Genomic DNA, 103,650 nt, shown 5'->3' on the forward strand with positions numbered 1-103,650 from the left:
ACTGCTCTTGGCCAAGTTGTTCCCGTCGGGTACCCATCAGGAATTCTTTTTTTTTTTTCAAAGATTTTATTTATTTATTTGACAGACAGAGATCACAAACAGGCAGAGAGGCAGGCAGAGAGAGGAGGAAGCAGGCTCCTGCTGAGCAGAGAGCCCGATGCGGGACTGGATCCCAGGACCCTGAGATCATGACCTGAGCCGAAGGCAGAGGCTTAACCCACTGAGCCACCCAGGCGCTCCCCCCATTAGGAATTCTGAAAGCAAGTCCCATGCACTGGGACTGAGTGATTGTGTCAGAGGGTGGTGGGTGCTGGGGTCGGGTTTCGCACTGTCGGAGTGGGAGCTGACAGAGAAGCAAGGGGCAGAGTAGGTCGACCCGTGTGGTGTGGGTTAGAGGTGGAAACAGCAGTGGGAGCTCACGGTTACCTTAATAGAAGCACAGGTGGCCGCCTATAGAAACGTGTGTGTACGTGCGCGTGTGCGTGTGCAGGGTCACGTGCACACATTCACCTCCTCACCCTGTCACCAGAGAGGGCCTGCTGGTGAGGACATCCCAGTAGCAATGAGCACACCCAGCCCCCAGACTTTGGTCTCTAATACCCTCCTCCAAGAACAGGAAGACACAGGGACGCAGCTGACTTGGGCCCGAGGCAGGGAACCTACGCTCCGCGTGGCGCCAGGGAAGTAATCCGCACCCGAGCCCTCCCTCCGGATGGGCTCCCAGGGGCCAACGATGGGGCAGCTGAAACGACGGAGTAAGTGAGGCAGCAGCGGGAAACGACCCGGCGCACCCGCGGACACTGAGGCACCCGCCGACGTAGACGCGCCAGCGAATGAGTGAGTGGGGAGCACACAGGTCTCACGCGCAGGGGGAAAGGGATTCATGTCGAGGCCCCCGACCCAAGAAGGTGAAGTGTAAGTGGGGCATGACCCCCCCAACCCCGGGGTGTGGGCTCCACGGCGTGACGTCCTTCCAGAGAGAACAGTACTCGCACTGGGGAGAATGAACACACCGCAGCCCGGGGTCAAGGCCCCGTCCTCGGTGACGGGTCCCGCTGAGAACAGAGACCCCTGACGTGAGGCGAGGAGAAGGCCCTTCAGCTCTGCTCTTCCTTCCCAAACCCGTCGCCCGTCCTCACACGATCCCGACGGAGGGATGGCCCCAGAACCCCCCCCCCCCCGCCAAGAATTGCCGGGCCCCCCAAAACCAGGGACGTGAGAGACGGCTCGGCCCCGAGGAGCCTGGGAGACGTGACGACGGGGCGGAGAGAGGGTGTGACAAGAAAACCAGGGACTCCTGAGCAGAGTGGACTCCGGCTACCGACCGCGAGCCAGGCTCGCTCCTGCTTTGGGCCGCGCGAGGACGGCACGGGGAGGGTGGGGGGGCTCTGCGCGGTCTCTGGGCCCTTCTGTCGATCTGGAGCTGTTCCCAAGTTGGGAGCCGACTCAGAAGAGAACAGAGGAAGGAAGGGAGAGGCGGAAGGAGGAAAAAGGAACGCTCGGAAGGTCGGGCTCGCTCGCGGCGCGGCCGTTCGCGTCAACGTGCCCTTCGCAGAGCGCAGGGACGACGGGAAGGTCCCGGCCGGTGCCCCCCGCGTTCCCGGGGCGCTTCTGCCAACCCCTTTCCCTTCCGTTTCCCGAAGGCTTTCCCTTTGCGCTCAGACACTGTGTCTTTTTCAGGTGCGGCCGGAAGTGCCGGTGTCCAGGCGCGGCGGCCCCTCAGCTCGGGCGGCGCGGGCCGGAGCCACGGGGCCTTTCCCTGCCGCGGCTGCCGACGGGGCTGTCCCCAGGCCAGTCCCAGGTGAGCAGCGCCGCGTCCCTGTGAGCCACCGGGAATGATGCGGCGCTCGGCCGCACCGCGGGGCCGCCTGCGCTTCTTCACCAGAGCAGAGGAGGCAGCACGGGGCGCGGGAGGCCGGCCCACCTCCAGGCCCATCGGGCCCCTTGTCCCGCGGGAGAGACGCAGACCCTGCAGCCGCCCCTGCTGGGCCCGGGCTGGGGGTCAGGGGGACATCAGAATTCCGCTGCCCTGGGCTCTGCGCTCGTCCGCAGGAGCCGGCTGTGCGTGCGGTTCGAGCCTCTTGTCCTCGCCGGGCAGCCGCTCCGTTTCCACAAAGGATGAGGGGAGGGTGTGGGGGGGGTCGGAGGCTGGGGCCGGAGGGTGCACCGGGCAGGAGCTGGACTAGTCCTGGGGCGCTCACCATGGCTGAGGCTTCGCCTGGGACAGGTCCAGCCCATCGGGTGGCCCGCGCAGCCCTCCGGAGCCCCCTGCTCCTGGGACAGCCGAGCCCCGCCCTCCTCCCTGGGAGCAGGGTCCCTGAGTGAGGGTCTCAGAAATGCAGCCTTTCTCTAGTGCCCCCCGGCATGCACACCCCAAATCCCGGCTTACCATCAGCCTCTGCTTTGGGGAAAGCAAAGCTAGGGGAGAGGGAGGGAACAGGGAGGGCCAGGGCAGACCCCGGGCCGGGGAGTCCACGGCGGGCACCCCAGGGAGGCCGGGCCGGACCCCGGATGACACCGCGTCGGGGACAGCCAGCGGGCTGCGAAGAGCCCACGGGAGGAGGACGGAGAAGGCCTTTCTGTCCCTCAGACAAGACCTCACTCCGGGGGCGGAGGGCCCAGCCATGGCTTTCGTCTCGGGTGTCTGCTGCCGCCCTGGGCGCCGAGGCTGTGGCTGGGTGGGGGCAGAGGGAGCAAAGGCCTCTGGGAGCGTGGAGCTCAGCTTGGGGCCCGGGGAGACAGAGGCCCCTTCCAGGCCCCTCCCCGGCCTGGCCTCCGTGGCCACTGGCCAGTAGGTTCTGAGATCACGCCATCCTGTAAGTGAGCTAAGCTCGGGTGTTAGCTGGTCCTGATACCCTCCATGCCCCAGATGCCCACAGGCTCCCCCAGCAGCCCGGCCCGGCCAAGGCCCTGTTTTGGCTCTGCTGCCCGGACTCCGAGCTCCAGTGTCTCCTGAGGGCTTTGTCTCACTGCCCCAGAGGCAGGGCCGAGTCCGCGGGCTCAGGAGAGTCCGACAGGCCCTGGGCACCTACTGCGCACGAGGCGAGCCCTGCGAGAGGGGTGGGAGCCCCCGAGAGCCCACTGCACTCGCCCTCCAAGAGCCCGCAGCACACCTGCTCGCAGGGCCGCCGGCGACAGAGCGGCAAACGGCGACTGCCGTGAGGGTGCGGGGGAACCAGGAGCGCGGCTGGTGGGACCGTGAGCCAGTCGCGCTCACACAGATGGGGGAGGTCCCCCCAGAAAGTTAGGACTGCCGTGAGAGCGGGGATCGCACCTCCTGGCACGGGCCCGAGTGAACGAGAAGCCCAGCCGTGCTCCCTGCAGCTCGGTTCCCAGAAGCCCAGAGGTCTGTCTGCAGGGGAGCAGACAGACGGACGGCCGTCTACCCAGACGGAGCTCCACTCCCGGAAGGACACCCTGACCCCCGCTACACCGCGCGGGCCCGGAGGGCGCTGCGCACGGTGGGAGACGCGGACGCAGAAGGACGAGCGCTGTGCGCCTCCCGACCACCAGCCTCGCGAGCCGCCTGAGCCCCCCACGGAGCGTCCGGTCGTGCGGAATCCTAAGACTCGCGTGAGGTCCCTTTTGTCTGTTTTTTCCTTCTGTCACCTTGTGCCTCTGGGTCACACCCGGGGACCTCTGCCGCACCCAATGCCTTGGGGCTCCCCTTCCGTGGTTTTCTGGGTCTTACATTTTGGTCCTCGGTCCGTATGGGGCTAGCACTTGTATACGGCATGAGGTCAGCGTGCGGCTTCCTTCTCCCGCACGTAGACACCTGGTTTCCCAGCACCGTTTGTCGGAAAGACGGTCCACTCGCAGGCCCTGGCTCCTGCTGGACACCACTTGACCACACGCATGAGGGTTTCTTTCGGGGCTCCTCCTGCTCCTGTGCTCTGGCCTCTACCGGTTCACGCTGCACTGGCCACTAGGCTCTTCGGGAGGTTTTGAAATCAGGAAGTGGGAGTCCTTTAGTTTCTTCTTTCTCAGGGTCGTTTTGGGGCTATGAGAGTCCATGTGAATTCTAGGACGGACTTCTCTACTTCTGCAAAAAAGCATCGTTAGGACTTTTACAGTAATTGCACCAAATCTGTAGATCACTTTGGATAATGCTGACATTCTAACAATATTGCTTAACAGTTCATGGATTTGGGGTATTTCCACTTATTTATGTCTTTTAACATTTCTTTTAGCAATGTTTATCTTCTTTCATCTCCTTGGTAAAGTTAATTTCCACGTATTTTATTCTTTTTGATGCTATTATAAAAAAGATAAATTTACATGTTGTATATTTTACCACAATTTCAAAAAAAAATCATCGGATGGATGGATGGATGGATGGAATGCATAGATAGATCGATCGATCCTATAGACCAGGGAGGGAGACCAATAATGCAGGCACGGACCTGTTGGAACTGGTGCACAGGGGACAGACGGGGCTGTGCAGGGGCCCCATGGATGGCCACGCAGGTGGTGCACGGCACAGCTCCAGAGGCTACCCCTCCCACTACCTGGTGCTGTATCAGGTAGGAGGGCCTCGGTTATGCTGCGTAACAACTGACCCCACAATCTCATCGACTTCCAGCAACAAGGATTTCTCTTTTGCTCACCCTGTATGTCCACCCAGGTTGGCTCTGGTGGCATCTCTCCAGCCTCCAGACTGATGGAGAAGCCCCTCTCTGGAATGCTGTGGCCCCAGAGCAGAGGGGAAAGAGAGCAGGGCCGCTCCCCCTTGCTTCCTAAGTTCCTCAAGCTCTATCACTGTCTAAAACATGTCCCATGGCCCATGATCAGTGGGGCGGGAAGTGTAACTCTCCAGAGAGGGGCAGCTTCCTGCAGGAAAGAGCCGCCGGGCAGCGGGGTATGAGGCTGCAGGCCGGCCCCACTGCGGGAAGCCGTGGGGAACCCCTGTGTAGCAGCAGCAGCCCCCCGCTTCCCAGACGGAAGCTCACTGAGTCGGATGTCTGTGGCCTCTCACCACTAACGGTCCTGGAAGCCATCTCGCAGCCTTTCCAGTGCGAATCCTTGAAATGGTCTCTGTCCTCTACTGAAACACTGGCTGTTAGAGACGAATGGACCTTGGACTTGGAATTGCATCCGATGCATGCAAGGTCTACCTCTTGCCTGGGGACACTGGCTCCAGGTCCCAGCGGTTACTGACCACCTGCTGGGCGTGGGGACGCTCCTCCCCTGCAGAAAGCTTGGGCACCCGCGAGCCTCCCGCCCCGCTCAGCAGTCCTTCACCTCTGCCTCCCTGTCAGGACACCAGGGTAGCTCTGAGTCCCCAGGTGGCCAAGGCAGTTCTCCAAGGAGGCATCCCTTCCGGAAGCTTCCATTCATTAAACTGAATGGTATTTAAGACCACGTTAGCCTCTGAGGTTTCATCTTCTCCAAGTTGTCCGGTCGTATGCGTTCTCTCACGCGTCTGCAGATTTTCCTCCGTCTTGGTTCGCGGCTCCGTGCACAGTCTGGAGGTAAGTCCCTGATCCTCCACTTAGAAGAGCGGCGTCCCAGGTATTCTGCTGACTTTGTGGATGACGGCCTTCCTTGCAGAGAGCTCCCTTTTCTTCTGAAGAAGCAGCCAGAAACTATCCTTGTCTTGCTTTGGTTTTTCAAAAGTCATCCCAAGCCCCATCTCCTTTCTCAAAGTTCAGCATCTTGGTAGACTCAGAGCTCCTGAGAGAAATGCCAGACAGGTGGTTTGCTGACTCGGGTGTCGGGGCCTCGCTGTGTCCTCATACCCGTGAGGAGAAGCCACGACTCTCCTGTGTGGGGACAGGAGAGGGACTGGCCCACCGGCCCCAACACCAGGAGGGCGGGGCCAGGACAGGGCTGATGGGGCGGCCCCTTTCTTCTTCTGGCTCTAGGACAGAGGTGTTCCCTGCTCCCCCACCCAACACACATGGAGTGCTCTCTCCTCCACTGCCGGGACCCACGCACACCATGGACCAGACCTTGCCCCCACGGAAAGTGGGAAACCGCACAGGGTGAGAAAGTAGTTCGGTCGTGCTGGACGCTCCCGCAAGTGGTGCCCGAAGAGGGGAGAGCCAGATGGAGGCCGGGGCTCTGGGGGGCCCACTTGCTGACAGGAGACTCTCCAGAGCCTTCCGTCGTGAGCTCTTGGGTCCCCCCTCTCCAAGCCGGACAGAGCCCACCCCCCCAACCCAGAGAGATGGGACCTAGGGAGCCCCTCCCCCCTCCCTGCTGATGAAACTTGCTTCCCAGCAGCACAGGCAAAAACGGCCCCTCAGCGCACAGGATCTTTACCCTTTCCAGCCAGTCCTTCCAAAGCCCTGAGCGACCTCCAGCCTTCCTTGAAGCGCCCGTGCAGCAGTCGGCGCAGCGTCCCCTCCGTTGGACTTCAGCTCAGGTCTCAGGGTTGCAGGATCAAGCCCCGGGCTGGGCTCCTCTCTCCCTTGCCCTCTGCCTCCCACTCCCAGCCCGCAGCTTCTTTCAAAACAGCGGCTCATTTCCTTGATCCAACCTGCATGTAGGTCCCTTTTCAATCTGAAGAAACGGACTCAGGCCTCCCACTAGAAGCCCCAAACCTTCCACTGAGGCCAGGGGCACAAACAAGGGTCCTCAAGGTCAAGTTGGTCCCGTTCCCACCACTGGGGACCAGTCCCTGCTTCAGCGACTCTGGTTTCAAGACCTTCACAGCTGCGGCAGAGCTTGTGGAAGGAAGAACCCAAGTCCCACAACACCCACCCTCGGAGGGACCCCAGCCCTGCAGGGCCCCAAGGGCTCAGTTCCCCAAATCCCCATTTGGTCTCCGCTCCGCTGGGGCCCCTGGACGCGAACCCGGCCCACGGGACAGGGGCTCCCCAGTTCCCAAGCCATGCCACGCTGCTCACTAGCCTGGATCCTTAAAATGGTCACACATTTGCTCGTGAAGGACCCAGGCTGTTGGCCAGCCCCAAGCAGGGAGCTGTCCCCTTCCACACCCTCTGCCCACCCCCACAGAGGCCACCGGACTTCACTGCAGCACTTTTTTATTTTCCTCACACAATGACGCGTTGCTGGGGCCTAATGTTCTCACATGACAGTAGAAAACCAAAAATTTGTTGTCATCTCTTAAAGAATTGAGAATTGTGTACAAAAACCTTACATAAATTAAAAGGATGAATAAATTTACAGTTGTAAATGCAAACCGTTTTCCAACTCAAGGCAATTAACCCACGGTGTTCTGGCAGGAAAACATCGGGTAAGAAAGGAAAGTGGGTCCTAAGGCTCGGACCTTCCCAACCCTGTTAGACCGGCAAGACAGAAATGACAACTCGTTCAGGACTCTTGCCAGCCTCTAGAGAAATCCTGGAATAGGCAGCTCCTACACATTAATACCCTGCACAGATCAAGAACCTCACGGCCTTGCGGGTTCTCCAATCAATGGATTTCTCTTCCAGAAACGTGTTCTCAACCTCAGCCACGAACTGACCGAGCCACATGTGCTAAGGGCTTAAATCAAAGATATGTACAGGGTATTAAACATATACCAAGGGAACAGTTAACTTGGATACAAGGTCAAGATCAGCAACAAGTTCTACAATCCAGTGCTGATATCAGATACAAGCTTCAAGGACAAATTTCTTTTCAAAGGCTGATTCCAGTTTCACGAGGCCGGCATGAGGTGTGCACATCTGCCGGGGCAACTGCTACTCCGGGTTCGCTCATGCAGCAGGTGCTACGCATCTGCCCGCAGTCCGTTTAGAAGCATTTGCGGTGGACAATGGAGGGGCCCGACTCGTCGTACTCCTGCTTGCTGATCCACATCTGCTGGAAGGTGGACAGCGAGGCCAGGATGGAGCCGCCGATCCACACCGAGTACTTGCGCTCAGGGGGCGCGATGATCTGTAAGACAGAGGACGCGGCTTGGAGTCCAGGCCGCCGGCTTCCCAGCGAGGCCTTGGAGCCCCAGCCCGCAGCCACGCTGGACTCACCTTGATCTTCATCGTGCTGGGCGCCAGAGCGGTGATCTCCTTCTGCATCCGGTCAGCGATGCCGGGGTACATGGTGGTCCCGCCGGACAGCACCGTGTTGGCGTAGAGATCCTTCCGGATGTCGACGTCACACTTCATGATGGAGTTGAAGGTGGTCTCGTGGATGCCGCAGGACTCCATGCCTGAGACAAAGGTCTCCGTTAGAGGGCACACGCCCACAACCCCACGGCCCTCCCCAGCCTCAGGGGGGGCCTTGCTGCCCCGCCGCCGCCCCACACCTACCCAGGAAGGAAGGCTGGAACAGCGCCTCCGGGCAGCGGAACCGCTCGTTGCCGATGGTGATGACCTGCCCGTCGGGCAGCTCGTAGCTCTTCTCCAGGGAGGAGGAGGACGCGGCCGTGGCCATCTCCTGCTCGAAGTCCAGGGCGACGTAGCAGAGCTTCTCCTTGATGTCACGCACGATTTCCCGCTCGGCGGTGGTGGTGAAGCTGTAGCCGCGCTCGGTAAGGATCTTCATGAGGTAGTCCGTCAGGTCCCGGCCAGCCAGGTCCAGACGCAGGATGGCGTGGGGCAGGGCGTACCCCTCGTAGATGGGCACAGTGTGGGTGACCCCGTCCCCAGAGTCCATGACAATACCAGTGGTGCGGCCAGAGGCGTACAGGGACAGCACAGCCTGGATGGCCACGTACATGGCTGGGGTGTTGAAGGTCTCGAACATGATCTGGAGAGAAGGCAACGGGCTCCTTAGTCACGGGCAGGGGCGCCGAGCCACCCCCATGCTCACACGCTGCATGCGGCATGCCACAAATGTGATGTGTAGAGAAAAGAAAAGGTTGCAGGCAGAAACACAAATAAGAAACCTTGAGACTTCAGGGAGGAAATGCCAGGAGAGGAACAGAACCCTGGAAATATCGAAAGAAATACTTGAATTTCAGAAAATAAAGCTGAGCAGAACATGGTTTAACGAAAACAGATGGGCGGTGGTCGCATGGGGCAGCGCCTACCTGGGTCATCTTCTCGCGGTTGGCTTTGGGGTTCAGGGGGGCCTCGGTCAGCAGCACGGGGTGCTCCTCGGGGGCCACGCGCAGCTCGTTGTAGAAGGTGTGGTGCCAGATCTTCTCCATGTCGTCCCAGTTGGTGACGATGCCGTGCTCGATGGGGTACTTCAGGGTCAGGATGCCCCGCTTGCTCTGGGCCTCGTCGCCCACGTAGGAGTCCTTCTGGCCCATGCCCACCATCACGCCCTGGTGCCGGGGTCGCCCGACGATGGACGGGAACACGGCCCGGGGGGCGTCGTCCCCAGCGAAGCCCGCCTTGCACATGCCGGAGCCGTTGTCGATGACGAGCGCGGCGATCTCCTCTTCCATTGCGGTCTGCGTGGACACCCGTGCGGTGAGCCGAGCCCGGCCCCGAGGGTCCGCCGCCCCCCGCCGCCCCCGAGCCCCGCGGGGAGTAACCGCCCGGCACCCGGCCTCGGGCGGCGGCGCGACCCGGCCTCTCCGCACTGCGGCCGGCCCCGCCCCGCCCCCCCAGTCCCCCCCGGCCGGCGCCCTCCGTGCACCGGCGGTCCCCCCCCCCCACCCCCGCGCAGGCCCGGGCCCGCCGACCCCGGGGCCGTACGGCCGGGCCCCTCGGGCAGGAGGCGTGGTGCGGACACCCGCAGCCGGTGCGGGGACCAGGGCCCGCGGCGCCAGGCCGGCGTCTTACCGGCGGAGGTGGCGGCGGTGGACGCGAAGGACGAGCGGGAGGAGAGCGCGGAGCACGGGCCGGCGGCGGCGAGTGAGACCGAGCGCGGCCTCCCCCGCCGCTATTTAAGCGAAGCGGGACGCGCGCGCGAGCCGGCGGCGCGCGCGGCCCCAGAACATGTCCATATATGGCGATCTTTCCGAACGCCGGGCGCCCATTGGCTCGCCCGGCCGGGACACGTGGGGCCCCGCGCCCGGCCCCGCCCCCCGCCCGCACCGCCCCCAACGGCCCCGCCCGCGCCGCCCCCGCGCGCTCCGGACCCCGCGCGCGAGACCCCGCGCGTACTCGCGCGCGGGCGGGGCGGGCAGGAGCCCCCCGGGATTCGCGGGCCCGGCTGCGGGTCGGACGGGCCGGCCCCGCCCCGGGACTGCTGGGCTGTGGGGGAGGGCCCGGCTGCACCCCGAAACTGCCTGGCCCAGGGCTCGGCCGCGCCCCAAGCCGGGGTGTGTCCCCGCGGCCGGGCCCCACGGGTGGGGGGCTTTGCCCCCGCGCGCCCCCTGCGAGATGCACCCCGAGGCTCCGCCGAGAGCGTGGGCTGCGAAGGCCGACCCTGGGCTGGGGGAGGGGCGGGCGGAGGGACCCCCGCCGGTCGCCCTTGCGGCGCTCTGGGTCCCGCGGCCAGGGGGGTGGGGGGAGCCCCAAGGAGTCGTGATCTCGTCTCGGTGACGAGGGCTAGAAGCCGCCTGTCCCCCCCCCCCGCCCCGCGCAGGTCCCTCCGCCGGAGGAGGGGGCGCCCTGCCTGGGGTCCCTGGCGGTGCGGAGACGGAGGCTTCACTGCAGACGCGGCCGACGCTTCCTGCCTCTCCAGCCGCAGGCCTGAACGTCCCCGGGCGCGGGCTCCAGTCGGGGTTTGGGGCCACCCCCCTCCCACTGCGGAGGGCCTTTGTTTTGTTCTAAGCTTCTGTGTGCGTTATGAGGAAACTGAGGCAGGAAAGTGAAGTTTTGTCTGCCCGGACCGTGGACTCTCCCCTGGAGTTGGTGGGCGCCCTCCTCTCTGCATTTCCCATGCCAGAGAGAGCCAGGGTGGCAGTAGGTTTGAGGACCCCTACCCACAGGCCGCCCCACTGCTCCCCGACCCTGGGTGGCCAACAGGCCGCCCCGTCCCTGCTGCCCAGGATTGTGTGTCCTTCCGGGTGCGGGGCGGGCCCTTTTCCCCAGGAGCCTGAGCTGGAAGACCTGTCAGCCAAGGCAGGGTCCTCGCTGCACCTGCTGGCGCCAATGTTTTGGATACGCCCAGAGGGGAACGAAGACTATGATTTCTTTGGGATGATTTGTAGGCTTTTGGAAGTGCTCAGAATTAGACGTTGGAGGGGGCGTGGGGCAGGGCACCCACGAAGAGGGGCGGTGGTCGGACCAGACCCAGTGAGGCTCAGCTCACCCAGGCAGGTGTCTGATGGCGGGGCGGGTCTCCCCTAGAGCCCTGCGGGGTGAGCCTGCCTATGGAGGGGGACGCTGGACCCAGAAGGCAAAGCCGCTGCCCAGCTCACCTGAGGACCGCAGTGCCCCAGACGACAAGGCCACCCATGTCCCCAGGCCTAGCTGGGTCCCCGACTCCCCAGACTTTTCCTGGGCGCGGGGCAAGGCTGCTGTCCCTCGGGTGTGTTCCGCACTGTGGGAGAAGCCCGTGCTGGGCCTCCTAAAGCCCATCCACGCTGGGGGCCACTCGCGCCCGTGGGCACCATCATGGCCTGCTCAGCCGCCAGGTGGGGTGTCTGTGATGCGAGGAGGACTCCCACTTGGGGGCCCCAAAATGTCACACAGGACATAGGGAAGGTGGGAAGTCCCAAGGTCTCCACGTCCTGTGTCCGCCAGCTCCGCGACGGCACTCAGGCCTCTGACTGCGGCGGGGGGCACCTGCCCGGCCTCCAGTCCCGCCGCCCGGCCCTCCTTTGTCTGGTGGCTCGGAGGGGCGGCCGCTGATGGGGACAGATGGGGAGGGAGCAGACACCCGCAGACCTCCGTCCCCGCCCCGCTTCCTCCCTGCGCACCTTGCAGTCCGCCGGGCGCCGGGTGCTCGGCCCCGGGGTCGCGGAGGTTAGTGGGGCGGGGCCCGGGAGCCCCGAACTCCCCCCGCGAGGCGCGGCGCCGGGCTGCGGGGGAGGGGCGGGCGCTACTTCCTCTTCCGCGGTGTGTCACCGGCGGGGGGACGGCAAGGTGCGGCCGCAGGTGTGCGGCGGGGGGCGGCGGCGCGCGCGGCGCGGTGCGGCCATATTTGGTGATTTGGGCGCCGCGGGAGCCCCGCCCGCCGCCCGGGAAGCCGCGGCCCGGGCAGCCCCGTCCCCGCCCGCCGCCGGCCCTGAGTCACCGGCCGGGCGGGGGTGGAAGTAACGGACGGGGGGCGCCGGGCGCGCTCCTCGCCTTATTTAGTCAAGGAGGCCGCCGATTGGCCGGCGGGACAAAGGGGCGGCGGCGGGCGGCAGGGGCGGGAGCCGAGGGGGCGTCGCCGTCCCCCGCCCCCACCCCCGGCTCCCCGCGACCCCGCGGCTCAGCGGCAGGCCCGGCCGCGACAGTGGGGGTGGGGCTGCGTGTGGGCCCCCCCGCCCCCACCGCGGTCCGGTGGCCGCCGGGGGCGGGTGCGATGCGGGGCTCGCTGCCCGGCCGGGGAGCAGGGGAGTGACCGCCCTTCTGGGAAGCAGCACCGGAAGCCTGGGACGCGTGGACGCGGTGGGGCCCGGCTCCAGGTAGAACTGGGCCCGCGGGCCGGGCGCCGGGGAGGGGGAGCACCGCCTTCTGCGCTGTGATTTTTCTGTTTTGCAACTGGGCAGTACGAGGCCTCGCCCAAGGTCACCTCGGGGCTGTGCTCTGGGAAGCTCAGGGCCGCCCCCACCCCGCCGGCATCCCTGGGGAGGGGACGCCGAGGCCGGGGCAGCCCCTGGCTGGGGCGAGCAGGGAAGCTCTGGGCAGGAGGGAGAGAGTCTGCGCTTGCCGTCCTGCCCAGGAGCGGTGCGTCCTTTCCGTTTTGGGGACAGAAACTTGAGCCTCGGAGAAACGACGTGATTTTTTTTCTAGCTCATTGCTGGCTTTGGGGGATTTGGGATTTGTGAGTTTGCTGCTCCCACACCCGCAATGGCTGAGGAAGTAGCGGGGCAGGGAGGTGGCCTCACCTTGCCCGTCAGTAACTGTGGTGGGACTTAGCGCCCCGGTCCTTAGTGCTGTCTGGCAGCCCCACACCGGCCTGCCCTCTCCCTGCTCCGCAGGACCTCTGCACCTCGGAGCAAGGCCCGCCACCCCCCACACACCCACTCTGCCTCACCCCCCCCCCACCGCCAGGCACCTCCTACCCACTCATCCCTTGTTAGGCAGACAGGCTGGGTCGTGGGCCTCCACTCCTGGCCTCTGCGGCTGCTGTTCCTCCCGCCTAGGACGCCTGTCCTCCACCCAGACGCAGTGTGGGATCCTGGGTTGGGTCCCGGAACAGAGGAACCAGGGAAGCCCGGGGAAAGTGTGGAGTTTAATATCAAGTGCCAGAGTTGGTCTCAGTGACAGAGGAGCCATGCGGGCTAGGTTGGAGGGAACGGAGTTACACGAGGGCAACAGTGCGGACCGTGCGGCAGACAGTCTGCGCCACGGTTCTGTAAATCTAAAGTTGTCTCAATAAAAACTTCACTTTAGAAAACCCAAGGAAAACCAGTTTCTCTGTCTTGGGTCTCTGTCTTCTTCTCCCAGGGCTGTGGACAGATCACATGCGCAATGATGCTTCCGCCGCCCAAAGCCTGCGGAGAGGCGAGGGGGGCCGGCTTGAGCCGCATGGGTCCTGAGGGCTGTCCCCGTAGGCAAGGCCGGGTTCCTGCTGGCTTGGCCTGCTTACCTCCGAGTTCCAAGTCAGAGGGCGAGGTCAGAGCCACATACTTCAGTGTCTGGACTAGCACCCAGCGGGGCTTGCTCCCCTGCCAGCGCTGGGCACACTGAGGCACAACTGGAAGGGAAGCCATGTGGTGGCTGGTGATGGGGTCACAAGCACCCTGGTGTGCAGTACCTGGTGCCCAGGTCTCAGGGCCGCCACTCCGTCCTGCGCCGGGAAGCCCTGGGCCAGGCCTCCATGCACCATCAACTTCTTGCCATCTGGGGAGGTACCCCAAATGTATGCCGTGCTACAGGTGGGGAAGCAGGCTTGCAGTGTGGGGAGTTGGGGGTACAGAGACCTCCCAGGCTAGGAGTTCCACACCACCCCTGTTCCCGCAGAGGAGGGTTCCAGGCTTTTCAGAGACAGGCCCTGGGGGAGTTTTATCTCCCCACCCTGGTGTAGCAGGAACCACGGAGGGTCCTGGAAGAGCAGGGGGTTGAGTCAGGACCTGGGTTCTGGGCCAGGCTCCGTCCTGTGCCAGCTGGGGCCTCCCCATGCCTCAGTTTCCCTGGAAAAGTGGTCTGGGGATGTGAAGGTAGAGTGGCGCATCAGAGGCTCTGAGGCTGGCGGTCCTTCTTCACTGGATGATGGGTCTAGGGACAGAAGGCCACGGGCAGCCTGGTGAGTCTCCCTGCCACACCCGCCCCCCAGGCCCTCTCTCTGTCTTCCCCGCGTCTCACTTTGACGTCCCAGGAGGTTAAGTTTTTGGCTAAGAGGCACTCACTCTACACCTCTGGTGTCGACCCAAGATTCCTGGGAGCCACGGCCCTTGACGGAGCAGCTGGCTCCTGGCTTTGCTCCTGAGGGCGCATGTCCAGGCCTCGCTTCCCTGGGCTTCGGCAGGCAGAGAGATGCGCTCCTGTACCAAGGGTGGGGTGTGGGCCCCGACGGGGGGCCGACCCGTAGCGCTCAGACTCCCTGTTCCCCACCTTTGCTGCACTCGCTGCCACGAGTAATGATGTCGCCAATGGGGCAGGCCCCCGCCATAGCCGCCTCCCCCAGAGGTCACCACTCTCCTCTGGACAGAGTTCTTATTCTCCTGTGAGTGGCACCCACAGTCTGCAACCGGGAAGCCAGGATGAAGCCAGGCAACAGCCCACTGGCCCGCTGTCTGTCCTGCCGGCTGTCTGCTGCCCGCTGCCCCGCAGTGAACGTTGCCCGTCAGGTCCCTCTGCTCTGGGTGCTGGAGGCGGGACCACACCCCTCACCCACCACATCACTCGATCACTGCTCTCCAGCTCCAAACCAGGGCCCGGCCCTTCCTCCGCCAGGAAAGCTCCTCGGGTTGGTTGCCTCTTCCCTGCAGGCCTCCAGGCCCTGCGCTGGCCTCGGGTCCCCTCCCCCTCCTCCTACTCACTGTTTGTCCTCACCCTCTGCTCCAGAGTGTGGAGTGTGCTCCCAGGGCACAGGGGGGAAGCCAGTGTCCCCTCTGCAGAGAGCATGAAGGGAGGGAGGCGGAAGGAATGGAGAGGGAGGGGCTCGCAGCCCTGGAGGGACCTTCCCTGAGGGGCTGGCCCGCTGGCCCCCTACCCTGACCCCGTGTGCAGAAAGAGGGCCGTGTCTCTTGGGCCGAGAAGGAAGGGAGCCGCGAGGTCCGGTCGCCCCCTGGGGCGCTGTCCTCGCATCCCCCTGCCCCCGCGCTGGTGACTCTCGGGGGCCACAGGGGACAGTGCTGAGGTGCCAGGGCAGGGCACAGAGAAGGTTCAGGCTAGCCCTGTACCTCGCGCTCTGGCCCCGGATTTGCGGAGCGCGCCCTGCCGGCCGAGGTCTCCCGGCGTCGACGAGGTCGGGGCCCCGCGGCCGGTGTCCCCATCCCCAGGACGCCTGGCAACACTCCGAGGACTAAGAGGCGGACCGGGGCGGGAACACCGGCGGGAGGACGCTGCTCTGGGCGCTCCGTCGTCCCCGCCGCTGTCCCGGGGCCTGGCGGAGTGGGAGGACGCAGGGCCAGGCTGGGGTCGCGCCGGGGCTCCGGACCGGCCTCCGGGCCCTTCGCAGCGGCCTCCGTCTCCCGCCGCCGCTGACCGGGGAAGGATCGCCGCGTGCGGGGGGCGGGCCCGGCGAGGGGCGGGCCCGGCGAGGGGCGGGGCGCGGCGGACTAGGCCCCGCCCACCCGGCCCTGGGCGGGGTGCGCGGCCGGCGGGGGGGCCGTGGCGGGGCGCCGGGGAGCCCGGTGGGCGGGCCCGGGGCGCTCGCTCGCTCGCTCGCTGACCGCGCCCGCGGCCACGGGTCCCCGCTTGGTCAGAGGGCGGTGCCCGGGCCGCCCAGCCCTCGCGCCCCCCTCCGCCGCCGGGCGCCCGGCCCCGGCTCTCGCTTTCCCCGCGCGCTTGGAGGTCAGCGCCAGGGACCCCAGACGGGAAACCGGCGGGCTTGGAGGCCCGAGCCGGGAGCCGGCGCCGCGCTCGGCGGTCGGCCCGGTGCTGTCCCCGGGTGCGCCGCCAGGGGGGTCCCGCCAGCGGGGCTGGGCCGGGAGTCCGCGCGGCACCTGTCTGCGCCGGGAGCGGCCCGCACAGCCGCGGACCGGGCCGGGGAGGCGCCCGGCACTGCTGGCCGGCCCCTGAGTCACTGTCGCCAGAGAGCGATGGGAGTGGCCGGTGACCTCAGCCGGTGCTGACGCAGGGAGAGAAGGTGGGATCCTGGTCGGCCGGTACCAGGACACTGGGGCACTAGGGGCAACGGGAGAGGGCAGGGCTAGGGCCCTGACTCAGCCAGACGGGGTGGGCCCACCGTGATGTCCAGGGGCAGACAGGACCCGCGGAGGGACCCCAGAGCCCGGGCAGACATGGACCTGCTGTGTATCTGTTGGACACACGGTGCTCGTGCCCAGGGGAAAGGGCAGTGGGCATCCCAGCTGCCATGCCCCGTCTCCTTCCTGGGCGCACTCAGTTATTTCCATAGCTAGATCCGCCCCCCCCAGGCAAATGGCCACTGATCACTAATTCAGAGAGAAGGAAGGGGCTCCAGGTCACACCCCAGGAAAGGGGGAGCCAGGATTGGAGCCTGGGACTCTAAAGCCAGCTGGTTGCTCACCCGGCTAGCTAGGGGAGGCCCGTGGGGTGGGGGACACAGGGGGTGACTTATCCCACTTCTCCAGGGGAAGTCCAGGGCTGTGAGCTGCAGGGCTAGCCCCAGGAAGGGGGTTGGGGAGCCGGACCACCACGGCCACAGAGTGACCTGGGGCTGGACGGCAGAGGTGGGGGAGGCGGGGAGGGTCCCCAGACGGCCAGCTGGGCTCACGTCCTTCCAGGGGACGGCAGACGATGCTCTTGGGTGTCGCTGTGGTACCTCTGCCTCCCTGGGTGACAGGTGGGTCGGCCCCAGCACGTGTGTCCGCAGGGGCCTGTGAGGGTGAGTCTTTGCTGGGAGCTCCCCGCCCCCCGGAGCAGTCCTCACCCACCTGTAAGCATCCGCAGGGAACCTGCCGCGCAGCTGTGCCCAGCGCCTCCCCCTGGCCCTTCCCGCAGACCCCCGGTGCTGGGAGGGACTGAGCTGGGTGGGCGGCCCGGCTGGAGAGGGGCAGGCAGGGAGCCGTGAGTGTGGTTTTGGGTGTGCGCACTGCACACCTGAATCCTACTCTACCTGGGAGGGTGGTTGGGGAGGGAGGGAATTTCCTGCGGAAAGTGTGCCCTTGGGGGCGCCTGGGGGGCTCAGTCGTAAGTGTCTGCCCCGGACCCTGGGATCTATTCCCGCATCAGGCTCTCTGCTTGGCGGGAGCCTGCTTCTCCCTGTCCCTCGGCTGCTCCCCCTGCTTGTGCTTTCTGTCTCGCTGTCTCTCTCTCTCTCTGTCAAATAAATAACTAAATAAGAAAATGTCCGCTTGGATGTCGAAGGCCTGATTCCCTGTCTCTTGCTTAGACGGCTCTTCCGGGGAAGTGGGTGTCGTTTGAGTTCTGGTCCAATATCCAGGTTGTTTCGCGCTTCTCCGTTTTAGGCCTTTCTCTTCATTTCCGCTGCCATGATATCTTGGCGCTTCTGGCTGGGCTCTTGCTGGAGTCCCCTTCTTGTCCTGAAGACGTCCAGCCCCACGCACAGTGGCCTCGGGAGATTTCTTACATTCTTTTTTCACAGTTTCTTTCCCCCCTTTTTATTTTTCCAGGTTTTTTTCCCTTTGGGACCTCTGATAACGGGGTGCCGTGTCTCTCCCACAAGGCCTTTAATACCGTTACTGTTCCTTTGACCTGTTTACCCCCCGGCTTTTTGGGATATTTCTTTGACTCCGTCTGACCTTGCAACGGAATATTTTTATCCCAGTTACTATAGTTTCTAATTATTTTGTTTTGAGATAATTCCAAACTTACTAACTTTCTAACGTTTACCACAATTGCCTTATTGTTCTTTTTATCTGTCTGTTCACTTCTGAACCGTTTGGGAGTTGGTCTCAGACATTCCGCCTCTACGCCTCCGTATCTCTGCGCGTTTTCCCGGAGAACAGGGGCATTGTCCTGCGGAACCCCTGCGGCCCGTGTGCGACGGGCGACAGAACAGGTCGGTGCTGGTCTCGTCTGCGGGCTGTGTGTTCACAGCAGCATTGTCCTGACGTGGTCCGGGGCCACCTGTGTCGTCCAGGCGTCACGAGCCCCCCCCATGCTACATCCCCCAGGCTGCTTTTCTCACGCGCCCACGGCACCGGAGGTGCGCGGATTCTCCCGGAAGGGACTGGCCCAGAGACCGTGGGCTGGTACTCGGCCCTGTCACCCTGGGACAAGGAAACACTGCCTTCCTGTTTTGTCCCAGAGGTCCCTTTCAGCTCTGTAGCAAGTTCCGGGCACACAGTAGGCACTTACTGCGGCCCGAGTGTGTCTGCCGCACGCCCGCGTGGACACAGTCGCACGTGAAGGCTGGGCTGCACAGAGGCAGCCCCGGTCACGTGCAGAGCTGGGGGGTCCCGACTGTCTGTGCTGGCGCGTCTCAAAGCCCAGCTGCACGGTAAAAGTCACCTAGTTTCCCGGAGCTGTTCTGGTCCTGCTGCGGAGCCCTGTGCAGCCGGAGACTTGCTCTCAGATACTCTGGAGCTCCTCCCACCTTGTTCCAGGAATACGCAAAAGTCCTGGGGTTTGGGTGTCCGACGACTGCAGCAGTCACATCTGGGCGGGCTGAGATGCCCTGTGCCGCCCTTGTGGTCCCTTCAGGGACTGACCGTTAGCCTTGCTGGGGCCCTGGGACTCCGGCACAGCCCGAAGCCTGCGTCCCTCTCTCCCCCTCCCCTCCCCTCTGGAGATAAGCACCCCTCCCCAAGACTTCATGACTTTGCAAGGGACAAGAGCGAGCTTTCTACACAGGCAGCGCCGGGGCGGGGGGCTTCCCTGCCAGCCAGCAGCTCTCCCTTCGAGGAGGAGGGCCACGCAGGAGAGGAGCCCATGAAAACCACATTTCAGTGCGCTGTCCTGCCTTCAGGAGGGGTCTTGGGGGGTCGGGATGGTGGGGAGGGAAGTGCGTGGATTTTCGCACGGGGCCGCCATGAGATGCGGGAGCCGCCTCCCCACGCTTCATTCCAACACTGCCCTCTCCTCCCGGCCCCACGGATGGGAGCCTGTCACCCTAAACCGCCCGCAAGCCTCCGGTAAGCCAACCCAGGCCCCGCCTGCCCGTGTAAGTGGAACTTCAGAGCGGCCGAGCTCCGCCATGAAAAAGTCATGAGGCAGCCCAGCCTCGGGCCTGTTTTCAGGAACAATGCAGCAGGCTGGTCCCTGGGCACTGGCCAAGCTGGACCCCAGGAGCAGACGCTGGGCCTGGGAACAGGGAAATCACGGCCTTTGGTCCGGGCCCAGCAGGAAAGCCCTGGCCTTACCCCAGGGAGGGGCAGAGGAGCCCTGGGGGCAGAGGCCCCGAAGGGGGCTGGCCGGAGTGGTCTGGCCATGGGACGGCTCAGCGCCGGGGACCTCCTGGGACAGGAAGATGTGCGAGAGCCGAGGCGCCCCAGCGGCTGAGGCGGGGGCCCAGGAAGGCGGGGGTGGAGCACTGGGGATTTCCTCTGTGTGAATTCCCAGAGACTCACTGGCCGGCGGGGAAGGAAGGGCACACAGCTGGCATTGCCCACACGGGGTGCCAAAACCCGGGCCCAGGACAGGTGCGGCCGAGGGACATCCCTCCGTCCCCGGCCATTTCCCAGCTTCCAGGGCTCCAGGCCAGCCCAAGTGGGGAACCACCCCCTCCCCGGCCGGCACCCACGGGGCCCGCGCCGGCTCACACCACCAGCGTGTTCCCCGGGCGCCCGGCCTGGTACACGTGCCCGTCACCATGGCGGCACACGGCGTGTTGGGTGGAAGCCCGGGCCGGGCGGTAGCAGCCAAGGCCGGCGGTCTAGATCTACGGCACCAGGACCCCCTTCCCTTGCCGCGGCCCCTCCTGGGCCTGCCCGTCCCCCAGCGTCCCAGGGAAGGAGCGGTTCCCTGAGAAATCCAGGGTAGGTGCCAGGGCTGGGGGCCTCAGCTGGACCTCACTGGGGGGGCAGCAGGCCAGGGACCGGCCCACCCTTGCACGCTGGGAGCGTCCGAGAGTCGGCGGACCTCTGCCTCCCAGGTCCTGCTCCAGACAGCAGGGTCTGTCTCGCTGTGTCCGTCTGGGCCTGGCCACTCCCTGAGGTGGGGGGGCTGCAGGGGAGCCACTCACCCAGGCATCCTCTCTGTGTCCGGGAAAGCAAGTCATGCATGTTGAAGTGGACACGTCAGGCACCCTGACTCCTGTCCTCAGGCCCTGTCCGGGGGTGGCAGACGACAACCCAAGGCAGTGCACACTCACTGAACAGACACCCCAACCCCCAGGAGGGCAGGTTCAGAGGTGACCTCGGATGCCTCCGAGGGGACTCTGGACAGGCCGCAGGCATTGCGTGCCCAACGTGGGTGGCTGTGTGGACCCCTCTGGCAGGGGTGCGTGTGTCCTTGAGGACACGGCCGAGGACACAGCAACCACAGGCTCTCACACGTATTCCCTGACCCGGATTCCCTTGTGCTGTGCACAGCCTGATCACCCTGCTGGGCAGCGGTGGACGGACTCTAAGGCTGGGATCCAGGGAAGCTTCGCCAGGGCCAGGGCTGGCCCAGCCACTGACCGTGGCTCCCTCTGTCCCACACCATCTGTGTGCACCTTTGCACGCACACCCACCCCGACACGCACACTGCCTCACCTCCCTGCAGAGGCTCATCCCATCACACCGAATGTTCCAGTACCTACTGTGCGCCGGAGCCTTACAGGGGATCGAGAGAGGAACCGTGACCCCTGGCAGGCATCTGGGCTTGGGGCTTGGGTCCTGGGGGGCTGTAGGGGGCCATCCATGCAAACACCTCCTTGCAAGGAAGTCTGGGATGGGGGGCCCACTTCTAAGCGTCCCCCTTGGGGACTGAGGTCCCCCCTTAGCTCGCACCGTGAGTCAGTGCCAGGCAGCCCCACGCCACGCCCACCTGGGGCTGCGGGGCCCCAGGGACCAAGAGGCCACTTCTGGCTCTGCCACCAAGCGGCTGCCTGGAGCCAGGCCCACTTAGCGCCTGGCAGCTGGGCTTCCTCCCACGGGACACGTGATGTCCATGAGCGCCCTGCCAGCGCCAGTCAGCGCTAATGAGGCCTTCATGCCAATTGGGCGCTCCGGGCTCCTTCGAAGCCTAGCTGCAACTGGGGAGACCATGGGCACAGCTGCCCCCAGGCCCCCTGAGCCCTGACGAAGTGACCAGTGCCAGTGAACACCTGCTCTGTGGGTGTCCCTACAAGCCTGGGGGTGGCACAGAGGGAGACGCAGCGAGAAACAGGTGCGGACAGCCTCATGGCGTGTACCCCCAGACCAGGGACATCTGCCTGGCATCGAGGCAAGGCCTGGGCCCTGGGCACGCTCCGTGGGGAGGGGGTGCTACCCCGGACCGTCTCTCCCTGCCGGCGGGCACCTGGCACGCAGCGCAGTCAGGCCCACAGTTGGTGCCCCATCAGCGAGTGGGGGTCACAGAGGTGGACAGGGCTAGACCAGCCCCCGGACCATCTCGCAGCATGCACAGCGCTGCTGGGGGGACGGGGGCCCGGGCGTGTCTCCCAGCCTCCCACCCTGGTCCTCGGTGCTGCCGGGCACTGAAGCTGCTGCCCGGGTTTGAGGGGATGCAGGAAGGACGCCCGAGCCGTCTGGCCTGCCCGACCCCGGCCCCCACCCTCGGCTGGACCCTCACAGCACTGGGCCCCATCATGGCCCCCAGAGGGTCAGAGCGGTGAGCCTGCGGCATCAAGGGCCCAGAAGGCTGTGGCTGGAAATGCCCGCGGCCCCAGGCCCATTCCCCCAGGGAGGCCTGAGGGTCACACACTGTGATGAGGAAGAGGACACCGAGGCTGGCCCGGGCCCAGGCTGGGCAGCTCTAGTTTCACTACTTGGCTCCCAGCCCCTGAGGCAGGTGCAGGAGACAGACAGGCAGGGTGCGGCTGGGCTGGCCCCTGCGGGTCCCCGGGGATGTGGCCCCCTGGACTCAGGGAGGAGGGAGTGCAGCCAGGTGGGGGCTGCGGCTGGAGGTGCTGGGTCGGCGGGGGTGGGGTGGGGTGGGGGCAGCTTCTGGCCTCTCCTAGCGGGCTGGCCACACTGCTTCTGCTGAGAGGGCTTTGCCCCCCACGCGCACCTGGGACCAGGCTCCGTAAAGACGCCGCAAGTCAGGCGAGTTGCCCCAGCCACAGGAGAAACAGTTAGGGGTTCCCAGGCCCCCGCAGCAAGGCTGGCTTCACCACAGCTCACGCAGGGAAAGGGGAGCAGCCTCGTGGGCTCCTTGAGGTGCTTAAGGCACAGGGGTCAGCCGAGGCCTGGTCCTCTGACCCTGGGTCCGACCGCCGCCGGCTTCAGGATGGCCCCTGCTCTGTGTTCACACTCCACGGACCGGGGCCTCCTCCCGGCCCCGCACAGCCAGGCCGCCTGGCCTGACGTGAGTGAGCGTGACCCTGGCTGGGGCCTGGGTGCCAGGATAGGGGCATCAGGGCACACGTGGCCACTCCCCGGCCCCACGTCCCCTGGGTGCCACCTTCCCCGCCCCGGCCACCCTGGGGCAGGTGCAGGTCCTGGGCTGCCGGCTGCAGCCCGGGGATGGCTGAGGGGGACGGCACGCGACTCCAGCTCCAGGCTGCCGGAGTTGGGGGGCCTTGCTGGGCTCCTGGCACCAGGAATCAGAGAAGCAGTAACTGGATCTGGCGGGGGTTCTGGCGGCCGCCGGGGCGGAGGGCTGCGATCGGGTTGCGGCCTCGCTGAGTTTTCCACCAGGCAGCTTTCTCGACGTTGGGAAGGAGCTGGGCTGGTGAGTCCGTGCACTGGGTCTGGGGGCCCTGGCGTGGGGCACAACGAGGAGAAAGCCTGAGCGGCGCAGGGGCCGGGAGGCGGGGCACAGGGCCGGGCGGCCCCAGTGTGGACAGGGAGGTGGTCAGCCCTCGGCGGGCGGAGCTCTCCACCCCTGCTGGCCCTGGGGCTCCGGCCGCTGGAGCAGTCCGCGAGTGGCTGAAATCCAAGCTGGGGTAACAAAAGGCAGCCGCCGTCCCTAAGCCGGCGCAGCTCTGATCCGCCCCCCCCCGCCCGTCCGCTGCCACCCGCGGGCCCGCAGCCACTGGCCAGAGAGTGGCGGGTCCATGCCGCCGGCCGGGCCTCGGGGGGACCTCGGGGGCTGTGAGCACGCGGAGAGCGCCTCGCAGGCCCCTCGCGGGGTGCTGGGCCGGCCCTGAAGATGCCCACCAACGGCCTGCACCAGGAGCTGAAGGTCCAGTTCGGCCTCGTCAACGACACCGGCCGCTACCTGACGGCCGAGAACTTCGGCTTCAAGGTCAACGCCTCGGCCCCCAGCCTCAAGAGGAAGCAGACGTGGGTGCTGGAGCCTGACCCGGGGCAGGGCTGCGCCGTGCTCTTCCGCAGCAGCCACCTGGGCCGCTACCTGTCCGCCGAGGAGGACGGGCGCGTGGCCTGTGAGGCCGAGCGACCGGGCCGCGACTGCCGCTTCCTGGTGCTGCCGCAGCCCGACGGGCGCTGGGCGCTGCGGTCGGAGCCGCACGGCCGCTTCTTCGGCGGCACCGAGGACCGGCTGTCCTGCTTCGCCACGGCCATCTCGGCGGCCGAGCTCTGGACCGTGCACCTGGCCACCCACCCGCAGGCGCACCTGCTGAGCGTCAGCCGCCGGCGCTACGTGCACCTGTGCACGCGGGAGGACGAGATGGCGGCCGACAGCGACAGGCCCTGGGGCGTGGACGCGCTCATCACGCTCATCTTCCGGAGCCGGCAGTACTGCCTGCGGTCCTGTGACAGCCGCTACCTGCGCAGCGACGGCCGCCTGGTGCGGGAGCCCGAGCCGCAGGCCCGCTACACACTTGAGTTCAAGGCCGGCAAGCTGGCCTTCAAGGACGCCGACGGCCACTACCTGGCGCCCGTGGGGCCGGCCGGCACACTCAGGGCGGGTCGCAACACGCGGCCGGGCAAGGACGAGCTCTTTGACCTGGAGGAGAGTCACCCGCAGGTGGTGCTGGTGGCCGCCAACCACCGCTATGTGTCCGTGCGGCAAGGTAACGTGGGTGCGGCGGCCGGCGGGGCTGGGCAGTGGCATCCTCACCGCACGGGTGGTGGCCAGTGGGGCGCAGCACGAGGGGCGGGGCGGGGGGGGGCCTGGGGTCCCGCGTGGGGGTGGCGGCCGAGCACTGGTGGCTTCAGCGTCGGGCGGACAGGATCCTTCTCAGGACCCCTGAGCCCAGGCCGTGCTGGACACGGGACCGCGGAGCCCCGGCCCGCTGCCGCAGGGGTGCGGAGGGCAGGTCCCGCCCGTGCTGGGCTGGCCCCCCACCCCTTTCCCTCACCTTCTCTTCTCCTGCTTCATTTTCTGAACTTCACAGGAAGTTGGGGAAGGGGCCACGCACAGGCTAAGGAGCCAGCAGGAGTGCCGTGGGCAGGGCCCTGGTGCCCACACCACCCGTGCCTGACCCATGGGGATCCTCACCCAGCCTGGGGTAGAGTGTGGAAGGACCTCGGGGTCCCTCCGGTCTGGTGGCCTCCCGCAGGACCCAGGCTTCCTGGCGGCAGGCACGGTCTCTGCCAGCTGGGTGGAGCTGGCTGCCCGTCCTGTCCTGGCCCATTGGCTCCCTGCCTCGCGTGGCCAGCGTGCCTTTCCGCACACCATCCCATGCCTGTGGGCACGGGCAATCCCTCCTTCCCCAAGACGAAACCGGGCCCAGGCCAGCAGTTGCAACTGTCCCCTGCGTGGGCCCCTGGGTCTGTACCCCCAGGAGTGGCCAGGCATGCCCTTACCAGCCCCACTGCCACCTGCTAGTCCTGTTGGCTGAGGCCCAGCCGCGGGCACGCAGAAGGGGCCCCCCTGCCTGGAGCCAGGGTTCCCAAGGCCAGTCCTGCGCCGCAACGGGCAGTCCACAAACACCTCCTGAACGCCTGTCTGGAACATGGCCAGGTCCCAGGGCACGACGGACTGTCCGCCCTGTCCTTCCTGGCACAGGCCCTGCGGTCTGGCCACACCATTCTCTGGCCTGTGGGAGTTGGCTGGTTTGTCAACCACGTGAGCCGCGTCCTCTGTCGGCGGGGGGGGGGTGGGGGGGGGGTGGTGCACACAGGAGCACTTGGACGGGCTCGGGCCGCGGGTAAGGCCGTGGTGCTGCAGGCAGTGGAGGGACAGAGCGCGCTGGTAGTGACGGCGAGGGACTGCGCATACGGGCTCTGCTTCCCCCCGGAGCCCCTGCGCCTGACTCTGTCTGTCCCGGCCGCACCCCGACACGGACAGGCTCTGCATAGAAGTCAGAGCACCCCACATTCGCCTGCTTGCCTCGGGCATGTGACCTGCCCCCCCAGATGCTCAGATGTGGACTTGGCAGCGAGTCGACGAGGAAGCAGGATGTGCGTGTCCGTCCTGGGGGAGGAGAGCTACGCTGTGGGATCTGCTGCGGGGTGGTGACAGGATCCCAACAATTCTGCTGGCCAGGCAGCCCCCGAACCTGTCTTCTTCCCATAGGGGGTCTCGGAGTACCCTGGCTGGCCTGTTTTCCCCACCCAGTATCTTTTTTTTTCTTTCAAGATTTTATTTATTTATTTGACAGACAGAGATCACAAGCAGGCAGAGAGGCAGACAGAGAGAGAGAGAGGAGGAAGCAGGCCCCCTGCTGAGCAGAGAGCCCAATGCGGGGCTCGATCCCAGGACCCTGAGATCATGACCTGAGCCGAAGGCAGAGGCCTCAACCCACTGAGCCACCCAGGCGCCCCTCCAGTATCTTTTTGGGCTGCCCCCATCGGCCAGAGTCGGCTGTTTCTGTTGCCCCCTCTGCCAGCCTTGAGTGGGACAGTGGAGCTCAGAAAACAGACCACGTGGCTCAGGCTACGAGGACATCATCTCCTGTAAATGGAAGTCTGGAGGCACGGGGTGGTGGGGACCCAGGCAGGACACCATCACCGGCTCCATGGAGTTCTCAGAACCCTTCGCTCTCTCCTCCTTGTGGAGCTGTTCTCGGAGGACAGCTCTGACCTCGAGCTGGGTGCCTTGTGGTCACAAGACGGCTCCTGCTATTCCAGCAGAAGCTGTGGGAGTCAGAAACCCCTCGGCCAGTCTGTTTGGGGCGATGCTGGGGATGCCAGTGGGGTCAGCCTCCGAGGGGCCACGGTGCAGCCCGACTCAGGAGTCCTAGCCTCCCTCTGCCCTCAGCACCTGCAGGGACGGGTCTCCCACCCTCCGTGGTCTGTTTCAGTGTCACCTTCTCCAGGAGCCACCCCAGCCCAGGCCCACAGCACTCACAGGCCTTGGACAAACTGTCTGTCATCTGTGTCGTTACTGCCGGTCACATGCCTGGAGCCTCAGGCGCCCACTCAGTTCAGTGCTGCTGATGGGACGGCGGGGCCCACGGGGTCCACGTGAGAAGGGAGACAAGAGACCTCCCTGGGCGGCTTTGGAGGGAGCGACCTTGGGAGCTGAAGGACAGCAGGTCCCACCCTCTCCAGCACACACGTGCCCGGTGCCTGTTCTACCTTCCTGGGGACGGGGCTGGACAGGATCCGGCCCTGACCCTCAGGGCCCCATTTCCTCCGGCTTCACACTGGAGCCTGGCCGCACTGGGGAGCTCTGTGACCTGTCACATCCCTGGAAACAGGGGCATGGTTTATGGGACGATACTAGGGAGACTCTAGAGCCTGGCCTCTGCCCCGCATCCTGGGCATGGTTATCCCCAGTTCCATCCTTCCAGGAACCCCAGGCAGCGCCCCAGAGTTTTGCCCTCCTTCAGGGTTCCTAGGAGACCAGACACGTACAAAGGGGGGCTGGGGTGGGGACAGTGGGCCAGGTTTTCCTCTGTGCCCAGGAATGGACCCTAGGCCCCAGCTGGGGTCTTCCCCAACTTGGGCCCTGGCTTGGGGAAGAAGAGGGACCTCACTGTGCTTATCCAGGGGCTTAGGGGTGAGTTATAAATAGAGGCTGGTGTAAGTCTTGGGTCGAGAGAGCAGTAGCAAGCAGATTATCTAATGATTAGCAGAGGCAGGGGATTTGCTGGCACAGAAGGGTCTGGCTCCTGGGGCTGCGGTAGAAGCTTGGCCAAGGACCTTCAGAGAACTGGACACTGCAGTCCACGGTGGGCCCACATGGCCATGGCGGCACCGCCTCCTACTCTCCGAAAAGCGCCTTCCAAATCTTAATTCCAAAGGGTTCTGAGACCCCTTCTGCCTTCAGGGTTGCCCCAAGAGCATGCTTTTCCCCATCTTTCTGCTCCCCACTCCCGACCTGGGGAGAGGTGTGAGGGGCTTCCCCTATCCTCCCTCTAGGGGTCAATGTCTCAGCCAACCAGGACGAGGAGCTGCTTCATGAGACCTTCCTGATGCAAATTGACCAGGAGACGAGGAAGTGCACCTTCTATTCCAGTACCGGGGGCTACTGGACCCTTGTCACCCACGGGGGCATCCACGCCACAGCCACACAGGTGTGAGTGCCCCATCCCCATCTCCACCACCACCACCACCACCACCACGCCTCCTCCACTGCCCCAATCACCACCATCTCCACGGCCTCCACCACCTCCACCTCCACCACGAGGACCACTGAATCAGCCCAGCCGAGAAAATACTCACTGGGCAAGGGGCAGCTCTTAACAGTGGCGGGTGTGTCCGTGGAAGACAAGCGCCTGTCCCCCCCCTCCCCGGGGGGTTGGTACTGGACCTGAGGGGGATGGGAAAGCCTGACCCTGAGCTCCTGTCTTGCTGCTCTGAGGGGACTTTACCCTGACCTTCCCAGTTCTGCAAACACCATGTTTGAGGTGGAGTGGCGTGGCCGGCGGGTGGCCCTCAAGGCCAGTAATGGCCGCTATGTGTGCATGAAGAAGAACGGACAGCTGGCGGCCGTCAGCGATTTTGTGGGTGAGCACTCCTCACCAGTCCCAGGGCCCAGGGCGTCCTCACCGCTGAGCTGGTCCCTCCTCCCGGCCCGGGCGGCCTTGGCAGGGTCCTCCTTGTTGGTCAAGATCGCTCTGGACGTCAGGGAGAAATCAGAGCCCCCTATCTCCACTGCACATTTGGGGAACCTGGGGCTTAGCGGTAACAGGCCTCTTGCCAAGGTCACACGAGTCATGGCAATGGCAGATGTGGGCCCAGTGTCCAGGCCAGGAATCTGGGCCCCTTCTGCCCCCAGACCCCTCCCATCCTACCCACCCCGGGGAGGACGGCGGGCGGGGCCGTGGCGCCTCAGCCCCTCCTCCCCGCCAGGTGAGGACGAGGAGTTCATTCTCAAGCTCATCAACCGGCCCATCCTCGTGCTGCGGGGCCTGGACGGCTTCGTCTGCCACCGCCGGGGCTCCAACCAGCTGGACACCAACCGCTCCGTCTACGACGTCTTCCACCTGAGCTTCAGCGACGGCGCCTACCAGATCCGAGGTGCGCGGGGGCGGGGTTAGGGCCCCCCCTGGGGCGGGGGTGGGCGCGGCCCCCGGCTCCCGCGCGCGCCCCGCCGACCCGGCCCCCGCCCGCAGGCCGCGGCGGCGGGTTCTGGTACACCGGCAGCCACGGCAGCGTGTACAGCGACGGCGAGCGGCCCGAGGACTTCGTCTTCGAGTTCCGCGAGCGCGGCCGCCTGGCCATCCGCGCCCGGGGCGGCAAGTACCTGCGCGGGGGCGCCTCGGGGCTGCTGCGCGCGGACGCGGACACGCCGGCCGGGGTCGCGCTCTGGGAGTACTGAGCGGGGGCGCGTCCCCCCCATTAAACCGTGTCTGGGACGCAGCGGCTGGCGGGCTCCGTGGCGCCGCGAGGGGAGGGTCGTGCGCGGACGGCCCGCCCCAGCCCCGGGGCTCCGGCCGCGGCTGCTCCACCTCCCCACCCCGCAGCGCAGCAGACGCAGGGCGGGCGCGTGTGGCCCGGAGTGGGGTCCAGCGGGTGGGACACCCCGGCCCCGGCAGGTGCCCCCGGCGGAGTGCGGGGTTAGGCCGGTCGCAGGGTCTTGCGGGTGAGGATCCCCCCACGCGGATCCGGGTCTCAGGAAAAACCCAGCACAGGTGAGGTGAGAGCGACCCCGTCCCTCCCAAACTGGGTGCCAGCGGCCGGCCCTGGGGAGAGGGCCCCTCTCAGCCCTGCACAGCCCCTCCGGGGCCTCCACGCTGCCCGCACCCACCCCACCCGCCCCAGACAGGCCGGATGCCAAGACAAGGTCTGTGGTCCCGCAGCCAGCAGCCAGGTACTCCCCAGCCCCCAAGGACCCCCACCCAGAACAATGCCTCTTGGAGGGGTCGGGTGGCCCAGTGGGAAACGCAGAACCTGGGGTTGGGAAGGGGACCACACACGCGTGGCCCAGAGCCTGAAGCGAGGAGGAGACCAGACGCCCCGCCCCTGAGCCCAAGCCCCTCCCCGCCCCTGGGGCCTGAGAGCCCGTCCAGCGAATCCAGCCAGTGTGGGCCGTGGGGACTGGGGCGCTTTGGGAAAGGTGTGCGAGGCGGGGCGTGCAGCACGGATATGCCCGAGCAGAGTGGACATGGAGGGATCCTGCCCCCACCCACAGCCTCTCCCCAGGGCCCGCCTCAGCCCGGCCTGCTCCGGACCCCACTGCCTCGCCCAGCCTTAAGGACAGAGGGGCTGGACCCCCGCGGGCCCACTGGCCAAGGGGGGCTGAGTTAACCCTCTGAGGACCAGACACCAGAGCCTCGAGGCTGCAGAAGAGCAGGTGGCCGCAGGCCCCACGGCCTGTGCTGCCCCCTGGCGACACCAGGCCCGGAGGACGGGGGCTCCCCCGCCGGGCGCTTGCCCAGAGATCACAGCGGGACACTCCCTTGGGGTCCCCGACTTCCCTTCGCTGGCCTCTGCCAGGAGTGCACTTGGCCTCAGACCCGTGCTGAGTGAAGCCCACGCGGCCTAGGGAGGGGAGACAGGGACCAGTGCCCGGAGGGTCCACCTGGGACTGCGTGCAGGCCGTTCCCGGCGCGCCGGAACCGTGTGGGGGACAGCGAGCCACATGCAGCAGGGGCCGCTGAGGGGCTCCGCGCTCGGTGTGGCGGCCCGTCCCTGGTGGGGCGATGACAGGGCAGCCCAGCGTGAGGCTCCAGGAGCGGCTCCCCCCGAGCTCTGTCCCGACCCACTTGCCCTGGCCCCGCCCATCTCTCCCAATTCACAAAGGTTCCACAGGATTCCACTTTATCTCCCGCCCGCGGGTTGGCTGCCCAGCTTGCGGGTCTCCTCTTCTGGAAACCAGGGGGTGGGGCTCGAGTGACTGCGGCCTCGCCTGCCCCACCAGGGCCCTCCGGCCAGCAGGCGGGGGAAGGGGGGCGCCCTCTCCCTCTACTGTGTCTGCATCCCTGGGAGGGTGCGGGCTCATGCCTCACCAGGGTCATCCTGGTCAGCAGCCTGGCGGAGGTGGCAAGTGTGCCTTGGACGTCATATGGGAGCTAGAAGTGGGGACCAGGGGCAGCCCAGCCCAGCCCAGGCCTGGGGGACAGGCTTCCAGCGCTGCTCTGTCCACAGCCAACATCTGTGCCCACCACCGCCTCTAGCATGTGGTCCGTGTGGCCTCCCTCTCTCCCTCCTTGGAGACGGCCTGTCCTCCCTGGGAACCGCTTGCTTGCCCTGTGGGCTGGGTGGGCCCTTCACCCAGGGCCGGGGGACTCTCCCTGGCCCCCACGACCACGGAAAAGACCAAGGCAGGGTTCATCTATGCACACCCCAGAGGAGGCCCAGAAATGCAGTCAGAGCTGCTGCCCCAAAACACACACACACAGTGACAAGGCAGCTCCATGGGGAACAGACTTTTCCCGCAGCAAGGGGGGCCTCGCAGCCCTTGCATGTACAGGAGAGCACCATGTTGAGTCCAAACAGGGGGTCACCCCCGCCGACTGCTGGACGCACCAGCACTGGAGGGCCACTGAGTGGCTGCTCAGGCCAAGGGGCCCTGGAGACAGGGCACAGGGCTGTGCACGGCCCCGGCCACAAGCACCTACCGTGGGAGTGTCAGAGCCACAGGACAGCATTCCCAGTGGGTGGCCTCAGCAGCAGCCCGTAAGTGAGGGGCCCCGAGAGGGAGGAGAGGTCTGTACTTGGGGGAGCAGGCAGTGGGGCAGGCAACAGCCATGGCCAGAACCCCCGAAGTCCCAAATCTGGAAACTTTCTCCTGGGCCCGTGGGCTGCTCTGGGGCCCGGACCCTGCACCCGGGGCCTGACTTCTGAGTTGGGGGGGAGGGGGGACAGACGTCGTGGATCCGGCTCCAGGGCTCCAGGCCAGGGACGGCCAGGTATGACCAGGTTCAGCAGGAGTCGTGGGCAGCTACCGAAGGGGAAGGAACACTGTGCAGAGGCTGGGGCCGGGCGGGATGGGGGGCCATGAGTGCCACTTCACGCACACCCCAGAGCAGTCGTGGGCCCCATGTCCCTGGTAGTGCCCAGTCCACCTGCCACCCCCAGCCTCACGGCCAAGGTCAGGAGCCAGGAAGCAGCCCCTGGTGTTCTGCGCTTCTCTCCATAAAGCCACGAGGATGCTGGGCTTGTGAGAGGGGCCCACCTGGGGTCACACCAGGAGGAGGCTGGGGCTGCGCAGCTGCTGGTGCACCTGCAGGAGCCTCTGGGCGGTGGCCTGGAGGCTGGCTTCGTCCTCCGTGCACAGCCGGTCCCGCAGGGTCTGCACCTCCCGCAGCAGGGTCTGCCGGTGGGGGCAGCAAGCTCAGACCCCCCACCTCGCCACTGGGCACGGCCCCTCTGGGGGACAGCGGTTATGCACAAACCCTACTTGGTATGTGGCAGGTGACCCACAGCCAACCCCCCCCCCGCAGGCGACAGGAAGGTCCGATGGAAGGAGCAAGGCTGGAGACAAGGAGCCACGCCCACCCGCATTCCCCCCTCCGTGGCTGAGCAGGGGGCAGGCCCCCCACTGTGCGGGGTGAGCCCTGTGTTCCCAGAGGATCCCGGCCAGGGACAGTGTCACGGAGCAGGCCGGCGGGAGGCCGTGGGGAGGGGAGCCGGAGGGTCTCACCTCGTGGCTGCTGTGGGTCTGCTGGAGACACTGTATACGGAGGTCGGGCGGGCCGGGGATCCGGGCAGCTTGCTCCACGACCATCCTCTGGGGGCAGGGGACAGGGAGGCTGGAGCCGGTGAGCTGGGCTCCTCCCACACCGCGCCACCACCTCCACGGGCCCTCGACGACCGACGGAGGACTCGGAGGTCGCCCTCCGAAGCTCCCGCCGCCCCTCCCAGCGCTTCCCTCATCCCCACGAGCCGAGCCGTCTCCCGCCACCGTCTCCCAGCCTTCGTCCCAGGCCTGGTGCCCACTGCCCGCACGGGGGCCACCAACCTGCCCCCTCAGCACGGCCCCCTGTGGGGTGCTGCTTGTCCTGCGCTCTGGGGGAAGCCCAGGGTCAGGCAGCGAGGCCCCCACCAGCCTCTGTGGCGGGCACCGCACACCTAGCAGGGTCCCCCAAACTCTGCGTGGCCAGCACACACACCGGTTCCCCGGTGCACTCCCGTCACGGGGCGCAGGGCGTCCGCTGCCAGGACCAGGGTCCATAGCCGCGTGACAGGCCTGTCAAGGGACCACCTGCAGCCCTCCGTTAGGGGCCAGGTGAGGCGGGAGCACGGCCCCAGCAGCTGAGAGACCGTACGTGGACGTGGGGCCTTTACAGATGAGCTCATGTGGGGGGGACCCAGGTCGAGTAGGAAGTGATCAGAACACAGGAGCCTCTGGAGGTGGGGTGGGGACAGCTGTGTGAGTGCGGGAGAGGTCTCGGCCGCGGGCGCCGGATTCCTGCCGTTTGGGTCTGGTCTGTGGCGGTCATGGCCACACCGGGACGCGCTTCCCCCAGCACCACGCTAACCATGTGACCCCTGACCGTCATGCCGGGTCTCGGCCGGGTTGTTAACAGCCTGATGGGGAGACCCCGGTCCAAGAGGCTCCCCTCTGAGCAGAGGGAACGGGAACCACTCTGGGGGATGGGTGTCCTTTTTGGGAACCTGGCACTACATTCCTGAGCTGCGTGAGCCTCAGTGGGCCCATCAGAGTGCCGAGTAGGGGACAGCGGCGGGGCCGCCTGCCGGGCGCGGGTGGGTCTGACGGGCGCGGGTGGGTCTGACGCAGCAGCACTCAGGTCCTCGTGGAAGCCTCGACGGCTGCTTCTCTGGTTCTCAGGGTGTGGGTGGGGCCGGGGAAGGTGCGCTGGTGCGTTCCCCGCCGGAGGGACAGCGGCCACGGCAGACTCCTCCGGGGCCGCCAAAGCCGCAGTCAGAGTGGCGGGAGGAGACGGCCGGCTGGGCCCAGAGACTGGGCTCCACCGGGCCAAGGGACCAGGTGCCAGGCTTCACGTGGACCATGGGCACCTTCTCAGATCTGGGACTTACGGCGCCCAGAAGGCAGTGCAGCCGCTGGCTCCCGCGCTAGACGGGGCCCCTTGTGGCGTCTGCGAGGGCGGAGACGTGGTGGCTCGGACTGCAGGCACCTCAGCGCAGGGCCCACGCCGGCACACGCAGCCCCGGCACACGCAGCCCCGGCACACGCAGCCTCGGGACCCACGCCGGCACACGCAGCCCCGGGGCCCACGCCGGCACACGCAGCCCCGGCACACGCAGCCCCGGCACATGCAGCCTCGGGACCCACGCCGGCACACGCAGCCCCGGCACACGTTCTCTCCGCACAGGCGCTGCTCAGCCAGGCCAGTTGGGGACCTGAGTTGGCCGCGGCAGGGAACACACACAAGGTCCTCCTCAGCGGCCTGAGGGCTCATGGGAGCACAGGCAGGGTCTGCCACGAAGAACCACCAGCACAGCTCCCCGCACAGCCCAAACGGGCAGGAGCAGAGGTGGTCCTCCAACCCCCACACAGGCAGCCCCACCCCCAACAGCGCCCCCCGCCCCCGGCTGCCCAAGCAGACCCGCACACCTGCAGACGCCCGATGACCGCGTGGTGTGCGCTGCACAGGCTTGCCGGAGAGGAGCTCTCCACCCGGATCTCCACAGTCTGCAGGGGCCCTGCTGCGCCCAGGTCGGTCATGGCCACCTGCCACACAGAAGAGCCTCACCACCCACCCACGGCCCCGCCAGCCCCAGACCACAAGCAGCTCCAACTGCCCTCAAAGGCCCTGGCAGCCTGCACGCCCAGGCCTGGCTCTCCCCACCCGATGAGAACTTGCATCAGAAAGACCAGTCGGCCACCCAGCAGTCACCCAGCTGGAACACGTGTGCAGAAGTCCTGTTTCCTTGGAATCTAGAGCCACGGCACTCACTCTACGGCCAAGGGATTCTGTGCCCGCCTGCCAACCCTGGACCACCCATGCCTGGACTCCCCTACAGCACACCGGGCGTCCCGGGCCACCTAACAGCAGGGCCAGGGTTTCAGATGTGAGACAGGGAGCAGGCTGGGCGGTCCGTCCCCCGGGAGCTCCAGCTGCAGGAAGCTGAAGACAGAACCGGCGAGGACAGGCCACAGGCAGGACAGGCCACGGGCCAGGACATGCTGGCTCACTCTCCACACAGAGCGCGAAGGACGGGCCCCACCCGGGAACTGAGGAAGGCCACTGCTCCTGGCACTTCTGGAACCCTGAGGTGTGTTAGGGCTGCGAGCGCTCTTGAGGCCAAGAGCACTGGTGGGGCCACCATCCAGGCCCAGAATCAGGACCCAGGGACGCCCCAACCTAAACACGCTGGTCTGGCCTGAAAGGCCGTGTGGCAGCCAGGGACCAGCCTGCCATCTTAGGGACATGTGTCCTGGCAGCCTGGGCTGGTCCGCAAGCCCGCTGGACGGTGAGAGTCTGCCGGATGTGGCTGCGGGCCTGCCGCCATGAGCACGCTGGGAAGGCAGGCGTGTGTGAAGGACGGCCAGAGCCCAGGCAGGCCCGCACGGTGTCTCGGCACCCCCGGGGCAGCTTCTGCAAACGGGCAGGGGTTTGGGTGCCTGAGGACCAGTATCAGCAGGTCCCGCCCCGCGGTACTCACGGCTGCCAGACACAGCTAGGGAAGTAGGCCACGAGTGCCAGCAGCGCACACGACGGGGTGCCCCCACATGAAGGTCAGCCTGGTTCCCACACAGACCCCACGCCCCCACAAAGGCTGTTCCAGCACAGCCGAGCCTCAGACAGCAGGAAACTCTATGCAGTGGGGACCGGTCACTGATCCCCTCAAGCAGCGCAGACATAGCTGGCTTGGGGACGACACTCAGAGACGCTTTTCCCCAGGGTCCAGACCCCCACGTGCCTCTCGGACGGTCAGGTGCACATCAGCGCCATCTGGGGCCACTCCCTGGACCGAGGGCAGCTGGCGGGCTCGCACAGCGTCCAGGGCGGCGTTCTCGGCAAGGAGCCACTGCAGGGTGGCACAGTCCACGGACGTGCCTGCTGGGCGGGGGGCTGTGGTGAGTTCGGGCAGGGCCTGTAAGAGGGAGGAGCCCGATGTCCACACACCCTGAAGCCACGGCGAAGGCATCCGACACCACCAACCTGAGTGACGGTCCCCCAAGGCAGCCCTCAGCAGCTCTGCAGACACTTTGATCGTGGCCACCGACGGAGGCAGGAACTTGGCCCGCAGGGAAGCAGGTCCTGTCGGCTCGCTGCGGGGCCCGAGGAGAGATCCCAAGAAAGTATCCACAGGGTCGCACAGGGGGCCGAGCAGCCCGGGCGCCTGTGTGTGGGCTGGGGCCAGGCCAGGGAAGCGCAGGCACCAGAGCACGTCCACGGTGTGCTCACACAGGGGCAGGCAGATGCCGTCCTGCTCGGGCAAGATATCAGGGCGGCACTCATCCAAGGAGTCCTTAGAGGACTCTGACGGGGCACGCGCCCCGCCCACGACCTCCCTGAGGCTGTAATGGAGTACGCAAGACACGGTCAGGGGCAGGTGCAGGACGCCATCCTCCCCGGGGCCCAGGGGCAGCGTCACTTCCCGCCGATCGCCGGGGCCCAGCCGGTCCACAGGGATGGTGTAGGTGGTGGCTGCGCTGGCCACGTCAGAGTCTGAGGCAGAGGCGCTGGTCAGCACCCGCACACACAAGGCCCAGCCCCGGTCCAGATGGAGGCCGCTACTGTTCTCCAGCTGGCAGGTGGCAGTCAGCACGTCCTGCAGCTGTGGGCGGCTCCAGGCAGTCGTCACGGTGCACGAGATGGGCCTGGGGCCCTCCCGGCCGGACAACAGGATGCAGCTCACATTCATGGCTTCGTTGAGGCAGGTCAGGGCCTTGTTCCGCTGGTCAACAGCCTTCCTCAGAGAAGACAGCCTGGAAAGAACGAAGGTGGCACCCACGGGGAGGCGCGCCGGCGGGCCCCTCGTCCCCTGCTCCTGGGACTGGAAGGCACCAGGACCTCACTCTTTGCTGTGAAGAGCAGGCCACTGCCTCCGGGAGCAGCGCTGCAGCCCCGGCCACGCCGAGCCCCGCCCAGCGGCCCCCAGCATCGGACCCCGCCCCCTCCCAGGCAGCACAGCCACAGCGCAGCCCGGCCTGCTCACTGGGCTCCCGGCCACCGCCAACCTCGTTGGCGCCGCACAGCCTGGGGCGTCTGCACATCCCCGGCCATGTCCCTCGTCGGCCCTGTTGATCCTCTGTGGCAACAGTGCGACGGCCGAGGACGACAGGCGCCTCAGAAAGGGCCCGAAACCACAGGGCATCGCACAGAAGGGCAGGCAAGGGCTGAGCGGAGCCCGTTGCTCTGAACAGGTCAGAGGAATATGCCGCTGGGGCCTAGGGAGGCAGAGGCCTCCGAGGAGAGGGGCCCACTGGGGGAGAGCCGAGGAACCAGCAGGGGCCGTGTCCTGTACCGCTAACAGGGAGAAGCTGCAGGCGGGATGTGGAAACAGGGGACATCCCTTTCCCCCGACGCAGCTTTCCGCCATGCAGTGTGCCACCTGGGGCTCTCCCTGGGGTCAGAGGCCTGGACCCACGCTGCCCCCACAGACGCAGCACCGGCCTCCGGCCGAGCCACCTGAGGCACAGCTGCTCACCTCTCAGAGACGGTGCCGATCCCAGATAGCAAGTCCTTAATCTTCTGGCCAGTACTGGCCGCAGCGGCTCTAGTGGGGCCCGGCACCTCCGAGCTCAGCTGCAGGCGGCAGGTCATCAGGCGGCCCCTGGTGGACAGGGCCAGGAGCCTCACGTCACCTGCAGACGCACACCGGTGAGACCCGGTCACCGGGTGGGGGAGGGGCAGGCTACTGGGGGCACAGCACAGAGGTCGACAGCGCGCCGGCCCCCGGCAAGAACGAGAGGGTTCTGGAGACGGCCCTGAAGAGCCCAGATGCGCACCAGGGGCCGGGCAGAGCCCCTGCCCACGTCCGTCCCTGCACACGATCCGAAGGGTCCTCCCTGGGGAGAGTGCTGGCACACAGCTCAGTGCTGTGGGGAAGGGGTCTGGGAACGGGACCAAAGGGGGCTGAACAAGGACGCGTGTGGCCTCATCAGCCAGGTGCAGCTGGCCTGCAAAGCCCCGATGGTCTGCACAGGGCAAGGCAGCGCACAGGTGCCCCTTTCTCGCTCCACACTCACAGGGCCTTTCCAGAAGCCTGTGGTCTCTCTAGCATCGGCTGGTCCCCCGACCCCTGGGCTCCTTCTCCTGCAACTGTCTGCTTGTCCCCTGCGCCCAAGGCCACCAAGGCCCCAAGCCCTGGGCCGTGGTGTGGCAGCCCAACAGCGAGGCACGGAACACATGTGAGCCATGCGGCGGCCTGGCGCTGCCGACCACGTGGCTGTCCTTCCGAGCGGCACAGACGCTGGCCTAGTCCGTGCTTCCTCCACGAGGAGTACCACCCCGTGGGCCGAGGGGGGCACCGTTCTCGCCTCCCCCCAGCGCTGTCCAGGGAAGACACGTCCAGCACGCAGCTCCAGCAGAGCCGCCGGGGGCAGGCCACACAGGAGGCAGGCAAGCGCTTCCCAGCCTTCAGAAACATGCCGGCCTTGACCAGAGCCCTCCCGGAACTCCCCACCACAGAGCACCTGCCCGGGAGAGATGCCCCGCCCCTGCCCACACACCAGCAGGCAGCCCCCGCCCCCCCGAGGCAGGTGTCAAGCACCAGCCTAGGGCAGCTGGGGAGGAGCCTGCCTGTGAGGTTTGCCGAAGATGGGAACAACGTGCCAGTTCACACGCAGAAGACAAGCCCGCGAAACTCCAACCCCCCCCCAGCCCCGGCATGACAGGCGGTGGCGTCTCCGTCTCCGGCTCACGTAGCACCACCTCGTACCTTCGGGCACCTCGGACAACACTGAGAGGGTGACGACGCTGCAGACGCCCAAGCCGGCTGGACACAGCAGAGATGGCGGGTCTCCCAGGTCCCCACTGGGGACGCCTTCCTGAGCCAGGTCCACGACACAGAGCTCCGAGGTGGTGCTGTGGTAGACACGGCCACCTCCGCCACAGGCCGCACAGAGCACGGGCCCCGGCAGCCGGTACTCCCGCAGCTCCGGCACCAGAGTCCCAGCCTCGTCCCAGCCGGCCTTGATGGTTAGGACCCGGCCGTCATGACCAAGTGCCACCAGGCAGTCAGGGTGTGTGTCTTCCACGTCCTGGGCCAATGACTCTGTCTTCACGGCCCCAATGAAAACAACAGGTTCCTCCAGGTGATGGAGAATCTTGACAAGGGCCTTCGGATCGCCAGGGGACAACTTTGAGGTGACCAGAGTCTTCAAGACCACACAGCAGAGCTGGCCATCGGGGAGACCACAGAGGATCACAGGTGACTCCAGAAGAGAGGCGTCAACTCCAAACAGTAGCCCAAAGAGGGCCCGTTCCAGCAAGAAGCCCCCAGAGCCCTGCGCACGGCTGTGCAGAGCACTGGGGCCCGCTGGGGACACACAGCACAGCACTGGGAGGAAGCGGGGGGCTGTGGGCTCCCCAAGGGGCCCAGTGAGGGGGCTGGAGATGGACAACTCCACCTCGCCAACCTGGCCTCTGAGTCTGGCGTCCTCTCCCGGACGGGGGCACTCAAACAGCTGTACCTTCCAGTGGGCAGGGCCCTGTGCCAGGGTGACGAGCTTATCAGCAACCACAGTGAAAGTACACAGAGCGGCATCTGGGAGCAGGCAGGCGTCTGGGTCCACGGAAATCACGGCACAAGGAGGCTCGCCGTCCTCACTGTCCTGGTCACTCCCGTCATCTTGGTTCATGCACCTTCAAGAACCAGGGAACTGTGAGAACACAACTAAGCTGTCTTCCCAAGAAACCACCACTGACCACACTGGGCCGGACATCTTCCCAGGCAGTGACCTCGGAGCCCGTTAGGGCCCCTCAGCACTGTGGGGAAGGCCCACCTGGGAGCAGCTGGCCGGCCACAGACCTCCGGCCTGCCCGAGGACTGCTGTTGTGAGCGCCCGTGCCCCTGGGACCCACACAACAGGATGCACCCAGGCTTCCAGAAACGGGTTCAGGAGGAAACGTCTCGTCCGCGCAGAACCGTAAGACCCCCCCCGCACCGAGGTCGAGCCTCTGAACCGCCCCCCATTTCTAGGTCCTGAGACAGCAGCGACCACGGCCGCGTCTAGACCTGCGCTGGCACACAAGAGAGGCCGAGCTCCTCAGGACAGGCCCCCTCCAGCCTCAGCGTTCAGGGCGCGCTGGCGGTGACCGCTAACTTCAGAGACCCACCTACGGCCAGGGGGACAGCATCCTGCCTGGGGCTGCACGCTGCGCCGCCTGAGCCCCATTTACTAAGGACTGTCCTGGAGACGAGCCTGCTGGAGGATGCCCGGGCTGGGGGCCAGGGCAGCCCAGACTTCGGAGCTGGCCCCGCGATCTCCCGCCCCACAGGGGACGGCTGGTGTTGTGCTGTGACCCCGATCTAGGCCACGCAGGGCAGACAGGTCACAGTGGCCAGGGTAAGGAGGCCAGGGCCGGGCACGAGGAGGAGTCCCCGAGGCCGGGCCGGCCGCCCCCTCTGCCGCCCACTGTTCCCCGTCACCTGCTCTCGGGGTCCGGCGACAAGCAGTAGATGCCCCTCCGGGCGCAGAGGACGTAGAGCAGCCCGGGGACGGCCGAGAGCTCCAGCTGCCACACCGGCGCGGGGAAGCTGTACACGGCCTGCGCGGGGAGAGGGCGGCGTCGGGCCGGCGGCCGGGGCGGGGAGGGAGGAGCGGGCGTCGGAGACTCAGCTGCTGAGGGCCCAGCACCCGGCCTCCGAGCCCGCAGCCCCCTCGGGCCTCCGCGCCCCCGGCCGCCCGCCCGCCGCCCGGCCGCCCCCGGCCCCCCCGCAGTCTCTCCCCCGGGCGGCCCCGCGCTCACGGTCAGCAGCCTCCCCCCCTGCTCGTAGACGGAGACCCGCTCGCTCCCGGCGGACACGAAGACCGCGGGCCCGTGGCACAGCACGCGCGGCCGGCCCGCCGCCAGGCCCCCGAGCGGGCAGCGGAAGCTCTCGAGGTACTCGACCCGCGGCTCGAGGCCGGCCATGGCGTGGGCCGGGGGCGCGCGGGGGGCGCGGGCGGCGCGCGGGGGGCGCGGGCAGGCAGCTCCGACCGGGGCCGCGGGCGCTTTACGGCCGCCCACGTCGCGGCGCGACCTCCGCCGTAAAGCGGCCCGGCGGGGGGCGGGGCCGGGTCGGCGCGCGCGCTCCGCGGCTCGGGGGCGGGGTCCCGGCCGGCGCTCCGGCGGGTGGGCGGGGGCGCGCCGCTGCGGGGAGGCCCGCGGACACGGCGGTTTGCCAAAGGGCCAACGTGTTTGAAGCCAAACGCGGGACACCCCCCGTCCTGCGCGCCGCCCCGGGCGCCAGCCGGGCTGGGGGACTCCGCGGCCTGCAGCCCCCCCCCCCACGCCGGTGCGGGGCCTCGGGGCCCGGATGGTTGGGACCGAAGTCGCGTCGCGCCTCCCTCGTGCGCCCCGGAGCAGGGCCCAGTCCGGGACCTGCCGGGACGAGGGCTCCCTCGGGCCGGAGCCCGGAGCCGGGGCTCAGCGAACGCCACTCCTCGGGGGCAGGAGGCCCACTCCGAGAGCGATTTTGTGGGGCGTCGGGGGCGACTAGATGGCATGGGGGATGGGTCACCGCCCTCAGCAGCTGAGTCTCCGACGCCCGCTCCTCCCTCCACGCCTGGCCACAAGCTGTCCGTGGCTGTGCTGGTTTGGCTGGTCGATGGGTCACCAGCACTCAGTCGGGATGAGGGGGGACCGAGACACCGGTCACCCTGGCGGCCCCCCTCATTTCCCCCAGGGCTTCGGAGACAGCTGCTGACCACAGAGGGGCCAAATGCTCTCTTCTGGAGAGCGTCCCTGAAGGGTGTCTGTGGACGGAGGTCAAGCACACCTCACTGCTTTACGCCAAGGGAGAACCTCCAAGGCTGGACACCTGTGAGCCAAAGAGGCGTCTGTGGGGAGTGACCGAGCACAGCGTGCTGCCAGACGTCCCCTGGGCTTGGACTGCAGCGTGGCCCCTCTTGTGGCGGTTGAGGTGGGTACGCAGCCCCCAGGGCCGTGGGCAGCCACGGCTCATCTCTGGGTTGACTGCATGGGAGCGCGGCATTTGCAGTCCGTTGTTTGCCCTGGGCTGGGAACACCATCCGGGATGCTGGGGGAGGGGTGGGGGTGGGGGGACAGGCATGAGGAGGACCGACTCCCACCAGGCCTTCCTGACTGGGGAGCGGGGGCAGGCTCCTCTCCTAGGAGAGCGTGCGGGCCTTCTGGGCCAGTCAGACCGCCATGCCTTGTGAACTGCCCGCTCACACGAACTCCCGGCTTAGCCCTCCCAGGACGATGGTCCTGCCGAAAACAAGCACGTTGGGGAAGTGGATCTGGAAAGAGGTGGGTTGAGCCGGGCAGGCCTCCGCCACACCGGTTTAGCCCCTGGCTGGCCAGGGTGCCCCTGCAGACACTGGTGGGTTGGGTCCCTACTCCCTCTGCTGTGACGTAAGGATTTACCATCAACGGTCTGTTTGGACAGAGGGCCCCGGAGTGCCGATCCCAGGCTGACACAGGCACCGGGGGCTGAAGGCTGGCTCGGACGGCGAGGGGTGACGCAGAGTAAGGCAGCTGCCCGCGTGGGCGTGTGAGGTGTGTGCTCCTGTCCGTGCTCTTTGCACAGCTGTGTGGGCAGCGTGATCTTCCCGCAGCCCCACGACGCCACCAGCCCGGAGAGAAGCCATGGTGTGTGCGGGGCAGCGGCCGGCCGTGCTGGTGGCTCCTCATGGCAGTGCGCCCCCTTCCTGAGGTTTCCTGAGGTCGGGGCCGCTCACTTCGAAGATCCAGCAAGTCCAGTGGTCTGAGATGTGCCAAAGGCCGAGTGTGGCAGTCACCCCAAATTGGGGACTATGGTTAGTAGCGTGCACCGCACTGCACCGCTGCTGGGAGCAGCCAGGCCTGGGGGCACAGCGAGAGGCACCCAGGGACCCCGACATCGGCAGGCGCTGTATTTTGCGTACTTGTCCAGGGAGCAATGCATCCTGAGACCAAAAGACAGGGCAGTACCCAAACACCAAGAGCGAATGCCTCTGGCTGCCATCGACAAGGTAATCCAGGACAGGCAGCGCGTCCCCTCCAGGCCTTACATCCCCACACCTGTCCAGTCTGGGGGCTGCCAGACTGCGTCCCTCACCTGCCGCAAGCACCTGCCTCCCCCACGCCCCCGCCAGGCCCAGAAGCAGCCATTCGGCTGACAGGAGGGCCCCGAGGCAGGGCACCCTCTCCCTCCATCCTGAGGACACGCTAGGGTCTCCATCCTGCAGCGGTCCAGGTACGTCAGCGAGGACAGTGACGTGTGGAGCGAAGTCAAGCCACAGGACACAAAGCAGACTCGGATGCAGACACACACGGCACAGGAAAAGACAATCTGGGCCCAGGAAAGACAATCGGGAGCTCAGCAGTCGCTTCAGGGTTTTATTGGCTTCATGGTGGGACAGGAGTCCAAGTAACGCTAATGCAGACCCAGCGGACGCAGCCCCGCAGCCCCCAGCAGGCTGGAGCGGCAGCACCAGGGGCTGACCGTCTGGAGGCCGAGGCAGCCAGCTGTGTGCACCTGGGCAGCTGAGCACGCAGTCACCCCCTGCCCGGGGGTGAGAGGGTGTGTCCACGCGAGGCCAAGTAGGCAGGTGGGGCTGGGGGACCCCCCCTTCCCTGTGCAGGAGGAGGTGGCTGAGCTGCCCGTGGCCAAGGCGTCCGGCAGGGTGTCCCCCACACCCTCACACTGAGCTCCAAGTCTGTTTATCTGGACAATAAAGTGCGCCACTGAACAGAGTGACTCGGAGCAGAGAAGTGCCAGCGCTTTTCCTTCAGCTAAAAGACGAAAGGAAAGGAATCACGCATCTGCCGGATCGTCGAGGGAGAGTGCTGGCTGAAGAGAGACGGGAACCAGCTTGGTGGGCGAAGGTGACACAAGGAGAAGGACTGGGGGAGCAGGGGCCCGGGGGACACAGCGGCCGAGCTCAGGGCCCGGGGCCACCACGCCCCTCCGCAGCCTCACACTGGATGGCAGGGACCCCACGACACGGGGTCCACGAGGCATGGACAGCCCCTCAGCAGGCGGCAGGGCGCCGAGCTCAGAGCCGGGACGGCTGCCACAAAGCGGCGGGGCCCACCCTCCCCCAACAACGGATGGCTCTGCTGAAGCCAGACCCCACCCTGATCGGCCCCTGGCCCCCAGAGCAGACAAGATACCGGTGAACCTGCAGGTGCCAGGCACAGTCTAATACACAGAGAACAGCGTTCTCTGTCCGTAGTGCCACAGGTAAGGGCAGGCCACGCAGGCCTCCCTCTACCCCCAGGGCGGAGACACAGAGTCCCCAACACAGTCCACGTCTGGGCCAGCCTCCCCTGTGGGTGCCCCGCAGCTCAGACACGACCCTCATTAAGGCAAAGAGGCATCAGGGTGCCGCCCACGACTCCCCGGGGACCCCAGAGCACACGCACAGGGCCTGAAACGACCTCTGTCCTGGGACCCCCACAGCAGTCCCGGCGACCCTCACAACTGGCCTGGCCCCTACCCCCTCCCGCAGGTCTCAGCAGCGGCTCGGTCACCGCGCAGGAGGCCGGGGCTGGGCGGAGCGACGGGGAGAACGGCGGTCGAGGCAAAAGGGGCCGGAGCTCCGCGTCCCAGGCAGCCCAGCTCACCGCAGGCCGGCCTGGCCCTTTGCAGGGGCCGAGGCTTGCCAGCAGCGACCGCCGCCCTCCTGCTGGACCACCCAGTGTGCCGCTGCGGCAGTTGTGCGCCTTGGCAGGCGGTCTCAGGCACTGAGGTTTACTTCCAAGAACAGAGTGCGGTCCCCGTCCGCCTTCGCCCACCCCGTGTCCACCCTGCGGCCCCTCCCAGGGACTCACTAGGGGAGGGAAGGAAGTGGGAACTAGGGTCTCTCCGTCCCCCTTGTATGTAGATTTTACCTTACAAAGAAATAAATAAAAGTCTTCTGGGCAGAAGTTACTGATAACTGTTATTAAAACCAACGCAGACTTGAAAAATCCCACCTAGATGTCGGGTGAGAGTGAGGAGGGCGGGCAGCAAATGAACCTGCAGGTCAAGCAGAAGGGAGGCCGGCAACCCTGGGCCCACGGTGACTCCGCCAGAGGATGGCACTGCCAGGGGAAGAGGCGGCCCTCACAGGCAGGGTCTGCCCGGAGCACAGGGTGCGCCGACGCTCCCACCCACAACCACGGAAGGGGAGGAACAAGAGCCAAGAGAAAGGGAAGAGAAAGCGGAGGGCGGCAGTCAGCCCTCTCTGCCCCCCAGCCCCGGGAGATGGTTCCGGGGCGCCCAGGTCCTTCCACCACCTTGGAGGCTGGCCCCAGGCGTGCGGGGGGACCGTCGTGCCGCCCCATCAGGAGGCTGATGTGCGCCCGCAGAGCACCAGCCTGGCTCTCCCTTCAGGTTAGCCTGGTGCTCAGAAGCTTTGTGGGCCAGTGACCCGAGGGCAGCCACCCTGCCCCGCCCTCCAGGGCTGCCCACCATGGGGCCGTGGTGACAATGACCCCGGCTTCAGGGAGGGCTGGGCGGGCCCCTAGGTCCTCGGGAGGCTACACATCTCGCAGTGGCCGGTGCCCGGCTGGTTCATGAAGGTGCAGTGCTGACAGGCCCACACGGCCGCCGTGGCGGCGTGCGTGGAGCCCCCGACGGCTCCATACTCCTGGAGGCCCGGAAGCTGCACTCCGACGGTGCCTGCGGGACGGGAAGAGAGGCTGTTGGTTGCCATTCGTGGCTCCCTCCTCCCGAGAGCTCTACCTTACGGTATGGCCGAGGACAAGGCAGCTCGAGGACAGGCAGCCACAGGCACGGACAGACGGGGCTCTCGGACCACGCGGGGGTCCCCCACGCGCACACACGCCTGCGCAGAGCTGCTGTGCAAGCGTGAGCACCTAAGCCCTGGCGCCGCCCTCAGGTGTGCCGGGAGGAGCATGGGTGCCCGGCGAGAGCACCGCCTCTGGCTGCCCATCAGGTGGCTGGCTTGGGGAAAAGCCCAGGAGCCGGCTTCCTGGACCCGAGAGGAAGTGGCTGTTTCTACAAGGCCGCCAGCAGCTCTCACGCGCTCAGCGGTGCGTGCAGGGGCACGAAGGTGTGCGGGGCTCTCGCCGAGGTAAGTCCCACGTCCTGCTCTCGGACGCCGCTCTCTTTGCGTCAGCAGTCTACGTCACCAGGTTCTTTTTAATCCAAGTGCAGCTGACACAGGATGCTTATTAATTCTGGGGTCCAGCACAGGGACCTGTAAGTCCTGGCCGGGGCCCAGCGCCCTTCAGCCTGCACTGCTGCAGCCGGCGTCTCTGCAGGGAGGTGGCGGCATGGGGCGCACTGCACCCCTGGCCACCCGAGGACGTGCGGTTGCGGGTCTTCCTCTTAGGGAACTGGGCGGCCACGACCAGTCCGCTGCATTAGAACGGACAGCCCCGCCGAGCGCGAGGGCCAGAGCACGCGGCACGTCAGCCGGCCCCATGACTGCGCGGCCGGCACCCGTGCAAGGAAAGCGCGACCCGAAGCACAACCAACACCGCGGCGCTTCAGACCACAGGTCCTGGGGGACTGGCCCTCAGGAGAGAACGCCGCGTCCCCTCGGCTCCCTCGCGGCTTAGGCTGCTCCGAGGTTTTCCTTGGCTAATTCTGGCTCTAGCATCTAACTCACTAGTTTGACAAAATGGTGTGAACACGTTTTATATGTATTTTTAAAGCCGTCTGAAGAGGGCATTCCAGTATTTCTCAAAGCCACAGGGAAAGGGGCCGCGCCAGCAGCCTGCCACCCGGAGCTCCTGGGACTGAAGACAAAGGCTCCGTCTGGGCAGCGAGGGACTTGGCGTCCTGGGCAGCCTATTCTGTACGGTTCGTCCTCCCTACCCTTCATGGACGCTCTGAGGGCCAGTACAAAGAAGGGAAAGAAAAGCCTGAGGAGACCAAAGGTTTCTGACTTTTTGGTGCTGCGGCGAACGGAGGGTTTCTGTTTCCCTAAAACAAGGACGTTCAAATTGCCCCTATGACGCCGGAGGACTGGCGTACCCTCCACGTCCACGAAGCTGCAGAGCTGTGCCCACAGACCTGTGTGGCCTCGAGAGCGCGCCTGGCGCAGCAGTGAGAAGTGTGTGTCCCCGAAGGGCTGCCCACACCACCACCGGAACGCGTCTGGGGTCCGAGAGGCGCTGCAGAGCACGCGTCTGGCTCCCTGCGCTCCGGCGGTGGGGTGCGAGGGCAGGACCCTCGGGGCCGAGGAAGGGGAGGACACTCACTGCACAGCTGCTCGATGGTGGCCCACTGCTCAGACTTCTTCCACGTCTGGGCGAGCTCCTCGTTCCCAGTCCTCACGGCCTCCAGCAGCAAGCTGATGCTGTCCTGCAAGAGGCCAAACGTGAGCCCCGTGCGCCACACGCCGGGACGGAGTCTCCCCTTCCCGCGGCAGCACACATGCCTCACAAGCAAGTGACGAACCTCACAGACCATCCCCTTGAAACACCAAACGCCACACCCTTCGGTCTACAAAACCAAGTGCTAAATTTTAGAGCTGAGTTGAAGTTCTTCCCAGATAGCCATCCCGTGCGGCTGTCGCGAGCAGACCTGTGTGCTCAACCACCAAGCACCAGCGCTCGCGTCCCGTACCCTGAGGGCCGGGGGCACGGACAGGGCCTGCGCTCCCGGGGCCCGCCCTCCGCCTCACGCTCTCCCTGCAGGCTCTCCATGCTCTCGACCACGTCTCTAGGTGCTAGGCCTCCACGGTCAAAGTGCAGGGAATTAAAAGAGTTTATCTAATGAGAAACTAAGCCTTCGGGGGCTGTCAGGGGCTCCCCAGAACACGTTTTCTACCAGGTGACTGTCTGTGCGCGGCCACCGGTGCGGAGGCCTAGTGTGAAGAGCCCAGGTGCCAGTCGCCTGTCCCACTGGACGGGCAGCGGCTGCACTGGGGCCGAGGGGCCCCCCTCTGGGCTTAACAAGGCAGGTGAAGCCAGACGGAAGCCTCAGGATGCCTGATGTCAGACGCCAAAAGTGGGTAGTCTGGGGACGAAACACAGACAGCAGCTAAACCCAGCGGGATGCGAGAACAGGCACAGGCCGCCGGCGCAGGGCCGCAGCGGGGACGGAAGGGCCTCTCCCCTCGATTCGGTCACCTTCAAGGAACGTGTCGAGCCAGAGGCTCAGAAAGAAGTCATTCCCCTCTCTCTGCTGCCTCCTTGGGTCTCAGGCAGGAAAAAAAGGCACAAAGTGAGAGCGTCCTGGCTGGACCAGCGGCCCCCACACGGCTCGGGGACAGCCGCTGTCAGTGACACCTGTCCTCTTCTCCCCAACGGCGCGTCTTAAAAACGCCAACTCTGCAGTGGAGCACTCCGGGCCTGGACGGCAGCCAGCCTGCTGCGCTACCGCGGTAAAACGGAGGCGGATTCAGGAGGGAAGAGACGGGAAAGCAGCAGAGGCTGTGGCGCTCAGCCCGCAGGCAGCTCTGTGCATCGCGGGAGTGCTTACGCCCCGCGCCGGAGGGCTCCGAGCTCCCTATGAACTGAAACAAATGCAACCGTCCTGATCCTGGGGACAGACACTGAAGGAAGCGGTTTCAGTGCAAACTCCATCTCCTATCAGTAAGCCTCTCGGAAGAGCCACTGCCCACAGGACACAGGAAGGACTTCGACCCAGCTCCGCAGCCCTGCTCTGACCTGTGAGGAAAGGCAGCATCTCTCTACAGGGAACCCCCACCCGGGGCCCACCAAAGCCAGGGGCACAGCGGCCACACACTCAGGCCTGTACCTGCAGGGGCATGACCTCATTGGTGACCAGAAACAGCAGGAGGTGGAAATCCGAGATGGTGTCCAGGAACACGGATGAGGTATTCTGGGACAGATAGGTGGCCAAACTGTGGAAGTCCTACAGGGGCGCGGCAGAAGGAAGCAAGTGAGCACGAGCGTCCCAGGACAGCCCCCGTGCTGAGCCCAGAGAGCCATCTGTCCCCTCCTGAGTCCCGGCTGGATGCAGAGTGCGGACACACATCTCTCTCCAGCTGCTTCTCAAGAACCAACGGGGACCCGGGCCAGAGGGACACGCGGCTACAACACGTGCTCTGGCCTGTCCTCCAGGAAGGTGCTCTCCACACGTGTGACTCGTGGACGTGTGTGTGTGTGTGTGTGAGAGAGGGTGTAGGTAAAGCTGGGCCGGCTGCAGACACACTTAGAAAGCCCAAAAATGCTCCCGCCGCTCCAGGAGCAGAGTGGGCTGTGAGAAGGCCTCACTCTGGGGCTAGAAAACCTGTGTGCACTCGCTGTCCCGCTGCGCGGCTGATGTGTGTGTATGGGTGTGTGTTGGGGAAGATGGAACACACCCACCTTCCGCAAAACTAACCCAGGAGGTCAAGAGCCCCGCCCAGGAAGTGAGCGGCTCTGCACTTCTACAAGCACCCCAAGGCCCCGCACAGAGGGGCCATGAGGAGAGCAAAGCGTCAGAGCGCACCACACTTCCCAAGGACTCTCTACTCTTTCCTGCAACGCCTGTAACAACTAGAACCTAAGACGAAATGCGTGTCCAAGACGGCCTGTGCGGCAGCCTAAGGCAAGTGGGCAGCCGAGAGCAGGGCCCACCACAAAGGACGTGCTGTGTGGGATCCGCACTGCGTGCTGGAAAGCCCAGGTGGCCAGGCCGCACGAGGCCCACACGGCCCAGACCACGCATGAGACATGCAGCAGCAAGTGGGTGCCTCGGGGACTTCATCGTTAAGCGTCTGCCTTCGGCTCAGATCATGATCCCAGGGTCCTGGGACAAACCCTGCATCGGGCTCCCTGCCATCGGGGAGCCAGCTTCTCCCTCCCTCTCTCCTCCTGCTCCTGTTCCCTCTCTCACTGTGTTTCTCTCTATCAAATAAACACATAAGATCTTAAAAAAAAAGAAAGAAACCACGCAGAAGGTGACAGGGCGGGAAGCCAAATCAAACATCGAGGTGCCACGTCTCCACAAGGAGATGATGCCTGTTAACGAACAAACACTAAAGAAGTTGTTGGCAGAGGACACAAGTGACAAACACATTTGAGGAAGGAAGACGTCAGCTGAGAACGGCCCGTTGGCAGATCCACGGCCCCGAGGCCTTACGGGGGTTTGCCGCTGCGGTTATCTGTCAGCCCCGGCCCGGAGAGGATGTCACGGTGACCAACTGAGTGTCAGAAAACGTCCTAGCTGGGCTTCGTCAACAAGAATCAATCGGGAGAGTTTGAAAGCTTGGTGCTTTCTAGAAAAACATCACTGACACTAGATAAACAAGCAGGAGTCACATTAAATCACGTCTGTAAAGATAAGCTTACCTGTGTCTCACCCAGGACATCCCGGTTTTCAATAGGAAACGGACTTTGTGAAATGGAGAAAGTATGGACTGGGTCCTTGGGGAAGGTTGTTGTGATCTAGCGAACAAACACACAAGCCTTGATAAATCGTGCTGCAAGTAGGGGTGAGGGCAGCCCCGAGTGCGGTACCCTCCCCGAGCTCCGGCCTCAGAGTCCTGTTCCCCACTGGACGCCACGGTCCCCCGTGAATGACACCCACAATGAATGCCTTGACACTGGTCCCGGAAACCAACAGAAAGATCACTGTTCACACGCTCGAGGACGGGGCCATCCGCAGGCCGTCCGAATGTGCGGGCCTCCGCAACACCTAACTCGGGGCTCCGTCAGCCGAGCCGCTCCCACAGAGGCCCTCGCCCGGGGAGGAGCCGGAGGGTGAGCAGTGGGGACACGACGGATGAGGCCAGAACTCTCAGGTCAGCTGGGACGGTCTGGGAGACGCAGCGACCTCCAGAGAGCCTGCTGAGGCCCCTCGGGACGTCCGGCCCCACCACGTGGACGCAGCAAGAGAAGCCACGCTTCTGATGTGCGGCACAGGGCACGCCTGCTCTCCCCGCAGACGGGCTGCGGTCAAGAGCTTGAGTCCAAAGGGGCACCTAAGCCCTTCATCTGGCTCAGACGCGCTTTAGGAACAAGAGAAGGCGTTTTACATCGAACACTGCATCAACAGAAACCACAGGGGCAGTGGCAAGTGTGCAAGAACCGATGCGGGTACAGGTCTGTGCTCCCCGGCAGACGCGCCTCCCCACAGAGGCACCCAAGCGTGAGCCGTCAAACAGCCTTGGCCGGACACAGCCTCTCCTCTCCGACAGGACACTAGCGCCAGCAGATCACACCTCGTCCACACTTAGCAGAGCTATTCTGGTTCCTCTGGGACTATGCATAGGAGTGAAGACGCGTCGTCCCAGTCTGTTCTCTGCATCAGCGACGGCCGCGGGCCGCTTCGGGCCGGCTGGCCCCGGATCCGGGTGACTGCACCAGCGCGCTGAGGGACGGCTGAGCCGGCAGCGGCGTCGGAGACCTGACCCCGCAGCTCTTCTAAAGGTGTTATTTTTAAGTCCTGTCTGCACCCAGTGTGGAGCTTGAACTCACAACCCCGAGATCGAGTCACACACTCCAGCGACTGAGGCCGTAGCCAGGCGCCGCTCCCGCTGGTGTTTACTGACGAGACCGTGCAGCCCGCAGACTCCGGCCACCATGCCTGTACGGCCGCGTGGCCTCTGTCAGCCACAGAGCCTAAGTCTCTGCCTGTTCCTTTAGAGCCAGAGCCGCTCCCGGGAGCCAGCAGCCACCGAGGATCAGACGCACATGCCCTTACCGGGGCCAGCGGCTGCCACGGTTCCACAGAGGGCGGGAGAGCGACCCGCCCTGGGGAGGCGAAGCCTGTGGACGGCACGGCACCTCCACTCTGGGAAGGCAGACTCGGCAGGGGCCTGCAGCAGCAGACACCCAGCGGGCAATCGGTGTGGAACTAAGAGACGTCTCTGCCCGGCCGGTAACCTCCCCTTCACCAGGACAGCGAGAGTTCACCAGGCAGTCTGTGACTGCCGCAGACCCCACGGAGGGGTGCAGGGTGCCCGGCACCTAAACCACAGCCCCCAAGCCTATCTCAGGTCATGTAGCCGATGCCCAGACACCCCCAACCGCACCACCACAGCTGCCCGAGGACAGCGGCTCACGCCTTCTCCTGCCGGAGCCTGCTCACGAGGCTCAACAAGGGGCTGAGCACACCGGGCCGGACACCTGCTCTCGAGGACTGCTCCAACCTCGTTCCGCAACGGAGAGCGTGGCCGTCAGGAGGCGGGATGTTCCTTCAAGACCAAACTCTACTGACACAGCACACTAAGCAAGAACTCGGCTCTTTTGGAAAAAGAAAGGGGTGGGGAGGCCACGGGGAGAGAAGACCTCAGAAAGCTGCCTTTAAATCACGCCGACTCCTCCTAAGAGCACGTTCCATCAATCTGTTTTCATCTTAATTACACCCCGGGTAGTCTAAAACACAGATGCCTTCACGGCCGAGGTAATAAATATGTTCTCAGAAGCTGCCAACTGGAATGGCGCACCGATGGGCTTGGCTCCCGGGGACCCGTTGCTCCAAACGCAAAGATATTTTACAGCTTGAATCATGTGCCCTTCCTGAGCCCAAACATGGCCCGGAGAGAACCTGGCAGGACACAGTTAGGAAATGAGCAGCCGCCCGTCCCCGTGGGACAGAGCTGACTTCTGCGAATATGCTGCATTCACGCTGGAACCCGCTGCCTCCCTCTGGCCCGGGGCCGCACCTCCACGAGCAGAGCAAGCCTCCCGATGGGAGACGAGACTGGGACGGGGCCTCGCAGCCAGCTGCCCGCTGGGCACCTGCAGCTCCCCGCAAGCGAGCACACAAGCACTTCACTCAAAGACAGTCGCGGCTGCCCCACTGCGAGCCCGGCTCTGGCAGATGAGCTGTGACCAGGGTCGGACCTGCACATGCTGACCTGCGGAGGCTGCCTGACCAGGTTGGTGGTCCTGCACTTTAGTTTGGAAGAAGGTAAACCCTAAGTTGTTTTTAAGGAGATAAACTGAAACTAAAGAAAAAGCCCCTAGAATCGCCACTCTTCAGGGATGACGGGAGCTCAATGATGCATCTACTTCCAGGGTGCCTGTCCCGGGCCAAGCAGGGGGCAACTGTCCAAGCCACCGCCACCCACACCCGGCCTGCATCTGGATGCCCAGGGTGGTGGTGTGTGCCGCACACTTACGTCTATGATCAGATACTCCACGGGCAGGGGCCGGGCCAGCTGGGTGATCTCATTGCCGAACTTGTCTATGTCCTGAAACGGGAAACAGAAGTGAGCAGGGTGAGGGAAGGTGTGCCGACCAGAGACGCGCTTCGTCTTTCGCAGGCTTGCTGTCCGACCTTCTCAACGATTCTAAGTCTCGCTGAAGTGCAGGGAAGGCAGAGGGGAGCTGTGCGTGTTTTTGCCACAAAGCCACCTGCCGTCACTTCCCAAGGCTCAGCGCGGCGGCCGTGCTCTGGGCTAATGGGGCGTGTCCACTGGGAGCGAGCGGCACGGCCCGGGACCCAGCACACTCGCCCACCCAGGGCTCCGCCCGCTGCCGCCCACTACACCCGCCCGCTGCCTCCCACCCACGCGCCCTCCCCTCGGTCTTGGGTCTGAGCCAGCGATCCCACGCGCACCCCTGAAGCCCGACTTCATCCCGAATGTCAGGAAAACAAATAATACGCAAATGAGCGCACACACATGCGCAGGCGGGAACCCCACCACCAATCTGTCAAAGTCTGAACTTGTTTTGCTTTGTCAGATGCACAGAACATAAAGTTTAATTATGGGGGAAAACGGCCAGCATATGTTCATTAATCATAAAATGACAATTATATCTGATTTATGTCAAACATGCTGAGTTCAAACAGAGCTCTAGAAATAAATTCATAAGAACCCACACTTTTCATTAAAGATTCTGTGAGAGGGGGTCATATTTTCTATCTAAATCATCACTTAACATCATATAAATCATTCACGGAGTCATATATAAATTATACATCCATAACTCCCAATTATGGGGCCTTCCATAAAAGTTTACATTTATTAAAGCCCTCAGACCCAGTGGATGCCACACAGACCCCCCTGAGGCTCACAGGCCACCGCCGGGCTGCCGCGGCACATCCCACCCTGCCGGGCACCGCAGAGCCACACACCGTCTTTCGGAACAACCTTCACAGGCGTTCCTAAGTTAAAGCAAGTCCATCATCCCAACGGCAAGTCCAGAGGTCCTATCTGGCCCAGACTCTTTTGTTTAGAAATTAAGATTCCTGGTCTGCGATACATCTGTTTACCCGTGCCTTCCGGACCTTTCCTTGATTCACAACGTAAGGGAGCTGCCAACCAGAACCTGCTCCTCTGCTCTCCCAGAAAGCGGTCCGAATCGGCTAACCAGCTAGCCGCGCAGGCAGCATTACGCGTCCCCATCAAAGGACACATTCCTGGAAAACAACACACTGCTTTGTCTGTCTGCCTTCCTTTGAAGTTGGAATTACTTTCCAGTCCATGTGACAGGTGGCCGCCCTGCGCTGCTTTCTGTGGCCATCGGGCTGGGCCCAGCTTTCTCAGGCTCTACCGGCTTGGACGGGGGCAGCCCGACACACGGGCCGGCTGAGTGGGTCCTGGGGCCCCCGAAGCGGCAGTTGCCCAGTGGAGGAGATGCGGTAGGAGGCAGGAGTCAAATCGAATCCAACGAAATCACCACTTCCAAAAATACACGCTTGCCCCTACCAGAAACGACCTGCAACAACTCGTACATAATTAGCCCATCTGGAATGCATCTTCCAAGCTGATTAAGCTCTAATATGCAGAGACCTTCTTCCAGCACCTGTTCGCTTTAATCTTCCCTCTAGGGAATTTTCTTGTTAAATGCCCCTCTCTCTTTTTTCTGTCATGCTATTCTCTTTCAAATTTAACTACCCAATTGTACCTTTCTGCTCCCCAAGAAAATAAAGGTGTTGTATCCCTCTCTGTTCCCCAGGGGGAAAACAGGTAACTTCTATCTCTCCCCCCTGCCTCCACACCGACGTTTCTGCCAGCCAGTCCCCAGCCCTACACAGCATCTCAAAAGCAATTACTTTTTACGGGCGTCAGCAGATGTCGGGCTGGGAGAGGAGGCCTCTTAATTCCCAGGGTGGGAGCTGACGAAGTGTCAGCGGTTTCATTTCCACAGGGAGAGGCAGGGGCTGAGGTCCCCTGTGCCCTGGCCCCTGCCTCGGCCATGTCTGCAGACCACGGCACCACCGCCATGTTACCGCGGAGCCGTCCAGGGAACTCCGTGCTCGTCCCAGGACAAGGGCAAGCGCCACTGACCGGAGCGCCATCTTGCTTGGAAAAGGCAAATGCGGGGCGCCTGGGTGGCTCAGTGGGTTGAGCGGCTGCCTTCGGCGCAGGTCATGATCTCAAGGTCCTGGGATCGAGCCCCGCCCTGGGCTCCCTGCTCAGTAAGGAGTCTGCGTCACCTCTGCTGCTCTGCCTGCGTCTCCCTCCCTCACTCTCTCTGTGTCAAATAAATTTTAAAAAATCTTTAAAAAAGAAAAAAAAGGCAAATGGAATCCCTACTGTGTGACTCTTCTCTTGAAAGAACTGGCAGCACCCCATTCTCGACTTGTCAGCGCCACGGGACAAGGAAACGCTTTCTCTGCTTGGCTTCCAGGTGTCGCCCGGCACCCTGAGGGGGCACAGTCAGTCTGCTGCGGCCCACCTGTCCGCGCTGAAGGCCCTTCTGGCCCTGGATGCTCCTCTCCACTTTATGCCCCGGTGACTGCAGCCAGGCCACAGCCCCGAACACCACACACCACCCCTGCACACCCACCTCCGAGTACACCCCACTCTCCCAGCTACGCACTCGGCCACCCCCAAGCGTGGGGGCACCGACGCATGCCAGGAGCCTCCCCAAACCCAGGGACAAAGCCGCAGTGGCTGTCAGTCGTCAAACACGCTACGGTTCAGCCACGTCTTCAGCAGCGTACTCACGATCTCTCCCATCACCACGCACACAACTGACGGAAAGCAACAGGAAGGAGGAGGTACGCCAGAGGCGCACAGGGCTTACGCTCACCAGGCCTTCCTCGCATCTTTCCGCAGGGTCAAGTGTGCGGCCACCAACGCAGAAAACTCTTGCTCTGAATTATAAAAGGAACCCACGTGCAGAGCAAAGCAGCAGAGAGAGAAAGGAGAAGCCACAGTCCCCTGCCCTCCGCATTCCCCCGAGATAACGCACGCCGAACGCGGACTCGGGAAAAGCACCTTTACAAACAGCAGGCCCCAGCTGTGCCTGCAGCCCGCCGGACCGTTCCTTCTCCAGGGTCACGGCGTCTCTAGGCGACATCTCACCCCCTCTCCCCTGCCAAGCTTTTCTGGCTGCACAGGACCCAGAAGGACATAGACTCCAGAGCTGTGGACAAGCACTGACCCACCTCCCAAGGACCCCCAAGCTCTGCAGGCCCGTCCTCCATACACACGCACAGCGGAGTGCACATACGCAGCCACACGCATATCTCTGCGCTGCATACGCAGGTCCATGTATGCTTTTACATTATGAGTTTTATCCCAGACCTTTTTTTAGCTTAAATTCAATTAATTTACACCGAGTGAACTGTTAGTTTCAGGGAAAGAGGTCAGTGACGCGTCGGCTGCTCACAACACCCAGCGCTCGACGCATCCCGTGTCCCCCTCAGTGCCTGTCACCCAGTGCCCCCGGCCCCCAGCCCCGGCCCTCCAGCCACCCTCGGTCTGTTTCCCGTGGCTGAGGGTCTCTTACGGTTTGTCTCCCCCTGATTTCGTCTTGTTTTGTTTTTCCTTCCCTTCCCCTTGGCTGTTCTGTCTCGTTTCTCAAACTCCTCGTTATCAGTAAGATCACATGATAACTGTCTTTCTCTGACTGACTTTGCTCAGCCTAACAGCCTCTAGTTCCATCTGCGTCTTTGCAAACGGCAAGATTTCGTCTGGCTGATGGCGCGTAGTAGTCTAGCGCACAGCTATACCACGTCTTCTCCACCCTTCCGTCCGCCGATGGACATCTGGCTACGGGGCTTCGCTGCTATAAATCCTGGGGTGCAGGTGCCGCTTCAAATCACTACGTTTGTATCTTTGTATCCCAGATCTCTGAGTAATTTTCAAGCACACAACCTCAGTGACCACGTAATATCCTACCCCCGAGGTATACTCTAACTTGGTGCCCCATCACTGAACTTTTAGAGAGCGTCCCGGCCTTGCTCTCACAGACGACATGACAGGTAGCCTTCGATGAACCTCGGGGCGCGTCCCATTTGCAAGGCTGTCTCTCAGCCTAGCCACAGCCCACAGGAGGACCAGGAGGATTACTTCCATGTTTGCCTTCAGACGTCTCTTTGCTCAAACTGGTTTTCCCAAAACGTATGAGAAATGATTGTCTCAAATCCCACAAGGCTATAAAAAACTACAGGAAGCACTGCTAGCCTGCTCCAACAGGGGAGCAAGCAGTCCCAGAAAACCACAGCATGCCTAGCGCAACAGCACGAGCTCCGCGACAACAGGGGGGTGGCTCAGCGGCCTAAGTGTCCGGCTTCAGCTCAGGCTGTCGTCTCCGGGTCCTGGGATCGAATCCTGCGTTGGGCTCCCTGCTCAGCGGGGAGTTTGCTGAATCTCCCTACCCCTCTCCCCTCTTGTACGCTCTCCCTGGCAAATAAATAAAATCTTAAAAAAAAAAAAAGGGAGCTCACTGCTTCAGTGCCAGAAACTGACAAGACACGGAAGACGCACATCTCCAACGTGATGAAGGGTATCACCCAACACGGCCTCGCACACTCAGAGCAAAGCACTTCCTTTACAGCTAAAAATAAGCGACGGAGCTGGTCAATGGACACGGTTCTGGAAGGCCTACCCGCGGGAGCCGAGGTGAGCAGGGAGAGAAAGACAGCTGTCATCCCTGCACGACGCGCTCACGCGTGCGAAACCCAGAAGAACACACGTGTATGTAACAGACAGCAAAGTTGCCAAACAACAGTTTGAAAATGTCATTTTAAAAAAACACTATTTACGTTACACAGAGATAATAAAGGACCTAGGAACAACCTGACAGGTGACTGACTGGCAGGACCCCGACGCAGACGACCCTAGGCCCTGAGAGACACTGGGGGACCCAGAACAGGTGCGGCACCCCCACATTCGCAGGGGAACTCAGTGCAGAAAAGAGGCAATGAAATCCTTGCAACACAACGACGGAGCACGTGAAGTCCGAGGGGCAGCTGACACCTGCACGCAGTGGAGGTAGGGGGGCAGCAAGTCGCCTGGTTTAGGAAAACAAACACGGGGGAACAGCTAGGGAGAGAAACAGGAAGTCGTAGCTCAACACCACAGTGGTCCCCTTTAGAGAAAGAGGAGGTGGGCCCCAGGAATGTTCCAGTCCTTAAACTCTAGGTTGGAGACTTGGTATTATGTGATGTTTTATTTCTTTTTTTTTTTTTTTTAAAGATTTTATTTATTTATTTGACAGAGAGAGATCACAAGTAGACAGAGAGGCAGGCAGAGAGAGAGGAGGAAGCAGGCTCCCTGCTGAGCAGAGAGCCCGATGTGGGGCTCGATCTCAGGACCCTGAAATCATGACCTGAGCCGAAGGCAGAGGCTTTAATCCACTGAGCCACCCAGGCGCCCTGTGATGTTTTATTTCTTAAATCCATTTTATAAATAATCTTTCCTATTTGGTATTTAATTTCAAGAACTTCAAAAAGAGAAACAGATGGCAGTCTGAGTAATCCACAGGGACATATTCGATCATCTCATGCACGGAAGGGCTTCTTGTGCGGGGGCGGGGCCAGGGGTCAGCACCAGCGCTAAAGGCGCAGACAGCCTGGGTGAGGAAGCTCCAATGCAGGACACACCGAGCTCTTCAATGAGGACAGCAGGTGCTGCTGTCACCCACAGACCCACCAGCTTTCCTAAAAAGGGTTAAATGAAGTTACTGTCCAAATGCTCAAAACAGCAGCCTCAGTCCTACAAATGAGTCAAAACGCTGATTCTTCATGATAAAACATCATAGCACAAATGCATCTTTGTACAGTACGAACTTTAAGGCAGGCCAGTAACAAACGCTCCGATTCTCCATATGGAATCCCAGCGCGGTGCGGTCTCGTGCGAACATTTGGTTACGGTTTAAAACTGAAGGACCTGCTCCACACACAGGGGCTAAGGGCGAGGTCTGTGCCATCGAGGCTGACGGTTTATTAACCAACATGGGACGGGGCGCCTGGGGTGCTCAGTCGTCAAGTGTTTGCCTTCGGCTCAGGTCATGATCCCAGGGTCCTGGGATCGAGTCCCACATCAGGCTCCCTGCTTGGCGGGAAGCCTGCTAACCCCTCTCCCACTCCCCCTGCTTGTGTTCCCTCTCGCTGTTTCTCTCTGTCAAATAAATAAAATCTTTTAAAAAAGAAATAAAAATAAATAACTAAACACACACCACAGGGGACGGGGGAGGAAGAGGAGAGGGAGCCCTACACAGGGGCTAGGGGCCTCTTGCTCGCTCCTGTTCCCTGGTACGGGGCAGGCCCTCCCCACGAGTTCTCTTAGGCCCAGACCGGAGAGGCGGCCCAGTGCGCAGTTGCTCAGCCGCGGCAGTCTGGAAGGGGCATTCTGGAAGGGGCCGGAGCAGCAGAGCCAATGTCCTGGGCACCGCAGACCTTTGCAGAGAGCAGTGGACGTGAGCACACCTCAGGCGTCCGCCGGGCCGCCCCAGGACTCCCGCGGACCCTGTAGCACCTTCAGCCACAGCCGTGGTGGTGAGGCACAGTCAGAAGGGACAGAGCCGAGCAGGGGCCAGGAGGCAGCACTTGGGCGCGGCTGGGCGACCCCCGCTCGCTGCCCCGTCCCGCCCCCCGGTGGCCCCTGCCCGTCAGCCATTAACACAGACGATGCAGTTCCGAGCCGCCACCCGGCCTCTACTTTCCTGACAGGCGAGGAAGTGAATCCTTTGTTACGAGGGGGTCATCCCCAGCTTCAAAAGTTCCTCTCCAGGGCGAGGCCCAAAGCCTCTCGGCTTCTGGGCATCCAGCCCGCCCCGGGAGTCCGGCACCCTCGGCACCAAATGATGTCCAGAAGACAGACTGAAGACACGGCCACAGACATGGCTAGACCCAAAGACTTCAGGAAAGTGGCAAACAGACCCGTCACAGCCGAGCCCACGGGGCGTGATCGCGTCAGGCACTCGCACAGACAGAAAGCGGATGCATGGGCGCCAGGAGGCCTGGGACGGGCGGCGAAGGTGCGCGGGGTCTCCGTTTGGGGGCCGAAAGTGTTCTAAAATCAGACGCGGGCCCGTGAACATGGGTGAATCGTACTGGACGTGAGTCACACCTCAGAAACGCCACTCAAACACCTGCCTCGAGGGGCACCTGGGTGGCAGAGTCGGCTGAGCATCCAGCTCAGGTCACAGTCTCAGGGCCCTGGGATCAAGCCCCGACCGGGGTTCCAACTTGGAGGCGGAGTCTGCTTGGGATTCTCTCTCCCTCTCCCTCTGCCTCCAGTCCCTCCCTCAAATAAATAAACCTTTAAAAGAATATTTAGCCTGATTGGGGGCGCCTGGGTGGCTCAGTGGGTTAAGCCGCTGCCTTCGGCTCGGGTCATGATCTCAGGGTCCTGGGATCGAGCCCCGCATCGGGCTCTCTGCTCAGCGGGGAGCCTGCTTCCTCCTTTCTCTCTGCCTGCCTCTCTGTCTACTTGTGATCTCTCTCTGTCAAATAAATAAGTAAAATCTTTAAAAAAAAAAAAAAAAGAATATTTAGCCTGATTATTGACTGAAGAAGTCCGTGAAAAAGGCACCACGTGACCATACCCTGTGAGGGTGAGGGCATGGGAACACGGACACTCGCTGACTGCTGGCACCTGGTGGGAAGAAACCCCCAGGTCCCACCGCCTCCCAGTTCCACGCCTTGGCGCCTGCCCGCCTCCAGGACCCAAAGGTGTTCGCACACGCACACCAGGATTCGGGGACCAGAGCTTGACAGCTGAGCGACTCGCAGAAGCAAAACCCTGCAGACCACCGGTGGCCCCAGCAAGGGGCGCAGCTTCCCATCGGTGGAAACAAACACGCTCGGACTCTTCACTGCCAGGGGCGCAGCGCGGGAACGTGAGGGGCGGCGGCACACCCTGCCGGCCCCACTGCAACACGCCGACACGGGGGTACATAAGGAGACGCACAAGCGGTAGGAGTAAGAAAAACCAAAGAATGATGAGCCTGTCAGAGGGGGCTCCCTAGGACTTCTATAGCACTGGTAACTGCCTCTTTTTCCTTTTGTAGGATTTTCTTTATTTGAGAGACAGCGCGGGCCCACGCATGTGCACTAGCCTGGGGAGGAGCTGAAGGAGACGGACAAACAGGACCCCCACTACAGGAAAGCCAGACTCACGGACTCAGGGCTCAACCCAGGACCCTGGGATCCTGACCTGAGCCACCCAGGCGCCCTACCAGCTGCACTTTAAAAGCTGTTAGAGGGGCGCCTGGGTGGCTCAGTCCCTGAAGCATCTGTTTCACCTCAGGTCATGATCTCAGAGTCCTGGGGTCGAGCCCCGCATCGGGCTCTCTGCTCAGCGGGGAGTCTGCTTCCCCCTCTCTCTCTCTGCCTGCCTCTCTGCCTACTTGTGATCTCTGTCAAATACATAAATAAAATCTTTAAAATAAATAAAGCAAACAAAAGCCATGGAGAACTGTGGGTGTGAGGGTGGCAAGGCTGCAGCGCCGAATCCCCAGGGGCTGCCTTTGGGCGCCCGCCTCAGAGCGGAGCCACCGTGGGAGGGCGTGGGTGGAACCTTGCTCGCGGGCGTGCGCGGGGCCACCCCACACAGCGCGGGGCATGCAGCGGCCCTGTGGTCTCCCGGAGCAGGCGCCTCTGGTCGCGCAGCCTTGCTGGGGCTTCTCAGCACGAGCATTCTCAGGCGGCAGGCTCGTGCGGCCCCGTGGAACGTAGCCACGTCGGTGCCGCTTTCACAGCAGCGCGTGCTGACTTCGGGTTCGTGTCTGTGGGCCACGTGCTGGTGACTCCTGCATCCTTTCTACCTTGTCACTACCCTCGCTGGGTGGCCTGTGAGCAGTGATCTCTGACGTTCCGTAGACTGGCCGACAAGGGAGCAGCAGGGCTGGAGAGGACTGATTCTGGAAGCAGCTCTCCAGTGGGTGCACTGCCCTCAGCGCCCCATGCTACAGAGGACTCGGTGGTGAAAGGAACGGGCTATGCAGCAAACGTTACCACCGTCACAGCGTAAGAGCCTGCCGTGGCCACGCCAGCCTTCCGCGGGAGCCGCGCCGCTCAGTCAGCAGTCGCCCACAGCGAGGCCAAAAAACGGACATCCTGAAAGCTCAGATGACGCGTAGCGTTTCTCGGCACTGAAGTATTTTTAAGTTAAGGCACGTGGTTCCTCAGACTTCCTCCCACTGCACGCTTGGCTTCTGCCTGCATCGGGAAACGAAACAAATGCACCTGACCCGCGGCATTGCCGTATCCGCGTCCTGGTGGCCTGGACGTGAGCCTGCGGCATCTCCAAAGCTTGCCTACACCTCGGGCACAAAGCAGTGTGGGCAGAAGGGCCTGGAAACCACAGGGCTGGGCAGCGAAAACCCACACGGAGTGCCGAGTGACACTGAGGCTCTGCCCCACTGCAGAGAGCATGACGGGCTGCGAGTACCAGGTCCCTCCCTGGTGGGGGCCACTGCTGCAGACACAGACCCCTCTGCACAGGGCTGGGGTTTCAAACACACAGCCACTCTCCCTGTCGGAGGATGCACAATTCCTGCGGTACACGGGGCGGAACGTCCATGTGTTTAAACTGCACGAGACTTCTTAAGGACAAACAATGAATCTCCCAGGCTTTCAGGGACAAGGAGACAAAAGTGCAAAATCTGGAGGCTACACTCTAGGGAAAGGCAAGAGCAGCAGAGGGGGTCCCACAGACGCGAGTCGGACCTGACCCAGCTAAGTACCCCGCCGATGCAGCGGGCAGCCCACCCACCACAGCCCCACCAGAGCTGGCCGCAAGGTCCTCCCGGGCCTGTGGCTTTTTAATATGCCATGACCAGCACATACCAAAAACTTCCCAAACCCCTGAAGAAAAGACAAACAATACAAAGGAAAAACAGGTAATAGCTGCAAACCCACAGATGATCCAAGTGCTGGACACAAGGGTCTCGAAACACCAGGAGCACAGACTGTCATCAGAAGGGAACAAATCGACCCATCAAAACTGACCCAGAAATGACAGACCGACCTACAGATGGGGACACTGGGACATTCATCTTAACCGTCCCGCACATGTGCTCGCGGTCAAGTGCAGACACGTGAGCACCGGGTGAAAGCCGCGGCAGTGACAGCCTCAGCGCCCAGGCCACAAGGGCCCAGGGCCAGCAGCGGTCAAAGCCCAGACCGCACACAAGTCAGGACCACACAAGTCGGGACGTACAGGCTGCAAAACTCCGCGATGCAGACTACTCAAAATGAAGCACAGAAAGAAAAAAAAAAAATGACAAGAAGCCAGGGCGGCTCAGTCAGTGAAGCGTCTGCCTTCGGCTCAAGTCCTGGGATCGAGCCCTGCGTTGGGTCCCCTGCTCAGCGGGGAGCCTGCTTCTGCTCTCTCTTGCTGTCTCTCTCTCTTCTCTCAAATACATACACAGAATCTTAAAAACACCACCACCACACACAGACTGAAGGCAAGTGGACGGACCACCAGCGAGTGGCAGGACAGCTTCAAGCAGCCGAACACACGGAGTCCCCGGAGGAGGACGACGACGACAAACCCACCGAAACCAAACACCAAACAGATACTGAACCCGACACCCTCAGAATTCGAAACACGGTCCTGGAACACCTCCCGGCCTCCTCCCTAGGACCGAGGGTTAAGACGGGAACTCATGAGACACCGTTTCCGGTGTCTGTGCCGCAACGGCCGAGCCGGCGTCCCAGCCCCAGCCCCGCGTCCGGCTGCGGGAGAGAAGCCGCACACACGCTCTGGAAGGACCTCGCCCATGAGGCGCGCTCGGAGCCGCAGAGCCGCACCCCGGTCAGCGCTGGCACCATTCTCCGGCCACGGCTCTCGCCCCACGGCGTCTCACCTTATAGAACACGTCGGGCACGTACTGCTCGCTGCTGGACTCCTTGGCGTAGCCGAGCTCGGGGGCGTCCTTGCAGGGCAGCAGGCACTCGTCGCGGACCAGCGCCATGCACTGATTGGACACCTGGTACCCTTCGAAGTGGACCTGGTTGTCGGGACCACCTGCGCGAGAGAGACCTTCATGGAGGGAGGCCGCCAGAGGAGGTTCGAGTCAGGTCTGTCTGTTACTCGTCCCCTCGGACCCACAGAACAGATGAGCTCGCAGGAGTCTGCCCTGGGTAAGAGCTCGAAGGCATCCGACGGCCACCTGACGAGTGGCCTCAGCACCCAGCCGGGGAGGCGGGGCGGGGGACGCGCCTGCGGTCCCGCCAGTGCCCGACACCAGCCCTGCCAGTGCGCCGAGCGGCGGAGCACCAGGGGCGGAGTGGCAGGCGGAGCCCCACGTCCCAACAACCTTCTGTTCTGGAGCGGACGGAGCGGGGCGATGGCGATGGACGGGGCAAATGCGAAGAGGCGGCCAGCCTCTGCACCGTGGCCCTACCCCGCAGCCGCCGCGCAGCCGCCCCACGGCCGCCCCACGGCCGGCCCCCCGTCTTCCAGCCCCGACCCGGGCGCTGCACACTCTGTCCAGAGCGCCTTCCACCCCAAGCTCTGTCGTCGCGCCACAAAAGCTCCAACGGGACTTCGGATGAGGGACACGGACAGGGCAAAAGCTGCCGAGAGGGAACCACCCAGTAAGTTCATCGGAGCAGGCACCTGGCTGAGACGGGGCCCTGGGAGGAGGGCGGCCCCCTGGGGACAGCGGCCCCGAGCCTCTGGAAGAGGGAAGACCCCACGGTGCGGACGGCGGCCTTCCTCCGCCACCTGCGCCGACAATGCTAACGTCTGCCATCATCTCCGCCGTGACAGAAGTAAGGAAACCTCACATTTCGACTTGAGTTTCTTTAACAAAAACAAAACACTGATCAGGGAACAGACATTTCTTCTGGCTTTCCAACACGGACCAGAAACCAGACCTGGGGGCCAAACAGAGAATGTGAAAGGCGGGGCAGAAGAGCCTGAGAGGGGACAAGCCAGGGGCCTGCCCTCTGCTCAGCTTCGCGCACTGGGGACCGACCGTGGCCGGCTTCCAGAAGCGCAAGCGGGCTCCAGAGACTCACTGGACAAGCAAGCTCAGGGTCTCTGGCCCTCACGCACATGCTCAGGGGAGCTGGCCACGACCACTGTCTAACGTTGAGGCCGCAGATGCAGGGGGCCTCTCTCTGCTGTGCTTGGGGTTAGGGACGTGTCACACACCACAGAGGAGCACACTGGGTGCGAAGGAGCAGGGGAAGCGGGGAAGGAATCCTGTGGGGCCGCCCACCCCTCCCAGTGTACATCTGCCTCTTGTTTGACTTCAGGTGTTGTAAATTTGCACCGGCTTTTATTTTATTTCTTAAAGAGATTTTACTTATTCGGTTGACAGAGACACCGTGAGAGAGGGAACACAGCAGAGGAAGTGGGAGAGGGAGAAGCAGGCCTCCTGCCAAGCAGGGAGCCCGATGCAGGGCTCCATCCCAGGACCCTGGAATCATGACCTGAGCCGAAGGCAGACGCTTAACAACTGAGCCCCCCAAGCAATCCTGCCCTGGCTTTTAGATTTAGCATTAAAGTGTGATGGGTCGTAAGAGAAAAACACTCGGCCTTTGAAAAACAGAGAAAAACAGAAAACAGTAGTTGTAAAATTGAAGGCTGGTTTGAAAAAAAAACAACAACAAACCAGCAGGAGTCCCTGAGTGGCTCAGTCAGGGAAGTGTCTGACTCTTGGTTTCAGCTCAGGTCATGATCGCAGGGTCGTGGAATCCGCTGGAATTTCGCTCTGTTCCCCTCTGCCCGTCCCCACACGTGGTCCCTCGCTCTCTCTCTCTCAAATAATGTTTTTTTTTTAGAGCAAAATTAATCCAAATGGATAGTCTCCAGGGGTAGATTCAGTGAGAGGAACCGTAAGCCGCCCTTTCCCGGCAGAGAAGCAGGACAGCAAGCCGTCCTGAGTTTCTTTATCCTTTCCAGAAACCCCACACTAGCCGGGCTGTCGAGGCAGTGGGACAAGCTAACAACAGGACTGTTCCCTTCTCAAATCGTCAATCTGCCGAGGAAAGCCGCACGTGGGAGGATAGGGCCTGTGGCAGAAGCACGCCGGGCCTGGGACGCCGCCTCGGGAGAGGATGCTCTGGGCCCAGAGACGCGGCGGGCCACCCGCCGAGACACAGAGAGGCCAGCTCCAGGGCAGGGAATTTAAACGTAGGCTCCATGATGCACTCCCCTTCCCCGGACCCTTTGAGCTCCTCCTCCACAGGTCTCAGGCTAGAGCTGCCCTTGGCAGGGAGAGGTGGAGGGGGGGGTGCCTGCGGCTCCTGCAGCAGCTCAGGGAGCTGTGAGCACGGCGCCTGCAGAAGTGCCGTAAACCCCGGATGCAGCAGTCAGTCTCCTGGGAGCGGGCCACACACACGCAGGCCTGCTCCTTCCCAGCCCATCAGGGACTCAGGGACGGGGCACGGCAAGCACAGTTCAAATAGCTCCGTGGGGCAGGGGCACGTTCCTGGTCAAGAACCACTGACACAGGGGGCAGCATACTTTGTCTGGAGGTTCAAGATGTGTGACGCTGTGGATGGCCGCCCCTGGGAGCCCAGGAGAACTGCGAGCCTGAGCTCATCACAGGCCTCCATGAGGGGGGACGTCAGCAGAGAAATGCAGGGACCCCAATGGCACATCTTACGGTAAATTAATTACTGTCTGTGGTTCTGAAGCCTTTCAGTGAAGTGGCGATTCTGAAGGAAAAACTTCGCAGATGATCTACACTCTCCAACCTCCCAACAAGAGGTATGAATCAGTGGCTGACGGTATGGGCAGCCCCAAGCAGAAACTATTTATAATCCTAAAAACATGCCAGTTCCTTTGGCCAACTGAGTAACTCCCCACAGACAAAGTACTTAAAAGGTCTAGGTTACCATGCGAGCCCAACCCAAGACAGCAGTTCTGGAATCCGTGGAAGGAATTTTTGATTGCCCTCAATGACGGGGCCCTGGGCCAGGGCTGTGGGAGGGGAGCTGCCAGCCAGAGTGCAAGAGGTCGGACGACACTGTGTTTGGGGGAGTCCCATACAACGAAGGACCATTCCACGTCCCACACAACCTTGAATGTGCCTGCGTGCTCTTATGGGCAAAACCTCCCATTTGTGAACTCGGATTAGAATCAACTGTATTTTAGGGACACCTGGGGTGGCTCAGCGAAGCGTCTGGCTTCGGCTCGGGTCACAATCCCAGAGTCCTGGGACTGAGCTCCACATCAGGCTCCATGCTCAGTGTACAGCCTGTTTCTCCTTCTCCCTCTGCCTGCCACTCCCCCTACTTGGGCTCTCTCTCTCTTAAATTAATAAATAAAAATCTTTAAAACAAAAATAAGGGGTGCCTGGGTGGCTCAGTGGGTTAAAGCCTCTGCCTTCAGCTCAGGTCGTGATCTCAGGGTCCTGGGATCGAGCCCTGCATTGCGCTCTCTGCTCAGCAGGGAGCCTGCTTCCTCCTCTCTCTGCCTGCCTCTCTGCCTGCTTGTGATCTCTGTCTGTCAAATAAATAAATAAAATCTTTAAAAAAACAAAACAAAACAAAAACAAAAAAGGATTGTGATCCCAGTGTCCTGGGATCGAGTCCTGTGTCAGCGGGGAGGCTGCTTCTCCTCTCCTTCATGAGTGCTCTCTAATAAGTCAAATCTTTACAACAAAGAAGAAGAATCAGCCATTTTTCCTACTTGAGCACAAACACCAGTGCACAGTGTGAATCTGCGGTGAAGTCTCTAGGAGATACCAAGCTGGTGGACGGAAGGAGGCATGTTGAGCTCAGAGATTCCCGGAGGCTCGATGAGCGTCTCAGGAAAGCCTGGCACTGGCCCCAGGGAGGCCGGCACGCAGCTGGCCGCTCTGGGCGGCCTGTCTGTCCCAATGGGCTTCAGTCCCCAGGCCCTGGTGAGCGGAAGCAGGCTGCTCTGTGCTGCGGCTGGGTGGCCCCCCTGTTCCGCTGCTACATTCACACGAGTAGGGAGGCGTGTCATCTGTGAGTTTCCCTCTCCAGACAGTAAAGGGCACATCCCGAACGAGGGGGTTTCCGAAGGGGGTGTCTGACAGGTTTGAGAACCGCCAGTCTAAACAACTGTACCCAGAACATGTGCCTCCTGGGCTGCGGGGAGTAAAAAGGGAACGCGGTTCTCCCTCGGTCAGGTACAGAGCAGGTGCAGCGAATTCCGAACGCCGCGACAAGCGCTCCTCCCTGTCCCCTCCCCGACGTCCAGGCCAAGCTGCTCTCCCCAGCTGTCCTCACAGAATGACCCCACGCCGAGGAACTACCTTCCCGGAACCCTGGTCAACACTCCCATCCACCTGCCTGGAAAACCGACCGACGCGCTGGCTTCACACGGGCCCAGGAGAGATGCTGCCGCCGCCTCTCCCGCCTCAGAAGTGCGCGCGTTTCCGATCGAAACGGACCGACCGTCCGAATGGGTCTTGTGAATTCAGGCGGTGTTTCTCTTCCTGGTTCTCACGACAGTCCCCTCGACGGCATTGAGAGGGGATCCAGTCACTTACTAACGTGTCTGGGCTCCCTGCGGACTAGTGTTAAACTGGGGGAGCTTCCTACGACCTGGGGAGGGACGGCGACCGGCTCAGCGGGAGCAGAAACCAGGTCCTCACAGGACCCAAGTTAGGGTTTACTTTAAAAAAAAATAGCAAATAGACAATGATTTCACAATTTGGTTCTCCGAGTTGAAAATTCCTCTTCTTGTTAAATTGTAAAGTCCTACAACCCGTGTTTTTCTAAGATAACAGGCCAAGCGTATTATGAATGATTTGACGGCACCTTCTTACAGGCCACGATTTTTTACGATGTATTTGTAACGTACATGACATGGAATCCAAAGCAGTGTCCTCTTTCCCCCCCCACACTCCGAAATGGTCTTAGAAGGACTCCCACTCATAATGTCAAAAATAAGGAACAAACAGTAAATCCTTTCCTCCTACAGAGCCGGAGAGTCGTCTTCAGTTACTGGAAAGGGCAAAGGCAGCCCCGAGCTAAGATCCAGAATCAAGCTGACTTCGACTTAGAACGGGAGTGGATGAGGGAGGGGCTATACTGAGCCCGATTCTAGTGGTTTTGCGGGTGATGCAGCGAGTTCAGGATTTTTACCATAAAACAGAAAGAGGAATCCGTGTCCCAGGGCACGTTAAGAAAATCTCTAGTAGCTAAATTCAGAATGAAACTCTACCAAAAGAGGACCAGAGCGCATACCTGTAGCCACCGCAGTGACGAACTTGGAGCCGAAATGTCCGTCTGGAGAGAGTCGACATATGTTAGGGTGCTTATTCTGGAAGTCTCCTGCAGTGATACATTCTTCCGAACTCAGGAAATAGGTGTCCTAGGAAAAGAGAGCCGGCCTGTCAAGTTTTACAGCATCACATGGAGATATACTCCTATTTCTTCTTTAGAAAACACCAAAGACTGAACTGTGGCCTGTCAACACTGCACGAAACAGACACCTCCAGTCCCTAGCTGTCACGGGCCCCTCCTCTCCCACCACAAATAACAAGACCAGAACCATCCGGCATCCACCCCCATGGGTTGACCTCCATAAAACACCAGCGGGTGAAGGCCAGGGGGTGAGGGGTGCTGCTCTACGAGTCACAATCAACAGAACCACCCTTAATTTATCAAGAACCCAGTGCAGAAAATAATCCCATCTAAAAGCCAGGATGAGGGACACCTGAGTGGCTCAGTCGTTAAGCGTCTGCCTTCGGCTCAGGTCATGATCCCAGGGTCCTGGGATTGAGCCCCACACTGGGCTCCCTCTGCTGCTCCCCTTCTTGTGCGTGCATGCACGCTCTCTCTCCCTCCATGTCAAATAAATAAATAAAATCCTTAAAAAAAAAAAAAAAAAAAAGCCAGAACGAGCTTTAGAGCCAAGCTGCAGGCTGAGCTAAGCGGGCACGGGCACTCCGTCCGGTCCTACCTTATTGCGGCTGTATCTGACGGTGCCTTTCCGGGTGTCTTCTGAGACGAGGTCTGTGAATATCCAGCCCACCTGCAGGAAAAGGAAAGTATCCTCTGAGCCTCTCTCTGAAGCAGGTGACGAACACTTTCTGGCCTCTGCTCAGAGACCTTAAGAGCATTTCTGTACGAGACTCCTGTGACCCAATTCTTTCTAGGCGAGTCAGATCCTCTGCTAAGCCACCAGGGCTTTCAAAGTCCACCGGGCTAAAAACGGCCACCGGCCTCTTGCGCTGCTGGACCGCAGGCGACGGTGCACGAGCGGAGCTCCTCACATTGTTAGAAGCCCCATGGCAGCAACTCTGTACCCAGCAGTGGGGTTCGGGGGAACCCCAGGGCGAACAAGATTAACAGAATCCCTACACCCCAAAGAGGAAGACAGACAGCCGAGAGAGACGATCTATTTCAGACACTGAGGCTTTACCCACGAGGTAAGAAAACGGACTCCCTAGAAGACGCGGAAAATAAGGACGACGGCCACGGAGTCCTCACCCGGTGGCTCCTCTGCGCTCCGCTACAGGACTGAGGAGAGCAGGCGCGGGCACAAGGAGCTGAAAGCCCATCACTACGGCACCCTTAATGCCAGTCCCGGGCAGCGGTCTCTCTGGTGCTCTGCGGCCCTAGCCCTCCTGAACCAGGACCGGGCTGCGAGGTCTATGCGGGGGGCTGGACCCCAGGGACAAGTCCTTTGGAGAAGCGACATGCTGCCCATAACCTGTCCGGCAGAACCTTGATACAAAAGTCTTCAAATCCATCTCCGGCACACAAGACCACCCCAACCACGCCAAAAATACCCAAGCAAACAAAAAGCCCATGGAGGATGCAGCGAAGAAACGGAGACCTGCGGCGTGAACGGGCGGAGGCGGCGAGCAGAGCAGAGCCAGGCCTCAGCCACGTGGAGATCTAGCACAGCTACAGCGATCGTAAACCGTACGTTTAAAACGAAACTCCAAAAGTTACACTGACTTCCCTTTTGAACAAGAGAAACGTCAAAAACTTAAACCAAAATATGACCCTAAATCAAGACACTGACTCCTGGGGCACCTGGTGGCTCAGTTGGTTAAGTCTGTGACTCCTGACCTCAGCTCAGGTCATGACCTCATGGAGTGTGACTCCAACCCCCACGATGGGCTCCACCTCGGGCTCCACACTGGGTGTGGCACCTACTTTAAAAAAAAAAAGATGCTGATTCCTTACTAGAAACAATAGGACTGTGTTTCTTAAATCTTTTGTTAAAATGACTTTTCTCTACAAGCAAACACATTCCCTATTTTCCGTGTTTATCTGTAGGTTCATTTCTCACTAAGTTGATTAACAAGTAAAGGATAAAACTCATGGGGCACCTGGGTGGCTCAGTCAGTTAAGCGTCTGCTTTCACTTCTCTCTCTCCCTCTGCCTGCTGCTCCCCTGGCTTTTGCTCTCTCTGTCCAATAAATAAATAAAATCTTCTTTTAAAAATAGGATAAAATTTGCATAGGGGGTGCCTGGGTGGCTCGGTGGGTTAAGCCTCTGCCCTCGGCTCAGGTCATGATCTCAGGGTCCTGGGATCGAGCCCTGCATCGGGTGCTCTGCTCAGCAGGGAGCCTGCTTCCTGCTCTCTCTCTGCCTGCCTCTCTGCCTGCTTGTGATCTCTGTCTGTCAAATAAATAAACAAAATCTTAAAAAAAAAAAAACAAAAAAACTTGTATAACTATGAACATCGAAATTCTAAGAGGTATTCAAATTCACATTCCAGGGGCGCCTGGGTGGCTCAGTGGGTTAAGCCTCTGCCTTCGGCTCAGATCATGATCTCGGGGTCCTGGGATCGAGCCCCACATGGGGCTCTGCTCAGTGGGGAGCCTGCTTCCGCCCACCCATGCCTGCCTCTCTACTTGTGATTTATTTGTCAAATACATAAAATCTTTAAAAACAAAAAAACCAAATTCACGGGGCGCCTGGATTGCTCAGTGGTTTGAGCCTCTGCCTTCGGCTCGGGTCATGATCTCGGGGTCCTGGGATCGAGCCCCGCATCGGGCTCTCTGCTCATCAGTGAGCCTGCTTCCTCCTCTCTCTGCCTGCCTCTCCGCCTACTTGTGATCTCTCTCTGTCTATCAAATAAATACATAAATTTAAAAAAAAATCTTTAAAAACAAAAAAACCAAATTCACATTCCATATTTACCTGCAGAAACCCTTCTGTGAAGTTCCTGGGAGCTCCACCAAGGACATGACACAAACCAGATCAACAGACTCAAAACAAAAGGTCTTCCCTGTCTCCTAACTGCCCAGTAAAACTAGGGAACCTCCCAGGCTCAGACACCTAAATTAGCAACAGGAAATCCAGAGATGACGGACGATGGAGCGCCAGGGGTTCCAAGCACCTGAAGCTAAAAAATGACGGGGCGACCAGGACCCGAGGACCCATGAAGGGAGGCTGCCACTAAGAGGCTGGGCCTGGTCCTGTGGGCAGGACACACGACCCAGCAGCAAGGCTCCTTCCTGGGCAGGACACAGGGGTCTGGCTCCCGCTGCCTCTTTCTTTCACCCGCTGAAGCCATCCTCAGGAAGTGTGCCCAGCAGATTTCAACACTACAGCCCCAGCACAGGGATCATTTGTTTTCATTTTACTTTGAATCAGAGAAATATTCTAGTTCAAATCCGAGGAACCTAAGAGCTATGGCATCCGGAAAACACAAGCAGGCTTTACAAGATGCTGGGCCTGCACCTCAAGCAGCTGGGAGTTCAGTACCAGGCGAGGCCTGGCCATGCCACCCACCTGGATGTCCCCAAGAGAGAGCCCTGGTCCCCCCTTCAAAGGCCAGTAGAATGCCTCAGTACCTTCCTCAGGCCAAGCTTGGCAGCAATTTCATCCACCACCTCAGCTTTCGGGTCTTCCAGAAGCTCCAGGCTGTTCTGTGTGCCAATCTGTTAGGGCAGTAAAGGAAGAACTCAGAGGAGCCCAGAGCCACCCCACTCCAATTCGGCACGGCCCCACCCCTTGCTAAAAAGGAGAGGGTCGGCAGCAGAGAAAGCTGACACCCGGATCAAACACAGCCGAGCCCTGCAGGCTATGCCCCTCCTCAGGCTGCCTCGTGCTTTCCAATCAAGACTCGGAGGACCCGACGATGGTGACGCCCAGGCTGGCTCACATCATAGAGTTTCTCAAGTGTATGGTCGCTCTCAGGACTGAGGAAGGCTGTTCACACAATTTTTTGGGTAGGTTCCTTCACTGGGGAAAGTCCGTTTCAAAACACCTTCAGGTAAACAGTTTCCTTCCAAAGAGGTTCGGGTACGTGAGGCAAGAGTTCAGGGGCGAGGTGAGCCCAGTCTCCGGGAAACAGGCTATCGGAGCACGCGTGCGGCTCCTGTGGGGGGAGCGCCCGGCTTCCAGACCGCGGCACGCAGGAGAGCCACGGGCCAGCAGACCCTGGCTTTCCTAAGAAGGTGGCTGCTCAGGGGCTGAGTGGCCACGGGCAGTGAGCAGGGCACACAGCCAAAGCAAGAAGGGGAGTGCTGTGACTACCTGTGTATTTGCTTATACTTTGAAAGCTCAAACTTTTGACGTCTACCCAAAGGTGCCGGAAGAGAGGGAGAGAAAGGGGCCACCTTATTCGTAGATCCGACTTTGGAAGCATGCCAATTCTTTTTTCTTTTCCAATTTTAACTACAAATTTCAAACAAAGCAAAACTTAAAGAATTTCACAGTGATGACCCACATACCTGCTATCTGGTTCCGGCCCAAACACTCACTACTCAACTCTCTCCACCTCTCTCATCGCCTCACGCCCTCTCGGTTCTCTGTTGCCCGTCACAGTGAACCGCACACTCGAGCACCCCTCCCGGGTATGTCACCGCCACATCACCGACCAGAAATCGGTGCTTATGGGGATGCCCGGGGGGAACTCAGTCATTAAGCGCCTGCCTTCGGCTCAGGTCATGATCCCAGGGTGCTGGCATTGAGCCCCGCATGCGGCTCCCTGCTCAGCGGGGGCCTGCTTCTCCCTCTCCCTCTGCTGCTCCCCTGCTTGTGTTCCCTCCCTTGCTCTCTGTCAAATAAATAAAATCTTAAAAAAAGAAAAAGAATCCAATGCTCATGGTTTCCACTCTTGTAATGAAAATATACAGGTATACGTGTGAGATACACACACATATACGAATCATACTGTATAAATATTTCATAGAATCATACAACAAAAATCCATATAGAAAATCAAGCCTGGGACACGTGAGGGCTCAGTCGGCTAGAGAGTCTGCCTTTGGCTCAGGTCATGATCCCAGGCTCCTGGGATCAAGCCCGTGTGGGGACTCCTTGCTCAGTGGAGAGGCTCTTCTCCCCTGCCGGCAACTCCCCCTGCTTGTGCACGCGCTCTCTCTCCCTCTGTATCAAATATATAAATAAAATCTTTTAAAAAAATCCTTAAATGCCGAAAATAAAACAAAGTGTTCCCTAGGTAGCAGCAGTCCTAAGAAGAGCCCCTTCGGAGCGACTCTCAGAGCGGGGCCGCTGGTCACTCGTCAGACACAGCCCAAGGGTCCTCCTTCTACCAAAGACCCCCCAAAACGCTAAAAGCTGTTCCCAGTCCTACACTGGCAGCCGTTCTAAGACGGCTGTGTGTGTGGCGCGGGGTAAAGGACACGAGCGACCCGTGACCCTCCGGCCGCGTTATGTCTGGGCCAGCTGACCACAGATGGGGGTGAAGGAGACGATTACACGGGAGGGCGCCGTCCCTGTGGCGCTCTGGGCAACCGCCAGCGGTGGGACCCAGCCGACAGATTAAGATACTCCCTCGGGGTTCAATTCACTGACACGGACGGAGGCCTTACTGGCAGGTAAGACAACGACCTTCTGCTCTGGAGATGCACACGGAAACACGCAGGGGCCGGGAGCTTTCCCTCCAAGAATGTGCGTGTGTGCGCCCGTGTGGACGGAGACAGACAGACACGGCAAATGACAAAGCAGGGGAAGTGGAATGAAGTCTGAAAGCAGAGGCCCGCACGACCTCCGGCGCTGGGCAACACAAAGGCCCGTGACCCGCGAGGCCGGGCTCGCCTACCTGCGGAGGCTCGTAAATGGCGGCCACTTCGGCCCTGATGCCCAGAGGAATGTCTTTGTGCTCGGTATACCGTCCGTACAGATACCCGAAATGCTGGTTCCCGGTCTTCCTCCAGAAGTCAAGGAAGCGATCGGCAACCGTGTGGTTCTCAAACATGATATTGTCCACGTGTCTGTATTTCTGTAGAGCAAGCAACGGGCTGATGAACGTCCTCTGTTGGAAATAACGCGTTTCTCCAGCATAAGCCTCTCGTAAGTCTCCACCTAGCTCTTCACACGCTCACACACTCATTTTAAAATGTGCTCTGCCCTTAAGACCGTGTCAGATTCTGGGGGGGAGTGGCGGTGGGATTCCTCAGTAAATTAACTGAAATTAATCTTACAGGACTTCACCTAAAATGCAGGTTTTCACAACCTCTGGCACAAAAATTAGATCTCAAAAAGAGCGAGCAGGAAGAGAAGAGAAAGGGAGCAGTCCCACAACGGTGGAGAGCAGCCTCCAGAGCCAGCGCGGGCCGGCGGGCCGGCGGGCCAGGGGAGGCGAGCGGACGGACCCTCAAGGGCACAGAGGGCAGAGGGGAAGAGGCCAGAGCACTGCACGCGCCTTTCCCTGGTCTCCCCCTCCTTGCAGAGCCCAGCTTCCTTCTCTACCTGGCCTGGACAGGTGCTCTGAGGGGCTCCAGGACACTGTGGCTGCCAGCTTCCAGGGCCACTCAGAAGGAGAAGTGCAAACCCCGGAGCATTTTAAACAGTCACCAAGAAAGTCCTGCCTCCACAGAACCGACAAAAGTGAAAACCAAAGACCCCCCTCCACACGGGCAACACCTAGTGATCTCAGCAGCAGCGTCTCCAGCACACGACCTGGAAACACACTCGGACGCACCACACCCAGGACACTCGGCCAGCGGCAGCGCCCTCCAAGGAGGGCCTTGTCTGCAGATGTTCATTTCTGAGCCATGAGCCAAGTGTACGGCTCCCCGCGGTCTGGACGGCCACAGCGAACGTCTCACCTGTCTGTTGAGTGTGATGGCACTCGGCTGGCACTTGGTGCAGATGCCATTAGGCCACGGAAGGTGACCCTCGCACCCTGATTTAATCTTGCAACTGATGTTCTCCAGGGCGACAAATTTCCCCCTGAATAAGAAGAGGCAGCTTAATTAATTCAATATTCCAACAGTGAAAACTTCAGCAGGAGACCGGAAATCGCCTTCTGTGAAACGTCTTCTACCTCCAGAACAGAGCTCTGGGGAGCTAAGCGTGCGGTGGAGAGCAGCAGGGAGACGTGCTGAGAACTGCTGTCACGGAGTCCCAGCTTCTGTCCTGCATGCGGAGACTGCAGAAATACCTAACTGCTTCCCTATAAAAAGTCCCCATGTTCGATGTCTGTCGCTAACACCCATGAAATTTTTCAAGGATACTATTAAACGCCTATTAATCTAACCTGAGCCACTGACAGGAAAGAAAATCTTGTTTTTAAGTTTCATTAACTTATCAGCAACACCTGCATCTCGAGTCCAGTACTTAGGTGTCTGTAAAAAACTCTGAATCAAGGGAGAAAGCCTGAGGAGGTCACCGCACAAAGGCATCCTCCCCAGCTTCTGGCTGAAATTCAGTCCGTCCAGCAAGGAAGCCGGGGCCCCACCAATGTGGGCTGGGTGCGCACAGGCGCCTTCAGCCTCTGCCAGTTTCCCACTCAAACGATAGTCCAGGAACTCGATCCTGTCTTCACAGGCCAGTAGCACGCCGGCCTGTGGGCCCCTGGCAAGCAGTGACGGCCACCAGCCCACACGGGACCAAGAGCAGCCAGTGTGGCCCCATGGGATACTGCAGACTAGACCCAGACTGGTGGAAGGCTGACGGGTTTCAGCTCAACGAATCTCTACTCGTTCCCTAGTCCAGAAAGCTCCATGGCTTACCCCATTGACAGGCAAGAATGGGTCTCTGGTAGGATTTCTTTCTCGTGGTCTAATTTTTAAAAAGCCGTTTTGGGATGTCAGCAGGTTGTCAGAGAAAAACTATAATCAGGCCAATGTGACATTCTGCACAAATGGTGCTGACTCGGGTTCAGCCGCCATCTCCTCCCGCTGCACTGACGGGAATCGTACAATCATGGTATGAAGTGCACTGCTTTCTGGGCAGGTGAACATGCAGTCACACAGTCAACAGAAAGGGGTCACACGGGGACGTACCTGACGTGAGTTAAAAGAAATGAAACCAAAAAAAAAGAAAAAAAGAAATGAAACGCTCTCAGTCACCCCTCTCCAGCCGCTATCGCAGGTGGGGAGCCGAGAGACGCCCCCCACACTGGACGCCGGGCCGGGCCTGCAGACCGACCCGCCGAGGTGCCCGAGCCCCAGGCAGGGTGTGGCTGGCTGTGAAACCACCGATAAAGAGGCAGGCTCCAGGGCAAACGGCTCCCGGGGCGGCTGCGGGACAAGTGGACGGGGCTAACCGCGGGTGGTTCGGTTGTGCCGAAAAGCAGGGCACGAGCTCTGACCCCCATCGGCCCTGACCTCCCCCGCCGTCACACACAGCTAAGCTGCCAGAGCACCACATCGCTGCGGGAAGGCCGGGAATGCTCCCCAGGGGCCTCCACAGCGGCCGCTGCCAGGCAGCACAGCACCGGCCCAGTGCCCTGGGCGTGTGCATGACAAAAGGGCGTCAGGCTCCACCCCTCTCTTCTCTAGAATCGGGGCCTAAGTCACGAACCCAAACGCTCTGAGCGCGGACCCCGACCGTAGCTCTTCTCACTCCCATGCTCACAGGCTTTAAGCAACACCTGCAGACACACGAGAGGACTTGGGTACGCCACAGCCACACCGGCACAGCCCGACCGCGCTCCCGCTGGCTTACTTGTCGGCTCCCCCGGTCAGCTTGCGGATGTAGGCGTGGAAGGACATGTGCTTCACAGGAGGTTCGAGATGGTTCAGGTAGTCCTCGTCAAACGGCTGCCAAAACACACACAGTACGGTCAGCTCCGGCTGGCGGCTCGAGGCCCGGAGAGGCGGGCAGCCACGCGTCCGCCGCGCACAGGGAGAGACCAAGCCAGGACCCGTGCAGGGCGAGGAGGGTGGGCGCTCGGTTCTCACTCATCACTCTAGGTCAGAACCCAAGGCTTCTTTGGGCACCAGTTATCTTTCCAAGATTAAAACGAATCTCAATTAGACACAACATGCTCTAGGTCAAATAAATACTAGGAACATTTTTGGGGGGGGGGGGAGCAGCCCGTAAGACGAAGAGAAGGCTCATGAAGAAACTCAGGTCGGCCGCGCTGCTGTGAGCCCCGCGCCGACCCGTGACCAGTCAGCGTCATTACGGTAACTCTGCGCCTCACCACGACCCGTCAGGAGGAGGACGTGACTCGGGGAACAGTAAATCAGAACAATGACGAGCGCAGAAACCGGCAGCCCCAGCTGTGCCAGGTTTACAGGGACCGGCCAGGGAGCCCACTGCCAGCGCTGCCCTCGTCACGGCAAAACCAACGCTTCAGCCGATCGTCACCCACCCGAAGGTCACTCCCATAAATGAAGACCCGTCCTCTTCCAGCAGCTTGCACCAGTGGGCACGCGAGGCCCAGGGCGACAAACAAGGAGCTTCTCTTCCCCACGCCCCACCCGGCGCACAGGTGCAGGGCATGTGCAGTCGTGCCCTGGGGAGCAGCCCCTCCCGCCAGCCCAGAACTTACGCTGCACGGACTCTCACCTCGAGCGGAACACAGTGCACACATTTCCCCAGGGGGCCGTGTCGGCACCTGAGAGCACAGGGCAGGAGAAACACAGCAATTAGCGCGCCCGCTCTCCCGCCACCGCCCGGCGCTCCGGCACGGAGCACGTCCGCCGCACTCGAGTACTGCCCTGCCTGTGTGGGGCCACTGCACCCATTTTTAAGTAAACTCACCGCCCAACGTGGGGCTTGACCTCACAAGCCCAAATCAGGAGACCATGCTCTGTGACAGCCCACCAGGTGCCCCGTGTGGAATTATTTTTGATGGTATGTGAGCATTTTTTATTTGAATATCGTTTAGTATCTGGGGCGCCTGGGTGGCTCAGTAGGTTAAGGCTCTGCCTTTGGCTCAGGTCATGATCTCAGGGTCCTGGGATCGAGCCCCACATCGGGCTCTCTGCCCAGCAGGGAGCCTGCTTCCTCCTCCCCCTCTGCCTGCCTCTCTGCCTACTTGTGATCTCTGTCAAATAAATAAAATCTTAAAATACATATATGTATACAGTTTATTAACGATTTTGACTTGCATCAGAAAAACTGCCCAGCACGTCAAACCTGTGATTCTATGATACTAACTGCTTCAGGTGACACTAAATAAAAGGAAAAGTAAACGGACTTGAAAACGGGTTTAAATCCGTGTTAAGTCAACACTAAGGAGATTGGGATGTGGATACGGCAAAGAACCCATCGGCGGGACACAAGTCAGTCCAGCTGGGAAAACCCCCACTTTGAGCACGTTTGGGGAGAAGCAGGAAGGTGGCAGGCTCTCTGGGCCACCAAGACTGGTGACTTCAGAAGAGAAGCCGCAGGAGTGGCACACGTACGAGGGGGCAGCACGACGTGCCCCGATGAGGGCGGTGACCCTGGTGGGAAAGCTGAGCGGCCGTCCCTCCGGGCTGGACAGGACCCTTCTCTAAACGCTCGGACACGTGCGCGTCCAACACTTGGAGTCTCCGAACGGCCAGGCTCTCGCTGACCGCAGCCAGATCGCGCACACGCGTGCACACCCTGAAAGATTCCTAACAAAGGCTCAAAATCACCGATCGCGGGGGGTCAGTGGGGAGCCAGCACGGGTTCCCAAGGAGGAAATGCAAATGCGGGCTGGCGGCCAGCGGCCGGCCGCGGAGGGGCCACGGAGGGGCTCCGTGCCAGCCACAGCACAGCGCCATCTGGGGCTCTTTAAACTAAGACATACACGCTGCTAGCGCAGCAGTCGGAACCCCGATCTCTCAATGTCAGCGCCCCGCTGGGTTTACGGAGCGATGTGGCTACGAGGCCCTGCCGCAGACACAAACCATCTCCACTCAGGCATTTCACGTCACTGAGTGAAAACTCGGTGTTTCCAACCAGTTTCTTTAAGAAGACTGGCAGGGGGACGCCTGGGTGGCTCAGTTGGTTAAGCAGCTGCCTTCTGCTCAGGTCATGATCCCAGCGTCCTGGGATCGAGTCCCACATCGGGCTCCTTGCTCCGCAGGGAGCCTGCTTCTCCCTCTGCCTCTGCCTGCCTCTCTGTCTGCCTGTGCTCGCTCTCGCTCCTCTCTCTCTGACAGATAAATAAATAAAATCTTAAAAAAAAAAAAATAAATAAGAAGACTCGCAGGCGCGCAGGGGTGCCTCAACCGGTGAAGCATCTGACTTTCGATTTCGGCTCAGCGCATGACCTCAGGTCATGGGATCAAGCCCTGCACCCCACTCCACGGTCAGTGGGGGGTCTGCTCCAGATTCTCTCCCCCTCTGCCCCGCCCCTCAACATGTACCGTGTGCACCCTCTAAGACAAAGAAGTCTTCAAAAAACTTAAAATTTTTTTCAAGATTCTTATATTTTAGAGAGAGAGCGTACAAGTGGCAGAAAGAGGCAGAAGCAGGCTTCCTGGGGAGCAGGGAGCCCGACGTGGGGCTCGACCCCAGGACTCTGGGATCATGACCTGACCCAAAGGCAGATGCTTAACCAAATGAGCCCCCCAGGTGTCCCTAAAATTTTTTTAAAAATTAAAGAGAACTATAAAAGACCACCAATACATAAACGGAGCTGAGCATAACCGTTCCCCAAAGTCTAGGCGGAGGGAAACATTCAAGGAGGACCAGCATGTTGCTCACGAAGCGTCCACTGGAAGGAAAGGGAAGGAGGCGCCGTGTGCACGATGCGGACGTTTCCCGACTGTGTCCAGCACGACGGCCCGAGCTACACCCTGCGCTGGTCGGTGCCCAGCGTCCCCCCTGCCCTGCTTCCTAAGCCCGGCCGCGAACACGCGCTGAGGCCCAGCACGCCGCGCGGCGGGCAGGAGCGTCAGGAGCGCAGCGAGGTCGGGGCCTGGTTTCCGGTCCCTTCTCTCCGGTCTGAGTTCCGAACACCTGAGAACTTCTGAAAGGACACATGGCACAAACATGGAGCTTCATGCCACAAGAAAAAGCTTGAAAATGACGTGCAGTGAAATTTTATCTGAACGGAGGTGATCAAACCGAGAACGCGTGTTCCTTCAGCAGATCTGGCGCGCTACGAACATCTCCCCGCCTGAGCCACTGAAGGCAGCACCGCGGGGACGCGAGCCCACAGACACTCACAGCTGCAGGTCGCGAGCCCACAGACACTCACAGCTGCGGGTCGCGGCCCCACAGACACTCACAGCTGCGGGTCGCGGCCCCACAGACACTCACAGCTGCGGGTCGCGGCCCCACAGACACTCACAGCTGCGGGTCGCGGCCCCACAGACACTCACAGCTGCGGGTCGCGGCCCCACAGACACTCCCAGCTGCGGGTCGCGGCCCCACAGACACTCACAGCTGCGGGTCGCGGCCCCACAGACACTCACAGCTGCGGGTCGCGGCCCCACAGACACTCACAGCTGCGGGTCGCGGCCCCACAGACACTCACAGCTGCGGGTCGCGGCCCCACAGACACTCACAGCGGCGGGTCGCGAGCCCACAGACACTCACAGCTGCGGGTCGCGGCCCCACAGACACTCACAGCTGCGGGTCGCGAGCCCACAGACACTCACAGCTGCGGGTCGCGGCCCCACAGACACTCACAGCTGCGGGTCGCGGCCCCACAGACACTCACAGCGGCGGGTCGCGAGCCCACAGACACTCACAGCTGCGGGTCGCGGCCCCACAGACACTCACAGCTGCGGGTCGCGGCCCCACAGACACTCACAGCTGCGGGTCGCGGCCCCACAGACACTCACAGCTGCGGGTCGCGGCCCCACAGACACTCACAGCTGCGGGTCGTGGCCCCACAGACACTCACAGCTGCGGGTCACGAGCCCACAGACACTCACAGCTGCGGGTCGTGGCCCCACAGACACTCACAGCTGCGGGTCGCGGCCCCACAGACACTCACAGCTGCGGGTCGCGGCCCCACAGACACTCACAGCTGCGGGTCGCGAGCCCCACAGACACACAGACACTCACAGCTGCGGGTCGCGGCTCCTGTAGATCTTCCCGTCCTGCTTGCTGAGGTACTGGTCGATCTCGTCCTCCACCACGCTGGGAGCACCGCAGGCCTTCAGCCCCAGCGGGGCCGACGTCTCCATCTCCGAGGAGGGCCCAGCGAGGCCAGAGGGAAACAGGAACAGCAGATCTCCGTGCCTGCCGGATGACAAACTCAGGGCAGGGCCTTCCATCCTCCCACAGCCGGGGCTGCACGGAAGAGCTGCTCACCCTGACGGGAGCGCCTCTGCACCCGAGAGGCAAACGCCAACGTCTCAGGTGAGACCTCAAATTGTAAGATGCCAGAATTCTCCCTCTGCATCTCTCGTACGCTCCCTAATGTCCTCAAGGTCAGAGCAGGTTCTCTGCAACTGTGACACACTTTCCTCTGCGACTGTAGAACATCCGTGTGCCCACTGCACTCCTCCCAGATAAAGTGGAGCCACAACCAACACACTCAACCTGGGGGCGGCCTTCTTCCTGCTTCTCATTCCGGGACTGGCTCCCGCTTCGTGCTCACCCCTACCGTCCCAGTCGAGGCCCCGATGCACCATCTGCCTGGTACACAGCCCCGCCTCGTTCCCGGCGCTCGCACACACCCCCCCCACGAGTACGCAGACGTCACGGGACACTGCTTGACAAATACGAGACTGTCGCAGACACACGGTTTGCACCTGCTTTTCTCATTCAACAATACCTCGCTCCAGATCCCCCCCCCAACACGGGCTCTGGGTCTAATCACTGCTTCTGATGGTGGCACCACGCTCCTGACAAGCCCGACTCGTCACTCACACCCGCGTCCCCAAGCTGACGGCCACGCGTGCTACCCACGGGCTTCGGCCACCAAGAACGGCACTCAAGGAGAGGCTCAAGGACAGGCGGCTGTGTGGTTTCCTTCTACAGGACGCATTTCCAGGAGTGGCCCTGCTAGACGAAAGGTCTTGTTTGTGATGTTGCCAATGTGCTGCTTTCCACACAGGCTGCCCGATTCACAGCTCGAACAGCAGCGCTGGATTTTCTACCATTTCCATGCAGTCACGCTCTCCTGCTCACTCACACGGCTGACTCACTGCGGGGCCTGCTTCACGCAGCCAGACCAACGAGACCCACGTGAGATGCTCCCACCTCCATGTACTGGGCAGAAGCGACGTGGGCTCCGCGCCCAGGAAGAGGGTCTACAACACCAGATTCAACCTCAGGCCCGGAGGAGAAGCTGCAGCACTGCCACGCGGGTAGCACTTACAGCCGCCAGCGAGACACGCACGGGGGGCCTGCTGCGGCCCCGGCCCGACCGACCGAAGGCGGCAGGCAGCAGGCCTGGAGAGCAAACACCACAGACTCGGGACGCGGAGAGGTGCGGCTGTGGCTCGTCACTAGGCTGCTCTCTCCTCATGTTCCTTCCGTAACTTAGGGCGATAAAACGGCCAGACTGTAACTCCTGTTTCTCACAAGGGACCGGGCATTCCTGAACACCCTCCAGCGACACTACACTCAGCTCGGGGGCTGCACCAGGTCGAGCGGATGTGCTCTACCACGCCCCGCGGAGCTCTAACGAAGGACGGAGCACCCCACGGGCCCCACACCCCAGAGGAGCGCCCACAGGAAGGGCCCGAGAACAATGCCCTACAGGAGCGCTGAGCTTGGCTTCCACGGTCCTCCTCCAGGCAACAGGCGTCGAGGCCGTGAGCCTGCCAGAGCTGAAGCAGCCGCTGAGCCTGAACAACACCACGTGAAGCCAGTCTCAGGCGCTGGGAAGAACCACCAGCCGAAAAGAGGAACCGAGGAGGAGTCCTGTCTTCCCGCCCCTACTCTGCAGTAGAGAGAACAGCCACCTCGGAGAGTCTGCGACCACAGGACAGCTCCGCCGGCCTCCAGGCTAGAATCAGGGATGCTACTTGGCTCCAGAAGCCCAAAGCGAAAAATTAACTGGAGGGAGTGCCAGGTCCACAGAGCCCCTCAGGCCAACAGAGAAGCAAGCGCAAGCTTCCCCGGCAGAAAACCCTCTGGCCTGCCCGGGCCTCCCCACCACCAGGTCTGGTCAATTACGAGCTCTCAAATGCACAAGAGACCACGCTCAAGAGCGGGCACACGCAACAGGAACAGAACTGGACAGCCCCGGATTCCAGATTTGGAACTGTGGAACTGCAAGACACGGAATATAAACGTCTACAGAATGTTCAATGAAAACGGGCTGGAAAAAGCACAAGCAACGAGTGGCCGCCCAAAAGGACAGGGGCTTCTGGGAAGCAGTGTGGCAGGGGCCACAGATTTGGCTCAGTCTTCCCAAATCCCCCTCATACGGTCAGGCCAGACAATCCACAGACAGCTCTGATGCCACCTTGGGGAGACTGACCACCTCAGACACCCTGAGGTGTGGGACGGGCCAAGGCAGAGCCCCAAGGAGCCCAGTGGTCTCAGTGGAAGCCCGGAGGGCCAGTGTGACAGCAACATAGCCCCCATGAGCACACGGAGCTAACGGCTGGTTTGAAAAGAAATCAAGTCAGATATTTTAAAATTGAAAAATATAATCCCTGAAACAACAAGAGAACTAGAGAGAAGTGATATTTAAAGAGATAATAGCCACAAATTTTCCAGACCTGATCTGCAGGAACAGAAAATACAATATCCATCACGTAGGATTAAACAAACCAGGAAAGCACACCTGGAAAAGTCAGAAAGAAACCATAGGTCCCCAACAGAAACAGAAGATCTTAAAAGCAGCCAGAGGGGAAAAAAAATCACTTACAGGCCGCAACCAGAGAAGCCGGAAGTGGACAGAGATTGAGCCCGAGCTCGAGGACAGGAACATCGCTCCCTCCTTCAGACACGTGCCCTCGTGAGCCACGTAACATTCGGGAGAAATAATTCTCAAGATACAAAAGCTCTTGGGGCGCCTGGGTGGCTCAGTGGGTTAAGCCTCTGCCTTCGGCTCAGGTCATGATCTCAGGGTCCTGGGATGGAGCCCCACATCGGGCTCTCTGCTGGGCGGGGAGCCTGCTTTTCCCTCTTCCTCCGCCTGCCTCTCTCCCTACTTGTGATCTCTGTCAAATAAATAAATGAAACCTTAAAAAAAAAAAGGATACAAAAGTCTTTACAAGGAAAGGAAGGCTATACCTCAGCCACATGGAAAGCAGACGACATTAACACGACGAAAAGCTTTGGCTAATTAGAGACAGGCAAGGTGCCCAACAAGTATTTGCTGAGAAGCAAATGAATAAATGCTAAGACTACATATTTTTTCCTAGATATACTAATTTATGAACCTAAAAACGATCACACCGATGGTCAAGACAGGTCAATAGGCATAGGGCCAGCCGCCAGCAAAGCCCAGCCCAGTCAGCCGGCAGCGGCCACAGCAGCCATGCTGCGTCCGCCCTGACAGGAGTGCTCCCGGCTCGCTACTGGGGCCCTGAATCATGGATGCACAAGCAGCTGTGCCCAGACAGGTCAGAGAGAAGTCAGGAAGCTTCTTCTGTAAAGAGCCCAGCAGTAGGGCGCCTGGGTGGCTCAGTGGGTTAAGCCGCTGCCTTCGGCTCAGGTCATGATCTCAGGGTCCTGGGATCGAGGCCCGCATCGGGCTCTCTGCTCAGCAGGGAGCCTGCTTCCCTCTCTCTCTCTCTGCCTGCCTCTCTGTCTACTTGTGATTTCTGTCTGTCAAATAAATAAATAAAATCTTTAAATAAAAAAAAAAAAAGCCCAGCAGTAAACATCCCCGGCTCTGCAGGCCATGCCGTCTGGGCCACAACCGCTCGGCCCCATGCTGGCGGCAGGAACGCGCGCCTGAGCGACGTGGCCGCACACCAGCGAGACTACAAGAGTGGGCAGCGGCTGGACCTTCTGGAAACGCCACTGACATGACCAACTGCCGCGGAGGAGCTCAGGGGACCCCGCCACCAAGAAACGTCGTGTGGGCACCGGCCCCTCCCGGCCAGCCAGCAGCCCCGGGGTAGAACCGCACGCAGCTCCGTTCAAGGTCCCCCCCGCAGAGGAGGAGCTGAGTGTGCAGCAGAAGCGCGCCCGCGCCCGGCACCCTCTCCTCTCAGGGACACACGTCCCCGGCTGCGAGTCCATGAGCTCGGCACAAAAGGAGCAGCACCTTCAGCGCGCCAGCTGACGACCCCCAGGAAACATGGTGGCATGGAGGGGCACCCGCAGCGCCGAGCAGCCGCGGGGGGCCCTGCGGTCGCCCCTCCCACTGCGTCGTCCCCTCCCAGCACTTACTGGATTTTGAGCAGACTGAGGGATTTGGTCGACGATGCTGTGATCTCTCCCGTCTTGTTTCTATTGATGTAAACTGAGAAGCCGTTGTTTTGGAAACCAAACTCCTTTGCGACCTAAAACAAAGCCCCAAAAAACACATGTTGAGACAAATATTGGAGTATCACTACTCTGGCCACACACGCACCAGACGATACTAGAACAACGCTCACTAAATTTAGAACTGCTCCTCGGGAACCAAATTCCTCTTGTGATTTTGGTCGCTTGTGAGGAATCCGTACTGCCCACACAGATGTCAAGTAAAATGAGAAAAGTGGCCAAACAGAAGCAAAGCTCTGTGAAAATGAGAAGGCTACAGGACACATGGAAGAGTCTGAGGCAAGCAAAAGTCACAGCTGCATCTGGCAAGTTTAACTTCTACTTTTGAAATGAATTGTAAAAACCCAGTTCCAGGGGCGCCTGGGGGGCTCCGTCAGTGAAGCGTCTGCCTTCGGCTCAGGTCATGATCTCTGGGTCCTGGGATCGAATTCTGCGGTGGGCTCCCTGCTCAACAGGGAGCCTGCTTCTCCCTCTACCCATTCTCCTGCTCATGTTCTCTCTTTCAAATAAATAAATCTAAAAAAAAAACAGAGGAAAAAAGAAAAAAAAATTCCAATTTTGAAACCTAAGAGAAGAAAAACAGGCGAAGAATGGTGCCTCCCGGTCAGTGCTGACCACGAGCTCCCACACCAGGCCCTGCGCCAGGGGCCGCGAACGCTCGCTCCCTCACTTCCCAAACAGTAAGCAGTCCCAAGGGCCAGCTCCATTCTGGATGCTCAGAACACGACAGTGAATGAATACAGACCAGGTTCCTGCCATCAAAGCGGGGAGAAAGCTACGCGGCGAGAACCACAGGCGCGGACCGGCAGGGGAACGAAGGGAAGAGAGGGCAGCAGAGGAGGGGCCGGCCCCGCGGCAGGACAGAGAAGGCCTCTGAGGAACGCGTCTGAGCAGAACCCCCGGGGAAGGGGCTGCAGCCGGACTCGGAGCGGAGAAAGAACAGTGCGGGCAAGAGGAGAAGCACGAGGGCTGAGTTGCGGGGAAGGGTTGGGAAGGGAGAGGCCGGTCGGGCCAGAGCCCCGCGGGCAAGAAGGAAGCGGTGAGAGACAAGCACGGCAAGGGAGATGGCGCCCTGTGGGCTCGGAGGAGTCTGTCCTCCAGCCCAGGAGCCGTGGAAGCCACAGGAGCTGAGAGCAGGGGGTGGCCAAGCCGTGAGGCTTACTTCTCATGGATACTCTGCTGGAGGTGGGAAGAGGAAACAGGAGAGCCGGCTGCCGGGCCCAGAGGAGCCGGGCTCGGTCAAGGCCAGGCCGAGGGAGATGGAGGGAGAAGCAACCTTCCAACCACCACAATCTACAGCCCGTGCTCACGTGGGAACGGGGCAGAACGGACTGAGGGAAAGGGAGGGCGTCAGCGCGGGGTTCAGACTTCTGGCTGCAGAACTGGGGGGACAGGAGGAAGACCACACCGGCAAGGAGGCACGGAAGAGGGTGCAGGAGAAGGAAGACCGAAGGAAAAGACGGGTCTTCCCTTTAACGCCGAGACTGAGGGGGTGCCCGGCCAGGCATCAGCAGCCCGTGAGCACTGCAGTCTGGGGCCAGGAGAGCAGTCCAAGTTGTACCTCAACGCTCAGGGGTCAACAGAGTAGAGGCAAACACACGAAGAGACCAGGAGTCTCAGCAGAGAATCAAATAATCAAGTGGAATGAAATGAAGTTCCACAACAGAAAACAGGAACTGAAACGGGAAACGCTGGCCGGGCCGGTCAGCGGACGGGAGACGCAGCAGGAGGAGGCAATCAGCCTGCAGACAAACTTCAAGAATCTGCACAGTCTGAAGACAGAGATTTTAAAGAAAAATGACGAGAACCTTATGACCTCCTAGGACATCAAACGATCCTGAGGACAATAAAATAAGGAAAGGACTGAAAAGTATTTGAAGAACGAATGGCTGAAAACCTCAAAGGTGATGACAAGTACAGAGTAACAAATCCAGAAAGTTCAGCAACCCTCAAGTGGGCACATAATAAACGGCCGCTTGGTGCCTGCGTCAGGGTCACACCGCTGACAGCTGGAGATCAATGGAGACCAGAGGACAATAGAATGACACCTTCAAAGTGCTGAGAGGGAATAAAAATCTGTCAACTCAGATTTCTGTATCTGGCAAAAACACCCTCTGCATACAAAAGCGAACGGAAAATGCTGTCGGGCCAACAAAACCTGAGGGGGTGTCAGCAGCAAGCCCCCTCGCCAGGAACTCGAGGCTGAAGAGCAGGACACCAGATTGGGTCAGACCCAGAGAAAATACCGGAAGGACACGTAAGACGGAGACTAGGACGAGAGCTCTCGACTACACAATCCGGAACCATCACATGGAATGTCCTGTGATTGGCTTTCAAAGAGAACCGCAGTCAACTACGTTTGAATAATTAACAGAGAAACCAATTAAGGGGGGCTGCCATGAGAACTCTGACGGAGACAGTGCAGGTCAGGGACGAGACCAGAGAGGAGTTCTGCGTATTTCCCTGAGTCAGCGAAATACCATTTCTGCCTAGTCCAACCTGCTCCTTTTCAGCCAATTTCCCCTTTGACATGGAATTATTGGTAAAACCTACTACTTACTCACTATGAGAAAAAAGACTTGATTTAATGATTAGCTTTACATACTAACCTCATTTCCCACAGATTTTAAATACATGAATTACAAGTAACTCCATCTTCTCATTCTGAAATTCTCAAAGTGATAATAAGAAATGGTCCTTAAGGGGCACCCGGGGGAGCTCAGTCATTAGGCGTCTGCCTTCGGCTCAGGTCATGACTGGGGAGTCCTGGGATCGAGCCCCGCGTCTGTCTCCCTCCTCCGCAGGAAGCCTGCTTCTCCCTCCCCATTGCCCTGCCTGTGTTCCCTCCTACAGTATCTCTGTGTCAAATAATTTTTTTTTTTTAATAAAAAAAGGTGGGGGGCACCTGGGTGGATCGGTGGGTTCAGCCTCTGCCTTTGGCTCCGGTCATGGTCTCAGGGTCCTGGGATGGAGTCCCACATTAGGCTCTCTGCTCAGCAGGGAGTCTGCTTCCCCTTGACCCCTGACTGCCTCTCTGTCAAATGAATTCTTTTTAAGTTTTTTTTTTTTTTAATTTGTCAGAGAGCGATCACAAGTAGTCAGAGAGGCAGGCAGAGAGAGAGAGAGAGAGGGAAGCAGGCTCCCCGCTGAGCAGAGAGCCCGCGGGACTCGATCCCAGGACCCTGAGATCACGACCTGAGCCGAAGGCTGCAGCTTAACCCACTGAGCCACCCAGATGCCCCTAAGGTATTTTTAAAAAAAAAGAAAAGAGGGGCGCCTGGGTGGCTCAGTGGGTTAAGCCGCTGCCTTCAGCTCAGGTCATGATCTCAGGGTCCTGGGATCGAGTCCCGCATCGGGCTCTCTGCTCAGCAGGGAGCCTGCTTCCCCGTCTCTCTCTGCCTGCCTCTGCCTACTTGTGATCTGTCAAATAAAAAAAAAAAATTTTTTTTAAATTTAAAAAATAAATTAAATTAAAAATTTAAAAAAGAAAGCATCAGCAAATTAAGACCATGAAATTTATATTCCCAACTGCAATAAAAATTAAGACAAAAGACTGAAAATAATGACTTTGACTCTTCTCTGCAATAGCTTAGATATAAACTGAAACGAACTAACTGTGGCAGCTATTCCGCAAACCCATCATGCTTCTCTGTACCCAACACCCTCCAAGCGATTTCCAAAACAAGAAAGCTTTCGCCACAAGTGTGAGCTTCCTGAAAGCTACCATACTACGCCCAAGATGAAAAGGAGTTTCCAAAATGGGGCAGGGGCTATTGTGGGGCAGCCTTCTGGATAAAGGTAAGTGCCCTGGGACCGCATGACCAGCGTTTACACTCCCCATAAGGACGGAGATAGAGCGGTCTTTTTTTATTTTTAAGATTTGTTTATCTTGGGGCGCCTGGGTGGCTCAGTGGGTTAATCCGCTGCCTTCGGCTCAGGTCATGATCTCAGGGTCCTGAGATCGAGTCCCGCATCGGGCTCTCTGCTCAGCAGGGAGCCTGCTTCCCTCTCTCTCTCTGTCTCTCTCTCTGCCAGCCTCTCCACCTACCTGTGATCTGTCAAATAAATAAATAAAATAAAATAAAATAAAAAAAAGATTTGTTTATCTTAGAGCGCACAGGAGGGCACGGGGGAGGGGCAGAGGGAGAGAGAACCTCCGCAGACTGCACGGCGGACGCAGAGCCCAATGCCGGGCTCAGTCTCCCGACCAGGAGAGCGTGACCTGAGCCGAAAGCGGAGTCAGCCACTTGACCGACTGCACCGCCCAGGCGCCTCCAACTGCCTTTTCAAGTACGACAGCAGCCGTAGTGCGCCCCACATGGAGTCCCACCTCTGAGACGCAGAAACAGATGTATCGCTTGTTATGCTACTCCCGCAAACGTAACTGCTTCTATCAACTTTTGAGTTTGGTTTCTTTTCTTTTTAAATAATTTGTTCATGTGACAGAGAGAGACACAGTGAGAGAGGGAGAAGCAGGTTTCCCTGCCTCTTTCCCCAGGGAGCCCGACACGGGGCTCGATCCCAGGACCCCAGATCATGACCTGAGTGGAAGGAAGAGACGGTTAACGACTGAGCCCCCCAGGCACTCCTGAATTTTGAGTCCTTTACCTAAAGATACAGAAATCTAACACAGGGGACCAACAACTTAAAAAAAAAGTTTATCAGAGTCTCATAAAAGCATCGTTAAAATCTTAACCGCGCGCTTGGGCGGCACAGTCAGGTGAGCGCCCGACTCTTCGTGTCAGCTCAGGTCATGATCTCGGGGTCCGGAGACGAAGCCCCGCAGAGTCTGTTGAAGACTCTCTCCCCCTCCGTCTGCGCCCCCACCCCCACCGCAGCACACTCTCTCGGTCTCTCGCGGTCTCTCAAAAAAAAAAAAAAAAAAAAATCTTTAAAATCTTAAAAACGGGGACGCCTGGGTGGCTCAGTGGGTTAAGCAGCTGCCTTCGGCTCAGGTCATGATCCCAGCGTCCTGGGATCGAGTCCCACATCGGGCTCCTTGCTCCGCAGGGAGCCTGCTTCTCCCTCTGACTCTGCCTGCCACTCTCTCTGCCTGTGCTTGCTCTCTCTCTCTCTCTCTGACAAATAAATAAAATCTTAAAAAAAATAATAAAATAAAATCTTACAAACGTTCTACACACACCCGAGGTGAACTGTGCGTAAAACCGCGGTCGTAAAAGCAGACGCGCAGTGCGGAGTCAAACCCCCACGCTCAGAACCGAAGGAGGCGAGAAGGCAGCACAGCAGGACCCGCTCACGTCAAAACCGAGCAGAACTACAGCGTAGGGTCTCGGCGCGCACGCTGAGGTGGCACAACGCAGCAAGGGGAAGCCGTCCCCATCGGCGCCAGAGGCGTCAGGGAGCGGGGGAGGCCGTGACCCTGCAGCGCCGGCCGCACCCCTCCTTCACCATCAGGCCTTTGTCCGGATTTGCCAACCGTTTCTTAGGACGTGGCTTACTTCATGGTTAGAAACAACAACAAGGAGAAAGGCGGGCACAGACGGCGGAGGTCATGAGGACAGGCTGGAGCCACCCTCCAGCCCAAGCCGGGGAGGGACAGCAGCAGCCCCACAGCGACCGGAGGCAGGGGTGCTGCTGCTGAGCAAGACAGCCGGCAGGAGCCGCCCGGGGAGGCTCGCGGTCTGAGGAGCCGCGGCAGGAGCGGCGCTGGGCGGCCTCAAGACAACGGCGACTCTCGGACCCTGGGAGGCAGCCTCGGCGGCATCCACCGCCTCCCACCTGCGAACGGCCGCGATCGAGGCACTCCGTGTGCAGAACAGCGAGCTGAGCCAGCCGCGTCCGCAGCCTCGTCGGAGGGAACGGGGGGCACCGCGAGCCCCCGTGCGCACCCACAGCCAGTGACGAACTTCCGACGATGACCACGATCCGGGTAGGAAACGCGGGAAGAGGTCCGGAAGACACAAAACGGGATGGCCGAAACCACGGACTGGGGCGGGGGATAAGGGAGGGCTGCTGTTGAACACAGTTTCAGATCTGCAAGATGAGAAAGTTCTGGCAAGGGATGGTCCTAACGACCACGTGAATTACTTCACACGAGGGAACCGCGGGCGGAGAGACGGTTTAGGCCAGGGGCACCGGCTGGCTCAGTGGAGAAGCACGCAACTCTTGATCTCAGCGTCACAAGTTCAAGCCTCAGGGTGGGTACAGACATTACTTTAAAAACTGGTTTTGGGGCGCCTGGGTGGCTCAGTGGGTTCAGCAACTGCCTTCGGCTCAGGTCACAACCCCAGCGTCCTGGGATCAAGTCCCACATCAGGCTCGCAGCTCCACGGAGAGCCTGTTTCTCCCTCCAACCTTCTCCCCTCTCATGCTCTCTCTCAAAAAAATAAGATCTTTGAAAAAAAAAAAAAATTGGTTTCGATGACAAATTTTATGTTATACTTTTTTTTTTAAATTTTAAATAATCTCTACACCCGACGTGGGGCTCAAACCCACCAGCCCAAGACCAAGAGTCACACCCTCTCCCAACTAAGCCAGCCTGGCACCCCGTTATGTGTTATTTATTTCTTCTGGGAGAGAGCGAGCGAGAGTGAGCACGCACACGGACGAGAGCGGGGCGGGGGTGGGGGCGGCAAAGGGAAAGGCACAGATCTCAAGCCGACTCCACATCCAGCTTGGCCCCAACTCGGGGCTCAAGGTCATAACCCTGAGATCATGACCTGAGCCGAAAGCAAGAGCAGGATGCTTAACCAAGTAAGATACCCAGGCTTCCCTGTTATGTGCTGTTTTTAAAATGATACAAATCTCCATTTACTGACATAAAACCATTCCTTAATTTATTGTCAAGTAAAAAAACACCGGGACTACAAATTATCCTAACACCGGGGCGCCTGGGTGGCTCAGTGGGTTAAGCCGCTGCCTTTGGCTCAGGTCATGATCTCGGGGTCCTCGGATTGAGTCCCCGCATCGGGCTCTCTGCTCAGCGGGGAGCCTGCTTCCCTCTCTCTCTCTCTGCCTGCCTCTCCATCTACTTGTGATTTCTCTCTGTCAAATAAATAAATAAAATATTAAAAAAAAAGATTTTAATAAAAAAAAAAAAAATTATCCTAACACCCCTGGAAAAGATGCACCTTGGGAACAATACGTGCCCCAGTGCCTGCCTGTGCGGCCGCAGGGCACACAGGTGACCGCCTGGGCTCCTGGGAACCTGCCATCCACGCGGCACAGCTGGACAACTGTCATCCCGCAACATTTCTGTCAAACAAGCCACTTAATGCTCAGTCAAGGAAAAAATGGAGGATTTAGGGCTGTCATGCCCTGCTAGTAACCCGGAGAGAAACCCAGCACGTGCACCTGCAGAACAGGTGTCGGCGGCCGGCACCGAGCCTCCCTACAGAGGACTCTCTGCGGGGGGTGAGCACAGCGCCAGCCAGAGAGACACCGGCTCAGAGGGGCCCGACTCTGACTGTGACACGGTTGGGAGATGTTACCCAACTGATTTCACTTAGACTTTCCTTCTCATGGACGCAGAAGAATAACACGTGATTAAAATAAATTTCCAAATAAGTCGGAAAAAGCTTTACGTAAGTATAAAATCTAAATGACAAAGGAAAATAGGTGGGAAAGTATTTTTTTCTTTCCTAATCACACATAAACAGGGCTTCTTCTTTTTTTTTTTTTTTTTTAATTTATTTGACAGACACAGATCACAAGTAGGCAGAGAGGCAGGCAGAGAGACAGGCAGAGAGAGGAGGAAGCAGGCTCCCCGCTGAGCAGAGAGCCCGATGCGGGGCTCGACCCCAGGACCCTGAGATCACAACCCGAGCCGAAGGCAGCGGCTTAACCCACTGAGCCACCCAGGCACCCCTAAACACGGCTTCTTAAACTCAATAATGTCTTAGATTTGACAAAGTACGTTCACGGCACAGCACAATCCCATTTTTGCAAAAGTCTGTACATGTAAGTATGTGTGTACAAACATGTGGGCTCTAAAGACACGCTATGCTTTGGGTTTTTTTTAAAGAGAGCGAGCATGGCAGAAGCAGGGGAGGTGGCAGGCAGAGGAAGAAGCAGGCTCCCCACCGAGCAAGGAGCCCGACGTGGACTCGATCCCAGGACTTCGGGATCATGATCTGAGCTGAAGGCTCAGACGCTTCACCGACTGAGCCGAGACACCCCGAAACATGCCATGTTAACGGTTATTTCTGAGCAGTAAAATTTCAACTGATTCTTACTTTTTATACTTCTCTGAATTGTTTTAGCCTTTCAGAATTAATGCATATTATCCCAGTAATCAGAAGAAAGGATCTTCACTTGAGGGGAAAAAATTTCAGAGTAATACACGTTTGTTTGTGAGGATTCACCTCCTCTAAGCACTCATTACTGCGGTGGGGACGGCTCCAGAGACCAAGTGGCCAAAACCAAACTAGAGGGGTGCCTGGGGGCTCAGTCAGTGAAGTGTCTGCCTTAGGCTCAGGGTCCTGGCTCAGCGGGGAGCCTGCTTCTCCCTGTGCCTGCTGCACTCCTGCTCACGCCCTCTCTCTCTCTGAGAAGTAAATAAATAAAATCTTTAAAAACAAGACCAACTAAACCCCCAAGCCCAGCCCTCCCAGTGACTGGCTGTCACGCTGTCTCCCTGGGCGAGGCAGCCATGAACTGTCCGGGAGGAAATACAAGCATTTCAGGAATCCTACTGGTGCAAATAAAAGTGAGAACCACAAGGTCCCGCTGTTATCTCGGAAACCTTCTGAATTTGACCTGTTTGACAACTCCACATTTGGTATCAAGCACGAATGCCTCAAGTTAAAAACAAAATCATGTTCCTACACGGTTATTACAAATTTAAGTTTAAGAAATTTCCCTGTCAGGGACACCCAGGAGCCTCAGCTCTGCTTTCGGCTCAGGTCAAAACCTTTAAAAAATAAATAAAATTTAAAAATTAAAAAAAAAAAAAAAAAAACTTTATTTACAAAAATAGGGGCACCTGAGTGGCTGAGTCAGTTAAGCAACCAACTCTTGGTTTCAGCTCAGGTCATGCTCTCAGTCAGGGTCAAGGGACTGAACCCCCCATGGGCTCCATGCTTAGCTCAGAGTCTTCTGGAGATTCTTTCTCCCGCCTCTCTCCCTCTGCCCCTCCCCCAGCTCCTGTGACTAACTAAATAAATAAAATCTTAAAAAAAAAAAGCAAGTCAGGGAAAGGAAATCCGTATGCCAAGGGGAAAAAGAACAGGAGGTCGCGCCGCGGGCCACAGTCCGCTCACGCCTGCTATGAAGCATAAATCACAAGCCGCTCCTTACTGCAGGGCGCTCCTCCCAGGGAGACCCTTCTGCAGTCCGGCTGGGCTTTCCCATTTGCGTTCTATAAACTCATAACCGATCTATGTATGTGGCCCTCACTTTCTTTCTATTTATTTATTCGAGAGAGAGAAAGAGGAAAAAGGAGAGAAGCAGACTCTGTGCGAACCAGGGAGCCTGAAGTGGGGCTCGATGCCTGGACCCTGAGATCATGACCTGAGCTGAGATCAAGAGTCAGACGCGTAACGGACTGAGGCACGCAGGCGCCCCCGTGCCTCTGATTTTCTAACGAAGTGGGACTGGGACGCATGGGAGGCTCAGATGGTCAGGTGCCTGCCTTCAGCTCAGCGCGGAGTCTGGGGCGTCTGCTTCTCCCTCCGCCTCCGCCTCTCTCCCCTGCTCACCTTCTCTGTCTGTCTCTCTCTCAAATGAATAGGCAGAATCTTTAAATTAAAAAATAAAATAAAATAAAGTGGGAATCATTCTGTACGTTTTTAACAATTTTCCTTTAACAGACAATTCAAGTGTTTCGCTCTCTAATCTTTCCAATTTTTCACTCTCCTAAGTGCTAGTCTTGTGACATACTTCTACACGCACCCTTGGACCCTTTTCTGCCACCCTGGCAGTAAGCCAGGGTCAGTGATGCAATGCACCCTGGATCAATCCAGTCATGGTGGAGAAGAGCGAGTCCGAGACTGTGAACCAGGGAGTGGGCGAGTCAGGGACGGGTCTAGATGGGGAGGAAGCAGCAGGGGGGGAGGGCGCAAACCCACGCCACCGCTACCTTTTTCAAAAATGCTGCCGCTGTTTCTCTCTTGGTGGCTGTGATCCGCTTCACCCCGTCTGGGGACTGGACACGAATTATCTGTCACAAATGAAACAAGGTGGTTACTGCACAGACTAGTAAGTTCCTGATCTGACTGAGACTAACACCCGCGGGTCTTTCAGTATCTGGGTCACCGAAACTTAGAGCCAAACCTCTCCCTCTCCCCAAGCAACACCAGGTGCTTTGAAAAGAGCAGCAGAGGCATGAGATTCTCAACCCACGCAAGGTCTTCCTGACAGGACGGCCCTAACTCTCAACTATGGTCATTTCACTCAGAAAAATGTTTAACCATTATTTCCTTTTGGATTTACAGAAACAATAATACAACAGCAAAACAACAACAACAACAACACCCTTTATGAATCATGAATGACTGGGTTCGTTAAAAAAGATCTCTTTGGGGGGCGCCTGGGTGGCTCAGTGGATTAAAGCCTCTGCCTTCGGCTCAGGTCGTGATCCCAGGGTCCTGGGATGGAGTCCCGCATCGGGCTCTCTGCTCAACGGGGAGCCTGCTTCTCCCTCTCTCTGCCTGCCTCTCTGCCTGCTTGTGATCTCTGTCAAATAAATAAATAAAATCTTAAAAAGAAAAAAAAATCTCTTTGGGGGCTCCTGGCTTGCTTAGTCAGTGAAGCATCCAACTCTGGATCTCAGGGTTTTGAGTTCAAGTCCCACATTGGGTGTAGAGACAACTTAAAAAATAAGTAAAAAATTTAAAACACATCTGATTGATTAAAAAAATAATAAAAATAAAAAATAAAAAAGAGAACAAAATGAGTGTTGTTCTAAAATCTATATGCAAAGATCAGGATGATCTGAAAGAATCATAGGGTATCTTCTAATTTGTTAGGTTTTACCTTTAATAGAAAAACTGAAAGAAATAAAGGTGTTTAACATCATGGTAAACATACCAGGGTTTTAAAAAAATACTTTTATGGCAATCCTGAAACGGCCGGCAGGCCTGGAACACTGCACACAGAGCACCACCTTCTAGGACTTGATTTTTATACCGATCAAAGTCCTTCTGACGGTGGGTGAGTTACTCTGGCCAACTGCACAAGTTCCTGCTCTCATCAGGGAGCGTGAAAAGGCATGCCCTGCCGAAAACAGGGGCAGACGATGCGCCAACCACCCGAGGGGAAGAAAGCCAGTCAGGAACCACCACCGCCACCACCAAGTGGGCACGGCGGCGCCTCGTCCCAGCCGTTACTGCGCTGTGCGCTGCACTGAAAACAAACACTTAAAAAAAAAACAAATACCTTTACATATGAAAAATGTCTTAAGCCATTGTTTTTGAAAAATTTTCAGGGGCCTGGGTGGCTCAGTAGGTTAAGCCTCCGCCTTCAGCTCAGTCATGATCCCAGGCTCCTGGGATCCAGCCCTGCATCGGGCTCTCTGCTCAGCGGGGACCCTGCTTCCCCCTCTCTCTCTGCCTGCCTCTCTGCTTACTTGTGATCTCTCTCTCTGTAAAGTAAATAAATATTAAAAAAAAAAAAAAGATTTTTCAGGGCGACTGTGTGGCTTAGTTGGTTGGGCATCTGCCTTTGGCTCAGGCTGTGATCCTGGGGCCCTGCGATCAAGCCCTGCATTAGGCTCCCTGCTCAGGGGGAAGTTTGCTTCTCCCTGTCCCACTCCCCCTGCTTGTATTCCCTCTCTCGCGGTCTCTCTATCTGTGTCAAATAAATAAAGTCTTTTAAAAAAAACAAAAAGATTTTCAGGGCACCTGGGTGGCTCAGTCGTTAAGTGTCTGCCTTCAGCTCAGGTCATGATCTCAAGGTCCTGGGATCAAGTCCCACATCGGACTCCCTGCTCCACAGGAAGCCTGCTTCTCCCTCTCCTGCTTCCCCTGCTTGTGTTCCCTCTCTCGCTGTGTCTCTCTGTCAAATAAATAAATAGACTTTCACTGGGGTGCCTGGGTGGCTCAGCCTAGGAGGACTGCAACTCTTGATTTTGTGTTGTGGGTTCAAGCCCCACACTGACTGTAGAGAAGACATAAAAACAAAATCTTTTTAAAAAGATTTGGGGCGCCCGGGTGGCTCAGTTGGTTAAGGCCTCTCTGGCTTCGGCTCAGGTCGTGATCTCAGGGCCCTGGGATCGAGCCCCGCATCGGGCTCTCTGCTCGGCGGGGAGCCGGCTTCCTCCCTGCCTCTCTCTCTCTCTGCCTCTCTGCTACTTGTGATCTCTGTCTGTCAAATAAATACATAAAATCTTAAAAAAAAGCGCTTGGTCCCTCTGTGGGAGACTCTGTGACCGTCCGTCAGAGCACGTGGGACGAGGGCAGGACCCGGCAGGCCTGAGCGGCCCCGCACCGACACGCCGTCCCCCGCCACCTGCAGCGGCCCGGACTCCGCAGACGAGATCCGGAAGACGCGGCCCCGGCCCCGCAGACACCCAGGCTCCCGGCTGCGCGGGACCCTCGGACGGAGGGGCCCGGAGTGCGTCGCGGGAGACGGACCTGCCCTAACGTTCACGCGGGCCGCGCCCAGACCCACCGCGCGTGAGGGGAAGCGGCGGCCGGACACCGCGGCGGTGCGGGCTGCGGGTTTACTTTTCGCCCTTTCGCCGGCCTCCTTCACGGCGCGGGCGCGGGCGCGGGCGCGGGTGCGGGTGCGGCGACCCCCGACCGCTCGGAAGCGCCTCGTCCGCCAACAGGTGTCTGTCACCGCGTCCCGCGCGCCCGGACCCGCAGCCGCCGCCGGGGTCCCGTCCCCGCAGCCGCCGCGGCCGCAGCGCCCTCCCCGCGGGGCCTCGAGCCCAGGCCGGGGCGCGCCCCGCTTCCGACGGCCGCCCGCACCGGCCCCGCTCCGGCCCCGCACCGGCCCCGCTCCGGCCCCGCTCCGGCCCCGCTCCGGCCCCGCACCCGGCCCGGCGGAGCCCGCGGAGCCGGCGGTCGCGGAGCGGCGGCACCGGAGGCCGCGAGCCCGGGCCGGGGACGGGAGCGGCCGGGGACTGGCCGCCGCCCCACAGGCCGCGCCGGTGAATCTGCTGCCTCATCCCCGCGCCCCGCTCCCGCCCCCGCCCCACTCACGATGCTCTCGGCCATGGCGGCCGCTCCCGTCTCCGGGCTCGAGCCCCGGGCCGCCGCCGCCGCCGCCTGCCGCCCCGCGGGCCTCGAAGCCTCGGCCCCGGCCTCAGCCCCGGCCTCCCGCCGCCGCCGCCACCGCCGCTCCAGCTTCGCCGCCGGCCGCCACCGCCGCGCGACGTCCGGCGCCTCGTCCAACGCGCTCCGCCGGCCGCGCAGCCCGGAAACCGAGTTCCGGCCCTCCAACGGCCCGCGCATGCGCACACGGGGCGGCCGCGGGGCGGGGCGAGGGGCGGGGCGGGGCAGGGTGGGCGGGGCGCGCGCGGGGGAGCCCGGAGCTCGGAGAAGGACGGCTTTGCTCGTGGCGCGCGCTCCTTTCTGCAAACCCAGGCAGGGCCGGAAGGCCGGACAAGAAGCAAGAGCGAGCGTGCGCCGTCGCCCCGAAATCGTCGTGCTGGGCCACAGTGCGGGGCCTCGAAGCCCTAGGTCCGGCGGGTCGCCTGCGCGTGGACGGACCGTGTCAGCGCGGTGACGTCACCGCGTCCTGGCAGGAAAAGGAAAGCAGCGTCCCGGTGAACCTAGCCCACCGCGAGGCCAACAACCGGACTCAGCCTGCATCTCCCGGGGCGCGCCCCCGCCCGCGGCCTGGGTGCAGGGCTGGGTGCAGGGCTTGCAGGGGTGCAGGGCTCAGCTGTCGGCCTCTCGCAGTTCCTGCTGGTTTCCAGCGGGGCGCTCCCCGTCCTCGTGCCGCACGGGGCCCTGCCAGTTCTGTAGCGGACCTGACCTTGCCCGTGGCTGTGCGGGAAAGTTACCAAAACGTGTAAAATCCGGTTTTTTTAACCCCATGGCTCCACTCCAGGTTGTATTTATGTATTTCCTGGGCTGAAAAAGTCACCCTCATTTCCTCCCCCTCCCGACCCCTCAGCTTCCCGGGTTCCAACACCTCAGGTTCAGCAGCTAGTCCACCTGCCGGTCCATCCCCACCCCCCCCCAACCCCGCAAGGACCTACGAGGCTTCTGCGGGGCGATCAGCAGGGCCCACGCTGGGGGAAACAGGAGAGATTCCCACCCTGATGGGATCCACCAGCAGGAGGCAGCTTGTAGACACATCAGCTATGCAGGCACACAGTGTCCCGAAGTGGACAGTCACGTCGGGGGAAGGGATGGAGGGTGACTGAGGCTATTTTACATATGATGGTCCAGAAAGACCTCTCTGAGGAGATGGGATGCGATCAGGTCCCAGATAAAGCATCGGAAGGAAGACTGAACTGGAAAGCCTGTGCAAAGGTCCTGGGACCTGGGAAGTGCTGGGTGCTCCAGGAACAACAAGGCGGCTGGCGTGGATGGGGGTCCTGAGTGAGGGCAGAGGAGGGCTCGGTCAGGAAGAACCATGTGAGACATGGAAAGGCCTTTAGATTCTATTCTTTTTAAAAATATTTTATTTATTCGACAGAGAGACACAGTGAGAGAGGGAGCACAAGCAAGGGGATTGTGAGAGGGAGAGAAGCAGGCTCCCCACTGAGCAGGGAGCCCAATGCAGGGCTGGATCCCAGGACCCAGGCATCCCGGATTCTATTCTTAAGTGTGTTCAGTTAGAAAGCCTTTGAAGGAAGAGACCAACGGAGGCGTCCTTTCCTGATGCCTGGGGGCCTCAGCCAGTGAAGTGACTGCCTTCGGCTCAGAGCATGAGCCCAAGGTCCTGGGATCGAGCCCCACATTGGGCTCCCTGCTCGGCGGGAGACTACTTTTCCCTCTGCTTGTGCTCACTCTCTCTATGAAATGAATAAATAAAATCTTTTTAAAAATAATAAAAAAATAGGGGTGCCCAGGGGGCTCAGTGGGTTAAGCGTCTGCCTTCGGTCCAGGTCATGGTCTCAGGGTCCTGGGATCGAGCCCCACATCGGCCTCTCTGCTCAGCGGGGAGCCTGCTCCCCAACCCCCCGCGCCCCAGCCTGCCTTTCTGCCTACTTGTAATCTCTCTCGGTGTCAAATAAATAAATCTTTTTTAAAAATAAAATAAAATAAAAAATAAAAAAACAAAGGCTCTACCTTTGTCGTATCACTTTGCAAGGACTGCCTTAGCAAAATTCCACAGACTGTATAACTTAAATGTATTTTCTCCCAGATCCAGAGTCTGGAAGTCGGAGATCAAGGTGACAGCCCGTCGGGGTCTTCTGAGGCCGCTCTCCTTGGCTGGCAGACCTCTGTATCTTTCCTCTGTGCTCAGGCATCCCCGGTGTCTCTGTGTGTCCCAGTTTCCTCTCTGTATGAAGACACTGGCCTCATTTTAAGTTGATTACCTCTTTAAGGGCCGTCCCTCCAAGTCCTCTTCTGAGGTTCTGGGGGTTGGGACCCCAAGATATGGTTTGAGGGAAACGCAATTCATCCCCTCGCTGTAAGGGTCACTGGAATTTCACTTCGCCTTGCCCAGTGTCAGGACAGGAGGGAGACAGAGCTGGAGAGGGGATTGCTGGGGTGACAGCCTGGCCTGGGAGCCGGTGCCGGCACGCAGCTGGAGGGGGTCCTGGTCTGTCACTTCGGGGAAGTGCACTTGGCTGCGCTGGGTCAAATCTGCAGCCTTCTTCTCCGAGGACTACAGCCCCACCCAGCAGCCTGAGCACCCCCTTCTCAGCGGGGGTCGGTGGGATCCTGCTCCACCCCACCCCGTCTCCCTCCCTCGGAGAGGACCCCACCGGAGTGGACGACCCAGCTCCATCCCTCCCTTCCCCCACGTTTCTCCTCCTCGTCCCCTTTTATTTAAATTGAGATGAAATTCACAGGGCACGCAGTCCACCATTTCTCAGTGAACAGTTCGGTGGCATTTAGTGCTTTCAAGACCTACGACTACCTCCTGCATCTACTTTCCAAGCGTTGCTGTCACCCCCAGAAGGAAACCGCACCCCCGTTCAGCAGCAGCCCCCCATTCCCCTCCCCCAGCCCCCGGCAACCACCCATCTACAGACTCACCTATTCTGAGTATTTCACGCCAATGGAATGGCAGGGACGTGGACCTGAGCGTCCGGCTTCTTTCGCGGAGCGTTCTCCAGCTCCGTCCCTGTCCTCACGGGTGTCAGAACACCTCTTTACGGCCCAGTAGTAGTCCGCGGGGGGCGTGGAGCACATTTTGATAATCCACTCTTCGTGGATTGCTGTCGGGTTGTTTCCACCTTTCGGCAGCTGTGGATAGCGCCGCCGTGAATATGCGTGTCTGTGTATGTGTGTGAGTCTCTGTTTCCAGTTCTTTGGGGTACAGTGAGGCCCTCCCTGATCAACTGACATAAGAGCCCCCTGACTCTTCACCCCCCTTTCATGGCTTCATACCTCTGACGACCGTGTAGAATCACATATATTCGGGGCGCCTGGGGGGCTCAGTCGTTAAGCGTCTGCCTTGGGCTCTGGTCATGATCTGGAAGTCCGGGGATGGAGCCCTACCTGGGCTCCCTGCTCGGCGGGGAGCCAGCTTCTCCCTCCCCCACTCCTCCTGCTTGTGTTCTCTCTCTCACTGTGTCTCTCTCTGTAAAAAAAAAAAAAAAAGAATCACATGTGTTCACCTGTTTACCCCCCAGCTTTGTGACGTCCCCCTCACCGGAGGGGACCTCGTGCTCACTAGGGCGTTGCAGGTTTTCCCGCTGGCTGCCGCATCCCCAGGACGCAGGACGCTCCCTGACTTCGATCAGTGGCCTGCTGTCCCAGCTATGTGTGGCACAACTGTGTCTCTATTGTAAATCTGTTGTCACGACGACGCTGTGAAATGAACTCTCCCGAAACGCAGTGGCTTCACCCAACAGCCATTTACCATCCTCTGGGTCCCGCAGGTCAGGAATGGGGACAGGGCTCTGTTGGGGGGTTGTCGTGCGGGAAGCTGGGGGTGGGGCATGAAGCAAGAACGCAGTAACTACAAGACGAAGTGAACAGTGACCCGAAAGAAGAGGGGAGGCCTCTGCCTGCAGGGTGGGGTGTAGGCTGGAGCTAGACCCAGGGAGGAGATTTCAAGGGCAGCAACGGCAGAGGGCACACGCGTGCTGGGCTGTCCGCCGCCGGCAAGCACCCCATGTGGCCGGACTGCAAGCGGGTGGGTCAAGTGAGGAAGGGTGGCTGCGGTCCCAACACCAAACAAAAGAAGCCGGGGAGCAGCACGGCAGAGGACAGTAAAGACAGGCTGGGCACGGGGCCTTGCCCAGGCCTTGCCCCCTTCTCCTACCGTGCAAACACGTGTGCAGAGCGCCCCCCCACAGCCTCTAGAGGTCCCCACAAGCCAGAGACTGACATTCGTTTTGTGACCTCCTGCGTCACAAAGGCACAGGGGAGGCGTGGAGAGCCATGTGCCCGCGTCCTCAGAGCCTTGGCAGTGGGTGGGGACCCGCTCCGAGCCTTCCTCCCCACGCCACGCAAGCCGAGGATAGAAGACAGGACAGGGTCAGATGGCCTCGGGCGCCCCAGTGTGCGGGGGCAGCCGCGTGGCCCGGGGCCTTCCAAGCTCTGCGCACAACGCTGACTGTGACAGAGGCCAGCCCCAACAGGAGAAGCTCAGCACGACAAAGGAGCCCGCGTCCCTCAAAACCAGGAAGGTGTGATCTGGCCAGTGGAGACCATCTCGTTCTCAAAGAGAGTAAATTGGGGGTGACCCAGCAGATCTGGCCGGTCTCCCAGGATCGTTTCCCTGAGCCAGTTCTCAGGGCTCTCCTGTCCCGGGGGAGGTGGTGGAGCAACCGCCAGGCCCACCAGACCGAGGCCCACAGGGCACCCCTGTCGTGGGGGCCACGGGGTGGG

At 60.8% G+C, this 103,650-nt stretch overlaps 5 protein-coding genes and 1 long non-coding RNA gene across 12 annotated transcripts; 1 reads left to right on the forward strand and 5 right to left on the reverse strand.

Annotated features, from left to right (window-relative positions):
- Nucleotides 1–475: 475 nt before the first annotated feature.
- Nucleotides 476–23,611, reverse strand: LOC116578181. The gene is made up of 3 exons (XR_004280760.1): nt 23,600–23,611; nt 19,023–19,026; nt 476–3,812 (listed from the first exon to the last, which is right to left on the reverse strand). It is a non-coding gene; the product is annotated as an uncharacterized LOC116578181 (long non-coding RNA).
- Nucleotides 6,973–9,760, reverse strand: ACTG1 (actin gamma 1). The gene is made up of 5 exons (XM_032322169.1): nt 9,642–9,760; nt 8,939–9,307; nt 8,217–8,655; nt 7,935–8,116; nt 6,973–7,845 (listed from the first exon to the last, which is right to left on the reverse strand). Exons 2-5 carry the CDS (start codon nt 9,299–9,301, stop codon nt 7,702–7,704), a joined length of 1,128 nt encoding a protein of 375 aa, XP_032178060.1. The 5' UTR covers nt 9,302–9,307; nt 9,642–9,760; the 3' UTR covers nt 6,973–7,701.
- On the forward strand, nt 22,022–28,680 carry FSCN2 (fascin actin-bundling protein 2, retinal). 2 transcript variants are annotated; one of them, XM_032322130.1, is made up of 5 exons: nt 22,024–24,015; nt 27,254–27,410; nt 27,720–27,841; nt 28,187–28,354; nt 28,450–28,680. In XM_032322130.1, exons 1-5 carry the CDS (start codon nt 23,190–23,192, stop codon nt 28,653–28,655), a joined length of 1,479 nt encoding a protein of 492 aa, XP_032178021.1. In that variant the 5' UTR covers nt 22,024–23,189; the 3' UTR covers nt 28,656–28,680. The 2 variants fall into 2 exon arrangements, with proteins under 2 accessions (XP_032178019.1, XP_032178021.1); XM_032322128.1 differs by having other exon boundaries at nt 22,022–24,015; nt 27,720–28,354.
- A 255-nt stretch (nt 28,681–28,935) lies between these two features.
- On the reverse strand, nt 28,936–30,760 carry LOC116576945. Its single transcript, XM_032319500.1, has 3 exons — nt 30,748–30,760; nt 29,265–30,061; nt 28,936–29,212 (listed from the first exon to the last, which is right to left on the reverse strand). Exons 1-3 carry the CDS (start codon nt 30,758–30,760, stop codon nt 28,949–28,951), a joined length of 1,074 nt encoding a protein of 357 aa, XP_032175391.1. The 3' UTR covers nt 28,936–28,948.
- On the reverse strand, nt 30,691–40,397 carry FAAP100 (FA core complex associated protein 100). Of its 5 annotated transcripts, none has more exons than XM_032322116.1 (10): nt 40,129–40,397; nt 39,809–39,927; nt 38,096–39,021; nt 36,863–37,019; nt 35,371–36,140; nt 35,129–35,268; nt 33,819–33,935; nt 31,923–32,009; nt 31,455–31,592; nt 30,691–31,220 (listed from the first exon to the last, which is right to left on the reverse strand). In XM_032322116.1, the coding sequence occupies exons 1-9, from the start codon at nt 40,291–40,293 to the stop codon at nt 31,461–31,463; spliced, it is 2,613 nt and encodes an 870-aa protein (XP_032178007.1). In that variant the 5' UTR covers nt 40,294–40,397; the 3' UTR covers nt 30,691–31,220; nt 31,455–31,460. The 5 variants fall into 5 exon arrangements, 3 of the variants coding, with proteins under 3 accessions (XP_032178007.1, XP_032178008.1, XP_032178009.1); XM_032322117.1 differs by having other exon boundaries at nt 35,129–35,265; nt 40,129–40,396; XR_004280749.1 differs by lacking the exons at nt 30,691–31,220; nt 31,455–31,592 and adding exons at nt 33,281–33,475; nt 33,533–33,604.
- Nucleotides 40,398–42,691: 2,294 nt separating this feature from the next.
- Nucleotides 42,692–99,019, reverse strand: NPLOC4 (NPL4 homolog, ubiquitin recognition factor). 2 transcript variants are annotated; one of them, XM_032322122.1, is made up of 17 exons: nt 98,887–99,019; nt 95,820–95,900; nt 85,685–85,797; nt 81,446–81,622; nt 78,020–78,068; nt 77,171–77,265; nt 75,328–75,451; nt 74,319–74,498; nt 72,103–72,189; nt 69,249–69,320; nt 68,531–68,657; nt 63,220–63,380; nt 52,344–52,415; nt 49,567–49,662; nt 48,029–48,145; nt 46,525–46,627; nt 42,692–44,974 (listed from the first exon to the last, which is right to left on the reverse strand). In XM_032322122.1, the coding sequence occupies exons 1-17, from the start codon at nt 98,899–98,901 to the stop codon at nt 44,817–44,819; spliced, it is 1,827 nt and encodes a 608-aa protein (XP_032178013.1). In that variant the 5' UTR covers nt 98,902–99,019; the 3' UTR covers nt 42,692–44,816. The 2 variants fall into 2 exon arrangements, with proteins under 2 accessions (XP_032178013.1, XP_032178014.1); XM_032322123.1 differs by lacking the exons at nt 81,446–81,622; nt 85,685–85,797; nt 95,820–95,900; nt 98,887–99,019 and adding an exon at nt 80,631–80,649.
- Nucleotides 99,020–103,650: the final 4,631 nt, after the last annotated feature.

The sequence above is a fragment of the Mustela erminea genome, chromosome 18, assembly GCF_009829155.1.
Source record: "Mustela erminea isolate mMusErm1 chromosome 18, mMusErm1.Pri, whole genome shotgun sequence".
Classification (NCBI taxonomy): Eukaryota; Metazoa; Chordata; class Mammalia; order Carnivora; family Mustelidae; genus Mustela; species Mustela erminea.

What these genes read in the sequence shown, in the direction of transcription:
- FSCN2 (XM_032322128.1), top strand. Translation starts at nt 23,190, where the DNA reads ATGCCCACCAACGGCCTGCACCAGGAGCTGAAGGTCCAGTTCGGCCTC. An exon ending in CTATGTGTCCGTGCGGCAAG is followed by an intron (nt 24,016 to 27,253) that starts GTAACGTGGGTG and finishes TCCTCCCTCTAG; the next exon opens with GGGTCAATGTCTCAGCCAAC. An exon ending in CACGCCACAGCCACACAGGT is followed by an intron (nt 27,411 to 27,719) that starts GTGAGTGCCCCA and finishes TGACCTTCCCAG; the next exon opens with TTCTGCAAACACCATGTTTG.
- LOC116576945 (XM_032319500.1), bottom strand. An exon ending in TCTCCTCCTCGCTTCAGGCT is followed by an intron (nt 29,213 to 29,264) that starts CTGGGCCACGCG and finishes CTGCGTTTCCCA; the next exon opens with CTGGGCCACCCGACCCCTCC.
- NPLOC4 (XM_032322122.1), bottom strand. An exon ending in CTGACCGGGGGAGCCGACAA is followed by an intron (nt 75,452 to 77,170) that starts GTAAGCCAGCGG and finishes CTTCTTATTCAG; the next exon opens with GGGGAAATTTGTCGCCCTGG. An exon ending in ATGAGGTCATGCCCCTGCAG is followed by an intron (nt 46,628 to 48,028) that starts GTACAGGCCTGA and finishes GGCCTCTTGCAG; the next exon opens with GACAGCATCAGCTTGCTGCT.
- FAAP100 (XM_032322116.1), bottom strand. Translation starts at nt 40,293, where the DNA reads ATGGCCGGCCTCGAGCCGCGGGTCGAGTACCTCGAGAGCTTCCGCTGC. An exon ending in GTTGTCCGAGGTGCCCGAAG is followed by an intron (nt 37,020 to 38,095) that starts GTACGAGGTGGT and finishes GTGCGTCTGCAG; the next exon opens with GTGACGTGAGGCTCCTGGCC. An exon ending in CTTGGGGGACCGTCACTCAG is followed by an intron (nt 35,269 to 35,370) that starts GTTGGTGGTGTC and finishes CCCCCCGCCCAG; the next exon opens with CAGGCACGTCCGTGGACTGT.
- ACTG1 (XM_032322169.1), bottom strand. Translation starts at nt 9,301, where the DNA reads ATGGAAGAGGAGATCGCCGCGCTCGTCATCGACAACGGCTCCGGCATG. An exon ending in GTTCCAGCCTTCCTTCCTGG is followed by an intron (nt 8,117 to 8,216) that starts GTAGGTGTGGGG and finishes CCTTTGTCTCAG; the next exon opens with GCATGGAGTCCTGCGGCATC. An exon ending in CCAGCACGATGAAGATCAAG is followed by an intron (nt 7,846 to 7,934) that starts GTGAGTCCAGCG and finishes TCTGTCTTACAG; the next exon opens with ATCATCGCGCCCCCTGAGCG.